At 39.3% G+C, this 143,452-nt stretch overlaps 9 protein-coding genes, 2 long non-coding RNA genes and 1 other non-coding gene across 22 annotated transcripts in view; 5 read left to right on the top strand and 7 right to left on the bottom strand.

The window, feature by feature from the left end:
• The window catches only part of ANL2 (Homeobox-leucine zipper family protein / lipid-binding START domain-containing protein), a 7,508-nt gene extending 5,803 nt beyond the window's left edge, over positions 1-1,705 (bottom strand). Inside the window, exons 1-2 of one of the 2 annotated variants that reach the window (XM_008801306.5) lie at positions 1,096-1,702; positions 1-1,017 (exon numbers count right to left, since the gene is read on the bottom strand). The exon at positions 1-1,017 is cut by the window's left edge and continues 149 nt beyond it. In XM_008801306.5, the coding sequence (XP_008799528.2) occupies positions 1-19 (19 nt within the window). In that variant the 5' untranslated portion in view covers positions 20-1,017; positions 1,096-1,702. Of the gene's footprint in view, positions 1,018-1,095 lie in introns of both variants that reach the window. The other variant, XM_088718534.1, reaches the window with a different exon arrangement.
• Positions 1,706-23,669: 21,964 nt separating this feature from the next.
• Positions 23,670-33,194, top strand: LOC103714150 (large ribosomal subunit protein eL24-like). 3 transcript variants are annotated; one of them, XM_088718533.1, is made up of 5 exons: positions 23,670-23,804; positions 27,966-28,061; positions 28,173-28,319; positions 31,757-31,813; positions 32,595-33,194. In XM_088718533.1, the coding sequence occupies exons 1-3, from the start codon at positions 23,706-23,708 to the stop codon at positions 28,230-28,232; spliced, it is 255 nt and encodes an 84-aa protein (XP_088574659.1). In that variant the 5' UTR covers positions 23,670-23,705; the 3' UTR covers positions 28,233-28,319; positions 31,757-31,813; positions 32,595-33,194. The 3 variants fall into 3 exon arrangements, 2 of the variants coding, with proteins under 2 accessions (XP_088574659.1, XP_088574658.1); XM_088718532.1 differs by lacking the exon at positions 31,757-31,813; XR_015976427.1 differs by lacking the exons at positions 23,670-23,804; positions 31,757-31,813 and adding an exon at positions 23,811-27,162.
• Positions 33,195-36,589: 3,395 nt separating this feature from the next.
• On the top strand, positions 36,590-40,069 carry RBL2 (RHOMBOID-like 2). Its single transcript, XM_008801304.5, has 5 exons — positions 36,590-37,222; positions 38,052-38,215; positions 38,535-38,698; positions 38,781-39,031; positions 39,697-40,069. The coding sequence occupies exons 1-5, from the start codon at positions 36,900-36,902 to the stop codon at positions 39,806-39,808; spliced, it is 1,014 nt and encodes a 337-aa protein (XP_008799526.4). The 5' UTR covers positions 36,590-36,899; the 3' UTR covers positions 39,809-40,069.
• A 2,510-nt stretch (positions 40,070-42,579) lies between these two features.
• Positions 42,580-42,653, top strand: TRNAV-AAC (transfer RNA valine (anticodon AAC)). The gene has a single exon. It is a non-coding gene; the product is annotated as a tRNA-Val (tRNA).
• Positions 42,654-43,548: 895 nt separating this feature from the next.
• QUA3 (S-adenosyl-L-methionine-dependent methyltransferases superfamily protein) lies at positions 43,549-56,258 on the bottom strand. The gene is made up of 7 exons (XM_026807301.3): positions 55,622-56,258; positions 51,844-52,047; positions 51,534-51,744; positions 51,176-51,437; positions 50,681-51,052; positions 44,785-44,880; positions 43,549-44,185 (listed from the first exon to the last, which is right to left on the bottom strand). The coding sequence occupies exons 1-7, from the start codon at positions 56,069-56,071 to the stop codon at positions 43,963-43,965; spliced, it is 1,818 nt and encodes a 605-aa protein (XP_026663102.2). The 5' UTR covers positions 56,072-56,258; the 3' UTR covers positions 43,549-43,962.
• A 5,003-nt stretch (positions 56,259-61,261) lies between these two features.
• On the top strand, positions 61,262-61,618 carry LOC103714184 (Bifunctional inhibitor/lipid-transfer protein/seed storage 2S albumin superfamily protein). The gene has a single exon (XM_008801353.3). The coding sequence runs from the start codon at positions 61,262-61,264 to the stop codon at positions 61,616-61,618; it is 357 nt and encodes a 118-aa protein (XP_008799575.3).
• An 8,818-nt stretch (positions 61,619-70,436) lies between these two features.
• On the bottom strand, positions 70,437-73,847 carry LOC103714147 (protein IQ-DOMAIN 22). The gene is made up of 4 exons (XM_008801302.3): positions 73,174-73,847; positions 71,838-72,032; positions 71,472-71,549; positions 70,437-71,392 (listed from the first exon to the last, which is right to left on the bottom strand). The coding sequence occupies exons 1-4, from the start codon at positions 73,627-73,629 to the stop codon at positions 70,637-70,639; spliced, it is 1,485 nt and encodes a 494-aa protein (XP_008799524.1). The 5' UTR covers positions 73,630-73,847; the 3' UTR covers positions 70,437-70,636.
• Positions 73,848-76,464: 2,617 nt separating this feature from the next.
• On the bottom strand, positions 76,465-89,358 carry LOC103714183 (PAS domain-containing protein tyrosine kinase family protein). Of its 7 annotated transcripts, none has more exons than XM_088718527.1 (18): positions 89,093-89,358; positions 87,976-88,318; positions 87,768-87,887; positions 87,550-87,654; positions 87,280-87,396; positions 86,812-86,910; positions 82,076-82,304; positions 81,808-81,993; positions 81,114-81,154; positions 80,946-81,014; positions 80,774-80,874; positions 80,571-80,649; positions 80,356-80,454; positions 80,210-80,278; positions 77,531-77,580; positions 77,308-77,389; positions 77,102-77,196; positions 76,465-76,897 (listed from the first exon to the last, which is right to left on the bottom strand). In XM_088718527.1, the coding sequence occupies exons 1-18, from the start codon at positions 89,356-89,358 to the stop codon at positions 76,798-76,800; spliced, it is 2,250 nt and encodes a 749-aa protein (XP_088574653.1). In that variant the 3' UTR covers positions 76,465-76,797. The 7 variants fall into 7 exon arrangements, 5 of the variants coding, with proteins under 5 accessions (XP_088574653.1, XP_088574652.1, XP_088574655.1 ...); XM_088718526.1 differs by having other exon boundaries at positions 76,465-76,832; XM_088718529.1 differs by having other exon boundaries at positions 76,465-76,832; positions 82,208-82,304.
• On the top strand, positions 77,268-89,939 carry LOC148714398 (uncharacterized). Its single transcript, XR_015976426.1, has 3 exons — positions 77,268-77,406; positions 87,615-87,672; positions 87,848-89,939. It is a non-coding gene; the product is annotated as an uncharacterized LOC148714398 (long non-coding RNA).
• A 7,425-nt stretch (positions 89,940-97,364) lies between these two features.
• LOC103714145 (COP9 signalosome complex subunit 1) lies at positions 97,365-116,356 on the bottom strand. 2 transcript variants are annotated; one of them, XM_026807294.3, is made up of 8 exons: positions 115,755-116,313; positions 114,960-115,280; positions 113,989-114,105; positions 113,788-113,873; positions 102,903-102,945; positions 101,149-101,192; positions 97,940-98,174; positions 97,365-97,754 (listed from the first exon to the last, which is right to left on the bottom strand). In XM_026807294.3, the coding sequence occupies exons 1-8, from the start codon at positions 116,157-116,159 to the stop codon at positions 97,578-97,580; spliced, it is 1,428 nt and encodes a 475-aa protein (XP_026663095.1). In that variant the 5' UTR covers positions 116,160-116,313; the 3' UTR covers positions 97,365-97,577. The 2 variants fall into 2 exon arrangements, with proteins under 2 accessions (XP_026663095.1, XP_008799523.1); XM_008801301.5 differs by lacking the exons at positions 101,149-101,192; positions 102,903-102,945 and having other exon boundaries at positions 115,755-116,356.
• Positions 112,006-113,346, bottom strand: LOC148714397 (uncharacterized). The gene is made up of 2 exons (XR_015976423.1): positions 113,223-113,346; positions 112,006-112,210 (listed from the first exon to the last, which is right to left on the bottom strand). It is a non-coding gene; the product is annotated as an uncharacterized LOC148714397 (long non-coding RNA).
• A 6,493-nt stretch (positions 116,357-122,849) lies between the features above and the next one.
• CYP87A2 (cytochrome P450, family 87, subfamily A, polypeptide 2) lies at positions 122,850-127,777 on the bottom strand. The gene is made up of 9 exons (XM_017844513.4): positions 127,149-127,777; positions 126,719-127,043; positions 126,480-126,629; positions 126,106-126,357; positions 125,913-126,002; positions 124,771-124,849; positions 124,576-124,682; positions 123,576-123,706; positions 122,850-123,472 (listed from the first exon to the last, which is right to left on the bottom strand). The coding sequence occupies exons 1-9, from the start codon at positions 127,349-127,351 to the stop codon at positions 123,382-123,384; spliced, it is 1,428 nt and encodes a 475-aa protein (XP_017700002.3). The 5' UTR covers positions 127,352-127,777; the 3' UTR covers positions 122,850-123,381.
• Between the last annotated feature and the right edge of the window lie 15,675 nt (positions 127,778-143,452).

Below are 143,452 nucleotides of genomic sequence, written 5' to 3'. Positions count from 1 at the left end.
ACAAGCCACCCAAACTCATCGATGAACCCCCTCCTTTTATTCTCTTCTCAACTCCTCGTCTTACACGGCCTCCTCCTCTCTTTTTTCCACAGTAATACTGGTTGTAGTACTACTAGATCTAAAAGGAGATGTCTCTCTTTCCACCCCAAATTTTCTGAATTTCCCAGAGACCAAGAAATAAAACACAAAAGAAAAGAAAAATAGATAAGAAGAGATCTAGAGGAACGGAGAGATCAGAGGAGGCAAAAGCATAAACGGGTTATGAACACATGCCTCCAGGCTCCCTCTCCCTCTGTGACAGTAGGGCAGAAAGAAAGAGAAGGAAGCCAAGCGACTCCCGCTAGCGCCTCGTTCTCTTTCCGTCTCCCTCTCCCTCCGCTACCCCCTCAAAACCCAAACCCCAACCCCAACCAAATCCGAGCAAGAAAAAGATTAAAAAAAAATCCACAAACCAAAAGACTCAGCTTCAACCTTTTCCTCTATTCCATGACTCTCAGAACAAGAAGGCGAGAAGCCAAGAAAAGCGAAAGAAAGGCTTCCGAAGCATAGAAATGGCAGGAGCTAGAGCAAAGGAGGAGAAGATTAAAAAGCCCAAAACCACACATGTGGATTCTACGAGGCCTCAGAAAACAAAGAAAAGAAAAAAAAAAACCCAGGAGAGAGAGAGAGAGAGAGAAAAATGAGTAGCAGCAAAGACAAGTGAAAAGAAGGGGGGTCGGTTGACCGTCCCCACCGTCTTTCTCGAAAGAGATAAAAAAATAAAGTCCAAGCCTCTGGATAAAAAACCAGACTCTAGATAGAAACGGAAGTCCCCCTTACCCTTTTCCACAGTCGCCCACTTTTAGGTCCCCCTCCTCCCAGTAAAAAGCCAAAGTTGGCAGCAGAGGTGAAATCGGGAAGCCAACAGCGTTTCAGACGCCTCTCTTGTCCCCTTCTCCCCCCCCTCTCTCTCTCTCTGTCTGTCTCTCTCGCTAGCCAACAGGCGTCGTCGAACCGAAACAAGAAGAAGCGATAGAACTGGAGGAAGAAATAGAGATTATTAAGAGAGAGAGAAACAAAAAACTTAGATTAAAAAAGATGGGAGCGGAGGCTGACTTGCGGGTTGGGAGTAGAACACCAGTCAAAGGCCGCCCCCCTCCCCTCCCCTTTTCAGACCTCCCAGAAAAAAGGGACCGAGCTAATGGGCTGACCCTCCCCTCGGCCTCGTCGCCGGACCGCCTTCCATGTCTTCTCTCTCCTCCTCTGGGCCTTCTCCTAGTTTTTTTCTCTACAAATAGAAATGCCCTGTTCTGCTCTCCTCTCCTCGTCGGCGACGAAGAGTTTGCAGAGAGAGAGAGAGAGAAAAAAAAGGGTCTGTCTCTGTAAGCTTGAAGGGATGGAGTTCTAAAAGACGGCTCCGCCCATGGTGCTAGGTGCACAGACAAGGGAGTTGTTTTACGATAACTCTAAGCTTTTCCTTGGCCGTCTTATGCAAACACGGCGACGATCGCTAAGCATGGGATTTGGGAATTGCGGGCGGGTTTTAGGAAAGAAACAGAGGATGGACGGTAAAAACCATGGCGGAGCGGCGGATTAGGACGCAATAAATGATCGGAGCTGAGGCGTTGGTGGCGAGCGCGGGGCCTGAGAGATATTGCTGGGAGGCTGGAATCGTGGTTGTGGATTCTCGTGCATGTGTGCCTGCCAGCCACCAGCTTGCCTTAATTTATGCACCTCCTCCATTGACATGACATGTTAAGTAGTTTTCTTCTTTTCTAAAAGAATCTGATTTAATATTGGAAAAATGTTATGCGAATTATTATAAGCATTCGATTAAGAATTGACTGGTTTAGAATCCAGCGCTCTTGACTTCGACACTGCCACCGTTTGGAATATTTCATGTCCTCGGAAACTCATGGATAAGAAGCTTCGCTTTCAACTTCTAAATATATCCTCGAGTCGAGTTCGTTTCTTTCAAATGTGTCGTGGAGCCTCTTCCGACGGTCCGAAGTCTGCAATTTTTTTCATGGAATTCTTTTAATCAAATGCGTCAAGAAAGTATAAATTAGTGCATGCAACTTGAAGGGAACATGGGTGATACCTTGTGGTCCAAATAAATGAACGACTAATGTGATGATAAATTGGAGGCAAACAAAGATTCAGAATATATAATTAACTATTGGGAAGAAATAAGAAAATTTATGATCTCGTGACTTGTTTTATGCATCACGCATGGTGGGCTTTGTTGATATTTGAAATGCTTCAGGCATCCTTGTAAAAGCTCCAAAAAATATATCCCACTTGCTGGAAAATAAGCTAGCTAAGATGCGATATCAATCTTCAGAGCTATAATTTGTCTCCATTTGAGGGCTATTATATTGGCATTTACGGTGAGTTTGTTGTTTTATCTGCGTACAAAAGGTGGCAATACCATTTATAACACTCCCCAGATCCATGTATCTCAATTTAGAAGAAATTCAATATTTTGGCCTCTCATTATTTATTTCACAATTTTTAGAAGCAATGAAAGGCAAAGACTTGCTGAGATGTGGTTGTAGCTATTCATGCACGGCAAGATTATGTCAAGAAAATTTGGTAACCATTTATGAGGAGTTAAAATTTATGAGAGTGCCGATTCAACGTTTCAAAGGGTCCATTTTGTCTTGCTTATTTCTATGTTGTAGCTTTGCTTTCTTTTCATTGGTATTATTTTCTGTAAAAAATGCCTATTATATTTCATTTAAAAAATTAAAAAGGCCAGCAAATAACTAAAGTAGTGGTTAAATTTATAGGGGTTATTGGCATTGTTTATGCGTTTATGAGTACGTATTGAGAAAACAAATAAAAATGCTATCCTATGTATACACACCCAAACACACACTTGAATGCACTATGTTGTGTGAGTTATTTTCTGACTTAAAACTTACTGCCTTGTTAACGATATCAAACTTCAACTATGCCAAAAAAAAAAAAAGACTCAATGGAAAAATAAGATCTGTATGCAAAATAACTCATAATTGTAAACATCTTAATTAGCAAGCACCTTGCAATTTAAAGGATTTTTACTCAAAAAGCTCAAATAATTTAATCATCTCTCTTATATATCAAAGACGAGAGACTAGAAAAGGTAATCATGAAATTGAACATTGATAACCGTATCTTAAATTAACTATTAATATGAATTGGTGCCAATTAGGACCATTAACGCAATGAACTATTTTATTAATATATTTGTTTGATATGTTTGCTTAATAAAACCTATTGGCCATCAATTTGAGGTGTAAGGTGGCCGGCAAGCAATGTTATTTGGCCTTTTTTCCAAATTAATATGCCAATAACTTTTTTTATTGTTTGCAATGCTAATAAGCTTTCACTTAACCAATTAGCACCCCTCTAAGCAGCACTTGAGGGGAGACGTGCAAGCTCAACTTGAATGGTGGCATTCTTATCATTATTAAAAGTATATAATGTAATATAGAATATTTAATAGTCCAATATATACATACTCTTCTTCAAACAACAATCCATACACAGAATTGAAATGGTAGATAAGAAATTAGTAATACATAATAGTATTAATTGCCAATAAATATGGTTAAATGTAGAATAAATTCAGAATTACTAAACAATTGCCAAGAGAAGGCATGCAAGGCCAAAAAAGCCACAGCTCTAAAATCAATATATTGTTCTATTATTTATAGATGATTTAATTAATATATAATATAGTGCATTACAATTCTACTTGGTTTCGTTGTATTTAATATAACAATCTAAGATCTCATCCAAATGTTTAGTTAGAAATTAAAAAAAAAATATTTATAAATGAGGTACCAAAGGCCTTATTCAAAAAGATTAGCCAGAAATTTTTTTAAAAAAAAAAAATCATAAACTAATGAGATACCGAGAACCAAATCTAGCATTATACCTATCTTTAGTAATAATTTCAGAATTCATGAATGCCATACTTTATTAATCCGAAGATTGTTAAGAAAGCCAGTAAATACAAATGTTTTAGTAAATTGAGTACAAATTAAGATAATAAGTAAAAATTAGATAATCAATGCTATAAATAAACTATGTAACCATTACATAGGTAATGATTTGTATACTATAGCAAATAATTAAAAAAATTTAAAATTTTGTTTTTCTAATCTTCGCTAGTTATGAATACTCTAAAATCCTTGATTCTAACTAAAATTTATTTTGGAGGAGATTTTTGTTTTCTCTACCTAATCAAATAATTATTTATTTATGTGAATAAGTAATTTTGAGATAAATTTTATGAAAGTATTAGTTTCCACAATCAATAAGTGATCTAAATTCAAGTCATTGTCGAGCCATAAATGCAATGAAACTCGGGACTTGATAGAGCCGGTTTTTAGGTTGTGATATTTGATCACTATCTTTAAAAGAGATGTAGGTTCCTTCTCTATGTACGTGAATATAAAAGCAAAATGGTCAAGCGTACAATTTTAGAAGCTAGATAATTATTCAAAGGTGTATAATCGGATATGTTTGATGGAAAAGGCTATCTTTAAGAATTGTAAACATGTTAATTAGCAAGCACATTGCAATTTGAAGGATTTTTACTCAAAAAGCTCAAATAATTTAATCACCTCTCTTATATATCAAAGACAAGAGGCTAGAAAAGGTAATCATCAAATTGGACATTGATAACCATATCTTAAATTAACTTTTAATATGAATTGATGCCAGTTAGGACCAATAACGCAATGAATTATTTTATTGGTATATCTGTTTGATATGTTGGCTTAATAAAATCTATTGGCTATCAATTTGAGGTGTAAGGTGGCCGACAAGTAATGTTCTTTAGCCTATTTTCCAAATTATTATGCCAATAACTTTTTTTTATTGTTTGCTATGCTAATAAGTTTTCACTTAACCAATTAGCACCTCTCTAAGTAGCACTTGAGGGGAGAGGTGCAAGTTCAACTTGAATGATGGTGTTCTTATCATTATTAAAAATATATAATGTAATATAGAATATTTAATAGTCCAATATGTACATACTCTTCTTCAAACAACAATCCATGCACAGAATTGAAACGGTAGATGAGGAATTAGTAAAACATAATAGTATTAATTGCCAATAAGTATCATTAAATGTAGAATAAATTCAGAATTACTAAACAATTGCTAGAGAAGGCATGCAAGGCCAAAAATGTCACGGCTCTAAAATCAATATATTGTTCTATTATTTCTATATAATTGAATTAATATTTAATATAGTATTCTACAATTCTACTCGGTTTCATTATATTTAATATAACAATCTAAGATCTCATTCAAAATGGCTAGCCAGAAATAAAAACTATTTGTTTATAAATGAGGGCCAAGGATCTTATTCAAAAAGATTAGCTAGAAATAAAAAAAAAATTATCCATAAATTAATGAGATACCGAGAACCAAATCTATTATCATACCTATCTTTAGTAATATATAGTTTCAAAATTAATGAATACCATACTTTATTAATCCGAAGATTGTTAAGAAATCCAGAAGATACAAATGTTTTAATAAATTAAGCACAAAGATAATAAGTAAAAATTAGATAATCAGTGCTATAAATAAACTATGTAACCATTACATAGCTGACGGTCTATATACTTTAGCAAATAATTAAAGAATTTTAAATTTTTGTTTTTCTAATCTTCACTAGTTATGAATACTCTGGAATCCTTGAATTCTAACTAAAATTTAATTTGGATGAGATTTTTGTTTTCTCTATCTAATCGAATAATTATTTATTTCTGTGAACAAACGATTTTGAGATAAATTTTATGAAATTATCAGTTTCCACATCAATAAGTGATCTAAATTCAAGCCAATGTCCAGCCATAATTGCAATTGAGACTTGATAGAGCCAGTTTTCAGGTTGTGATATTTGGACATTGTCTTTAAAAGAAATGCAAGTTCCTTCTCCAAGCACGCGAACATAAAAGCAAATTGGTCAATTATACAATTTTAGAAGCTAGATAATTATTGAAAGGTATAACTTGATTTTTTTTTTTTTTTAAGATATTTCATACAATGCATGTACGAATACATCCAATAAAATAAAAAAACACAAGCTTGTGGAGTGTCTGTGGCAGCTCCTCCTCTCCTGACCATAAAGTATACCCTGAGTGATGAGCCGTGTAGGCAGCCACCCAGTCGACCGCCCCATTGGCTTCTATAAATACATCTAACCGGATATGTTTGATAGAAGAGGCTATCTAAGAATTTCAAATGCAAGAGCATATTTATGGTGATCAGTGGCCTCTTTTAAACAATGGACATGATTGTTAGCAAATAACCAATTTATATATCTATGCTTTATTGTTACTAAGAAAAATTAGTTGGTGGCTTCTATGTCATTATTTTCAATTTATGGTACGTGCATATTCATGTTTTATTAAACTATCACAAGTTGACAAATTAAACAAGAAAGACTTGTGACTACATACAGAACTTCTCCTTTCGCATAAATTGTAATGTGATATCGACCAAAAAAATGGTAATGAGAGACAACATGCAATAATACAAAGGCTTCCTATTTCTTCTTGTGCTGGTTGTAATTAATCTTCATAAAGATGCCCATATTAAGTCTTCTTCTTCATCTAAATACAAAAGCTCTATTTATGAAATAGGACTTTCATTATCGAAAGATAAGCAGTCATTAGTATTGCTACCGTTGGAAGAAGAGCAAAGCATTGGTGGATCATATAAAAAATATTCAAATTAGCATGCTAAGCCTAAGATAATGCATCATCACAGTAATATATACAAGCATTTATAAAGCAACCATGACAGTGGATTCACACGTAGAAATATATGTACTGTCAACTTCAAAGGCTTGACATATAATGTTACGATGGAAGTAAAATAAACTCAAGGAAAATCTAATTTTGAGCATATCAGGTCAAACACAGATTGCTAATTTGGAATACAAGAAGTTCTTCATGGAACTGGATTTTTTTTTTTTTTTTTTTTTTTTTTTGCGTGTGTGTGTGCTGAATATGAAACTGAATTGGAACTGGAACTTTAATCAATAAAAGTATGGACAGGTGATGGATAGCAAATGATGTCATGTAAGCATTTAATGACCTGGCTTAAGTAACATAATATAAATTTCTCATTAACCAAAGACTCATTATGCCTTCCCCTTTCCCTCCAAAATGAGAGAGAGGGAGTCCTGCCAGATGTAAATTATTCAAGATTAAAGACCTGAGGATCCAGACCGCACAAGACCAAGAACCTAAACCCTCCTCTTCTTAGGAGAAGGCATGTGTCAAAATCGACTACATCAAATTAAGGATTTGAGCACAAGTTACTGAGCTGAATAGAATTACCTATCGTAATTCTTCTTTTCTTGCAAGCTAACAAAAACTTTCCAGCTTCAACTTTTTTAGAAGAGGAATCCGACTCTTCTTTGAATGCAGATTGATTCACACAATAATTTTGTATGGCATAATGACTAATAAATGTAAAGCATAAAATTAGGTGAATAAAAAACATTTTATCCTCGCCCTTGCATTATGTATACTAGCCAGATGTACTGGAGACCTGCCAAGGAGAAGATGAATAAGACCTTGTCTGGTTCATAACTTGGAATTTTTTAAAGTTTCAAGGAACAAAGTCTTGCGGAGTCATTCTAGGCATGTGCTACTATTGCCACACTTTCCATCTCATTTTGGGCAAACCAGAAAACTCCGGATCCTTGGAAAACCTAGTCAATTAGTCGAGGAAAAAAAAATCTTGCCAAAGGTTCTTAGATGAGATCGGATGCATGCATAGGCGTGCCACCAGCATTGAGCTAGTCGGAAAGATGTTGGTCGGAAAAAAGGATAGAGAGTAGCATGGATCTCCATATGTCTTAACCTTCAAAGATTTTACTACTATCACACTATCGTATAAAGAAAATGAAACTCGATGGGAGTGTAGCGTTGGGCTGCGGTAAGAGTGTAGCACCGAATTACAGTAGATGATTTAATTTATATATTCTTCTAACATAAACGACCAAGATAAAGGTAAAGATAAAGATAAAAATAAACTAATTGGATTTATTGTCAAATAATTCTCATACGGAGTATAATTTCACTTATTTGTACACAATAACTACCCACAAACACTATAAGTATATTGACTCCAGCGATTGCTCTCCATATCTGATCTCCACTTTTGGTGGTTCTAGTAATTGCTGCCAACTATTTTTTCTTTATGCACATATACAAGCATGATTAGTTTGCAACTACTAGACCGATAGTCATGCCTTATCGGCCTTTAACTTATCCTCACGTAGCTTATGTTGGTTCTCTCCCCTCATTCAGCCTGCAATATACTTCTATTCTTGAGAATTTAAGACCGATACAATCTCCTCAGTCTTTTGTCGACCATCTTTTCACAACCAAGGCTTGACCTTTCTGCTTGTTAATCTACATTATGGTCAAATTTTACTTGTTCAGCTTAGGTCTCTACCTTTTGGTAGCATTTGGTGACCCAAATAGGTTCACGAAGGTGATCTTAGATCACTGGCGATCCTTATCTCGGAATAATTGATCCCTGATGATTTAAGATCACTATATTTTACATGTTATGTTCTAGTGATTAAATATCCCCACATATCTATGAGTAAATTGTTTAGTATTCCATGAAAATTCAAAATCACTCATCATATAATACCAAAATTATCTCTGATATATTTCATAAAAATATATTTATTAATCATATAAAATATATTATAATAAAATATTAATATATATATATATTTATTAGTCCTATAAATTATTAATTCTATAAGATATATCAATTATTATTATAGAATTAATATGTTTATTTATACTTATAATATATTTTTTAATACTAATAATTGTTTTGATTAGAAAAACAAGGCAAATAGAAGTAAGATATTAAATCTTTAGCTATATAAATATAAAGAACGACAATATATTTCTACTATAATTTAAATTAATATTGAATAATAATATCAAACAATATGATTAATAATATATTATAATATAATATATCATAAATACAATATGTATATATATAATATTGATATAATATATTAACTGTATATGGATGTACGAATTTTTTCTGCTAGACTGAGGGGCATTTTTTTCCTCGGCTTTTAGTCTAAGATCATTATGCTGGGGTGATCTTGGATTCCAAGGATGGACATTTCATCATTAGGTTGGGTAGTGATTTGGGATCACTGCCATGTAGGATCATTATGGTGCAACCAACGTCATATAGAATCACAATGGTGCAACTAAACACGGAAATCTCATTACCTCCACTCATATTATTCTTAATCTTGGGATTATCACTCTATACCAAATGCCCCATTTACGTGATTTTTACAACCAAACTCTATCCAAGCTCAACAAAAGTCGTGTCATTCTTACTTATTTTGATCCTATCAAATTTAGTTCATATAGAACTTGCTTATGGTCGCTAGCTAGATTGCTGAAATATGATGTCAATTGCTACATTATGCGATGCTGCTGCCATACCTCTACAAAAACTAAAATTCTTCTCTATGAAAAAAGACAATAGAACATTTAGAGCAACATATAGACTGCCACAAAGAATAATAATTACTTTAATAAATGCAATCAATTATAATTTCACCTCATAGAGGATAACCATATGAGTCGAGTAACTGGATCATGATATTTATGTTTAGGTTTTCCCAGCATTTAAAACCTATATCGGGTGAGACCCAAGTTATTTGATCATGCACTTAGTGATAAAATTGTAGTATTCACAAAAATTTCCTTTCATCCAATTTCTACCACCCTACGTACGACCATGAATGGGTTAGATTCAAGTTCGGATCCATCAAAATAAGTTTAGAACTCAATTAGTAATCAAATTCGAGTTCAGGTTTGAGGGTTTTTTAGGTTCAATTTATCTCATTATTTTAGTGAGTCAACTAGCCAATGATTAACAATTTCCAAAATTAAAAAGACTCTTGTCATGGTAATCTTTTATATATAATGATTTTGTTGTAGATTGCGGTTGATTGAAAAGGTGCGTGCCATGGAAAGTGGATGATTGTTTTTACAAAATATAATAATTTTGGAAACAAATTCGAATTTCTATATATTTTTAGTCTGGTTGAAACATAATTAAAATTCAAATACCAGTCAGGATTTTGGAAATGAAACAGCGGCCAGTAAACAACAAGGAGAGCATGCATGAGATGTAAATCCAAACATGAAGAAAACAAATTAACATAAGTCATGTACTCTTTATATTTCTATACTTACATATACTGTATATATTGTTTCTACATACTTATCAAGGTTTTTGGTTCTCGAATTTGAATTTAGGTTTATCCAAATTTGATCCAATAAAAAATCCCATCCTATGCACAGGATCCAACTTCCATCTGATAAAATTATCCAAAACTTTACTTGCTTATATATTTTAAAATAATTGGATCAAGTTATTAAATTTTCGAGTACCACGTATCATTTATACTATTATCTCCACATGTTTGTCAACTTCTTACGTTACATGGCCTCATTATTCGAATATAGCTTAAATTTGCACCTTCTTAAAGGATGGGTTCTCGATAATCAAGTACGTTGACTGGAACATGGTATCCGAAAGTATCGAAGTTTGGAAGGTCACGGGAGGCCACACAGTGTGTCGTACTTCGTGTGATTCTTATGAACCCAGATCATATCAGATTTCTGTTTCAACTTTCATGATGTCTTGTGCAGGAGCAAGTGCAATTGTAACCCATAAATCAAACCTAGAATGGCTCTTAGCTGGTACTGGTCCTCATTTTAGTTCTCTTATCGAACTAAAAGACCATTATTAGTTTTGTAAGTCAATGGCGTGTAGTGCCTTCTTAGTTTATATGATTGCGTGCAGGTTGGCTTTTCTTTCTTTCCTCCCCCTCCTCCTTCTTCTTTTCTTTTCTTTTCTTTTCTTTTTTTCTTTTTTTTGCTTGCTAAAACAGATATTTCATATAATATGGATACGAATATACCCAATCGAATCAGAAAACAAAAAATCTCGAAACGCTCCAGGCATCTCTCCCACCCCAGTCCATAGGGTGCCTTCAGAGTGGCTCGCTACATATACCGCCACTTAGTTGGCCGCCCTGTTAGCTTCGCAATATACATGCGAGCCTGAAATGTAACACCCTCACTCATCATCATCCAAATATCGCGGAGCAAGGGGTAAACTCCGCCGACACTGCTCGGGCTCTTTCGGACCTAACTGATAACCGTGGCCGAGTTATCCTCCAGAATTACTGAACTTGCCTGAAGCACCAGTCATGAAGGTTGGCTTCGCCTGCTCGCAAAATCAGCATTCCCACCAGCCATGGGATGCGGGAAAAAGCACTCCCTGGATGGGAAATTCTTGATGGCTATAGAGTTTGACACATATTTTAAAGCTGCAAATAAATTAGCAAGAACCAGTGCATATTTGGTTGGAGAGTGTTGGGTTCTGAAATAGAAATAGAAATGGATGATTTCTGGTTTCAAAGGATAATGAAAATATCTTAATCCTCCACAATTCAATTCGAAATATCCTCGAGTATTCAAATTTTATTTCGTTTTGGATTCTGATTTCAGTCACGAATTTGGCTCTTTCGATTTTCATTCCAATACCGATTTCAGCCAGAAAACCAAATGCACCCTAAACATCATTCACCCATCATTATTTAGGCCCTTGGGTCTATTCTTCCCCCTTTTTTTTTCTTGAAGAGAGAGAGAGAGAGAATCTCATCAATCACTAGAGCCAACTCGCTTCCAAATAAATCCAAGCAGAACATCAAAATGTTAATTCACCATGGTGAGCGTGTTGCTACCTGGAGTCGTGTGGTTGCAGCCTACACTCATTTGGAAGGGTGTTACACATGGGTGACTTGGGCAACTTGGGGTTCCGATGCAGCGTGTCTTTGAATTGCTAAAGCTAACAGGTGATTTCATCAACAATATTGGTTGGAATTAGATTGCTAGTTATGACGGTCATGTGCATTGAAAATTGCCACCATTCTTAGTATGACCATATGTGGGCCATCCAAGATCATTTCTGGCGCTACCGCGTTGTTCTCTACTGAGATAGCTAGGGACATTTTGGGCACTCTCTCCGCTATCACAGTGCCTAGATTCATCCTTATTTCTTAGATGTCCCCACCCCTTGGTCATTTTATAGTAAACTTCGACGGTAGTATGTCGGTGGATGGTGTATATGGGGGTGTTAGATTTGTGATCAGAGATTCTCTTGGCAGGCTGGTAGCAGCCGGGGGTCGGCGTACGCTTGGGGCTCACTGTTGTAGGGGTAGAGCTTCGGGCTGCATGGGAGGGGCTGTCATATGCGAAGAGATTTCTCGGTGCCGAGCAGGTGTATCTCAAGGGAGATTCTTCTATGGTGATTGACTGGATCCGATGTGTGGATAGGTATAGTGATAGTCATCCTTTCATCAGAGAGACGTGCAGACTGGTTCAAGAGATGGGCGGTCTACAGGCAGCACATGTATGTCGGGAGGCGAACAGGGCAGCAGACTGGGTCGCCTTCTTCGTTGGCCGGTATTCCGAAGAGTTTCTCTGGACATCTACAAGAGATATTTCCTCTCTCTTATACTCCTTACTTTCTGGTGATTTGGCAAGTGTACTCACGTTAGAGCTATATAAATTGCCACTTTTATCAAAAAAAAAAAAAAAGAGTAAGCCAAACCTTCCTATCTATCGTCTGGGTCGACAAGCCTTTACCCAACTTTGGGTTGCACGACAGAGCCATTTCTTATCACCCCCTCATGCCTTTCCAACTTTAGATTGCATCATTAATTGCACTTAGCTCTCTAGTATAATCACCAAGAAACTTTACTACCATGACTCATTTTTTCTCTCTTAATCATTATGATAAAAAGCATTCAAAGAAAAAAAAAAATTTCTCGGTGGCTTTTTTTTCTAGAGAAAGAAAGAGAGGGAGACTTGCATTAAATTGATGTCTAAATTTTGAAAATACACTATCCACAAATTGAATCTAGAACCCTTAATTGCTGATGTTAGAGTGGATGCTATCGCTAAAACAAATCTCAGTTCCATTATTGGCCTCTTTGATTCATTGTTGGCTTTTGTACTTCAAAAGTACTTCAAAAAAAAAAAAAAAAAGAAGAAGAAGAGGTGTTTGTAAACCAACTTTTTGTTTATGTTCGTAGATCATGAAACCAATCTTATTTGTAGCTTCCTAAAAAAGTTTGCCAGCCATACGATGGAGCACCCACCAAAGAGCGGCCTTGGGTTGTATCTTTTGCGCTAGAGAATGATTGACCTTCCTTTTTTTCGTGATGTCAACCATGGGATTGTGCCCTGCACAGGTCTCCAAGCACTCCATATGTTTTCATTCAGCCCTTTCTACAAATGTTGAAGCGGCAATTACATAATCCAATGATGGGTTCATGCAAAGAAAAGTGAACCCTTCCTGACAAATACAACCCCAACCCCAAAGCTCTGTGTATCGCATCTACATATACGAATCATGATCTACACACAAACACGAGATCAGATCCATAACTCCCACGTGTGGCTAGAGTATGTTTATAGATACTAGCGAGCTAAACCACATACATAAATAATTCCAACTTTGCATGGCTGATCCAATCGAGGAGAATGAAGAATTTTCTCAACCAGCTTAAATCAAATCTATCAAAAACATTTAGAAAAAATATGAAAAAAATCACGAAACAACTGTTTATATCTCATTTTCTTTCATCGACTATAAACTAAGATACGTAGCATCTATTTATAATAGTGAGGTCCGCTCTTGTACAATTCATGTCGAAATTTCTATTCTAGTTCTAATAGCACTTACTTTCCAAATATAGATATAACTAATAAAAATAAACTCGACAAATCTAAAATTTTACAAAAAGTAGATCTTAACTTTTACATCAACTTTACTTTCTATCATTCTACCAAATTCTTGTCAAATTAAAAGATACATCCGGTCAAATATTTTTCTGACAAGAAAACTTTTGATTTGACTAGCTCATTTTAAGGCCCAAATGATAGAATTTAGGTTTAATCGCCAGGGGTGTGGTCCCTCTTAGAGGGGCACTACATCATAGAGCTTGAAAAGTTACTCGATTCAAAAAAAAAAATTTTTATCTCAATCGGATGTTGTATGACAAAATTATAGCCTTTAAAAGTTTGGTGTGCGATACAGCTTTCTAATATGGTGAATCTCACTCATGGACCCTATCCATCCTTACCTAGTGGCCAAAATAGACCACATCGAGTCTGGTGATCCTTCTAGATCAAGGCTCCTGCTGCTTAGGGTATTTAGTTCTTGCTAAATCATGATTGAAGATAAAAAAATACTTGCTTCCTTGCCTTTCAAATGAACCGCTTGGGTTTTCTTGGAGCTGTTTTCTTACATTGTTCTTCTTTGCTCTTAATCTCAACAATCTACTTGCTTTTTTTTGCATCTAAACTTTGTTGTTGAGTCGCTCCTTACTATCCTCCCTTATTGATGATTGTAACAATGATGGTGATGATGACTGTAACAATGATGGCGATGACCACTTCCTCTCAGTCTCGATCTCAGTCAATTGATCAGTGGACCCAAGGGGCAAGATCTTGGTCTATTAAGAGTAATGTCGGCTTACTTGTTGCAGGTGTTAATAAGTTACTTCGCTTGGACTGCGGTTGCAAGGTCTATATTATCTTGTATTCAAGAGGTGTTGACCGTAAACTCCTTTCTATCCTTTACGAGTCAATACTTTCTTTGCCACTTATAGAAGACTGCATTTCGATCCCATAGATACGAGCTCCTAAGGATAACCTAGCAAATATCTAAAGGAACTACTTTATATATTACCTCATCAATATACCTTTCAGCTATGGTAAATTAAAGGTACACTGCTTAGTGATCTTCAACTCGATGTCCTTCTAAATCTAGTCGAGAGGATAGAAGCATGGATGAGGCTTGATCTGCAACCCTAGCTTTTGAATAAGATTTTTAGAGATATGGTCCAGCTAGCTTCTAGGATCTACAATATCCTAAATAATGCTTTGCTTCACCTGAATTTTCAAGTGAAAGAGCTCCTCTCGTGCCTTTGGGTATGCCTTAGTTGTTGTCTCGGATTCCTCATCATCAAGCTCAACTTTGCATTTGCTTGCCTCTTTCTTCTTTGAATGCTTATCCTTTGATTTCTTCCTTTTTGCCTGCAACTCAGGGTGAAACTTAAAAAACTTCTTCTTGGTGTGTCCTCGGATGTTACAATAGTCGCGGTAATTTTGCTGAGCTATATTGGTTTACTTCTTGCTTTGCTCTCCTTCATGACCTGATTTTTCACCACCTTTTCTAAATTTATTGCCCTTCTTACCTTAAGCCAATGCTTCTTCTCGATCCTCATGGCCTTATGCTGATTTTGCTAATATTTTCAATTTTAAAGAGTTTCGACTCCTTCCAAATACTCTTATGGAGACCTCCGACGTGCTTTATAATAAATGTATGATCATTGATCAGGATCCTGAGTGAGATTACTTGCTTGTAGAACTCGATGGTGTATTTCTAGACAGATTGATCATACTTTTGCCACATGTATTACCACTTGATCCATCGATTCTTCTTGTAACTACTTGGGTAGAATTGCTTCTTGATTAGATCCTTAAATTTACTCCATGCCAAACTAGAGATGTTGTTATTCCTCATATACGAATTTCATCAAGCAAGGGTATGGCTAGAAAGCTTGAGGAGGGAAAAAGTTGCATTTTGGACATTGAAGTCCTATAGACAACGAAGTAGGTCTCAACTGGTCAAGCTAATTGTCCAACTTCTCTAAATCAATAGTCTCATAGTACACAGAGATCTTGATTTGAGCTTCGACTTTGAAAGGCTGAAGAGGAAGATTCCGAGTTCCAGCAAGTTACTCATCCTCGTTGGTAAAGTATAGATCTTTATCTCCAGACATTAGAGACAGTTTCACAACAAAAGTTGCTGGTGGTTGTCATACAGGTATCATCAATTGGGACACGATCTTGGTGAGTTGAGTAATATTATCCTCCAAATATGTGAGACATCCCTTCATCTAATCATTTATTGAGGTAGAACTAGCAGCCATAGTCGCATTTGTACTTCGATGTACTTTAAGTAAGGATAACTCTTCTCCTATCTACTTATATTGCTTGCATTAGGACCATAAATAAAGGTTAGAGGATCAAAGTCCTATCTAGTTTACATCCCCTTTTCTTTTATAATTGATAATCATAAGCTGAGATTAATGTCCTATATTTATAATGGTGAGCTCCGTCTTTGCACAATTCGGATCAGATTCCTCCTCTAATTATAATAACACTTATTTTCTTAAAATAGATATAGTCATAAGAAATAAACTTGAAAAAGCTGAAATCCTATAAAAGGTAGATCTCAATATCTGCATCAACTTTGCCTTCTATCGCTCCATCGAATTCTTCTCGAATTAAGAGATAAGCTTGATCGAAATCTTTTTTACAAAGAAAATTTTTAGTTTGATCAATTCTTTTTAGACCGAAATGATAAAATTTGGTCATGATAGCTCGAGCATATTATTTTTTAAGGAAGTGGCACTACGTTGTAAAGTTCAAAAAAGTTATCCCCTTTTTTTTATAAAAAATAATTATATCAATCGAACATCATATAAATATAACCAAGTTATAACCTCTATAAATTTGGCATTTGATTTATGATACCATGGAGGCTGCTTCTCCTTTCCATCTAACTCTGTTCAGTCAAAATAATTCATATTGAATATAATTAACGATCCTTCTAGATCAGCGATCTAGCCCATACTCATGCAACTAAATATAACAGGCCATGCGGCTCAAGAATGTACTTGGCTAGTTTTTTCCTGCGTGTGAACACGGAAGGAGCTGGCGGTGGAGGTCTCATCACGGAAGGTTTCTGTTGGGTGAGTTGATGGGCCCCGCTCTCTCTCTCTCTCTCTCTCTCTCTCTCTCTCTCTCTTTCTCTCGTGCTTCCCTGTTCGTCGATGACTTTGCTCGGATCCGGCCAGGCGTAGTCGCCATCAAGTCGATAACCAGCTACAGCTACCTCTTGCTGGCAACCCATGACAACTAGTTTTGGTCCCCTCCCTACGTGCATGCAGTTCTATGGACAATGGAAAAAGATCTCTTGCCGTCGTTGCTTTAGACATTAGACCTTGCCTGAAGTGCAATTCAAGGCGCAGCTTCCATTATTGGAGCTAGATGTTACCTGTTCAAACTCAGACCCGGTCCTTATGTCTGGCTATGAACTGTTAACAGATCAAGTATATATCTTCTTATCCAAAAGACTTTTTTTAAAAAAAAATCCTATCATCTCCAACAAAACTTCTTCATTATCTTAAATTCTGAATAAATAGAGGCTCGGGTAATTTCCAGAAAAAAATGAGGCTAAGGTTTGCCTATCCTTTCCTCCTCTTGAAAAGAAAAGGGAACTAAATCATCAATTACATTCCATGACGTGAGTGATCCAGGAACTCGTACGCCCCTATATATATATATATCGTTTTCCCGAGTAATCAAGATATTGATACAAACTATATTAAGATATTTATCAATCTAAAATAAATATACAGCAACTTCAAAGATCGATATTTTCCATTTAGTGGGACCTTACTGCACAGCGTACAGGTAGAGATATTTTTACTTTAGGCCATCATGAGAAGACTAGACGATTGCATGCTTGTTTCCTAACCTTACGAGTTCTACAGGGGACCGCATTGGAAAAACCAATGAACCTGTAGAAAATCATGCTCAGTCTTCGACATGCGTAAGACTTGGGACTCCTTGAGCCTAACGAGAGATGCTCCACGCCAAACACGATTTATGGGGAGCAATAGATTGACACAATTAATCATTGTCAACTCCTGTTGAGGATTGCATGGAAATTACTCCTCCATCAACCAAACCTTGGGATTAGAAGTCGGTGTGCAATCCAGGTAGAGAGCTCTTCAACAGTGGATCTCAACAGGCTAGACCTGAACACAAATAGGAGAATGCATCAAGAAAAGGTCGGGGTCGAGAGCCAAAAAAACCTACCAAGGGAGTTGCCTTTCCATAGCTGATGCAATGGGTTGTACTCTTGTTAGATTGACATCAAGGAAAAGAATATATCAATTTTGACATGACACGAGTTTGGCGCCAGAAGATGCTTGAGTGCTAACTAGATTCTCAAATGTATCTATTTGAAGGTGCTAACCAGTTGATTGTTGGATTTCCTTCATGGTTGTTGCAAGGAAGAGTCTACCAATTGTTTACCTTTGTCTTGCTTCAAAATAAAATATTTCTTAACAAAGGTTTATGGGGTCTTGAAGAACTAAATAAATACAAGCGAACGGAGCCAGGATTGACCATATGCTTCGAATAACCGGATCATTTTGTTAGCTCTAGGGGGCACGGATGCTATTATTTGAGTAATGGCCACCCCTAATGGACCCATCATGGAAGGACCCAGAAAGATAACAGCGGTTGGCCGGTCTCTGTATCTAAGGACTGTTTCCATCGACATATATTGACCGAAATGTGCAGTGAATTATTGTGTATCCGTGCACAAAAACAGAGTTCATTTTGACCTTTGAGGATTTCCGGACTCTTCCCGGGCCCCATCTTGGACGCTTCCCAAGGTGTAAACATGGAAACAAGTTAGAACCTTGCAAATGAGCCCACCACCATACAAAAGTGTGGCAGAGGAGTTGCCATCCTGTCAGACCCAAAGGCAAAGGACGAAGACATCGCCATGCTCTCTGAGTATGAGAAGGAAGAAGGAAAAAAGGAAAAAGACTTGGGGCGGAAGGAGAGATGAGTGAAAGGCTGTGAAAGAAAGGAACTAGCCCAAAGGCCATCCTTGTCCTATTGTTTGACAACTTCCCCATGGTGGGCTCCCACCTCATCCTTGACCAATTTGAACGGGAGGCAAGACCTGCTGCCCCGCCAACAGGCTAGTGCCTAAAATAGGAGAAATCATACTCTAACACGGCGTGCACTGCTACGTGGCTTTGTATTATGCCAATCATCTTACCTTCTTCCTAATATGACAAGTTTATTATGAATACAGAATGACTTGATGTCAAATGTCAAGTTTATTGATTTCGATAGGCAACAACCTTTTGAGAATCAATTCATGAAGATAGTCCTCTGCTATTCTTTGATTAATGCTAACAAGATTGGAAAGAGATTTGGAATTCATAGATTTGTTCGATCTAGGACTCCTTAATGTGATATGCCACAGAAATTGTTAGTGACTCGATGTCCATCCAGAGCTGCATGATATCAAATACAATCTACTCTTTTTTTATTATGATCGAGAGTCCCTCTCTACTCTTTTTAAATTAGACCCGAGAATATATATATATAATCATGCCTCTTATTTTTCCTCCTTCCAAAATTTCCATTATGCTATCTCGGATCTTAAGATGGGCCTTGCCTCTCAACATTAATGAAATGAGAAATAGTGGCAGCGATTCTCTAACTTACTAAATAATAGGCAAAGCTTAAACCTCAAGAATATAGGTATTTGGAAGATATATAATAAACCACTTCAGAAATGTACTGTAACTTGCTTGATAGGACTCTAATTTTGACCGGCATACTGAACAAGATCATTTATCTTGAAAAGGGAGCTATATGTCCTAGTTCCCCATCTAGTTCAATCCCCTTTGTCATGGTACTAGCATGGCATTTGAAAGAAAGCCATCTAATTTAATGGATCACACAACTCCTATGAACAAATCCCCTCTTTAATATTATTGGGATGAAAATTGGATGGGGAACTGTGCTAAGTACAATAGCAATACTTTTCTACGCACGCAAGGTCATAAGTGTAGGTCATGAGTCCTCTATTTGAATTTGTCTTGAGTCAGTGTTCCCCAGGTATTTTGGTCCTAGTGTAACATGACCCATTGCATTGGACCATCAAGTACGGCTTGCTCTATGTAAACCATTGAAGGGAAGGGGAAGTGTGATTAGAGAAATATGATTTAACTTCACCAAAGCTTGCTTGACGGATTAAATGAGAGCAACACCAATGTTAGATATTTTGTTTGATATGATTTAAAAATAGTTCTGAAGCTAATAAAGTTACATAATTCCTTCAAGCAGCAGAAAGTGTATCGAATTGATAATTTAATGGTGATGTATTTTTCAATAGTTCTCAATAGGCAGGCTGACCACCTTGCGTAAGTAATCAAAGTAGGAAACACTCTATTAATATGATGATATGAAAATCCACACTCGGTGAAAAATTGAAATTGATACTAAGATGGGTAGGAAAAACAAGGACGACACCTTTTTATTTATGCATAATATGTTAAGTTATTCATATACATGCAAATGCTTGAAACTTGTGCAACATCTTCGGTAGAAGATTATTCCTTCATTTTAAATGCTTGAGTTCATCCAATAGAAGAATCTATCCTTCTACTAATTAATTAGTCTAGGAACTAGCTCCTCACCAAGTAAGGAAGTTATAAAAGTTCATAAAAACATGAGAGATTCTTCTAATCATGGCAGAATTAATGTGAAAATATGTGAGAGAATTCAGATCATAGTGAGATTCACACTCACATAGATGCACACAATGAAGTAACAAGAAAAATTGAAAGGTATGTTGAATTAAATTTATGCAACAACTTGAATTTGGTTGGCATGCATTGAATTAATTGTAGAATCCTTTCAATGATGTGGATAATTAATCATCCATTAATATTGTTTATCAAATATATTGAAAGCACTAGATATCTTCTTCTTCACACATGCGCAAGGATGGAGACATACTGTATCTATTATCAATAGCCTCTCAAAATCCATTTAAAATAAATAAGTCGTTTAAAATGTTAATCATTGTTGGCTAAAAATCGAGCATTTGAGTTTCCTTTTATAAAAAATCATATCTCGGACGACCTAATTAATTCTACAACAAATTACTATATTTTTGTGCATGTAACATCTTAAAATAGATAGGCAAATAGGTTAAAAAGAATCTAGCAAAAAACGATTAGAAAAGTATAATATAAAACTTCCACCATTGTGGCAAGTATTTATAAATAATTATTATAATTGAAAGAAACTAAGTCATGATGTGGACCTAATAGCTAAATTTATGAAATAATGCCGATGATATAAGCTGCAAAGAGAGCCATGACTGAAAAGTATTGCGACTATTGTCCAAGAAAGTTGTAATGGATATGGTATATCTTTACCAATAACTTTAATTGCTTAAAATATTTGATCATAATGTTGATCGATAGTAAAAAATAACTATCTTTCTTGCAAAATTGGTGAATAATTATTATATTGGAAGCAAAATGTTTAAGTATTTACCATTTGTGATACCATCACAGTTGTTTCTACAATTAATACATAGCAAAATGATATTTTCATTCAAGACAATGATATGGTTTTGATTGGATGTTATTTTGGCTAGCAATCATTTGCAAATATATGAATACTATGCCAAATAGTGGCAATCCAAGGTGTAACTTATTACACATACAGATCATTTGTCCCAAAATCATTAATTGTTGGAGGAGTTAAGAATTTATATTCCTAATGTACCTTTCTTGACATCCCATCAGCTGTCTAGAATGAAAAAACTTGTAAGCGCACATCACTATTCGTGGGAAACATAGCGTTATATCCTATCATCCGGCTCGCATTACAAGTTTTTTCATCACATTGAAGTGAAAAAACTATGGAGCCCCCCTTTTTTTTTTTGTTGCTGCTAAAAAAGGCATTTCATACAATACGGATACGAATACACCCAGTAAAATCTGCAACCAAAAGGTCCTGAAATGCATCTGACAAGTCATCCTCACCAACCCATAAGGTGCCTTTTGAGTAGCTCGCAACATACGCCGCCACCCAGTCTGCCGCCCCGTTAGCCTCACGATATACATGCATAGCTCGAAAAGTATTCCTCTCCCTCACCATCAACCATATGTCACGGAGCAAAGGATGAACTCTTCTATCGCTGTGAGTGCCCTGCCGGACCCAGCTGATCACCATGGCTGAATCGCGCTCCAAGAGAATGGAACTCGCCTGAAGTACATGTCGTGCATACCGCAATTCCATCCAAGCCGCTCGCAGCTCTGCCCCTGGGACCAAGGTATCGAAGATCTGATAACCCCTTGCTGCCACTGTGCTGGAGCTCGGACCCCTGATAACAAACCCTACCCCTCCCCTCTTGCCCCCATCTAGGACCGAGCCAACAAAATTGACCTTGAGGAAACTCGGGGGTGGGGGCTCTCAGGTGAAAAACACTGTATGAGAAGCTGCCGAAGCAGTATGGGGGCCCCAGGTGTCCCAAGTTGTCAAAAATCTATGCTTTGAACCTACATGAAAGAACTCTGCTGCCTGTGCCCGAGCCCGCTCCATCACGAACCGTGGGGACGAATTGTGCTCGCCAAACACTCGGGCATTCCTAGCCATCCATAGCTGGTAAGCGATGCAGGACGCCCTAATAGCCACCAGGCGCATCTGAGGGGAGCTAAACCAACGCCGAACCTCCTCCAAGAAGCAATCCCTCCGACTCCACGCACCCTCTGGGATCCCAAACAGCCTCTAGGTCCACCTCGCCTAGACACACTGGAATAGTGCATGATCTACTGTCTCGTCCACCTCATAGTACAGGCATACAGGAGAGATGCTAACACCACGTCGGTTCAACGCCGAGCTCGTCGGCAGGCGGTCCCAGGCTACCTTCCGGATGAATAGTGCAACCCTCTGGTGTAGCCCAAACCTCCATACCCAGCCACAGTCCCTACCCAGCTCTAACTCCTGCTGGATAACCCGACAAACATTACCAACCTTGACCCTGGCCCTGCAAGTGGTGCTCCATACCCTGACATCTGGACCTGCTGATTCTGGAACGGAGAGAGCCCGTACCCGCTCTGTTAAGTGCTCCCCGAACAACTGGCCCAGTCCGTCGGCGTCCCACTCTGCCTCCCCCGACCTAAGGAGGTCGCACATCCGGAGCTCCGCAGCCCCCTCACCACTAATCATCGTCGGCCACAAACTCAACGAAAGTGCGTCCACCCATGGGTCCTCCATCACATCAATGCTCCGTCCGTCGCCAAACAACCACTTAGAATGTGCCAGGGCCATAGGCACATACCTCCCAATCTCCCACCACATGAAGGAGCTCCTCCGACCGCCCACCACCGGTCCAGCTAAGCCTGCCCGACCATATCTACTGATCATGACCTGACTCCAAAATCCGCATGGCTCCAGAACAATTTGCACTGCCCGCCGCGCCAAGAGTGCCTCTCGCCTCGCCAGAAGTGACTGCACCCCCAAACTACCCTAACTCAGAGGCAGACAAACTCTCTTCCAGGCCACCAGGTGTACCCCATAGCTCCTCCCAAAGGAGCCCCACAGGAAACTGCGTATGAGCCGCTCTATCCCTACCAGCACCGCCTTCAGCACAATATTATGGGCCATAAGATAAACAGGCATGGAACAAAGAACTGACCTGACCAACGTCAACCTGCCCATCATAGAGAGTGATGAGGCCTTCCAACCCTCAAGCCTACTCTGCACCAAAATGGAGCACTCTGCCCTCCGCAAGGTAGGCTGGGTTTTGGGCTCAAATTGGGCCAGTACGGTACTGCTTGGACCCGCATCTCATTGTTTGTCGCTGAGAGCTCCTCAAGTTCCCATCCATGGGCCAGATCGGATACAACAATCCAAGTTCCATGGGCTGATGGGTACGACCCTGCGATGGGGTCGCAGGTTCCAAGTTCCAGCCTTTTAGGGTTTTTAGTCGAGCCGTGGGGGGGCGTTCTGCAGTTTTCGAGTGGCCGTTGCCTTGGTTCTCAGGTATGTTTCTTTGCGCATAATCTTTCGTCCTCGATTACATATTGTTTAGATTGCGCATAATCTTTTATTGATTTTCTTTTATTTTCCTCTTCTGGTCACTTGTCTTGACTTTGTTTTGTCTGTGAATGGTCGGTTCTTGGAAAGGTTCTTCCCTCAATGATCTCTTGGTCTCGTTTAGGGTCAAGTCCTACCACTTTTTGGTGGATTATGTTGGCAAGAATTCTGTTGGCCTATGTGATCTTCTTTCCTTCCTGATGCGGTGCAACAATGGAGGTATAATCACTTGATTTCAGACCAAGAAGGCAAAAAAATTTAGTTGGAGGAGTTCCTAGACCATGCGCTGGCTTCGAGCTTCGGTTTTCAGCTTGGTTGATCGGGTTGTTATATGGGGATGTTGAATCTAGATGGATTTAGGGGCATAAATTTGATTTGAATTATAAGGATCGGCTGGATTCTTCTCATAGAATGATCAACCTCACAAAGAAATAGGTTCTTCAACAATCACAGGCTGCTTTACGTTAGATTCGCATGCATAGCACATACGTGCCCCGCATGATGAATGTGCTTACGTAGGTTATAGCTATCATCCATTGAATCTTCATGATTCATTAAGTTGCATGAAGTATAGGAGTATCGTGGATAATGCGGGATTTAAGCGGCAATCTTTTGGATATCCTGAGTGCTATCTATCCAGATGCATAACATGTTCTCCCCTTGAAGGCATTCTTTCATTCACTTGAAGTCTTAGTGTCATGCTCCTTGATTCGGATGCAAAGGGTAAATATTTGGTAGTGCTTCCAAGGATTATTTGATTTGCTTGGCTGATATATTTGGGAGAGAGGTGATCCCCACATCAAGATTGAATCATGAATTCTTAGGGATTTTGTTTGGTAGAATTGATCCTTTCTCTGCCTGGTGGTTTACAGTGTATTTAGATTATGGGTGCCCGTGGATTGGTCCAGTCGGGCTGGGGTCAGGTCAAATTTGTGTTGGACTGAAAAACCCTTAACCATGCCTAACCTATTTATAATTAGGTTGTGAAGAATCAATAAAAACCCATATCCTACCAAGACTCGTATCCAATTTTCAGATCCAACTGTGACTTCTCTTGTATACATGAAACCAAAAATTTCTGTTTGGTGAAAAGCTTTCCAAATTCAAGTTTATATCCTTTTCCATTTCTGCACCTTCTATTTTAACAATTAAACTCCTCCTAAAAAAGGTCAACTTTCAAAATGCAAAGATTTTAAAGAAGAGAAAGGATAAAATCATGATTTGAAATTAGAATACTCCAAAAATAATCTTAGATATTCATATTTTATAAAGTCTGAGGGCTTGAAACACCCTTGAGAAACTTTTGGAATGTCTATATATGAGTTGAGTATAGCAACCTGAAGCCATGAAAGACCTTGTACATATGACGATTTAGACTCTACTTTGGTGATATCATGGTGTACGAGAAACATAGAATATGGATTTTTATTATTAATTTTGATCTACTATTTGCAAAGGGTAGGGATCTAGATTATTATCCAGTTACCTCATGTTGCTCTAGATTACAAATGAGGCCTACTATTGATTAATAGGTGACGACATGATTATTATCCAATATAGATGCTAATCTTAACATTTGCGGAGTCAGCAAGATGACATGATATGACTTTGCGTGGACCTTTAACTTCAATAGCATGAATGGCATATTACAGTGTTGAGCATTTTATGAACAGCTCTACCACTCCAATTACCAACTATGCTAGCTTGAACAGTAATTTAATATGGAAGGGATATGGTTAGGTAAAATGGCATTAGAGTTTGGATTGCTGGAAGTCGTGAGTTCAAATTTTCTTTGAGTCAATTATTTATTTGATTAACTAGGTTGTCTTCTTATCTCCATTTCAGTCTCCATGTGTATGATCTTGGCTGCACACAAGGAGGGATGTTAAGCTTGACATGCATTGTTGGTTCATTCTCAAACAACTTAAGCTTTTTGATTCTGGTAGTTAGTTAACAATTATGACCTCCTGCATAACTGCCATTCGTATAAATGCTTTAAAGTAAGTCCTCTTGATTGCTTGTCAATTCCCATCTATCAAATACTCTTTCCTCTCAAATTAATTACATGTGTCAAACATGCCTAACGAGTCTAATGGTTGGGTGGCTTGTATATCTAGCAGATATTATTGGTCTTAAACTTCAAACCCATCTATAAAATTAGATTGAGTTCATATTTAGATAGCCATATAAATAAATATATTTACTAGTGTGTGGCTGACTCATATGCCACCCCCAAGTGTCAACATTTGAAGATCTTTTTTACTGTTTAAGGTAAGGAATGATTTTCGAGTACTTGCCCCACTGAAATTTAAAATAAGATAATCTCTTTATTTGAGAGTTTTTGACTCATTGCAATGGAAAGTCGTGTAAAATTCCAGGCTATGTCTAGAAGCGGAATAAATTAATATAGTGTAAATGGGTTAACTTACTCCTACTCCTTGTTACTTCGGAATAAATTACTCCATGCTGCATGGTGGAGTAATTTTTCTTGGATTAAGTAGAGTAAATGGATTTCGAAGGCAAAAAGTTGTGTACTAACTTTTAAAAAATACTCGTTTTGCCCTTCTGAATAGTGATTTAACCAAGGTATTCCAATGAGTATTTTTTGGCCAAAAAAAGGGTGTAATAACTAGGTTAAGTACCTTTTGCTCTTATTCCGCTTCTAAACACTGCATAAATATAGTGTTGTTGGCTACATATTGGGGTAGGTGAAATAAACCATTCTAGTTTTTTATTCCTGCCTTGTCTAAATTAATAGATGTATAATGTGGTCCTTATGCTCATGAAGTTTAGGGTTCATTCCCTGGCAGCTTAAGCTTTTGGGTTCTAGTGGTTAGTAACAATTACAGTCTCCTGCATCATTGTCATTCATATAAATGCTTTAAAGAAATAACTCTTGGGCTATTAGATTCCCATCTATCAAATACTCTTCCATTCAACACATATATCGCACATTCCTAATAGGAACAAATATGTATGTGGTTCATATGCTGTTCATACGCCTAGCAGATGTTCACCAGTGTTAAACTTCAAACCCATCTATTTTATTAGTTTGAGCTCATATTTAGATAGCCATATAAATAAATTTATTTACTAGTGGGTGGGTAACTCCTATCCACTTCAAATGCAAACACTATAAGATTCCTTTTATCAATAAACTGCTTAAATTAGGAGGTTGAGTTTCAACTGCTTGCCCTACTATGATTTAAAATAAGAAAACCTTGTTGTTTGAGTTGATTTTTTCGCTCCTTGCAGTGGATAGTCCTTAAAACTCGAAGTATGGTGCTGTTTGCTGCAAACTGGGGTAGGTGAAATAGGCCACTCTAGGTTTTTTCCCCTTGTCTAAATTAATTGCTGTATACCGTGGCCCTCAAGATTGTCAAGGTTAAGGTTCAAAAACTACTTCTTGTGCTGTCTTCTAGATTTTATGCAAAGAGAACAATAACTATGTACTAAGACAAAAAAATGGGTGCTTTTGATGACCGTGTCAATAGGTTTTCTGTTGTCTCCCGCCTGTGATAATAATTTCTTCCCAAGGAATAGCAGAACCAAGTTTTTTTAAAACATATGTATATATCAGAGTGTTTGGCCACTAGGGGCTCAGTTTAATTCTTCTATTGAAATTTCTTTCGTTGGAGCTGTGACTATTAACTTATAGAGGTGGGAAAGGTCTGCATATCTTTGCTTAACCTCCACCCTTATCTGGAGGAATGGCCTGATGCGGTGGTTACCCTTGTCCTTTTTTGTTGTGTGCTACCCTTGCCAAATGAGAACAATAAACTCATTGAGCTTACTCATAGAAATGGAAATGATTTAATCAGTTGTTACTAGTACCATATTGCATTTATTGCAAAACAATATGCCAAGTCATCTAGCTTGGTAGATTCTCAACTTGATTATGCTTCAGGCCTGAACTATGCCGCTTTAGTGGTGCAAAAATTTACCCGAGCAAGGGTATTAGATTTTTGCGTGCTGATTCTCTGGTAAAATCGCACTTCTTAGTTGCACTTCTTGGCTAACAGTTGATTAATTGTGCCTATGTCTACGCTACAAATTGAATGTTCTTTGTTTTTCTGGCCTCTAATTTATGTCTTTTGATTGCTGTAGGTCTTTTGTTCGCGAAAAATGGAAGCATTACTTCCACAATCAACTGAAATCTCGAAGCTTAACAGGACTGCAATGTATAGGAAGCAGCATAAAAAGGTGATTCTGTTCTTTTCCATATGTTTAGTACTTACGTCCACTTTTCATATTATTGTAGATCTTTTCTTTCATCTGATCATTTACTTATATCTTTTCTGATTTTGCAACCAGGATATCCATGCAGAAGCTGTGAAAAAAGAGATGCAGAACAACCGAAAGCCCATATTCTAGGTCAATAGTTGGCTCTACTTTAGAGGTGATTCGGAAGAGAACTGAAAAACCAAAAGTCGGTGATGCTGCCAGAGAGGCTGCTCTTTGGTATGCTCTGCTCTTTTCTTGCATCTTATTTTCGTTGTTCTATATGTCCGATCTTTCCTTTGGGTTCTACTGTTGTGCTATATGATTCTGTATGCAACAAATATTTTTTTGGTGAAGATTTTGGCTTTAATTTAATATTGGCATCTGACCAGAGATCTCACTGCTAGGTTTATTTTAGTTACAGTTGTTTGATAATTTTAAAATTGCTATTTTAATTATAATATACTTGGTTACTTTACTTTTTTTTTTTCCTGTGAAAATGTTCAATCTTCATGTAAAATTATTGGGACTCCAATCCGTCCATAAATTATAATCAAAATTTGTTTATGAGAAGCTTTTGATGCATAAACATGATTTAGGCCCCATTTGGCAAAACTGTTGGCAGTAGAGCTCTCGAAAGTAGAGTTTTTGAAGTAGAGCTTTTTGAGGTAGAATATTTATAAAAAGCTATTTGTTGTTTGGTAACTAAATTTCTAATGTATTGTAGAAATTTAATATATATTTGGTAAACAAACTAAGAAAGTATTTTTGATATGACAAAATGACCATAAAGGACATTGCATGGTATTATACAACACAACATAATAAAATATAATATGTATTAATACATAAATATATGATATAATATAATATTATTGTAATGTAATATAATATTATTATAATATAGTAATATAATATTATATACTGTAGCATAATAATATAACATAATTTAATATATATAATATAACATATCAATGCATTATGATATAATGTAATATAATATTATATTTATAGTATAATACAATAATAAAGGTATGAAATATTATAATTATTATCATTATATATTAATATTTTATTAATATATGTTTTTAGGAAATAATTTTTGGGTTTCTTGATATCTTGTTGGGACTCCTATATATTTCTATAATATAAAGAGACATTTTCTATAATTACAATATTTTATTATTGGTATTTTGGTCCAAAAAGAAAAAAAATTATAAATCAAAATAGCTTTCTGTACAATAATAAAGGTATAAAATATTATAATTATTATCATTATATATTTGTTGTAGGATGGGGTTCCGAACTTTAGTCCCACATCGGCTAATCAGCGGAAAGGTCTGTGCCTTATAATGAGGAGGCCTAAAACCTTTCCTCGCGAGACGCCTTTTAAAGGGCAAAACCGTGAGGGTAGGGGCAGTACCTTCGCGGACCCCCTGCGCCGTATGGTCCAGAGGCAGTACCTTCGCGGCCCCCCTGGCGTGCCGTCGGCAATTCCAGAGCGGACAATACCTCGGGAGGGACGCAGTCGCTTTTCCTGCTCGGCCGGTGTGTGGGCTGTTGCCGGGGTGAAACCCCGCAACAGATGGCGCTAGAGGAAGGCCCCGGCCGCGCACAGACCTTCCCGCTGGGGGGGCTGTGTTGTGGGATGGGGTTCCGAACTTTAATCCCACATCGGCTAATCAGCGGAAAGGTCTGTGCCTTATAATGTGGAGGCCTAAAACCTTTTCTCACGAGGCGCCTTTTGAAGGGCAAAACCGTGAAGGTAGGGGCAGTACCTCCGCGGACCCCCACGCCGTACGGTCCAGGGGCAGTACCTCCGCGGCTCCCCTGGCGTGCCGTCGGCAATCCCAGAGCGGACAATATCTCGGGAGGGACGCAGTCGCTTTCTCTACTCGGCCGGTGTGCGGGCTGTTGCCGGGGTGAAACCCCGCAACAGATGGCGCTAGAAGGAGGGCCCCGGCCGCGCACAGACCTTCCCACTGGGGGGGCTGTGTTGTGGGATGGGGTTCCGAACTTTAGTCCCACATCGGCTAATCAGCGGAAAGGTCTGTGCCTTGTAATGAGGAGGCCTAAAATCTTTCCTCGCGAGGCGCCTTTTGAAGGGCAAAACCGTGAGGGTAGGGGCAGTACCTCCGCGGACCCCCACGCCGTACGGTCCAGGGGCAGTACCTCTGGACCCCCGGGCGTGCCGTCGGCAATCCCAGAGCGGACAATACCTCGGGAGGGACGCAGTTGCTTTCCCTGCTCGGCCGGTGTGCGGGCTATTGCCGGGGTGAAACCCCGCAGGGGGGGCTGTGTTGTGGGATGGGGTTCCGAACTTTAGTCCCACATCGGCTAATCAGCGGAAAGGTCTGTGCCTTATAATGAGAAGGCCTAAAACATTTCCTCGCGAGGCGCCTTTTGAAGGGCAAAACCGTAAGGGTAGGGGCAGTACCTCCGCGGACCCCCTGGCGTGCCGTCGGCAATCCCAGAGCGGACAATGCCTCGGGAGGGGCGCAGTCGTTTTTCCTGCTCGGCCGGTGTGCGGGCTGTTGTCGGGGTGAAACCCCGCAACAATATTAATATTTTATTAATATATGTTTTTAGAAAATAATTTTTGGGTTTCTTGTTTTCTTTGTTGGGACTCCTACATATTTCTATAATATAAAGAGACATTTTCTATAATAACAATATTTTATTATAGGTATTTTGGTCCAAAAAGAAAAAAAATTTATAAATCAAAATAGCTTTCTGATGTATGCCAAAACTGCTTTTCTAAAGAAGCTCCATTTTGGAGCTTCTTCCAAAAAGCTGTTTTAGCTTTTTAGCAAAGCTAAACCAACTTTTTTTTTCTTTAACCAAACACCTCTATTCCATCCAAAAGTACTTTTGGAGAGTCAGAAAATGCTTTCTGACCCAAAAAAGCTCTGCCAAATGGGGCCTTAGTGCATGGGGCTGTTTGTGTTGCTAATTAAATAGTCATAATTTGGAATTTCTTTTTGGGTCAAGTTTTCTTCTTATTTTTTTAAAAAGAAAATTTTGTATATTAGGATTAGTGAGTCATGACATTATGACTCAGGTTTTGGTATGAAGTATTTTAACAGGCTTTGGTAAGGTAAGAAATGTCTTTAATTTAAAAGCTTTTTCTTTCAGGAGAAAGAACATAGTTACCTTAAGGCTAACTTTGTGTGCGGATGCTGTTTTGGCTGCAATCACATGTTAGAAAGCTGACTCTGAGATGTACATCGTTTCTTGGATGTATGTTGATTAGTTGTGTCAGTGTGGCCAATATTATGCATTAATACAATATTCCTATTTAAAAAAACATTTCCTAAGAGGCCTGTTTTAAATCAAAATCAGTATAATAACTGTTGAAATTGTTCCATATATGTACATATGTATGTTCTTATGGTTCTTTTGATATGTTGCCCATTAATAAGAAAATCTAGTGAAAAAACCATTAATCTTCATCTTTGCTGCAGCAACATGCACTATGAGTTGATTGTAGGGTAATCGATATCAAAATCTATATCAAGGCTTCATCGTCTCACATAAATTTTGTTTTGATGTTTCATACAGTTATAGGGAATGAAGTGCTTTGTTTATTGACAGAATTATTTCCTTCATTTATCTATCCTGTATAAGATGTAAGACAAAATCTGTATTGTTTATGGTTTTACTGATTTAGATCATAGATAATGGCAGGTATGTTTGTATAATTGGGCTAGAGTTAGGTGACGTGACTTAATGAGGTATGGTCTTCCAATCAAGGTCTTCTGTGTATTGTGTGATGATTGTGATGGGATGGGCTAAATGCGCTATATGTACACTGCACACAGCATGAGGTCTATTCGGTCATGGTCTATCTTGCAAAATAAGGATAGAGAGTCATGATAGGGAGATTGAGATTTTTGTTTGTGTACTACATGGATGGTGCTACTTGACACCATGCATGGTCCTTCCAATCATATGCTCTCGCATGCGTGACTTCAGCACCGCAAAGTTCTGTGATCATGAATAGCTACCATGTCATTCATGTTGGAGAGGAGTAGCTCTCATTTATTCTAAAAGATGTCCACATGCATTTTAGTACAATACATAGCGTAGCAGAGAGTCAAAGGAGAACCGCATGTCTTCAAGATGAACGATGTGGTGGCTATACATAGTGGTACCGTGCTTTATGGTGCAAAAGTTGCACCGCAGAGGATCCCGTTTCTATATGAGATGGTTATGATTTGGAGACCAGTTCTCTCACAGTTTAATCTTGAATTTGAGAAAATCTCGATCGTAGAATTTCATTGATTACATCTAGGTCCCTTCTTCGACAAGGTTTTGCATGTACCTATTGCTGGCGATCTCACATGAGTGTTATTAGGAGTGATATAGAAGTCGTTTCTTCAACCTAGTTCATATTACGTTAGAGTTTAGACCAATTCTTTCCGGCCACCTTGAACAAGAATCTCATTGGCAATTACACCTAAAATTGTGTCTTTATCCTCTCTTAATATTAAAATATTATTTTTTGGAACACAGATTATTGATGCTCGAATTGCCGATGACTGGAAGGTGGTGCGTTGGTGGCACGTCTACTTCAAAATATCTTAATACTTCTAGAGCCACAAACAATGCTCTTCGCCAGTGGACGAGTCACTTCTCCTTCAAAGCTTCTGGTCTCCTGTGGCACCACCACCTGGCGTGATCTTGGGGACGATTCAAGCTGAAGCTTTAAAGTAATTTTCAAGCTATAAACTCTCCGTTACGGTAGACTCCAACGCCCACACCCTTCTTGTTTTAAGACGAAGCAATCATAAGAACCAAACGCAAAGGGAAGTAAATAAATAACTCCATCTCCTTTGACAAAACCAGTAATGTCGCAGGACTAGTTCCATGGCCTGTTGTGTAATTGCTGTATGATGACGTGCTGCACTTGTAATTGGATACAGTGCAAGGATTACGAGTAGTACTAAAAGAGCCCGCCACTTTGAATCTGGGCAAAATTTGCAGGGAAAATGGCTGGACCAGGTGTATTATATGGGTAGATGCCATGTTTCACCCTAGGTGATCTTTCAATGACATTTCAGGTTGTTGAAAATATTTCGTTCAAAAATTGAATCCAGGATCTTGATTGCTAAACAGAGTGGTGTTTAAGCCAAACTCCAACTCATAAAAATGAGATTATACTATTAATTAACTAAATAAAGTAAACAATTATATCCTTTGTCTCTGTCATTTGGCTCAACTGGCACGGTGAAATGGGGATGGCAGAGTCTCTTCTTGCTCCCAAATAATGCATGAAGGGAAAAAGAAAGGGAATGGAAACAACAATACATCATTGTTCATTACAAAAGCTTTTGTTTCAAGTACCTGTAAAATTCTGTGATGGTATGTCATAATTTGTACCTGCACGAAAATATAACAATTAACCAAAATATCCATGATAAAATATAATAATTATATAAATTATCCTTTTAATAATTATTTAACTAATTTTATTATCTAGCTAAAAAATTTATTATATTATAAAAAATTAATTTATCCTAATAATTATAATATTTATATTTTTATTATTGTATTATATTATAAATATAATATTATATTATATTATATCATAATATATTGATATGTTATGTTAAATAATTTAATATTATATTAAACTATTATGCTATAGTATACAATATTATATTGCTACATTATAATAATATTATATTGCATTATAATAATATTATAATATATCATATGTATTAATATATATTATATTTTATTATGCTTTGTTGTATAATACTATGCAATGTCCTTTATGGTCATTTTGTCATACCAAAAGTATTTTGTTAGTTTGTTTTTCAAATACATGTTAAAGTGGCACAACACTTTAATGCAGCTACCAAATAGCAAACAGCTTTTTATAAAAGCTCTATTTTAGCAATTTCTATTTTTAAAAACTCTACTTTAAAAAGCTCTACTGCCAATAGTTTCGTCGCACATGGCCTCATGCTAGTAATGTACACATTTAGTTTGGTATCAAATATAGGGCGGTGGAAGTGTGGCTTCAGCTTCTCCCGGACCAAAGCCATTTCGATTAGGCTATTTCTTCCAATATTGACCCAACGTGAAAAGCCTCCACTTCAAGCCAACCGACTCCGTCAAAAGTTAGACACGTTCTTCATCGAATTTTTGAGCCTGGATCAAATTGGTCCCCTGCCTGTCCATACGTGGATCAATCCGGGATGGTTGATTACTTTTTTGTTACTTCTCTGTCACGAGCCACCAGGTACTCACATAAACCACCCTATTTAGATGACATTTGGTAATTATCCCACGTCCTAAGAATACTTCAACCTATGCCCGTTAAAAAGCGTAGCTCTTAATCTGTGGCAGGACCACAATGGTTTTCTACAGGCAAAGCTAACATTTGGGCAGTGTATTTAATTTGTTTTAATGGTGTGGGCCGCACAGTATGCATCAGGAATATGTGTGTCAGAAGGCTTCTTTAAGCTTAAGCTTGAAAAATAACTGTTGGGCAAATCTCCAGTAGCAGATGGGCTCATTCCAGTGTATTTTTTTTTTTCAAGTTGTAGCTGGTACCAATCTGCCAACCTCTCCTGCTGACTTTGGCGTTTACGTGGTCTCAGGAGACCGAGTACAAAGCCAAATTTCTTATACAATCCCAATTCACAAAGAATAAGTCACCATTTTGGTTTATTCGTCATTATTATTATTTGCCACATGGAAAGGAGACACAGCAAGCTCAAAGAAACTGTTTCTAATGTTATAACATTACATTGGCTGTTGCTGCTGCTTTATTGGAGAAGATCTGTTACATTGTTTATTGTACATTGCAAGTCTGTGGAACCCAATATTTCATTAAGTTTGACATGTTGGGACTCCTTCAGACTGTGTTCGAAATAAAAATAAATTAGTATATATGGAAAACATATTTAAAACTATATTATTGGGATCATATTGGGAGACATTGAGCTTTCACTGGATTTCTTAAATAGGCTATAATTAGTCATAAGTTTTACTCGAAATTAAATGAAATGACTCGAGATCTGTTGGATTAGAAATTGACTTGAGCTTGAGCTAGACCGTGTTCCACTTATTTACACCCCTAGCTAGAGCAACACACTACACCTCAAAGGTAGATGAATTGTCTTTAGTAATATGACTTTTCATCAAGTGGGTTAACCTTTGGTGATTAACTATTAATAAGGAAACTTTGTTATGTTTTTTCAACCAATCCGCATCGATTAGTTTGGATGAATATGCTATTTCTTGAAGCATTTAGATGCAACACCAACTACTGCATCTTTTCTCACAATACGTAGAGTCCTCGTAAATAGGTTTGGTGCTCATCTTAAGACTTGTCTAATCTTGGTTTTTAAGTGTTGTTCATGAAGAACTTCAATACTGTATCATTATTCTCGGGTTAGGCATCTACATCCAAAATACATACACAACTTAAAATATCTAATGCATAGGCCATTAGCCTATATCAAAAAGAGACACGACATGATTAATAGCTCATATGTATGAGTTATGTACTGCAGCTTGATTGTTAATCAGTTTGTTCTGGACGATGCTGGCTTAACACAAAAATCTCAAACAGAAATTATATAGCAATTTTTTTTAGAAATTATAATAATTATGTAATTCTCTTTCACTAACAATCAGCATAGTGCAAGATAGAAGCTCTAAGTCAACTAACCAATAATAGAGTAATACTTCCCTACTTAGAGCAACAACTCAGCTATGATTTTCTTTTTCTATTTTTTAAATCTCTTTTTTATTCAGACAATCTCGTGCTACAATCTTACTCTTTAGAAAAGTTGTTTTTTTTTAATGTTTCATACCCAAAGAAAATCGGTAACGTAAAACCAAGCAACAAAGAAAACAAAAACAAAGGAACGACCACGAAACGTTCCATCCTCGGCCGCATAAAACTTCCCATACGCCCACCTCCGCCGAAGCCCTTTTTTTTTTTTTTTTTGCTAAAGCGAAAAGGGTAGGAGGGAGGAAGGAACAAGCCCATCCCCGTGTAGCAGCCCCCACTGGGCCCCCTCCCCGCCAGGAAAATGTTCGATGCGGGCAGAAATGGCCGTGTGTTGGCCACCCCGACCGATTTTACTCATACCCTCCCCACCCGTGGGCCCGGCTCAGCTACTCCTCTGAGTTCTGGCTCGAGTCCCACGTGCATGTGAGTACGTCATACCCGGCACCACCCCGGTTACTAGCGGTTCAAGAGCGGTCCTACACCACAAGTTCAAGCAGTGGCCAAAGTAATGAGCTCCGGTCCACAATTTAATCGCCGCAGCGATTCGAACTTGGGACCTTGTGGCTAGAATTGCTGCCCAGTACCACCCCACCGAAGCCCCTTCACGCGCTCCCGAGCGTCCCAAGTCAGCCCTTATCGCACAGATAATGACATGCGCTTGTCCGTACGCGATATCCGGCCTCCCACCACAATCCGCCTCACCGCGGGGACAACGTATAAAATGAAACGCCAAGCAATCCACCGAACCCCACCAATCCTCCTGGAGTTTATTCCTTCTTGCCAAGATAATTAATTTCTTAACAAAGAAACCATCAGTCAATTACTTATGGTTGTTGAGGGCAAGCGGAAGGGGAGGTGAAGGAAGCTCAAAACTCTTCACACTCTTCTTTTCTCTCGTCCTCAGCTTCTCCTTATCACTCCCCAACCGACTCTCCTTCTTATCCTTCTTCTTCCAAGCCAAGCGAAACCTCTATAAATCTCCACCCTCCTCCTCCTCTGACAAAGTGACCACCTTTCTTCTCTTCTCCTACTCCTCTGAGATCTATAGAAGCAGGGTAGTGGCGGCGATGACCAACGACATCGAAAGGGGCGGCGGCGGCGCCGCCGGAGGCAAGGGAAGGGGCGCCACCGGGTACTATGGCGCCGTAAACGGCGCGGCGGCGCCGTCGCCTTTCTACTACGACGCCGGGTCGTCGGCGAAGCGGGAGTGGACTTCGTGGATCGTCCCCATGATCGTGGTGGCGAACGTGGCGGTGTTCGTCGTGAGCATGTACGTCAACAACTGCCCCGACCAGCGGAACCCCGTTCGTCGCTGCGTCGCTCGTTTCCTCCACCGCTTTTCCTTCCAGCCCCTCCGGGAGAATCCCCTCATCGGGCCATCCTCCTCCACGTAATGTCTCTTTGCTCCAATTTGCGATTGTTATTGCTTGGGATGGTTTTTGGTTAAAGAATTTGTGATAAAGTTGTGATTTTTATTGCTTGGGTGCTCGTATGAAGCAAATCTTGCGGGGGGGAGGAGGCGACTGCTTAGTTGATTTCATCGAGATCCTCTCCATATTTTTCTCCTTTTTATGGTGTCTTGGGAAAATTGATTCGAATATTATCGACCGTAGTGGAAATATGGAGTCTCAATTGATGAAAATTTCTTTTTTTCCTCTTCCCCCTTCAGGATAATCGCAATTGATTTCCGTGCCGTTATTTCCTTTATGATTAATTTTTTGTGTGTAGAGATTGATGGTAGCATGAAATTTGAATTTTGTTAGTTTTTTTGGCTGACTTTTATTATATTGCTAGTTTCAATATTAGCTTCTTCTTCTGAAGTTCTATACTTCTATTTTATCTGAAGATGGTACTCCTAACCATTTGACGATCAAGGTCGTCAAAGTTAAAGGCAAGACCGGAGCTCCACACTGAAGAACTTGAGAGACAGTAATACCTAACGGGTGGTTGGATCAACCACTCTTGTTTCATTTTTAGACAAAGTCAACTCAGCATAACCTTTTTCCAACATGATCTTAGATTCCTTCGTCATGGTGCTGCAAAGTAGCAGTCTTATTCTAGCTAGTTCGGAATAGCTATTCTTTATAGAATATTGTGATGTATGATCCTTCTTTTTAAATGAGTTTAATTCGATCACTTTATACCAACTAATTGGGCTTGTGAATATAAAAAGAGAAGGTCCGTTTACCAAGTTGATATGCTCTGTTTTATTTTTCCAGATTAGAGAAGTTGGGGGCTCTCGATTGGGACAAATTGGTGCATCAGCATCAAGGATGGAGGCTGGTGACTTGTATCTGGTTGCATGCTGGTGTTGTACATCTGCTTGCTAATATGCTAAGCCTGATCTTTATTGGAATTCACCTTGAACAGCAATTTGGATTCGGTGAGCTGCATCATTTTATCTTTTTGCATGTCAGATTAGGCTGAAATCAAATTCATCATACGTTCAATTAACAAATTTTGAGAGTTTTTTTTTTTTTTACTGAAGTCTGCAAGGATAATTCTTATTCTCTGTTACATACACAATTAGCACCGACCGAGGATACTGAATGAGAATATTTTTGACTATAGTTGGTTTCAAATGTCCCTATATGTCTCCATAATTCAGAGCGTTTCTCAGCTGCAATAGCTTTTAATTTGGGCTGGTCTATGTATCATGGATAATTTGCTATCCTGAATGATCTTTTCCTGGCCTCTTGCAGTGAGGATTGGGATAATATACCTTCTCTCAGGATTTGGTGGTAGCGTCCTCTCATCTCTATTCATTAGAAACAGTATTTCTGTTGGTGCATCTGGTGCTCTGTTTGGACTTCTCGGAGCAATGCTGTCAGAACTCATTACAAACTGGACTATATACACTAACAAGGTGGATACATTTTCTGTTTGAGCTTTTTATGCAATTTTTTTTGGCTTATGAGTCTCATTGCACTGATTTTGCATTTTTGTAGGCTGCGGCTCTGTTAACTCTATTGGTCATCATTGTGATCAATTTGGCTGTCGGGATATTACCACGCATTGATAATTTTGCCCATATTGGAGGATTTCTAACAGGATTTCTCCTAGGTTTTGTACTACTGGTTCGGCCTCAGTTTGCTTGGCTGGAACGCCACAATTTGCCCCCTGTAAGCCAGGTCAAGTCAAAGCATAAAGCTTACCAGAAGATATTATGGGTGATTGCGCTGGTTTTGCTCGTAGCTGGGTAAGCATTGCTCAAACTAAATCTTTATCAAATTTGATTTCTTATACAGAATATTGTGCAATTTGGCATAGCTTTCTAAGTCATCAACTTGCTTTTTTGTGTTTTACCTTACCTATAGAATATTTTTTGGGAAATTGTTTTTTTCGGTAAAACTGGATATATTACTAGATTTTGTATAAATACAACCATGAGAATGGGAGGGAGCCGTAGAGGTAGAGGTCTGCAAAATAGTTCCTGTTTCCTGTATTTTTTCAGGAAATTGCATGTCACATTTGTTTTTAAGATGGCCATTTTCCTAAAAAAATGGGCGTTCAAAAAATTCAGTAAAAAGAAAAAGGGTGATTGGCGGTCGCAAGTTTTGAATGCTTCTGACCCAGTAGGTGAGGGTTTTGTTGCTAGATATGGTAATTGCACAAGCCATATGGCATCACTGATCATTAAAGGTCATTCCATATGCAGAGTTCTGAATGTCAGACCCTTGATCTCCTGCATTGTAAAATTCAGTTTTTTTAAAAAAAATTATCAAATTATTGCTGTGTTATCATACCAGTTTAGCATGATTTGTCAGTCAAAGTATGCTGCTGACATGAGCGGCATATTTCTTCATTTCCTCCTGAATGGCAGGGCAAATGGATGACCGTTAGATCTTTCCTTGTACCTTGCAGATTTGTGGTTGGCTTGGTAATGCTCTTCCGTGGAGAGAATGGAAATGATCATTGTCAGTGGTGCCACTATCTGAGTTGTGTGCCGACATCCAGATGGAGTTGCGGCCATTGAGGACTGGGATCTTCTTCAGGAGGGAGCTGATATTTAGCTTTACAGTTTGTTTGCTATTACATTTGAGTTACATTTTGTTCATTGGTACATAGCTAGTTGTTGTTCAGGGACTTGTGATCACTATCTAGTTTCTTCCATCATACCTATTGATGTGCTGTATTTTTTTTTTTAATTACTTACATTCTTTAACATATTAGATTTTCATTTACAGTCAGATTTATATAAACTATAAAACCTATGTCGACGAAAATTTTGGTTCTACTAGTGCTTGTACTGGTTTAGCATCGGTGTAGTCTTCGCTGTTTTGGACACAAGGAGAGAACTTTAGACTTTTCTACTGTGAGAACCCATGCGGGCATGTGTTTAGTCCCACATCAGTTATTCGCTGAATAGATCTTAGGTGCCTATACAGATCAAGAAACTTAAATAATACCTTTCGGCTAGCTTTTTTGGATGAGGTCCTAGGTTGTAACATCGACAGTCCAATTGTAAAATATTTTAGAATGCCTTGGATAGCATGGGAAGCTAAGAACAAGCTCTTTGTGGGAAATCGCATGCTCTGGCCCTTCATGTTTTTAAGTTGTGGTCGCCTAATTAAGGCACGAGCGATGGATGTAAGGAGTCAGGTTGGTGTGGCAGATGAGCCACGTGTTTTCATGAGGGACAAACAGTTTCATGCAAGTTCTATTACCTTTTAGCAAAGGGTAATCTGAATAATTAGCTACTGATGTTGTGGTAGATTCCGCAATCAATGATTGGAGATCGGTGCATTACTAACTGGTCTTTTCTCAGCCATGTGGATCTTTCCTTTTCCATTTGTTCCTGTCGGGGGAGGGTCTGCTAGCATTCACAAAGGTTATTTTGGACAGCATTAAAGACTTGATTCAGGTTTGCCTACGTTTTTGATCTTTTTTCATTGAACCGTTCCTTTCAAAGTCAAGTGCCTGTTTCTTGGCTCTTCACTGGTCTTCATTGCACATAATTGTGACTTCATAATGCGATCAACAAGTTTTTGAGGAAATGATAAGGATACAAAGACTAGTCTCTTTCGTTAAGTGAATGAACCGCGAAAGAGTTGCAGCAGAACTGCAGCAAGACAAACATAAACAAGCAACAAACTGGAGCAAGAAAGAGAAGTGAGAGAACAAGATTGTAGCACGAGTATCATCCCAGACCGAAAAGTGATGACAAAGTTAAATATTCGAATGCTATTAACTTGCATGAGTTATTCATAACAATATAAAACTGCAGACTTTGTTGGCTGTTTCTATGTTTTGGCTGCCTCGTTATTTCTCAGTCAAATCATCAACTGTGACTCATTAAGTTACTTTGAATCTTCAGGGAGTCGATCACTAATCTTTGGTTTATGTGCACCCAGCTCTATGTGATATTCTTTTTCACATATCACATCAGATGCCTGCAACTCTTGTTGATAATCGCAGGAGTACTGGGTGAATATCTAAACATGGTTGAGTTAGTGTTTCTATGCCACTTTACACTAAACCATCAACCACTTTTCCACTAGCCTGCTTCAGAAACTTACATAAAGATTGTGGGCTCTCTTGAACCTGCTGACGACTCTGTTTTGGAATGAATATGTTCTACGAGAAGTACGTGTATTTGGAAAATAAACCTCATGTCCATTGAGCTTCCAATTGTACAAAATCAAAAAATATCTGATCGTTGCCGATGTGAAGCTCGTGGAGATCGCCATTTCAAGGGGGGGCTGATATTTCAGGCTCTCCTTGAGTCAGGTTTCCAAGCTTGAGAGGAACTCGTTACTGATTAGCTTGGACAAAAAAGAAATTATGACACGCATCTGGCCTGGTCTGATGACCACCAGAACCCTAAACTCGATTATCTATCAGTGGAGTGTAGTAAACATGTGATGGCTGTGTGCACATGAATTCAGCTTGACAAGCAAATGCTCGTAGGACTATCTCTAATATCTAACATGCACCATTACATCTCTAGGTTTGTCACGAGATCTGTAGCACCACCTCACTTATAACTAAAGCTACCAAGCCCATGGTACCCTCTTTTTTTTCTTTTTTTCTCTTTTTTTTTTTGGTAAAAACAGCAATCTAAATTATTCTAACGTGAAGCCAGCCAAATCAGAAGAAAGCAAAACATTCAAAGGAGATGGAACATCTGCTACAGATGTCCAAAGAAATTCTCCGGAGTGCCGGAAAACGAAGGAGGCGAAACAGTCAACGGCCCTGTTCGCCTCTCGAAATACATGTGCAATCGAAACTCGGCCGCCTGCGGAAGCAGCCTCCAGGTCTCCCAAATGAGTGGATGACTATCACCGTACCTATCCACACCTCGGATCCAATCGATCACCGAGAAAGAGTCTCCCTCTAGATACACCCGCTCGACACGAAGAATTTATTTTGCATAAGATATACCCTCCCAAGTTGTTCGAAGTTCTGCCCCAACAATAGTAAGACCTGGCGTGCAGCGCCTACCAGCAGCTATCAACATGCCCAGAAAATCTCTAATCACAAAATCCACACCTCCAGATGCATCATCCTCCGACACGCTACCGTCGAAGTTCGCTTTGAGATGACCTGGGGGGACCCAAGAAATACCTAAAGTAGTTGCCCAGCAGCCACAATTTAAAAGAATTCGTTCCTCTCAAGGGAAAAAGAAATATTTGAGGCTTATCTGAGATATAGAATGTTCACGGAAAATTCAGGCTCCGTACGCGTTGCTTAATGTGGGTTCAAGTTAACGATATTTTATACTTACCCTGAACCTTTTATCATTCAGGTGTCGTGGTGTAGTTGGTTATCACGTCAGTCTAACACACTGAAGGTCTCCGGTTCGAGTCCGGGCGACGCCATTTGGTTTTTATTTTTTATTTTTAAACAAAATTCTCTGTCATCTTTTTATCTTAATCTAATTTTCTATTGCCTGAAATAGATACTTGTGCCTCATTCTTTGACTTTCTAAATGCGATTGAAGCTCTTCTCTACTAACTTGGATTTCCAATCTGGAGCTCAGCTCAGTGAAAGGCCAACGGTCTTAGCCTTCCAAGTCGACCCAACACCTAGTTCCTAAATACCCTATATCTTAAAAGGCAGGAGATAATTATTACTTTTTTTAAAAAAAAATTCTCTGTCATCTTTTTATCTTAATCTAATTTTCTATTGGCTGAAATAGATACTCGTGTCTCATTCTTGGATTTTCTAAATGCGATTTAAGCTCTTCTCTTCTAACTTGGATTCCTAATCTGGAGATCAGCTCAGCGAAAGGCCAACGGTCTTTAGCCTTCCAAGTCGACCCAACACCTAGTTCCTCAATACCCTATATCTTAAAAGGTCGGAGATTACTTGATTCAAATTTTTTAACACAAAAATGAAAAGCACTGAATTCTGGACCTTAACTCAGTAGGATGGATGGGGAATTATGAGACTGACAGCAGGTATGCCATGTTCAACCAGCAACATACCTCATACTCAGCAATTCAGTCAGCTTGACAGATGTTTCTTTCAGTTGCACACCAATTCCAGCCTTTCTGAGGAATCACATCAGAATTTACTGGAAGAATGGAGCTCTCCAGCCTTTCTGAGGAATCACTTGCACGCCACATCGCACACACGGAGACGCGCACACGCACAAAAGCCGGCAATTTACCTATACTGATGTTTTGAGCACAGATTCAGATATATTTTCGAAAAAATAGTACAAATTCAGATAAAACCAACTGCAAACTCATATCCGCTTCTCCGGACAAATGCTAAAAGTTCGTAATGCTAGTTTGCTTCAACAAAAGGTTTAAGTGCAAAGATCAGCAAACAAGTTGCTATCAGTATGACACTTGAAAAATTTAAAGACAAAAACAAGGTGGGCCCCTGGCCCCTGGCCCCCGGCATAGTCATAAAGAGCTGCCACATTGCAACTGAACAGACCACCCTGACAAGTATATAAGCACGACCCTAGTATAAAAAATTTTATGGAACTTGAAATTTGTATTTGATTCTTTTGTTACTTTTTGGAGCAAATATATATATATATATATATATATATATATATATATATAAGAGTTAAACTAATTGCATTTTCTTAGTTGGCATTACAGCCAGAGCAGACCTGCCCCATACTCCAAGCCTCGCCTGTTAAAAATATGAGAAAGATACGTGATCAATGCGTCAATTGGAAGCCGAAGGCAACTTCCAAAAGGTCTTGGTTGCTACAAGAATCTTCTCTCCACCACGTGTTTCTGGCTCGCTCTCATGCACCTGGGCTGTCCATCGAATTGCATGCGCAATACGTGCCACCTTATCAATGACATCAGGTAAGTCTCTAATCACAGCTGTCCCTTCTGGACGTAACATGCGATCCATCTCTATCATCAAATCAAGAAGGTGACACCTGCAACAAAAATAAAAGACAGGAAGATATCATCCCAGCAAGGGAACATGGAACAAAGATCAGAAAACAGAAATCATTCTGGTGGTTTCAAGTTTCTTTTCAAGAGGCTTGCTAAAACCTAGAGCAACAACGGTTGGTAATAAACTACTGTTCTCTAATTCTAGGAATCTCATACTGTAAAATGCTAACCTCAGAAAGTACTGAGTATGAAGCAATTTACTCGACCATAACTGCATACTGCATACAAGCATAAAAAGAATAAATAAAAAGGAAAAATGGGCAACCCTGCAGGCTATCCATTGTTTTTCCCTGTTACTTTGCATAATAAAACATCGATCGATATGTAAGAACTCCCCATATGTTATTATTTAAGTATCATAACTATCAAGCCGAAAACCTTTACAAGATTAGCAACCTTAGTGACTATCACAGCTATAGATGGTAACTCATAATAAACAAAGAAGACAATGATCACTAGCTTTGTGACGGGGGCATTTATTTGATAGGAATCAAGTTTATAGGATGGCTCTCAAAAATCAATTCTAAGCAAAATGGCAGTAAATAAACTAGCAATTCCAAGATAATAATGTCTCAAATACCTGCTCTTGCCAGAAGTTGGGTCTCTTATCAGGGAATTGATTCCTGCTACATGAATGAGATCGTATGTTCGAGGATATGTAGAGAAAGCTTCACACCTGGCATCATCAAGCAAACATCCTTAAGCATCTAAATGCAGATAGACCAATAATGCTTTATCCATTTCCATAAGATATACGCACAACAGGGAAACCCAAAATAAAGGACACTTGGATACAATATGATATTGATGAACGTAAAAATTTAAAATTTTAACTTGCCTCAACAAACCCAACTTCATTCATCAATTTAATATCAGTTTCAGAATACATTAACTCCTTGATGTTAATGGAAGAAAAGTTAATCTTTCTCAACAGAGATTAAATGCTAATATAGTGCCGAGTTAGTCATTCTGTTAATGGCTTTTACATTGAAGGTGGACAGCATCACACAGTATCATAATCTTAAACAACCAACCCTATCCCACTAAAATGGCATTCACTTCAAGGAACAAGATATGATTAATAAAAGTATAAGAATACCCATAAGTGCGAGTCTCAACTTGAAGCCAAAACCCTCTGAACTGGAGACAGATTCTTTGCCTAAGCATCTTGGAGAAAATAGGGGCTTACCTTGAAACCTAAGAGGCCTGTTAGTAGGTGGAGACCCACGATTTTGGTTCCACATTTTAATCCATTGAAATCACACAGAAACACTCTTGGGTTACCCTGGACTTTGGAGGAGCTAAGACAGAAAGGCAAGATAAAGAAGTTTGATATGGAACAACATTCATTTTTAAGGCCCATACTAACAAGCACAAATGCAGGAGGATGGGAATCCAAAAGCCATAGTTCTGAAAGAAAAGTATAATAAATACAAATCATCTTTAACATGCGCATAGTTCATACAAGAAAAAGTATAATATCCACACCACAACATGGATTAAGCCATCGCAAAGAGTTCCCAAAATTTGTCGAGAAATCGCCCAGAAGAAGCCTTGTTCCACAAGAGAACTGTCTTGAGAAGACAAATCGAACCAGCAGCTATGCCTGCTTTCGTTCTACAGTTACAAGAAGTCAATATCGAGAAAACCATGTTACAAAAATCTACTAAATTATTTTATAAAGCCTTTAGTTCCTTTCAAGTCGAAGGGACCATTGAATCTCAATTAAATAGCACATCACCCATGCCTCTGTCCTGAATTTGTGTTTGAATTAGTTAATTAATTGCTTCTACAATGCAATCCATCATAACAAACTTGAGCAGCCTCCCAAATTGTTCCTACAAGCCTCTAATTGCCTTGCATTCGTGAAGGATATGGTTTAAATTTCTGCTGTTTGCTTGTAAAATTACGAAGCAGTTGCTGCAATTCACTCTTTTGCTCTATAGATTATCCTAGAGATTCTCTTGCACAATACCATCAGTGGAGGCCTAAACTTTTGAAATTTATTTTCCTTTTTTTCATTTTTTCTTGAGTGTAATGGTGATGTTGTTACCACTATTTCAGTAAGCTAATGAAATGATACAAACAGAATAATGCCTAGAGTGTGTCAAGAGAAAAGAAAAGAAAAGATGGAAGGATGAAAACAACTGGGATGAAAGTACTGGCAGCATATACCAGGCTCCTTACCATCTTCCATTTAACAAAACACACCCCTCACACTCCACAAACAATTCATTATATCATGGAAAATGCACAGCAGAAGCCAAAAAAAAAAAGCAAAACAAGAGTTCTGAAGTAAAAGGAATATGGTTATTGTCACTTAAACAAAGGAGTCCCAATCAGACTGCTACTCTGGCATCACAAGCAACTAGAACACGGTGCAAGGCAACCCTATCTTTGCCCGTTTCTTCAACTCTGCCCCTGTCCATGAACCCACGAAGTATAGCAGATAGTGAAGAAGCTAGATGACACCTTACTAAGAAAATTCAGGCAATTCACTTCTGCCCCACTGCCAAAGCAGTTGTTGCGACCAGACAGACGCAGTCTCAGTCCAACTCTAGCTCCAAGCTACCATCCTCCCACCACAATCCAAGGAGATCTGATTGACCCCAGTTAAGGCTGCAAATGGGTCGGATTGACCCGTGACCGACACAACCCCGACTCGCTTAGACCCGACCCAACCTGTTTTGGAGGAGCCGTGCAGCTGGGTCGAGTCCTCAAATTAGATCCGTTCCATTTTCCGAGTCGGGTCTGGATTTACTGAATTCAGATCCGACCTATTTTAATTTGGGTAATTTTGGATTTTTAATCCTACGACCCACCCTGACCCGACCCGACCAGAATTTTTTTAGGAAAGAAAAAGTAACTTATGCACAGTTATCAGGTGCTAAGTGCACCAAATGTTTTTCCAGTGATATACACACTGTTAGGTCTGCTTCCCCAATGGTTGGGTGGCATCTTGATGTTTTTTGACTTATTAAGAGTGATCATGAATTTGGCATATGCACTGTTTAGAATTTAGTTTGGTTCATGTGTTGTGATTGGCTTGGTTAAATTTCTGGGTGTTCAATCAAATAGCTAACCTGATTTCAGACTTTCAGTGCAAGAATATCGCTGAACTTATAAATTGTGTTATCTGTAATGGTAAATTAAACATCAACAAGGTCACTGGTGTATTACTAGTATTTATTGCCGGTAAGCTATACTTGTAAATTTGGGCTGGTGTAGTGTATTAGTAAATGCTGATATTTTAAACCTTAAATGGCTTTGATCCTTATTAAGGACAAGCAGTGGTTGTTATCGCTAACAACAGCCCGGTCCTTCAGTATCTCTACACTATCAACACCTTTGCTGTTCTTTTTGGTATCTTTAGCATCATCTATGATCCATTCTGAGTAGCATCCATGCTAGCAAATTTGCAATTTAACTTCTCATTTCTGCTCAATCATATATTTATGATCGATAAGGTGAAAGATGAACAATCTATTTATCTTTTCTTATTTCCAGCTTGCTCGCTAAGTCTGAGAAATGAACGATCTATATAACTTCTCATTGCTGGTAACCCGGACTCGAATTTTTTGGGTTGGGTCCGGGTTATATATGGACCTGACTCCGTGACTCGACTCGAATGACCCATTGGATCAAAAATTGTAGCGGCGGACCCAACCCGACCCGACCTGATCTTTTATTGGGTTGGGTCTTAGTCCAAAATTAGGACCCGAACAAGAAACCGAGTTGGGTCGGAGTCACTCATGACCTAACACGATCCAAACCATTTGCACTCCTAACCCCAATGCATCCTTCACCTTGAAGACGTGTTTGATGGTGAGATACAATGGTTTAAAAGAGCAAAAGCAGAGGAACAAATGCTCTTCAGTCTCCTTCAGTACCTTACATAAAATACATACTAGGCCATTTCCCTACCTGCTCTTGTAGAGGTGGTCAAATATGAGCAATTTGTTACGAATCATAAGCCATATAATTTTCTTCTAGTAGGTATATTCCCATCGCACAATATTTAGCTACTAAACATGTGAACCCAATATCATTCAACAAGCAGTAAAATCTGCAAATGAGAATACTCTGCTATCGTACAGCTTCCAAGCAGGATGGCTTCATATGACCAAAAGGTTGTGGCAAATTAGAGAGCATCTCCAATAGTTCAATTTCTTCCTTCAAAATGTTGCTAAACTTGAGTGCCATTAAACTTGAGAGCAAGGTCAGCAGAACCATCCTGAACCGGGCGGTTTTGACCGTTCTAAGCCATATCGGTGGCTCACCGGTACGGTTCCGGCAACGAAAACGAGACCCATTGCCGGAGCCGAAGAAGAAGAAGGAAAGAGAGAGCAAGCAGGGGAGGGAGGGAGAGGGAGAGGTTGGGACGCTGGCCTCCGCCACCCTTCACCAGCCTTCCTCCCTCTCTTCCCCTTCTCTCTCTCTTTTCCTCTCTTCCACAGTATAGTTGACTCTGTCGGTACAGGCCTGGCATGACCCGTACTGACTCGTCCCACCGAAGAACCGGTACGGTGCCCGGTATCGATTCCTCCGACCTTGCTTGAGAACCTTAACATCACCAACTTCAGAAGCATAGATTTGATCAGATATTAAGAAATCAGAATTTTTTGCTATTTAGTATAACCAGAGAAAGATCACAACTAAAAGTTTATGTCCACACCCACCAAATAATCCACAGATGCCTGCCAACCTTTCCTTCTGAAAGTAGCCCCAACTCTCAGAACTCTCCTCCAAAATGGAGAAATCCAATGATAAAATAACAAGCCAAGCACAACCACCTCTATGTTCTTCCTTTATTTCTTTCATCTTTGCTTCTCTACAAAGATTAGAATTAAACACTAAGATTTGATGCTTATCCCGGCAACAAATGCAGTGTTCTGCCTCAAACCATATTACCTAGAAGAGCTACTAAATTCTCTCATTAAGGCATTCACATTCAACTAATAACCTATCTAGAGATTCTAGACACTAATAACTCCCAACTCTATCCTCCTATAGTCAGTGTAAGTTCTAATCCGTATTATCATCATCCGTCCCAAATATGTCCTTATACAAATTTAATAACGATGATCACTCATAAGCTCTAAAACCTACCTGATCCTAGGCATGCCCCCCCCCCCCCCCCCCTTCCTCTTCTCTCTTTTAAGGAAACACTAACATCTTGGACATACATATCTCACAAGTGCCCTTGTGACTCAGCTACCTTCTTTCCAATAAAGCATCCATTGGTAGCACATCTCCCTACTTGCATATCACTGAAATCATATCCTATTTCCTATGGCATTACACTTCCATCCTATGCCAGTCCTAATTGCTACCACTTAACATTATAAATTCAGATCCACTGCACATTGAAACTCTCAGTCAGTGCATCCGACAGCTAACCTAGAATATTAGCCTCTTCAATTTACATTTCACTATTGATGTGTTCGCTCCAGTCCACAAGCAAGTGCAGCTTAAGGATCCTTGTTTCAATAGAACCATGATTTAATGTCACTTCTTCTTCCAGCTATACTCGGCAACTCCATTTTAACAAAATAATTGTCATTGCTTCTTCCAGTGTCATCTTGCAAGCCTGTGATTCACCATTCATCAGCGTTAAACCTTCATCACTTTGACTCATAATTTATTTTAGTACTTCTGTTTTTGCTCCGACCCCTCAACGATCATTGTGTCCTGAATGCAAGCCAACACAAATTAAATTTACCAAAAAAGTCAGAAGCAGAGCATTAGTCTGGTTGGTCCATCATAATATCTAATCTAGCATTCAACTAAATTCCTTGTTCCAATTTAAATTAAAGCCATGTCGATGTCACTAAAAGAATTCTATCAGCTTCCTGTTTCAGTTTACAGAAATATTTTAATATGTTTTTTTAATCAAATGAGTCATATTAGCTCTGCTGGTGGGCAACACCGAAAATTTCTGGTCAAAGAAACCAGCAGGCTAGCTATCTGAAGCAATATATGGAAAGTTCATTAAGAATAGCCAAAGTGCTTAGGCTTTGAGGTCTCTTGATAATTTTCTAAATCTTTTCTCTGACTAGGGAAAGAGCTGATTTTACTTATAGATTGAGTTTACGAAGTATTGGAGTCACTTAATCATATTCAGAGTGGTTTGAGTGTTTCTAACTTTCTACATATTAGGCTTAATGGAATATGAATTTTGTTACCTACATTTTCATTTGTATCTAGCATTCTTCCCAAAAATGTCAAAAACAAAACCTTGTTATCATGAAAATAAGCCAGGACACAAGCTATAATACAAGAAAGATACACATGTCTATCCTTTGAACTGCACAGGAAGAAACCACGTTATCACAAGCAGAGCACTGATTGCATACATAATTCAATTTCCAAATAATCATTTAGTAGAAAACATTCAAAAATAGATACATGCAAAGTGTGTTAGAACTTTCGTATATCTACAGGAAAATAAGCAAAAGAACGCAACAGAAGCTCACCAATCATGATAAACTCCAATAAGGCCTCTGTCATAAATTATGCCAAGGGTTAATGGCTTTCTAGCAGGAATAACATTCATAACCCAGACTGGGTCAGAATTTAGCGCTGCTGCAAAGCCTCCAAAAATTGCATTCATGTCCATAACATTGCGTATATGTGGCTTTCCTAGTTCCAACCCAAGTGATTTCTTGTAATATGCAACTCTTCTAACCCAACGCCGTGTGTCAGCTTCAAACACATCAACCCCATTCTTCATGAGTGAGACCCTTGCAGTTGGTCTGGAGAGTCTCTCTGGCCACCTAGGAATGGACCCAACAGCTATTTCTCCTCCAAGGGATGGTTTACTGACACACTTTTTCAAGTTGAAGTACCTGGCAAACAAAAGCTTAGTTTTAGGCATACAGTTGAATCCAGAAAAACATCTGTCAGAACTTTATTTTTGATTAATGTAGCAATAGATTGATAGACAGGAAAGAACATCTTGTACAGTTTACCATGCTTCACTAGGGTCATCAGTATCACTACATAGATCAAGTCCAAATTCATTTTGGTTTGGAAGACATGAAGCCCCTGAAGGCTTCTTCCAGATGGCAGTATTACCATCTACTGTGATAAGTTCATAACACAAGGCATGTGCCATAGCCTGCAGATCACTCCATTCTTTGTCCTGATTAGTCCATTGCACTGGTGGACCAGATATAACCAAAAATCCTCCCGGTCGAAGTAAACGATCCACTTCAATAAGATAAGTTCCATCTGCAACCCCCGCATTAGATGCATACAGATAAAAAATAATTAGCAGATGCAGAGGCAAGTAAATACATGTAAAAGTACAGGGACAAGAGTACTAACTATATGCAGTAAAAGGGATCAAACATCTAGAACAGTGAACGAGGTCAAACGAATATGCTGGAAAAGGAAGACGACGAGTGCCCAGCATCGCAACAAATGCCGGTATTCCCCTTTCTAAAGCAAATTGTATTTGGGCTTTATGCGAGTCTCGTGGAGCAAAAGAAAGTGTGATGATATTCTCTTTAAGCAAAAATCCCCCAAAGCTGGCAACCTTCATGAAGGGATGAATCATGGATCAGAATAATTTCAAAATGGAGGGGGGAAAAGCACTGAAAGAAGCTAAAAACAGCAACAATGATTGACATCTTACCCCACATCCCATATCCAAAGCTGTCCTTAAAACACCACTATTTATCGGGATAAACTGTCCAAGCTTTGCAATATATTGTGAAGCTCCATCAGGAAACATAGTGCCACCACCTGGGAAGATAAAGTATTGGCCTTCTTCCTTCATCCAGCCCTGATGACCTTTTCTTTCTGCAATTTTATCATATGGCATGTTATCATGCCATATCTGCATGCAAAAGGAGAAAAACCATATGTACAATTTAGCATGTGAAAGACAAAAAGGTTTTAACATAGTATACGTAGAGCTCATTCAAAAATAGCACCTCTAACTAGTAAACTGAAAATGCATAATGTCATATAAGAAATCTGGAACTGTGAAGATGCAAAGTTTCATGTCACCACAGCATAAGATTCAACAATGTGAACAAATCTTAATAGAGAATAAAATGAAAAGGATAAGAATACTGAGACAAAATTAAAGAAATAAGACACTGATGTAGTAATAATGTGATCTAAGAACAACTGCAAAGAAGACAAGTTGAGTCAGAAGAGATACATCATAACTGGCTAATATCAAAAGTTCAGGGATTATTTGTACATGTTGAAATTTATAGGAGTTAAAAGAACATCTTTATTTGAGTATGAAACAATTTGAAGATGTAAAGTAATTCAGGGAGGAAAACAACTTTCATAAGATAAGTCTATACCAATTGAGATAAGTCATAGAAAATCATCACATAGTACTAATCAATGAAATCCACCTTCAACCATTGTTCTTTGTCAGTATTTTGGTAAGTGTTTCTTGCCTATGTAAAATCCTAAAATATATGTGCAAGTGTTTTTTAACAAATTCTTTTTTATTTCTTCTGATATCATTCTACTTATACAGTTAAAGTTATACAAGTTTTTTTTAATAAAAGTTATCTTTAAATGCATTTCCTAGGCGTTCAACTGAGAGCTCAACATCCAAATAAGTGCTATGTGGTCCCCAAGGCACCCCCACATACAGCAATTATGTTCTGAAAAATTCTGTGTAAACAGAATATTCAAGCCTTAACAGCAAATTAAAATAGCCAACATATCAAATACTACAAGTATGCCCTTCTCTTAATGGTAGCCTCTATGTGGTTTAAACTAATGAAAGGTTTTGAAACAACTTGGATCTCTTACAAGAATGCTAAAGAAGAAAAGGAACAGAAAATATTTCAAGTCAAGCTGGCCCCAAGAAGACGCGTCCTCAATTAAGAAAGCTGAAATAACCTAAGACTGCTCTTGTGCTATGGAAGGATTACGACCTAGACACTATAGCACCAAAATTTTGCCTTAATAGACTTAAAGGTTATAATACATCACATGTATGGTTTCCTTCCCATTAAAGGAATTTGAGTAGAAGAGCACAAAGCAGGACGAACAAAAGAATTTATTAAAAAGAAGTAAAGTAGTAGGAAATGATGAAAAAGATAGGATGAAAGAGGCAGTTGGCATGGTCCTTCTAGCCTAGAATGCCTAGTTTCCACTTTTTCCAAAAAGAATGGCTGCTGGTCACCTAAAAAAGAGGACATAGTACATTAGTTAAGGCCCCATATGGTTAAAACCATTAAATATCAGCTCAGTTACCACAAACAGCCAAGCCTGAATAAGGTATATATTTGTCAAAGAATGGTCAAAATTGAATCCCATGGCCACACACAAAGGAGTTTCTCAAAAAAATTGACATATTTCAAATCATAAAAATCTAAGAGCTGAGAGAGAGAGAGAGAGAGAGAGAGAGAGAGAGAGATCACTAGGTAATTATTCTATGATTTATGGACAAGAAAGCACACCATATATAATTTTGGGGCTTATAAACAGGATAAGCTTAAAGAGATAGAGAATAAATGCAATTGGAAGAAGGATTAAGCCAAAGATGAAGTTAAAACACATGGAATTGAGTCATAGGGCTACATTATGATTGTACACAATTACCTACATGAGGCAGATGATAAAGTTTGTTATTTTGTACATAAGGGGTGCTTTATAAGCAAGTATAAAGCATAATTTGCTCCGACGACCCGACTTCCTAAACAGCAACTTCTTTCATAAGCTACTTCTCAACTCTCAAATAAGGATTTATGAGACAACCCAACCATCATGATACAAAAATCTCATGACTTTGATGACCTCCACAAATCAGATATCTCATAAAGATAGCATGACAAAATATTGTTAAATTGTGAAAAGTATCTGCCAACTTCACGAGCCTATGGCCACAAATCTCAAAATTCATATGATCAATGTCAAACAAACATCTGTTTTTGCATGCCTCAAGATGTCATAAAGGAAATCGCATTCCTTTCTCTCCAGCATGTTCTAAACTATCCCAAACTCATGCGTCAGTGCTTGTTATTCCACATGACTTGCTCCAAATCTCATGTCAAACTATTGCACCAACCATATTGGAGTGAAGTGCCATATCATAAGAACCAATCAGTCAACAAATGCTTCTTTAACATACACACATGCTACTTTGCCTACTCATCATATTGCTCATTATTTAGGCATTTTCTTCAATTATATTACCTATTAAGGCACATTTTAATTCTTTGTGTGATGTACCAAAGAACTTTAAGCAATGACAATGCCACCATGCTAGGACAGCTTTGGTTTGCTGACTTGCAGATTTGGTTTAATGTGGATGTACTAGGAATTCTATAAGGCCAGAACGAAAAATAAGGTTTATGGAAATTTCTAAGCAGGCCTATGTTTTTCATAATAATTGAACTTTCAAGTGGATTTAAAGTGAAAGTCCTCAGCTTTAGGTCATGGATACAAATACCAGGACTGAATATAAATTTTATGAGAGAAACAGTTTCAGTGGATAGCTCAGAAGAAGTGCTGTTAGAAATAATAGAAAACGGCAGATATATGAAGATAACCAGATCAAGTCACACTGCCCATAGGGGCTTTAACCAAGACTTGAGGGGGTCATCACTTCCAAAGCAAGTAGAAGCAAAATTTCTCAAATTCTGCCACAAACATGAATTGTATGTGTAGGCCTATATAGAACTATCCTACAGAGCGTCTATCGAGGAAAAGGGGAAAGCATAACAAAAAAGGGCTAGGGAAGAAAGCATTAGATGAGATAATGTAAAAACCGAGAGTTTTTTTAGTTTAGCTGTAATAAAAAAATTGCACAGGAAGTCTCAGACAGGTTGCTGAGGAAGCAGGGAATTATCTAATCCAATTGCCATTTTTCTTCAAGGTTGCTTAGGATACATCCATCTGACCTTTCCCAAACCCTGCGAGGACGGGAGCCTCATGCACTGTGCCACCCTTTAATTATCAATCTTTTTTTTTTCCACTGTTAAAAGTAAGCCTCTTTCGAAACAGTTTATCCCTTTTTTTTCTCTATTTCTTTTTCCACAAAACTTTATTCTCTTACCAACCACCGGAACACTTAATTATTTAACAACATGCCCTATTACTGGGAAATGAGATTTCTGAATAATTACTACTACAATTTTAGCCATTCAGTCAGTACTAACGAAATCTTACTACGAATTCCCTCTGTGCATATTGGCTGACTAAGTCATCTACTTGCATACTCCGGTGACTCCATAAACATAATCACTCCGTTAAAAGGAAAACAAGATTCAACTATAGTTAAACGAATTACTGAGACATTCCCGATTAACATATCAAAATTAAAGAATTCGGCCTATAGTTCAGGCATCGTCATCAGGATCGAAATCAAGAACCACAGGAACTGTAAAAAAAAAAAAAATCCTTATTTTATCATAAATTGATCGAAAAGGGGATACCTTATGAAGGCTCTCCGGCCAGGAGACGGGGTAACGGTACCCTTGGGGCGGGGGGGTGAGGCAGAGAAGGGACTCCCCTGGCGGGGGGCAGTGGCGCTCGCGGTAGAGGTTCATGTGGCGGCTGAGCTGACTGTTGCGGCGGGGGTCCTCGCAGGGCATGTAGTCGACCTCCTCGGCAGGGCAGGCGTCGATGACGGCGCGGTGGCCTCCGGGGACGGGAGGGCCGTCGAGGAGGGCGAGGAGGCGGTCGCGCTGGCGGGGATCGGATGAGGAGGAGGAGCGGGCGAGGGCGCGGCGGCCGGAGGCGGCGAGGGAGTCGCCGAGGGAGGTGAAGACGAGGATGAAGAAGACGAGCACGGCGGCGAAGAAGGATGCGGATACGAGGTCCAGGAAGGTCCACTGCCGCCCCGGGCCACCGCGCCTCGACGGCGGGAGGTTCACATGCCCCATGCCCTCCCGGCCTCCCCCTTCCCCGGATCTCACCAAGAGAGATCTCTCTCTGATCCCGAGCAAGGATGGACAGAACGTGACGGCTTTTCGAAGCCTTCCTTCTTGCTCGCTTCTTCTTCTTTCTTTGTAGTGGGAGTGAGTGAGATCTGAGTGGAGGGGTGAATGGGGTAATTGGTTGGTCGTAAGTCTCGACGGGGGATGGGAAGTGGAGGGGTAGTTCTATATACACCCCCCCTATTGCTCAGGACACCCCCCAAAAACCAAAAAAAAAAACCCAAACTAACCTTTAGTGTAATTACCATATTGCCCTTGAAATTTTCTCATACACCCCCCTTCCTCCTCCTCCGTTTCGTTTTGAAAAGAAAAAAAAAAACCCCCCTCAAACCCCCCTTAAACCCCTCGATCCATTTACATCGTTTAGGCGGTCTTTGAAGAAGATTTAAGCCCCATTCGAAGCATGGACAAGCAACTAGTGATTTGGGACGAAGAATCGGCCGCAAAGGTACGTGTTCCACCTTGTTTCGAATTTTTTTTTTTTTCACGGTTCGTGCTCCGTTCGGCACTGGATCGCCGAACAAAAGGCTTCTGTTCGGCTGAACAGTGCCGAACAGAAGCCTTCTGTTCGGCTGAACAGTGCCGAACAGAAGCCTTCTGTTCGGCAACTCTCAACCGAACAGATCTGTTCGGCTGCACAGTGCCGAACAGAAGGCTTCTGTCCGGCACTGTTCAGCCGAACAGAAGCCTTTTGTTCGGCGATCCAGTGCCGAACGGAGCACGAACCGTGAAAAAAAAAAATTTCGGGAGAAGCCGGCGAGGTGGTTCCGGGAGAAGCCGGCGAGGAGGTCGGAGATCGGGAGAATGCCGGCGACGAGAGGGAGAAGGGGGAACGGGGGGGTTTTGGGCGTTGGCGAGGTATTTTGGAGGGGAAGAGCGGGGTGGGGGGGGTTTGGGGGGTGTAGAGAGCAATTTAGGTGAGGGGGTGGGGAGGGTGGGGGGTAATTTAGGAATTTTTAATTTTTTAGGGGTGTCCTTAGCAAATGGGGGGGGGGTGTAGAGAGTATTTAATTTTTTTTTAATTTTTGGGGGGTGTCCTGAGCAATAGGGGGGGTGTATATAGAACCACCCGAAGTGGAGCCGTGGAGCAGCAGTTATTATCGTGCCTACTTTGATGGAATTCACGGGCGCTTGAACATTAGATTGGTTGCTCGTTTTTAACCTGTTTGGATCCAGTTTTATATGTTTGTTTGTTTATATTTAAAATAGATTTTATGAATAAATCAAAATTTCGGCTTTTCATATCTCAAAGAGAAATTGGGCTCTTTCATCAGTGTCTATCGAATTTTTATTTGACCATTTTTCATGCATATATCTGGGTTTTTTTGACTGATTTTATGGTGCTAGAATTCACATCTAGCATGACATATGAGAGAAAAGAATTAGTGATACAAGGCATTAATCCTTCGATCACATGTGGCTCTAAGGTTTTATTTTTGTGTGTGCGTGCGGGCCTAAAAAGAGTTACACCCCAAAATATTTTTTTATATTTTTTTCATCTTGATTTACACTTTTTTTATTTTTTTCCATTATTCTACTAGTGCTTTTTGCCAATTCTTTTATTTTGTTGGAGCTGGCATATATTTTCTTTCAATTAGGCTTCTATCATGCAAGTTTTTCATCATGCTTGGTTATGCGAGATAGTTGAATGCGAGGCAACAAATAATCATGAAATTTATTTTATGTGTCATGTACAATATATATGAGTATAGATAACCAAAAACTCGGCATATTTTCTCATTTCGCTCAAAAAGTTTCTTTTAATAGAAGAATAAATATACGGTAAAATGTGTGAAAATAAATATTAAATATATTCTATTGTCCAAGACAGAATAATGCTCAAGAAGAATCGCCAAAATGCATGAACTCATAAGAACCCCATATCAATAATAAAGTATTTATTTTAAGATGATATACTCTAACAAAGTTCCCAATTGAAGGCCTGCAGTTTGGCATTAGTTGTAAATGACATGAAAGTGGCAATGGCACATTTGAGGATCACCAAAATAAATAAAATAAAATAAACGAGCATATGCATTTGAATTATGGCCAAAAGATCTGTCATTTGAGTTATACAAAATATCCATAAAGCACAATTATAAGGCATGTTATATATTGAAGGGTTCAGTATTCTAATTACTGAACTAGAAAATGAATAATTTTAGATAGAAAAAGTTTTCAGTGTTTATTGTTTTTACGTTATAAGCTATTTTATTATCTAATTGCTTATTATCAAATTTATTGTCAAATGATTAGAATCAAGTGGTTGCTTGAATAATGGATCTGGGTTCTATCAAAGTCAACTACAAACATTGAAAGATATGATAAATTATTGGGGGATACTTCCGGTAATTTCATCAAAACAAAACATCGAAGGGAATGTCCTTAACTCTCCTAGTTTCTTATGGTCTTTTATACAATTAGTGTGTGTGTGTGGTGTGTGTGTGTGTGTGTGTATATAGATATAAAGATAACTTTATTTGGTGGAAATTTTTGTCCAATATTTGATAAACAAAATAAAATTAACAGATCAAAAAATAGTTAAAAATTATCTGAAATAGGCAAGAAACTTTTCTTGTCCGTCATTATATTGGAAAAAAATAAATGGGGCTAAGACGTGGCAAATCAATGAGTCAAAGAAAATTCATCAAAAATTTCAAGTGATAAAACAGATAAAAGTCTTGTAGTTTTGAAGTGATAAATAATAGGAGATTCTTTCAAACCTCTACCTTACAAATCCATTCATATTTTTTGGAATTAAAAAAGAACCAATATATTGAAAATATGCTTTGACAATAAAAGTTAGGCATTACTACAGTAGAAGAAGATGGGTAATTGGTTATCTTCTGCATAGTGTTTTTTTCGTATTAAATTCAGCCTTTCCCTTTAGTTATGCTTGGAGCGAAAAGATGAATAACACATAGCATACACTGAAAACTCTAGCTTTGTGTATGTTAATTCATGATTAAATTGATCTATCGTTGAGCTGTGGATCTGATTCCACTAATAATTTTTTCTTATTTATAATGCTCGGCTATAATGATTCCGTCCATCGGATAGTCAAATTATTGTAAACTACTTTTCATATGCAATATTTACGAGGAATATTCAGACTACTAGAAATATCCACAAAACTTCTGGAAATCTTGTAGAAATATTTGAAGAGAATTCTAAATTTCCCTGGAAAACTCTCCACTGTTCCCAAAAACCTTGTAGCGTAAGTCTGTTTAAAATTTACATGAATTTAGGATTAAAATCCGTAGAAGCCTGACATCAAATTATGGTGAGAAAAGGGTAATGTAGGAACTTGATTAGGTTTCTAGAATTTGACATTGTAAGTTTTCTTCAAAACTCTCCAAGATAGTTCGCCAACTGTGGCAAATAACCCAAGGAATCTCAAGCTTCAAGACAAGCCAGATCTTCTAAGCTAATTATCTCTAACTACTTGTAAAAAATATATATGACATTGCTTCATGTTTCCTGAAAGGCAAATTGTGCTTAAGTTCTCGCCAAAACAAATATATAAACGGTTTTGGGGCCTATTGGCACAGCTCCTCGGCCCTCGTCAACTACCAAACCTAGCGGCAGGGAAATTTTAGCCCTCTACGATAAGTGTTACACCGTTGCTTCTTCTCTACTTAAGCTTATCTTTTTAGTGGCTTGGATGGTGCAAAAAGGGAGTGGATTAGATAAATTCCATGCATGTTTATAACACCTACTTATTGGGGGGAAAAGTGGATCATCAGAAGCACATGGTCAAGACACCGAAACCTGGTGGTGAGCATGACGACGGCAAGCATGCTCTCATGACCTTGGCATGAACGACCTCAGCGTGCCTGATCTCGGCACGAACGACCTCAGCGCTCATGACCTCGGCATGAACGATCTCAGCGCTCATGACCTCGGTAGGTATGGTCTCGGCTGAGTTAGGCTCGATTGACTTCAAGGCCGAGAAAGACCCAGTCAAAGGGAGAAACCGACCCCACTCCACCGAAAATCAAGTCTTCCGGATCAAATTCTGCAATCTCCGCCTCAACGGCTGTCAACATTTGAATTCACGCAATCTCAACCGATCGCTAGCTAGCCCGAAATCTCGGGTCATTTACGGTAACTCATTTGTTCGCACAATCACACCCAATCGCAGGTAACCATTACACCCCCTCCTATAAGAAGAAGGGGGAAGCTCTGAGGGGGATCTCTCTCCGACCAAAAAAATATCTCTCCATTATCTTCATTAAATACCTCTAAGTCTCTCTCTGACTTAGGCATCGGAGGGTCTTCGCCGGAACCTCCGACCAAAGGCTTCTTGTAGGTCCGCCGAAGATAGCCACCCGCCTCCGCATCACAGCCGGAGCTCCTCTTTCTCGGTCCGCGGTCACCCCCGGGTCCAATTTCCAGCAACACTATTTTTCGATCAGGAAGAGGTTTAATTATGTATTCAAACCGTTGAAGTTTTTTCTGAAGTATTGAAACATGTAAATCGGATTGGTGGTGCCCTCACCATTTTTTAAAAAAGAACATTAAAAAAAAAAAACTGAAATCAGTCTAAATGTGAGACCGCTAGCATATGTAACTTGACATCCAGCAGCTTCCTCCTCTCACTACAACATGCTGTTATTGATGCTTAATAGTGTATCTTCCGACAAACGATTTCAGTTCCACAACTATCATTTCCATTGTGTCCTTGAACTTCCATCATCATACAGAAAATCAGGAAATGTTTTGGGTTTGAATTTTCAATGATGCATCCACTTGGATAGTTAATTACTTATATTATGGATGCATCTTTTCTTTTTTGAGGATCCATGCGGGCGTGTATTTAGTCCCACATCGGCTCATAGCCTATGTAAACTAAATCATGGCTTGAACGGAGAGAATATTCAAAATATCTTTCGACTAGTTTTTTTGGATGAGGTACTCGATTGTAACACTTTCTCTTGCAAAAAAGGAAAAACTTTAATTAGTTAATTACTGAATTGGTTAAGTAGTTATAGCCAGAGGCCGCTAACTCATATAGCTTACATGAATCACCATGCACCCAATGTGAGTCACCAATCCAGATCGCACAGCCACACTTTTAAGAGCCAGGCCAGGCACGACGCCCAAGCTTCTTCTAGCTAGCCAGCTCTCGCGAGGATGGAGGTGGGTTTTTGTGCCAAGAGATATTGGTTTGGGTTGCTGATGTTGGGCTGGGCCACAGCGGTGGCCGGGTTGACGGACTGCAGCACGGTGACGTCGCTTATATCCGGCTGCTCCAACTTCGTCGCGTACGGGACGCCGGACCCGACCCTGGGCACCCCCTGCTGTGACGGGGTGGTCAGCCTCTACAACATCGCCTCCGGCTCCACCGACGACCGGAGGTCGGCATGCAGCTGCCTCATGGCCCTCATCACCACCTACAGTCCTAATGCCACTGCCATTGCCCACCTCCCTGGCCTCTGCGGTGTCTCCCTCGGCTTCATCATCGATCCTAGCACTGACTGCACCACGTAAAGAATCTCTCTCTCTCTCTCTCTCTCTCTCTCTCTCCCCCTTCCTTTTTCAACTCTAAATAGTCCTTTCTTTACATTATACATGTCCATGTCTTCTTTTAATGATTTTTTCATATCAATGGGGAGTCATTTTTATTTTTTTTTTAAAAAAGCATATTGGATTTGAATTAGGTTGCAGGGGAACTCCCCCTGAGAGAGGGGACACTTGTCTTGGATGGTGTTGAAGACAAAGTATAATGCACCGATCCCCAAACTATGCATTTCATGGACCCCAAATGAGATGACCAGACATGGATATGGGATCTCATTTGAGTTAAGCAAATGAGCAATGTATTCTAGGCAGAGATTAATAGTTATAGCAATAATCCTTGATACTTTGAGATTTTGAATTAATAAATGAGTGAGGTGAAGTCTGACGAAATCCCCGTCTCTAAGCAAAATCAGCTAATTTCAGCCTATTTAAGCACAAAACATGCATGGACTTTTTGGAAACCAAACTGAACATTGGAATCCGGAAATATCCTCTTCAAGTCCAAATTGACTCATCAGTTTCATCCCCCAACTTGAATTGGTTGGACCAAGCGCAAGCCTTGAGGAGTCAAAATAGGTACATTAACCGCGACACCGTAAGATGTCCTTTTTCTACGTACAGGTCATGTTTTAGCCAGTAAAGAGCATCTGCCGACGTGACTTCAAACTCAATTAAGCGTCAGTTGTCTTTACTACAACACCACGTACGCGTACAAAAAAAAACCACATAAAACGCCATCTGCAAGCCTGCAAATTGGGACTCCTGCATGCCAAACTTCTTTCAAACCGGAACTGTAGCTGGACAGAAGCATTAACATCTTGGTCTGCCAGTATATGCTCTTTGTCAAAAAATGGAGTCCTCTTGATCGCTTTCTAACATGCATGGGGTTGTATGGTGCAGCATTCCTTGAATTCGGCTTCGGAGGAGTTGCTTTCTTCTTCCAATGCTCCCTTAATAAATAGCTGGATATATAGGTGGGTACCGGAATAAATGACCTCAGCTGCCATGGAATATCTTGCAGAGGGGCTTCATTCGAAATTCAATAAAAAAAAAAGGTTATATTTCACATGCTGGAGAGAGGGAGATAGTGCTCACTGCTCAGTTCACCATGCAAGCCTACGGCACGTGGGATCTTGTGGTTAAATTGCTGTCGTTCATATGTCATGACATGGTCATTGAATCATGACCATAATCTAGTAATGCAAACCTTATCCTCCTACTTCCTCTTGCAACAACTAGATGTTACAATCAATGCATAACGACCATAGAGATAGTCCACAACTTCTACAGAGTGGCCGAGATTGTCAATGTCGCAACGTCGATCATACATCAAACCAGCTACGCATGAATCATTATCAAGTCTTACCAGCTAATATTTGGTCGGCTTCAGAAATTTTTATTCATCATTATTTCCTATTAAGGCTCACCATCTCGCAACTGATAAGCCAAAGTACGTAGAATGTAATCTTTGAAGCAAGCAACCAAAAAAACAAAAAGGGTGATCAGTCCAGTACGTTGCAACTATTCCTTTGCCTTTTGTCACCATCAGCTTGCATGCCTCCATCACCAAGACAGCTTCCACTGAAATGAAGTTAAGACTCCAGATCTAGAAGTTTTCTCCAACCCCGGGTGTTTTAAGGTCAAGTTGGCAGAATCATGGGAAGCGAGTCCAGTTCTTTCTTGGGCCAGTGCCAAACATCCTCTGAAATTTTCACCCTGGGTAGTCGAGCTTGAGCCGGGTATACGTTAAAGCTCGGATGCCTCATGCTGACCCCTTCTCAGATGCAGGCTATCATACCAACTCTGGGACATTCCTCTGTCCAATCGCCATTGCCAATGGTGTGAATACATAATTTAGTTTGTTTCATGTGTCGTGCGAAGCATCAGCATAAACAATTCAAGGACTGACCATTAAGAAGGGTAGATGGAAATATTAATTCATTAGCTACTTTGTTAAAGAGTCCGAATGACATCATTTAAGCAATGTGTTGACTCCCCCATGCCGGAAAGTTGGCCCTTTAACATTAAGCTCAAAGGTATCCATCATTTCCAAAGCTATAGCCTTCTGTGGTCCTGCATTAATTTAGCTTTCAAGCATAGGTAGCATGGTCCCATCAAAAAGAGTTCAGATATACATCAGAAAAAAGAAAAAAGAATTCAATTAAAGCCCACGGCAACAACCTGAGCCTTCAAATAAATAAATAAAAGGAGGGCGGAATTAAATTTTAAAAGCAACTTTCTTTCAAAAGCATACTCTGGATCTTGTCTAACCTGTTCCCACCAGTCAATGGGCTCTCCAAGCTTCCTCAGGGAATCAAGTGCAACCAATCTCCTGCAAGCGCCATAAACAAATGACAGAAATCCATGTCCTGAGCTTGATAGCACTTTGCCATCAATATATAGTGTAAAGATACATGATATTTTTATTCAAATAGGTTCTCGATGTTATGATATAATGATAACAAACTAAACCATGGAATCTTGGCCTGCATAGAGACAGAAGAAGAGGTTAAAAAGACCATGATTACGAATCTTATCATGTAATCATTAACTTAGGGATCTAATTTCTAGGTGAGCTATAATAATTATATTACAGGATGCAAGGCAACCTTCTTTCTGGATTCTAGTCAGTCTAAATCCACACTCGGGCACCAACTACATTTTGCTTCGTTTGAGGATGATGAGCGGCATGGAAATCCAAGGACAGCTTACCATAAAAACCATGAGTATTCCCTGCTTTTTCGAGCAGTTAAGCCACTTTTCTAAATGGAGGGGGTTCAGGTCTCAAATGGCAGGCGCTTCCTAAAAAGCCAGGCGCGGTAACTTTCGCGTCATCTTCGAACAACCAATGGCAATCCTTCTACGAGAAGACAAGCCGACCACAAGCTTGCTAGGCGAGCTGAAGCTCAGCTTACTTTTTCTCTAGCTCATTTTATTTTGAGCCAAGCTGGAACTACCTACCTACAACTTATTAAAGGGATGTACTGACGGTTTAGGATCCTTCGAGATATTATTTATATTTTTTCAGAATATCTCGGTGCACCATACCCTTTATAGGGTGGTACTAGAGCTCGAAAAGTTATCCGATTTCAACAAAAAAAAAAAAAAATCTCATTCTGGCGTCGTACGACCAAGTTATGGCCTCTGATAACTTAGCATACTATTTGGCTTTGGATATTAAAGATCTTGCTTCTAGACTCTATCCAGCCTTTCTACAGTGGTCGAAGTGATCTATATCAAGTCCGGTGATCTTCTTGGATCATCTTAAATTAGTATATTATGCATGCATGAGAATTCATTATGCAAACTTAGACAATTTGGCATGCTATACATATATCATTGCATAGCATAAGTCTTCTAAACTTCTTTGGATCTATATTATATTTTCCTAATTAGGAGGGAATAATTCCTGCCTTTTCTATCTTATACCCATCCTATTGTCAAGGATTCACTCTAACTAAAATTGAATGTGGTCTCATTGCCTAAGTGGCAAGAGTGATACTATCTGAGCAAGTGCTTGGTGGTCTACATCAATATCTAATAGGAATTTTCATTAAATATCCATTAGATATTCAATGGACTGTGAGGTGAGAACTCAGATAAATATCATAAAAGAGGAACAACCAATAGAGGCTTTTTTAAAAATCCAGCAGAGAATAAATTCTATCCTCTAATTAGGACCATACATCTTTTAAAACTCTAAGAAATAGATCATCTGCTTGTTAGCTCTAATTAGGTCGACCATACATTGTCTACTTTTCTTTTCTAGGAATGAAGAAGGAAACACCCACTCAAGATAGAGTACTAAATACTCAAGGATGCATTGTTTAAGATTCGAACCTAAAATCTCCATCTCTATAGTTTTCTTTCTTTTTCTTGTTTTTTATATATGTGTGCACAGTGCGCATGCATGGTGCACAGTGATTGACTTACTTATATCATGATAGGAGATAAAAGTTAAGAATCAACTTATGCAATAGAGTAGATCCACATCAGATCCCAAAAGTTGAATGTTTTTTTTATTATGGAGGAAAAAAAAAGTTTAAACGAGGAGGAGGAGGTAAGGAAGATGGGATGTCAGCCACCAATCATTGCTATATCAACAAAATTTTTAAGCTAGTAGGGTAGTATCTCCAGCCAATTGGGCAGGAGGCTGGGGGGTTTTGGTTTTGGTTGAAGTCGATCGGTCTAAATTCTAGCACTATGCAATCCGTAAGGACAAAACAGTATATGTTTCCTTGGACTAGTGAACATGTCTTGCACTGTTTCTTCCGAACAAAAAAAGGGAAGGCAAAAGAAAGTACCTCCTCCATGTATCTGTTTTTTACGAGCACAAACTTGGGTGTAAACATTTTCGCAGCATCACATTGAGGAAAGTGAGCTCAAGGTGACATTTTATTATGAACAAAAGAAAGTGGAATCGGGACTATTGTCTATTGAAATACTTATTTCTGTTTATGTTTGACTGAAAATTTTATTATTCATGAGTCTAAGTTGAAGGTAATTTGTCCATGTAAAAGAAAAACGAAAAATATCTCGTTACATAAACATTGCCATGCAGTCCTTTACAATATAATTATTTAAAGTAAGTAGACCATGACTAGAATGACCTCTTTCCCGTCTTCCTTTTTTTTATGCTGGTTTCGCAGAACTGAGATGGAGTAAAACTTAATTTATTCAAAGTTTATTTGTAGACCCACATGACAAAAGTAACGTCACGTGGATGAAGTCAATATTGAGCAATGATGAAGTCACGGATCCATTGCCCAGCTGGAAAACTATATGCCTTTCCGTGGAAAGTAGCACCGTCTTGCGAATATGTTCTCTTTTCTTCTTCTTCTTTTTGGCTTAAAATGGGAAACTGCAACCGGGCTTCAGGCATGGAGACGAAGCATCGGTCGGAGGAAGAAGCAAAGAAAGAATGAAGAAGAAAAAGATCGAGTCTTCTCTCTTCGCGTATATTTCTTTTGTATATGGCTCTACGAGAAAAATTAGGTCTTATATAGTGTGCACCATATGGCCGAAAATGCCGATAATCACAGCTATTTATTTTTATAATAATGTTCCAAGATGAATACTTATTGAAGAAATGTGAGGATCCGTGCGGGCATGTGTTTAGTCCCACATCGATTATTCGCTGAGTAGATCTTGAGTACTTATACAGGATCAAGGAACCCAAATAATAACTTCCGGCTAGCCATTTTGGATGAGATCCTGGGTTGTTATAAATGGTATCAGAGCGGATCCGGCACATAACCTATGTGAACTAGGGGATACTGCAGCATGGATTCATTAGAGCTAACCACGAGCCGATCGTGGTGTTTGTGATTAGATTTGAACCCTTAGCCTGACGAGAACGTTAGGGCTTGAACGGAGGGAGTATGTGAGGACCCGTGCGGGCGTTTGTTTAGTCCCACATCAGTTATTCGCTGGGTAGATTTTGGGTACTTATACAGGATCAAGGAATCCAAATAATAACTTCCGGCTAGCCATTTTGGATGAATCCCTAAATTGTTACAAGTGGTCTATAAGAGCAAGCAGCTGTGTGCATGGCATGTAGGTCATAAGTTTTTTTTTTGTACTTGGAGGCATCATTCGAGCCACGTGGAAGCCAAATTAGCATAGGTGGGTTGCTTTCCAACCAGGCAGCATGGGATATCCCATCCAAGATTCCCTACCACGTACATGTTGCTCCATCTAATGGGTATTTTTCTTATTTTATTGAGTGTCATCAGGTGTCCGCATGTTACCTGTGAGGCTGTGACACCTGGTAAAGTCCCCCAACTTGACAAACTAAGCCTACATGATATGCGCTATAAGAAATTGTATCTGACACCATACCAATCATCTCATCTCATTTTTGGAAATTGCATTCGTCATGCGCTCGTTTCGAATTAAGACCCTTATCTCAGTTTGTTACTGTAGTGCATCTTCCTCATGGTGCACGTGGTGTAAGATATAATCATGCATCATTGAGAGCGAGTACAGTATAAATTATAAGTTTGGCCTTTGTCGGCGCATATTTTCCATCCACGTGCAGGGAGGTCGTGATTTGTGCACTGACCATATAGAGAAATTTTAGCATAACAATCTTATTGCGTCAGTGAGGGTGGCGACTCTTTCACGATAAAAGATTTGCCCTCTGAAATTTTAGATTTGATCTTCATATAAAATGAGAATTGCATGTACATAAATTTTGAGCTATACACTATGGAGAGCCCCTCCCGTGGCTCCAAGATTTTATAGGCTTCGATGAAGACAAGGTGCGGTCAGAAGTCTATGGTACAATAATCCTATTATACCGTCAACGTAGCTAGTGCCTCTCGTTGGAAAGTTTTGGCCGCAGCGTAGAAAAGCTTTAACATGAAAGTCTGCTGAGCCTATGTTAATCATTGTTCATTAACATGTTTAATCTTGGGTTTAGCAGGCCAGAATTAGCCGTCCAAGACAACTATTTTCGAATCTCACACCTCAGCCATCAACTGAGACTATAGTGAAAAAGAAGTATAATGTGGAAAAGATTTCTTCTGTTACCGTTGCTTCTGCTGGTTCGGCTTCTGTCACTCTCTAGCTATTTGACTGTCCTTGTGATTTAATAAACATGAAACAGTATCATGACAACTGCCCACGCAGTGTGCTAAATATCGAACACTGCCCTGAGACACTAACAAAACAGAGATTGTTGTCATCTCGACGTCTTCATATAGTGCCTTTAAATCATTCACTTTATAAAAAAAGTCAGTTTTCACTAATAAAAATACAAGCCACTATTTATTTACTTGGTCAAACCATTAATTGAATTATTTCAAATAATTATATTAATAATTTTAATTAAAAAAATATAATTGAGAATATAAATTTATAAAATAAAAAAGGGTCAAATAAATACCGGCAATATCTTCACTTGCTATTCACTTGCTATCCTATATGCATCCCATCTCAACCAAGCTAGAGCCTAAGCTCATGGGTAAAAATGTTATTTGATGGGGGGAAAAAGTGGGCCCACCAACGCACATGACTGAAGAACCCAAATTCGACGACGCACGTGATCTCAATAGATATGATCTCAGCAGCCATGGGCTTGGAGAGCACTAGCTCGACAAGCGCGCCCTGACCGAGCAGAACCCGCTCGACCTCGAGGCTAGAAAGGACCCAGTCAAAACCCACAGCCAACTCCACCGAAAATCAAGCTGATCTTCGAATCAAAATGGCTACCACATTCTCCATATCCGAGATCGACCCACACAATCTACGCCGCGACAGCTGTCGAATTCAAATCCTTTCATTCTCCATCAAGGGTCAGCTAATTCAAATCCTCAGGCTAATTGAGGTAACGTATTTCAGTCCGAAATCCCCGCCATAACGCATGATAGCGTGTAACTGCCACACCACCTCCTATAAAGAGAAAAAAACTCCAAGAAGACGGGGACTCTTCCTCCTTCACGCCTGCGCTTCTCCACTAAAAACTACCTCCAAATTCCCCTTTGACTTAAGCATCGGAGGGCCTTCGCCGGAACCACCGGCCCAGGCTTTTTTGCAGGTTCCCGAAAGGTGGCCATCAGCCACCACCATCTTCTGGAGACAGTCTTCTACAACCGCCCGCGGCGGAAGCTTTCCTTTTTGGTCCGCGATCATCTCCGGGTCCCATTTCCAACAATAACATTATTGATAGTGAAACGCTGGATCGAAAGGGAATCTCATAATTTTAGAGAGCAAAAGAAGAAAAAAATAATACTACCCAAATTAAAGTTCGAAGATACTAGTGATAATTATTTTATTACATGATTATCAGATAATATCAACTATTTTTTTTTTTTATAAGTCTTCCCATCCACATCTGCTAATAGGCTTCACAATGTACATCCCCTCTCCTACGGTCACCAACAAACTCCCAGACCTAATCAGTTCAAAAAAATGCCAGCCCAGCTTTGTGCACGTTCCCTTAGCCACAGAAGACAGACGCCGACAATGGTACCCGGCAACAGATCCGCCACCTGTCCGGTTCCTCCTCTCACCTTCATCCTGGTCACGACATAGCTAAAGCAGCAGCTCCTGACAGCAAAACAAACCCATCGATCCAGCACCCAAAGTAGGGCCCACCCCATTGATGTAATTGATGATGGCCCCCACAGTATCTCACGACAAAAACACGTCACGGCGTGGTAAAAACTGGCGTGGGAAAAACTGGCGTGGGAATAGACTAGGAACAGTTGAAGTCGGCCAATGGTTGTGTAATCCACCGGCGGGGCCACCGGATGCTTGGATTTGGACAGCGCGAGACCCAAACCGAGAGGACCAAAATACACCAAAACTGATACGTCCCGCAAAACTCCAATTTCGAACAGAACCGAGCCCCAGGGCATTCATTGCCCCTGGATAGTCGTTCCAAAACCGTGGCATGGCCGGCGCTTACCAACCTCCCGCTCTCTCGTTCCTCTCCACCGACACAACACTTCATTATCTCATCGGTCGTCGTCCCCTGCTCTTTCCCAGTTCCCCACCCATTGCCCTGTGTCCTCTAAAACCCCTTTCTTTGACCAACCTGATCTGGCGGTTGTTGACCTGCACCGATCATACTTTTCAGCAAAGCCATCCAGTTCCAACAAAAGGTCTAATTTTATCTGGTGGCTGACGTCTAAATTGTCCTTTGCACTTTTCACCTATAGCTAACACAAACCGAAGCCACCGACACCAGCTCTTCAAGAGCAAATCAAAGGAAAAGAACCCTCAAGATAGACTTGCATTAGGCTAATCGACCATCCAAGCACAGAAATTCAACAAAAACTCGCACTCAAAAACATCATATTCTGATTCCATTGCAGTATTCCAAAAGATCATACATAACACTGTTAATTACTTGAGAGGACAAACATCATGACTCAAGACTGAGTTGCAGATAAGAGAAAAAAAGAGTTTGGAGGAACCAAACTGTAGCTGAGTACTCCGGATGATCCATGAAGACAAACTACACAATCCTGGTTAGGTTCATCAGATTCTAATGGGCATCCCTAGTCTATCCAGCCGGCCGGAGCCCGGGTAGGCCTTGTTGGCAAACTTTGCATGGAGAGAAGATGACCTCTGGGCTGATGCTCCAGAATGCTGCTGTCCTAACCCCTGACCCGAGAGCCTCTTGATGGAGCCTGACTTCTCAAACTCGGGCCTCTGCCTCGGTGCGCTGTGCGACCGCACCTTCGCCCTCGACGACTCCGTGTTCGCCATGTAGTTGGGGTAATCAGAATACCCGCTGAATAAGCTGCGCGAGCATTCGCTCTTCGAAGGAGTGAAGGGCCCCCTTCTCGAGCTTCCAGGCCGAGATGCTACAGAATAGAACTGGGGACTCTCGCCAAAGTCCCCTGGTTCAGGGAGGTGGAACCTCAGGGGGCTGAGAGATTGCGGCATGTCCACGGAGGACGGGCTAGGAATGGATAGTTGAGCAGTTGTCGAGTCCTTCGATGGGGAATCGGGCATGGCCGCAATGCTGCGATTATTCTGATCGGAGGCTAGGGTCGAGCATGAAGACTGGAGATTGTTCCCCCTCCTCTTAGGATTGAATTGTGGCTTTCCGGGGTCTACCTCCAAGATCTTAGCATTCTTCTCATCATCCATTGCTGCCCCAGTCTTTGCAGCAGCCTGTCGGCTGTCCCAGTACCGCTCCTCCATCCACCGATCCAACCAGTTCCATCCAGAAGAATGTGTTCTGTCCGAATCAACCGCATCCATGCTGGCTGCCTTGGAAGGATTCCGCTGCACATAACAATAGCCATGCATTGGTATATCTTGCACGCAGCATTGCTGGATTGCAAGAAACAGGACTGGGATTTACCTTGAGAGTGCAAGACCTGTCAGACTTTGAACCACTTGATCGAACAGCTTGTTCATAGTTCTCTGGGGTCGGAGGGCCCTGCAAGACATAACATCCTGTTAAATAAAAACCTCGATCACCCCTGCTTCCTTTGTTCTCCAGACCTGTGCGAGAATAGAATTTAGCAATGACCCGGGCGACTTCTGATGCTTCCATCAAGCAACGGAAACCATTTTTCAATCACTCAATCAATTTGAAATCTCTTCAAAGGTTCAAGCAAATCCTTTTAAGCAAATTATTCGAACACATTTTAAGCCAAACCATAACAGCAGTTAAACAGAAACACCGCAATAGGCCAGGAGAAACAAGAGCCGGGACTTGACTTACAGCATGGGCGCGGGATCCTCGGCCGGACCTGCTCATCTCTGACCGGAGGGCTCGGCAGGCCCTGGTCCGGGCCTGGACTCTCACCAATGCCTGCATGCACCGCAGCGTCTCCGCCGCCTGCTTCCTCACAATGTTGCCTCTGACCAATGCCTGCAGCTTCACCAGCCCTTTCAGCGCCCTCAATGCCCTTCTCGCCTTCGAAACATCATCAAAACAATCACCAAACAACTGAACTATCAAATGGTTCCAAGGACAGGAGCTTGCACAAGCAAATGTTTCATTTTTGATCAGACAAGCAAACTTTCTTCCCACACGAGATGAGATTCTTATGTATTCTTAGTGTAACTTAAACTATATAAGCTTATTGCTAATAGATTGATCCGAAAAAAAAGGGTCTAAAACTATTCCGAGTTGGTAGGGACGGCTAAGAAATTCTTATCAAACCCCCGCGCCTCTATTTCATCTCTTAGCGAGTCGAAGAGGATGAGGCTATGATCTAGTCCCCATTTGAGCTATAGCTACTCTTGTAGCTGCTATCTACTTCCAAACCGTCCGATTAATAAAGAAGCTGTGCTGCAAGGAACTAGTAATGTACTTCTGTACCCTTGTCGGCTTTCCTCCAAGAACCTGCTCCTGGCCTGGTTTTTTAATGCGAAAGGGAGGGGAAAAAGGGAAAAAAAAAATCCCAAGTCCCATAAAAGGGAATTAATTCCAGTCAGTGGAGGCGAGATAGAGATAGGATCCGGCGGAGCCGCGGAGCAGAGAAGTCGAAAGGCCGAGAGGGCTCGCCATCTAAGGCGAGGGGAGGGAGGGGGAAAAATGGAAGGTTGAGAGCCTCAAGAGTGGGGAGTAATAGGCTCAGCAAATGGGAACATTGAGGTGACGGCACCCATTAGAATCACGCAATCCAGCTCACTCTACCAAAGAGGAGTACAGAAGCTAATCCCCTAGCCATTGGAGGTAATTCCGAATTTTTTGTTTACGCGATCGATGACTTGCACTTTTAGAAATATTAGATGTTGGAGATTGTGGAAGAACAGCTCATAGCCCGAGATAATTCCGTAATATATTTCAAATCTACCAAAATTGGAAATTAATTAGCAACTAAAATAGACCAAGAAGAAGAGAAAATTACTCAGCTTTATATTGAAAAACAAAAAGGTGTTACGTTTTAGAAGAGAAATGCTTTTAAAATGGCACAAGTAACGAATTAAATTTCGACGGTTTTCAGCATCTCTTCTTTGGATTGGTCCAAATTTCCCTTGATTTAAGCAAATATTCCTTGATTTAAGCATGCTAAAGTAAAAGTAGAGGGAAAAGGGGAGAGAAGGCTCACCAGATAACCCCGGAAAGCGGACTGGATCTTGACTGCCGCCGCCACCTCCCGCTTCCCGGCGCCGGAGGCGATCCCAGCGACGCTCCGCCCGCTGCTCGTCAGCCTGACCACCGCGGCCGCCGCGTGCGCGGCGGCCACGGCTGCCTCAGCCACCGCCGCGGTCGCCGCGGCTACCGCAATCGCCCGCTTGTTCTGCTCGTCCCCGTCCACATCCGCCAACCCCGCCGTCGCGCCAGCCGGGGATGACCGCGCCACCTCCCTATACGAACCCTTCCGCTGCGGCGGTAACGGCGGCGGGGGTCCTCCTCTCTGTTGCTGCTGCTGCTGGTGGTGGTGGCCCTTCTCCCGGAACGACTTGACGAAGCCCCATTTCTTCTTCTCCGCCCGATGCTCCCCGCCAGAATCCGCCTTCTTCCCGCCCAGAAGTCCCCGCAACCACCGCGCCGCCCTCCCCATTCCCCACCGCTACTCCGGCAGGGGTTTCCTGACCCACCCCGGCCCTCCAGTTAAAAATCCCATCCTCCAAAATAAAATTAATTTTAGAAAGCCCAAACCAAAGAGCGGGAATTTAAATCAAAGGAGCGGAAAAAAAGGCAAAAAAAATGTGAACGAAGGGACGGGAGGAGTGGAGGAGAAAAAGGAAAAGACCCGGAGGTCAGAGCAAAGCGTAGCTCTCTGTGACTCTAAGGCAAGGTAGGCCTTATATACAAGTTTTTTACTATTACGGTACGGTAAGAGAGATATTTCTTGCTTCGCAAAGGTAAAGAGATCCGGTTTTCCGCCGGCGCGAGACAATGGTATTCCCACCTAGAATTACACGTTTACCCCCCACGACTTTGACCCTGTATTTAATTTTAGTTATATACCACGGCTATGCCGTCCGTACGACTGACTCCTGTTCCTCTCCATCCGTTCTAAAGCTCGGTGAGGGATCCTATCCGTCGGATCTGAATCAGAGGGGTTGATAGAGCGCGATGGGTCCCACGACCGGCTAGTGTAGATGGGCCGTGGACAGAGTAGTACGGGTTCGACGCGTTATCTCCTTGGAAAGTACACGGGCATGTAAACGTGAAAAAGTGGAACGGCGATCAGACGGCCGGTGACGTTCGATCAGATTTTTCGAGGACTGGACAGCTGCGATGGGCGTGGCGGGGTCGGGCCCCGGGCGCCCCTGGCGCGAGACGGCGACAAGACGCTGGTTTGGTTGGGGAACGAGTCTCCGTTGCGCTGACGGTGACCATTCGTTTTTCACATGCCCTCGGCGCAGGGCAGTTCTCACCAAAGCAGGAAGGTATGGGCTGGGCCAGCAAGAGAAGGACATCTCGGATCTTGATTTATTAGCTGTAATTATTCTCTTTAGCGAGCACCCATACCGGGTTTAACCATGTATTAAGCTCACAAAACCTAGTAATTAAGGTGCTCATCCCGGGTTGACTTTAACTAGAGCTAGCTGCATCACAAAGCTAGTTGATTTTTAAATGCATCATGGATTTGTGTTTCACAAAAGGTGGCTTCATGACATGCTTCCACTGTGCGTCAGTGAACTCCTGCAACATGGCTCGGATGTCTTCTATTCGGGTAGCGGTGTGCCATGGCACAAGCATTGCCTTCTCGAGCAGTAAAAGAATATATGCACATATACTTATATATTTAAGAAAAAAATACGACGGAGGAAGGGGCAGAATGGGATTGTTGTCGCATTTTCTCATGTATTTATCTCCTTTTAGGATGGAAATAGAGCGACATATCGACGCTCATGAATAGGATGTAAGAATGTATTGTCGTTTCTTATTGTACCTTCGACTGAATCGGTTCCTTCCGTGGTCCACCACGTGTGTCAAACGCCATTCTTTGTGTGACGTCACCGGGTTTTGTTCGCTTGCATGCATGCAAGAAATTCTTTTTGTGTACCGATTTAGAGTATAACGCTTTGGTCAAAGAAATCTTAATAAATATCCTCTAAGTTATTCTATTACTTGAGTTAAAGGATTATCGTTGCTGTGTAAATCATAGCCAAGCACTGGTTTATTGATTCTTTGTAACGAAATAATCACTAAATGATTAAATAATGACATAACAAATGCTTGTTAGATTCTTGACTTTACGAGCAGCTTTCTTCAAGAATTATTAGGTAAAAAAGCCAATGACCATGGTTTCATGGTGCTGAACCAAATGAAGACATGGTGGAGGCCCCAAGCCCATTATTACATCCAATGAAATTGGATCGTGCATCAATTTGTCCAAGTCCCATGATAATCAATGAATTGGCCAAGTTTATAAGATCCAAAGCCAGTCCCTCTTTTTTCATTCATATTCATACCATTTAAGTTGTGATTGCAGCTCTATGCGCCTTTCAACAAGCTCTTGGTTCTGAGGGGTTTGGCCAAAGCCACGTCAATCAAGTCATCCTCATTTGAAATATCACTCTTGTCTACTTATGCATTGAGGTTGGTTATGCACTCATTAAATGACTATAACTTAACAATAGAAATTATCTTGGATATTCGTTTAGATGGGTGTGTGTGACGAACTTTAGCATAAATGGCTCGTCGAGCCAAGCAAATCATCTCAATCTTGTTGCTCTATGCTTTAGAATAGGACTGACAATCCCAACAAACGATAATTGTGACATCTCTACTCGCGGTCAGTGCCGTACGTCGTCTATGCAAAACGATGCCCATACTGTAAACTTACAACTGACCACTGGCACGTTCCGTATCAATCTAAGTAACGACAAAACATGCCACCCTATATAAAAGGATGGTCCAAAGGCCCTCAGGTAAGTCGAGATTATGATATACAGCTTTAATTTAGAGAGCTCTACTTTGCTGAAATTTTTTCTTCTATTGTTGCCTCTTTATTCTAACTTAGGCATCAAAGGATCCTCCGCTGGAAACTCTCCAGTAAGCGGACTACTTGCAAGCCATTTTTGAAAGAGGTCAAACTCCGACACCTCGACCATCTCATCCAACTCGGCTTCTGCTGACCTCAAGGCCATCCGCTACAACTTTGGTCTGAAATTTAGCGGCAACACTAAGGTCCCTTGAAAAAGAGATCACTCACCGGAGCCTGGAGGGAGCAGTGCAACAGGTATCAGGTTTTACCTCTAACCTAAATAAATGGGCGGGGATGGGCCATATCAACCTCAACAATTGAAGCTGGACATCCGGAGAGACGGCAACGCTGGACCACAAATCAAGCCAGCAACTGGTTAGCAAGCCTGCGTGTCTCCGAGCAGCATTAGATCACTGCCAGATTTCAGATTACCCTTCGCATTACACAGCAATATTACAAGGTAAATTGTCTACCTGCTTTTTATTTTTTTTAACAGAAAACAGTTGCACTGTCAAAAAAATTATTCCAAAGAATCATCATTCATACAACTCCCACACACAATCCATGAGTTCTCCCCGAAGATCTTCGGTTCCCATCAGCCAATAAAGCTAAGAGGCCCACCGATCAAAAGAAATAGAACACGAACATGGATCGAGCCTAATCTAACGGCCACGATGCATCTAGTTCTCGAGAAAGAAATCACCCATCAGCCATTAGACGGTGCTCCTCCCGTCGAGTGCTCGCGCATCCGGTGAGCCGGAGCGGTTGTCAGCTCCGCCATCGTCTCCATTATCTGCTGGAACGTCGGCCGCCGTCCTGGATCGCTGCACCGCCACCCCCCGCCACCCGCCCCAAAATGGTAATTTTAGTCGTATTATATGTTTTTTTACTGGAACAAATGTATCATACATAGTAAATATAAATATACTGAAAAAAATAAAAAAAATAATAAGTTTCGAAATGCCCCAAAATGGCTCTCCCTCCCATAGCCACGAGGCCTTTTCGGAATAGTTAGCCATAGGATGCTACCCAATTTGGTCACATTATATCCTTTAAAAAATAATTTTAACTCATTTTCGCAATCGAAATTTACCTTTCCCAGCAATTGCAGATGATGGAGGCGACCCGCGTATCCAAACCCTCCGGTAGATCTAGCCGCCGGTCCATGAACCCGACCACCCCGGCCACCTAAGAAGATTTTTTTTTTGGATCGGAAGCGGCAAGCACACCGCCTCTCGCCATCAACACACAAGCAGAGAAAGAGAGAGAAAGAGAGGAGAGATCTGGCTGGGTTTTTACCTGAAGGGAGTTGAGATGGCTCCACGGGACGGACTCCGTCATCAGCTCCCACAGTATGACTCCGAAGCTGAACACGTCCGACCTGCAAACAATTCCAATGTGAGTCTTCTCTTTTTCCCCTCGTTTTATTGCCGTGCATGGTAGAAATCTATGACTTTACGGATAGCAACAAACGATAGCATAGAATTTCTCAGAGTAAATGACTAAGAGGTGAAGGGATTACATCTCATTCGAGCATTCGCCGCGGAGGACTTCCGGCGCCATCCACTGAGGCTGCAATTAACAATGGCTGAGAACATTATTAACGTGCAGCTGAGAATTTAGATTTCAGATTTGGGTTAGCTCGATGTGGTAGGATTACTGAAATTGCTATCAACCATCTGTTTCTTCTGATAATTTCAAGTAACATGTGTTTCAATTGGAATTTGAATTTGCCAAGATGCAAGCATATTGCAGCATGCTGCTGGTCGCCTTTTGCTTGCTTGTTGCATGAAAGAAAACTGATTCCATGAGTGAAAACTTTTTGGCCTTAGACGGAGCTGTGAAAATATGGGCAATTTAGGTGAATGATGAAACTTGGTAAAGACCTCACAAATCATGAATAGTTAACAGTAAAGGAGGCAACCAGGTACATGGGGAAGACCATCTCAAACTGCTAAGATTTAATAACTCAGCTGATAAAATGTTAAAAACCTAATATGTTCTGCGTTACAAGAAAAGAGGATAACAAGTAAAGCTGATTGAGACTTCTGTTGTATCGGTCATTATTCTGCAGCCTCGGACAATGGTAGAACATTCATGTGATAAATCCAAGATCAATCCAATTTCTTATGTGTTTAGGTGTTGGAGGTAAAGGAAGCTCTTAGGTAATGTGGAAGGCGACGTAAGCTAAGCTTCACATATGTTGAAAAAGATCAAATATTCATTGTTTGCTTAAACAAAGGAGCATCAAGTTTGCTTCTGGTGTAATAAATTGCCTCACCTCTGAATCTCTCAAAAAATGTATGCAACATGAGTGACCATAGCTTAATACTTAGGAGGCAAATATCATTTTTTGTTTTCCCTTCTAAACAACCTAGAAATACTATTGAATACATTTTTTTCCCTTGGGTTGTCTATGTTTTTGCTTAGGTCCTGGTTTGAAACAGTGCTAGGTAAAGGGTATATCTAATTCAAAAATACCCACCTTTTATAAACTTCAACTAAACCTGCAGCTTAAAAGCACACGTTTTCCAACAAAAGTCCACCAAACATATGATTCTAGCCTCAAGCTCAACCTTGTACCAAATATCTTCTCTGACGATCTCAGACTAAGCAAATTATCATTAACCTATATTTTGCCGCCTAAAGATATGAAACCACTATTAAGTAATTACTATTTGATACTATTTGACAGACTTTAAAGGGTTGCAACAAAAAATTGACATGTCAGTTTAGCCAATTTGATGATGCTAGTCATACAACAACAGGGCTGCAAGATGATTGGCCAATCAATGGAAGTGCAGAAGAAGGACGAGGAAGAATGCATCATCAAGCAAACTGAACTCAAACAGGGATAATAGGCAATCAATGGGGGCAATCTAACTAAATCTGTGCGCCTCAGTCAATCAAAATCTAAGTTACATGAGACTAAATCCTGACCCTTTGTTATCATCTACCCAATCAGTTTCCTATAAAAACAAGCTCCATTCTACTTTTATGTGGTACTTGAACTAGGCTTTAGAGGTTGAATGACACAAATCAAGTGCCGAGTAAAAACAGAAGATAAAGAAGTTCATGAGGAGAAATCTGGAATGAAGGAAGTAGAGATGGAACTATAGCCTTGAAGAGTCAATACTACAAGGCAGGAGTTCGAATAGGAGTCTGTATGGAGTATAGAGCCCCAAAAGTATTTTAAGGAGTTTCTTGCATTTGCATATTGATCTTTCTGGCACTAATTATCATAGGCTAGCCATATTAGATTTCTAATTGTCAAGTGACTTCAGAAGGGATCATGGGCTTCAACTTTAAGGTTGCATGATGAATAAACGAGACTAGTTTACCAAATCCAGCACCATTATGTTGTTGGCAGTTCCAAACAACCTACAAATCCACCATATGCTTACAAGATTCCTCATCAATGGGTAGCTTGATATTCATGATTTTGATTAGATGGATGGCTTGAACTTTGATCTGAAGAGGAGACAAAAGAAAAAAATCTATCCCAAATATGTTCATGATTCTAAAGTTTTATTTTATTTTATTTTATTTTTTTCAAAACCATGCAATTCTAGGATACACTTTTAACAATTGAAGTCGAAGCAAAGTCTTCTTATAGATCCATCCTGAACCCTACATGATTATCTCCTTAAAAGTTTGAAATTGGATGAACACACCTCTGAAATCTAGACCTTTACGAATAAAAATGCAATTCCCGAACTCTAGAAAGCAAAATAATTGTGAACCCTTCCACTCGCTACCTTCTTAGTTGGTTTCATCCTTCAATTTTTTCAGTATACCTGGCACTGGTAAGTTGTTTCACATGAGAATTATATATTCCTTTTGACTTCTGCACTATCAAAACCACGTTGGAGAAATAAAATCCAAATATGCAATTAGCAATTATGGCCTTAATAGGTAGTTCTCGTGTTTTCAATTCAAGGATAGGCTAAAAATCCAATTGTGAGGATCTCTTTACCTGTCGCGAGCATATGCTTTCTAGGTAATTATAGAACAAATAACTTCAAGATATAAGGTTCGATTGGAAGCATTTTCAGGATGAAGTTTTTAATATTAGCAGCCAGCTGGTCCAGATATGAAACTTATATATAGATTCATGCATGAGAACAACATTGTAGCATTCCATGAAAATTACTTGTCTAGTTCCTGCTGATATGTTACTAGTGCAGCAGAAATCCCTTACCGTTCCTTTTCCAGATTTTGCCGTCAAGGTAGATGAACTCTTTAAACATGACAGCCCAAAGTCTCCAACCTGTTAAATAAAATGCCATTAATCTTGTTTTCTTGAATATAAAGCTGCTTTCTGAAGTTATAAACAGTATTCTTTACCTTGACAGTCCAATTTTTATCAACGAGTAGATTTGATGATTTCAGGTCCCTATGTATTATTGGTGGATTTCTTCGATGCAAGTAATTCATACCTCTTGCCTACAACAAGGTCATTATTCCTTTAGTCTGCACCGTTCGAGAAGTATGATTGCCCTACCTGACCAAAGAAAGCTCTAGTAGAAAAAGCATTACGATATTTGCTAAGGAAAACCCACAACATCAAATGCCATCTTCAAACGGCGTTTAAAATCCAATGCCTGATTGTTCTTGTGTAATACTCTGAAGAGACTTCCCCTGATATCGAAAATAACATAATTCTGTCAGTGAACTGGAATTTTCTCTCCAGGAATTTTGGGCACCACGAAACATTTAATGATTTTCCCCTACTCATCCACATCAGTTATGTCCCTCTCATTACCTTGGTAAGAATTCAGTTACAATGGCAAGTCGGTCAGGTGAATATACAGCTCCCATGAATAGCAATACATTTGGATGTCTTAATATTTTCATTATCCTGATCTGAAATGAGTAGCCAAAAATGGAAGTGTAAGCCATATCTTTAGTTTTGAGTTTATATGTAAATTCAATACCTCCTCCTTGAAATCCAGCAAAGCCCCTTCATGATAGTCCTTTTGTAGGTATAGTTTTATGGCAACATCCTAATGAATAAAAGATAAAGAGGTCATGTCTCTGCACGGCTAATCCATTATCACTAGGATGACAGCTAAAGAAGGAGGAAACTTGTTCAATTAATGTACCGATCCATTCCATACTCCTCGATAGACAATAGCATAAGAACCTGGGATGATAGAATGCAAGAATATTAAAGAACTGATTAGAATTCAAAGTAAATCTGAGCACATTTTATCTTCTATAACCTGTTCTAGAGACCCCTTGCCTTTCGTTTTGTTCTGCTTTCAAGCAGTATGATGTGTTAGCACTATGTACAGATAGCTAGGGTGATAAAATCACCTGAAAACATTAAAAGCAGTAGTCTCTGAGAACTTTGGTGTCAATATTTTATTTATCCTGCAATTTTGGTGGCTAACCTATATAATTTTATACTTGCAAGCAAGCTGATTTATCTATTTTGGCTAGACTGGTCTCATAACTTTCAACATTGTGCTGAATACATGATATTCTAATAATGGTAGGAGATATTGACATAGTTTAATTGTTAAGCAAGTTTTTTTCCCTTGTTTCATTGACATAGTATAAGGCCACTATTATATTAAAGGTGTTTAACTTCTTTTCAATCTAGAAGATAGACAGAAATATGAAATCTCATATTAGGTGAAAAAGTAATTGTGAGCATTCCAGACATGCATCAGTTCAATCTTGAAAGAGAAAACATCCAAGCAAGCATTCTTGACAATGAGCTGTGGCCAAGACCAACAAATTAAATGGCCAGTCTGTTGTGTTGTGGCATTCAAATAACTTCAGAGGAAATACCTTCACCAATTTCCTCCCCTAACAGGAGGTCTTCCCATTGAATATCACAGTCTACGACCAAGTTCCAATCTTTTTCTCCAGTGGTTGATGCGTCAGTGTTTTGTAGAGTTGAATGTGCTGCTAAATCTTGTTTGGGATTTTCTTGCTCATGCGAGACATCATCCTTCTTCCCACTTTGTTCAACACCTGCATTAGAAAGTGAAATTCAAACTCTGTTTATTTCAAGAAAATTTGTCACATTCAAGGAAACAGTTTGCAAATTCTTAACTTGCAGCATAATATTCCTGCTTGCAATTACTATTAACATCCTTTCCTCTAGGAAACCCTGTTCCCATTTCCTGAAAGGAATTGCTTTTGGCAGAACATTCTACTCTTTCATGAGAACCGTGATTCGTCTGACCTGGGACTGTTTCCCTTAAAACATTAGGAAAGCCTGATGCTCCGAACTCTGCTATCTTCATATTCTGTGACTTAGCTTCATCAATAGGTTTATGAACCTGGAAGAGGGGAAAAAAATCTAGTTAATGCAATGACTCGCCAACTTATGACTCAAACTCAGGTTGGCAAATAAGAGTAGTTTAGTTGGCTAAATATTAGTATCAATTGTGGATATAGGATTTATGTTCATAACTTCTGAAATGGTCGTTCTCCTTTTTGTGATTGTGGATGTCATTCTTTTTAGTTTCGCATACCGACTTATAAATCTGTCCAAAGAGGAAAGCAGTTCTCTAAATCTTCTTGCCATCATATATCCTTGTCTAGTCTTGTTCAGAGTCCAAGGAAACCCTTGAGGTTGCTCCCAAGTTGGATGGGTGTACATTATGTGACCAACAGGATAAGCCGGTTCACCTGTCAAATGGTCATCTAGGTCCTATAGTAGATAAAAATTGCCTCATATTGGTATCAATTGAGTGGGCTGATATCTGGTTGAGGGTCCGTTACAGCAGATTATTTCAATTTGATGAATTATATCTTCATCATGCATAGTATTGATCCCTTGATGTGTTGCTACTTTTGGTCAAGGTTAAGATGTATGTGAAAGTGTGCCAGAAATTTTGTTGGAATATATTGAATTCAAAATCATGTCTTACAACTATTTCATACCCTAAATTGGAACTAGAGGAGTCAAAGTACAATTTGGAGATTAAGATTCATTTCTAGAATCATCTATGAAGCTCTTTTTGATTCTCCGCATGTTAAATCTATGCATAGGACTGGCATTGGAAGATTAAACAGTTAGGATGATCCAGGGAACTTAAATATCACAAAAAACGAAATGTTAGGTGGATTTATGGTCAAAATATAAGGTTAGGGTTCGAAATGAAAAAGATGGGGCATATAGGAGTTGCACCAATCGTGGATAATGTCATAGAACATTGATTCATATGTCACAATGAAAGTTTGAGGCCTAACTTTTAGAATGTTTCAAAAGTATTAGGAAAGAATGCAGGAAGACCCAAGAAGACCTGTTTTAAAGTGACAAGAAGGGATTCAAGGGCTTCTACTACAACTGAATGGATTCCTTAACACTTAGTCTGGAAAGGGGATAACGTAGAGTTATCCCTGCCTATCCTTGAGATAAGCACTAAACAACACACTTTCCCGCCTAGGTCTTTATCTCCAACACTTCATTCAACTTAGCTATTTTGGGATGGGTTTCTACAAAGGGAGGCTGGAACTTGAGAATAAGCGAGGCTGGAACTTGAGGATAAGCAAGGATATGTGAGAGAGAATTTGGGAAGCATCTGAATTTCCCTCAGTCTTTCCTTCCTTGAATATAATATTAATACTTTATTAATATATTATTTTAGAAATACTTGGTAAATGAGGATTAATAATGCCAACCCTAAATAATTGGAAGAAGGTTGGATAATTATGATTATGATATTAATTTATTATTTTCATTATGCAATATGTTAGTATGAATATAATATTAGTACGTTAATATTAATAAAATATAATATGAGCAAAACTAAGGTTCTCTCAAGAGGATAGCTGAGATGGTCCTCTCACCTTCAAAATCAATGACAGACCATCCCAAAATTAAAAATTCAAACCATTGAATATGGCCTACACTACCAAAAATGCCTAGAAAACAAACTTCATATATCCTGGTAGTCTCTAACCTATCTATCAAGTTTGTACAAAAATCAACAATATCAATTGCATGAGTGTAGTAAAATAAATGATTAGGCACATAACTGAAAATCCATGTTACGATTATGATCTACACATCTTAAAACATGGGTAGATTTAAATTCACTAGGTTTTGATAATTAAATCACAATAAAATATAATATCATGGTATTAGAACTGTTCATTTTGATACCTACTTGATTATTAGATAAGAGAAAACCAAAAAAAAAATTTTGGTTTCTATGCACTTTTTATTATGTAGATCATGTTCAATAGTTTGGATCTTGAATGTAGATAGTATATCATTGGCTTTGAAGATGAAAGGATCATCTCAACTATCCTTTTGAGAGCACCTTGGCTCTATTAATATACTATATTGATAGAATTTATATATCGGTGTATAATCTAAAATTATGTTAATATTAATGTATTAAATATTAATATTGTATTAATCAATCAATATTAATATAGCATGAATTAACACTGTAGTATTGTTATATTAATATATTTTATTAATACTAGTAGATTAATATTATATTAATTAACCTTTTATATATTTTATATCACTATTATATTAAAAATATTGTGAGCTAATATTGGAAGGGCATACTTCTCCAGTTTGGAGAAATCACCTTTTTCTGTACTTATCCTCATTCAAGATCCAACTATCAATTTTTATCCTCGAATAGCTCCAAGCAAAATAACAACAAAACTGTAATCATTATTTGGGATAATAATATTTATCCCAAACAAAAATAAGACTCAATCCCAATTAAACCTACCTGAAATTAGAGATACCTGGTAAAAGCCTATTCATCCCTGAAATCCCTATTCCTTTTCCACACTGGGCCTTAAGGAATTAATGGAGGAGCCATTAGATCAACTCAAATTTGGAGGCTGTGGTTTTGGTTATGGTTATTGGAACATATTGTGCAACATGAGAAGCAAATCTTCATAATGAAACAAATGAAATATCTAAAAGATTGATAAGAAGTTTTTCCGCATTATAAATGAGATTACACCAAAGATCATGCATGAAAGTCATTAATGGTTTTGATAAGAATTCATAATTTAGATCGCGCTTTTGTAGATTTTGACAAATGAATAGAATCATTGTTTTGTTGCTGCTATTAGTAAAATACATGATACAAAAAGCAGACCAAGCTGAGAAAGGAGGAATGATGAGATAAGTGGTGAGAAAACCCAGATTGATGAGATAAGTGGGAAGAGGAATGATGTAAGAAAACCCAGATTCATAATGCCATGAGAATAAGTGGTGAGAAAAGAACTAACATGAAGTGGATCGGATCTTAGAGAACCTGAATGAATATTTGAACAACATATATAAAGCAAACACCAAATTGATGAGATAAGTGTTGATCTTTATGTTTGTTGTTGTTTTGTATAGCAAGCTGATGTCTAAACGGAATCGAGCATTTTGATGTTGGAGTTATGGTCTGCAAACGATACTGGCATAACATCTCACCAACTTTTTCCTTGGAGAGCAGGGTATTCCTAGCTTGCTCAATTTAGATTTTTTTTTTTTTAAAGTCTTGATTGCTCAGCTGATTATCCAAATGTTTTGATAAATGATTATCAAGGCATTTTCCTAAATCCTCTGTTGAATGAAGTATTCTATTTACCAGATTACCAATATTAAGCTTGTCTTAAAACTTAAATCACTTATAGAAACATGATCCATTGATAAATTCCTTTTATAGCTTATGCATAACGTTGAATATGAAATCATATCAATCTCGTCAGTTGTATTTTTCCTCTCCCTTGCGCCATGACTTTTAATGATGAAATGTAAATCAAAATTAGCTATCTTCATTCTTTGTTTTGATATATCCTTCACTCAAACGTGCACTTCAAAATACATATGAAAATGCAAAGCCAATACTTCTTTTTTTGTTAGTTTCTGAGAATGCAAGTCCATTTAGCAGTCACAATTTGAGACATCGATACTGGTGACTGTGTATATGATGCACATTTTTTTTAATTTTACTCAGGCAAATCACCTTGGAAGCTTATAGCATTTGTAAGTTATATTTTAAAATTTTCTTTTCAAGAAAATGATATTATAGCATATAATGCCGCAATGAAGGTTGCCTGGAAACAGCTTAAGTACATCCATCGATTCACAAGAATACATGCTGATAATTAAGTTTTCAGTCATCTAACTTAAAATTGAGTTTCAAAGACTGTAAAATTATGTGAACCTTCAATGGTCTGTTTGTTCAACTCAGAACAATCAACTGTGGAAATGATTACAGTTGTTTGTTTTTAGATGGTTATTATGGAGATAGTGTCACACTTTCTTTTATGTGGCCGTGTATCATATGGTAAATGTCAATTAACATATTCGTGCATGATCAAAACATTAACCAAACCAATTAACTTTGGTAATTTAAAATTTTTCATATTGTACTGGGGGAAACAAAAGTTGAAGCCCCTCAAGACCAGATTGAGTTTTCATAGGAAAGTATGTCAATATTTATCTTGGCATCGCAATCACCATAAAGTGTTTCAATAATTACTGGCTTGAGTTCTAGGCCTTCGAAATATTTAGTTCCATAATAAGACCCAAGCATGTATTTTCCCTATTTCAGCACTTGAAAGGTTATATGTCTGCCATCCTTCACTATATAACAAACTCAGGTTGCTACAAAACTTTTTATTTGGACATAATCGCTGCCACAGATACTCAACTATGGGTTTCAAACACATTTTGTACAAACTTCATCAAGACCATTTATTGTTTGCCAAAATTAGCTGCGAGGATGATTTTGCCGGCTGCAACCAAAGAATCATCAATGTCAAAACTAAGTACTCATCAAGACCCACTGACTAAGGTTGATAGCATACCACATCTAAATTGTCTGGCCTTCCCTCTGATGCATGACTGTTACAACTACCGGAACCGGTGAGATCCCCCACTGCTGTTGGTTGATGTGATTCTCTTTTCTGCATGTGCATACAAAAATACACCAAAAAAAAAAAAAACAGCAGCTGTTTGGAGAGTCTGAAATTAATTTCTTTATAGAGTTTATAAGAAAGTTGTCCTTCTTGGACATTGATATCTTGTTTCAACAAATAATACACACTATGACTTCTTATACCTTGATTGTGGGGGCACCGTAGAATTCCTTATATATGCTCATTATAATTAGTTAATTACTTATTTTTCAATAAATTTATCTGTAGGCGCATCACTAGTCTAAAAATCAACAGAAATACTTAGAATATGAAAGCTCTCTTTCTCCCAACATTGTGTTACGATCTTTGTGCTGCAGAAATTTTATATAAAAATAAGCGCAACTACAGGGAACTCACCTTTTTTGTCGAATTGGAGGCTGAATTCTTTGCTGAATTAGTTTGAACGCCTTTATCTGATTCTTGAACTTGGTAGGTGCTTCCTCGAATTTTCAGTTTACCAAAGACCTTTGCGACCTGCCATTTTCAGTAAATATATAGAATCCATTATGGAACAGAAATATATCAGCAGAAGTGATGAACAGATGACTGCTTATGTAAATTGATACTGCTCTGATAGAGCAGTGACACTAGCCAGTGATTGCATGTTTCAAGCGAGGCATTGCTTACGGTTTTCGATGGCTGATTAAATTTTGATATAGTTTCCTCATACTTATGGGTCATTTCCTCAACAGCTCTCTTCCCAGCACGCGATCTGAAGATGGCCTTCAGTGCCTGGAAATATTTTTGAAGGTATGCTTATAAACTGCTAATATATAGGCAATCTCTGTTTGCTATATATTATGGAAGAAAAGAGGGAGCCAAAAAAAAAAAGAAAACCAGCTTACTGGTATTTCTGTTTTCTCTGACTTCACATTTTGGTTTTCGAACATGCATTCACATCTTTCAAGGGAATTCCTACCCGCAGAGACACTGCGTACATGATTACGGGGGGCAATTTTTGAAGCCTGTTTGATTGAAAATAAGATATAAGTTTGGCACTTTCAAAGGAGAGAAAGAAAGAGATAGGAATCAAGCTCATGCGATTGTTAGTACCAAACTGGACACAGATGACGCAATTTGTGCTTGAGCTTGATCCCAACGTACTCTCGATTTCTCCGAGGATGTATCATAAAGAAGAGCCGCATCACATGAGACGGTAATGATTCCAATGAACTCTCCATCTTCGTATAACGGGCTCTGTGTTACTAAGGCTACAAACATTTCTCCAGACCTCTTCTTCAGTGGAAATTGACCTGACCATGATCGACCATTACTCAACCTTTCCATGGCCTTCTGAAGATACGGACGGCTCTCTTCATCAAAGAGCAGATCGGCAACCCTTCGGCCAAGTGCTTGGCAATCCTTCCATCCATAGAGATTTTCGGCCGACCGATTCCTGCACACAGAATGGATATGAGTTCCTTGCCGTTGCCCTTGGATTCTAGCAATTGGAGCACCAGTTGTTCCTTTCTATTCGATCGCACTTGGCTTGAATCCACTACTAGGTGCTGATTTAATGAACCAAAACCATGCACTCATCTGCATCCAGTCATATTTAGTGGCTGGTGCAATACTTTGCTCGAATCAGCAGTTATGTGAAATGAGTGTCCAAGCAGTATTATTTGTGAGTTATATATGAGAAAGATGAGAAGAGCATCAGACAATTGATAATTTGAGAACACTGCAGGATTAGGAAATAGATCTTGGGCTATTTTCTTCTTCCCACAGCTATTCATGAGAAAAAAAGTAGCAAGGGAAGTAGCAAATAAATGGAGAGAAAAAAAAAAAGGATATCTTTCCAAGCCAAGCCCAGCAAATTTTTGCATCCAGTTTACAAGAATCGGTGCTCTACTTTTTTTCTGGGTGGTCAGCTCTATAACACGTAGATTTCAATGCACTCATTCAACTAGCTCGATTCTAACATATGGTTCGTGGTGATTCCAGCTTCTCTTTAATTGCACGAATTGCAGGAACCGCATCGAAAAATGATGACCATTCTACTAAGCTGCCATCTTTCTTTTATGGTTTTACCCTTCCAATACATAGACAAAAGACTTGCTATGAGACCCCGGTATCTATAGCCATCAATGGAAAAAACCATGAAGCAGCAAGCAATGTCGTATGAAGTTAAAGGAGTCCTAAACAAACGTTGATGAGAAGAGAAACAGACCAGTAGATGATCTCGCCGGTGCCCGGCCGACAGACATGGAGGGCGTGGCCCATGCAGTGCAGCACGTTGCGGTACGGATTGCCGGCGAAGAATCCGGGCAGGAAGCCAGCTTCGCTGCCACCTCTGCTGGTTATAACTGGCCTGACCTGATGCTTGGTCTCGACTTCTCGTTCTCGACGGACGACGTCGAGTTGCTCCCGGAGCCTGGCCTGGCTCGCTTCCAGCTCCTGCAATCTCTTCACCAGGGCCTCCGGCTCCTTCTCCATGCTTTCCTTTCGTTAGCTTTGATCGCCCCCTGTAGGTTGGTGTTTTGGAGCTCTGCCGCGATCTACAGGAGCATGCGTCTTATGGACGGTAAGGGCTTGGAGATACCGTGACCCCCCGGTTTGGTTACTAGTCCATTTTATTTTTATCTACCGAGCTCAGGTCATGGATTGTTTGATTTTTTATAAGAAATGCTGCAATTGGCCCAGGGCTGTTGTGTTCGAAATTTACAGGCTGGGTGCTGTTATTCTAACACAAAACACTGGCTTACTCTAATAGGATAGTGATGTTCTTCGAGCTTATCGAGCCTTGGTTTTTTTTTTATCTTTTCTTTTTCGGGTTAAATCATATACAAGGCTGGTGCTCGAAGAATTGTATCTTTTTGTGTAATTATTGTTTGAAACTGAATTCTCTACACCGTAGAGTGCTCGTAGATAGCCACTATATTATCCATCTTGGAGATGAACTATTCTTTTTCATTACCATAATGCACCATGTATCGAATTAATTATGCTTTATTGTATTTTAAGAATGAATACTAGCCGCTCATCTTCAAGATGGATAATATGGTGGCTATCTATAATGGTACCATACTCTGCGATGCAAAAATTGTACCGCATAGAATCTAAACCTTCATGTAGAATTGGATGTTATCTCAGTCGTGAGGCTAACCACAAATTTGGCATATTTGGAAAAGCAAGTGTTAGGTGTGCCACTCGACCACTAGAATGGCCACCATCTGCCACTTGTTTGGCGATACAGATCTTGATGGACCAAGTTATCAATATATCTGGTCTACATACAAAAAGTGAATGACAAATAGGTGGCTGCATATTTTGCAGTATAGCTCTCGTGCAGCTCCTTCTTTCCAAAGTAGTGTAATAAAAATAAAAAAAATAATAAAAAAAAAAAACACCGTAAGTGGCTGCATGTTGATAACTCGAAAACACACTGTGACATAGTTCCTCACGATTCTAGTTGGTCTACCTAGAATATACTTAATCATGAAAAATCAGTTTGAAAAGAAGATGAAAAGAGCACGAGATTCTATCCTGTGCGATAGGATGCATTTTTTTTTTAATCTTTTTCCAACTATATTAGGAATATAATATAACAATATAATAAATTATAATAAATTATAATAAATAATATACTTTAATTGCTGAATTTTTATTATATATTAAATAAACATTTTAATAATGGTATATAGGAGAGAAACTCATGTTATTAATAATAGTATCATTATATCGATATCCATATATGCCGAGTCCATGGAAACATTCTCATCATTAGCGCTAGTATTGTGAATAATGATCCAGCATGATATGCAAGATATAGTTTTTTTATGTGTTATTATAAAATATAGTATAGGGAAGTAATAAATTATAAAAAAATAAAAAGATTTTGATAGCTAAATTTTTATTGTACATTAATGTAATAAGTTTTAATGATGATCGGGTAGACTTGCCATTAATACCAGCATGTCTATGGTGAACATATTATTCAACGCAAAAGTGCATACAAAAAGTCTTGTCATCAATACCGATATCAATAATACAGTTCTTTCTTCTATAAATATTCTTTTAATGATACTTGAGCACTTTAATTCTGACATTATTAATGTCTATTGCATATTAATAATAAATTTTGATAACAGTCAAATATATTAAAAAAATATAAAAACAACATCAATATAGCACATGGAGAGCTTTACATAAATCAAGCCTCCATCGGTATCTTGAATAATAGCTTTATAAGATGCGTGAGATATAATATTTTTTAATATAATAATATAATAAAATTTAAAAAATTTAATAGCTAAATTTTTATTGCATATTAAGCGATAAGCTTCAATAATGACTAATAAAAAATTTCTGTTATTGATAATGCTAATATTTAAGTATTTAATAAAAAAATTATACGAGCTCTTATGCAAAAATATTATTAATATATCGTATCAAATAGTAATGATAGGAAAATTTCCATACGCTCCGTGCATGGTTTAAGTTTTTTAACTTTTTTTAATGATTTCCAAGCACGTTAATTTTGATGTGATTGATATTTATTGCATGCGAAATAATAATGTTGTGTACAGTATCATGAACATCGGGATCTGTGCGGATACATGAGTAATTTTTCGTAAGGTGAATATTTTAGACATATTAAAAATATATAAAATGACATGAAAAAAATCCGCCATAGAATCGAACGTGAATTATTCTAAAGCTCGGTTAATTATTCTAACAATGATCATTATAAAGCTCTTTACCGCGGTGACAGTACCAACGCTCGCGTACGTCCGTCCGAACACGCAACCATGGAACCAAATCCTGAGCTAACTGCGAGTGACACGTGTCCATTGACTTTTCGCGTACCCGACCGATAGGGGAGCAGCGGCGGTGCGCCGGGCTTCGGTGGCGGCGCACGTGGGCGTTCGCCGTCCGCATACGGCTCGCTTTGAACCAGAGTGAGCTGGGAAACGAGGCTCGTGATCTTCTGCCGCAAATTAGGCCTGGAATAAAACCAATATCACATAAATGCCCTCGGTTCGCCATGGGCAGCCAAAAAAAAAAAAAAAAGCCTGTTTGGTTTGCGAAAAATATTTTTTTTCTAAAAATATGGTTTATGAAAAGCAGATTTCTTAAAAAAAAAAAAAAAGCTAAAAAAGTACTTTTAGAATATTTGGTTGATAATAAAAAAGTGACAGATTTTCAAAATACTTATGTTTGATTGACCATTTACATTCCTGAAAATGTTATACGTAATTCCTATTATACTCTTAATAAAAATTAGGTATCTAATGCCTCTTTAATGCTGAAGGATTTTTTTGAAAAAAAAGTAAAAATAGAGTAATTTCGGACTCACGAAAAAGTAATTTTTTCATATTTTTTATGAATTTTTTTATAAAATATGAAAATCATATTTTTATATAAATAAATTTTTTTATTTTTTTTTTTGAAAACTTAAACCAAGGAACATCTTTTCACTTTTTTTTTTTTTGTTAACCATACTTTCTCTCCTCCTTTCTCCGCAAATCGAATGAGCCCTTGCATGATTTGCGAAATGTCGCCGCTGAAAGCGACCGCAGGCTGAGTACACGCCGCGAGTTTGTCCTAACCTGCGTACAGACTGCGGCGTAAGATCCGCTGTTCCGTTTGGAACAGCTTTTGGTGATTTTGAATCAATGCACATCTCGTGTTTGCACTGTGTTTAGTTGGCCTACTGAAATGGGGCCGCGTGTACGAATGTGGGTCCCATGAGACTTCTGTGACTGTTTGGCTCCTAAGAGCTGTAGTAAGGCCAGCATGTAGTTGCCTGTTTTAGAAGGAAAGGGGGATCATCGTTCATGTAGCTTTTTTAAGAAAAAAAGAAGATAAGAGTATTTGAATGGTGATGGAGGTTGGGAACTTGGGAGTGGGATGACGCTTTTTGGATACCTTTTGATGTTTGGTGATTTAGGTTGTCTGATCACGCGTGGCTTTCCTATGCCAGAAGAAGTTTGGGGAGGGGGCCGAGTAGCCCCTGTGGATGATGATGAGGTGGTTGGTCTTGCCATTGGTGCCATGGATGATGATGAGGTGATTGGTCTTGGCATTGTTACTATAGTCTAGGCCGACAGCATTGAAGATATTGTGGACTCATTTTGTGAGAAATTTTTTTTCATTGAAATACTGTTTTTAAAAAAACTAATGCCTGCGTATATAATGCTTAGAAGCATAGTTTTTGTATATTTGGTTGACCATAGAAAAATAGCAGCTTATATTTGACTACATATCTAATTTTCTAGAAAAGTTATGTAAAATATCTGTTATATCCTTAATAAATAGAAAAAACCTTATTCCCTTCCATCTCAAAGTTTAAGGATATTTTTGAAAAAAAATACACTAATTTTCAACCAATAGGAATTGGACTTTTCTATATCGTACATAATTTTTTTTTGTGATGAAATGTGAAAATCTCATTCTCATGAAAAATCTACTTTTTCATCTTTATCATTGAAAAACTCTAACCAAATATGAAGCATCTCTTCATTTTTCTGTTAACCATAATTTTTCTCTTCCTCTTCTCGTGAACCAAACGAGTCCAATAGGGTTAGCACAACATCATTATCTATCAGGCATTTGTGTGATCATCAAGTTTATAACGGACATCATATAAATAATAAAGTAATACTAGTGTCACATATCCAGAAACACAAGCATCAAGAAGAACTTTTGGTATTGGAGGAAATCGATATTTCAATTATTTATTTGGAGAGTACTGCAAATATTATTTGTAAGCTTCTATTAGTGAATAGATCTCACCATAGGGCAGGCGGCGGGTATCTGCAGACTGATGAGAGATTTTGTTGTCTTTCGAGTCACTCATATGTACCAGAAAATGAATAGAAAAGCTGATTGGGCGGCCTCCTCTATTGCTCAATCCTTTGATGGTATTCTTTGAGATAGCTCTGTGACTATTCCCTCCTCTTACGTCATCTTTTATTTTCTGATTTTTTTAGATGTATGCATGTTAGAACCATATATCCATCCAATCTATCAAAAAAAAAAAAAAAAATCTCACCAACCTTAGTGCATCCATCACACAATTTCACCACAGGAACTTCCTCCATAATTCTAGACATATCAAGATATATGACACATCTAGATCCAGCAACAAGTTCGCACATGTACTTGGCAAGCTATTTTAACATCGGCCTGCTCCAACTCCTAGTCCAATAAAGCAACCACCGCAATCAGCATACAAATAGAGCTATGCTTTATAATTGCTGAGAACTCTTTGTTAAAGTCCATGCTGTCTGTGTCTGCAGCCCTTTTCCACCAAGTACGCCTTGAATCTTTCATCTTCTACTCATGGAGTTTCTTATTCCTTCTTGAAGGCCCATTCGCTACTAACAATTTCTTCCTCTTCTGGTTGCATCACTAACTCTCAAGTCTGCTTCTTAATTATGGAGAGACTCACTCAATCTCCCAGCTCATAGCTGCGGACCGCTAAGCTGCTCTAGACTTGTAATAGCTTCATGGCTTGTAGAAGCCTCCTGAACATCCATATTATCTACCAGAGACAGTGCATGAGCAACCAAATTTGAAGATGAGTATTTCTGTGGCCTTTTGATTTACCTTCCCTGCATGCCTATGCGTAATGTTTTATGGTTCCTGCTACGAACCATCCTTCTCTTGTGCCTCAGCCTATACTTCTGTTGAGTGATTTCTTGCTTCTACCTAGAGGTCAACTTCACACCCTACCTGCTTGCTGACTCTATGGTTTCCATTTGTTTCAGAATTCTACTTTCTCGGATGAAGCACAATAAATCCATCAAAAAATACATCTATATATTCTAACCATAAATTTAGGTGATCTAGGGTCAGCATGACACAATTATCTACCCTTTAATCCTAGAAGCACAACCCAAGAATATACATTTCTTTTGCCCTAAGTTGTAGTTTTCCACTATCCACATGAGAGTAATCAGGACAATCAAATATGTATAAGTTTGAATAATCTCCAGGAGAACTAGATCAAACCTCCCTTGGAGTTTTGAATTCAACAGCATTTGATGAAGATCTATTTGCCAAATACCGGGTCGTGCAGACAACTTGAGCCCAATTATACTCTCTAGATATCCTAGCATTACAGCTGCAACCCTATTTCTGTTGTGGAGTACCAACCGTAATGTGAGGCCTAAAATGCCATCACTCCTGCAAGATCCCTCAAACTCACTAGAACAGAACTCCAAAGCATTACCTATTATCCTTGGATACTTACTCACTTGCCTGCCAATTTTGCTAATCGATCATAATTTCTCGCTGCTTGAGATACTAAGAATAAATGGTGCCGACAACAAAAGACCTTGTCAGGTGCTGATCGAACTAATCTACTAATGGTGGTTGATCATATGCTGCTCAATATTATGCCTTGAAGAGGACTCGAACCTCCACGCTCTTTAGCACGAGATTTTGAGTCTACATCAACCTCTAGATCCGCTCGTGGGAGGGATACGAGAGGGACCCCAAAGATCCGTGAATATAATCCATCGTATACTTTGTTCTATGAACAGCCACAGAGATATTCACTCTGCATGCATTGTTTACCAAAACATAATGCTCCCAGAAATCCAATTTCCCTGTTTTCTGACCACAAAGCAAATCCCCGTTTTTGCTAAATTTTATCATGCCCCTCTCACTTGCATGCCCAAGCCTCATGTCTCGAGCACGTAATATCTAAATCTGAGGAACCACAGGCTGAAACTGCCACACCATTAGAGAAATGTAGTAGTTCTCAATCTTCTTGCCTTTCATCACAATCAGGGTACCTTCGTAAACTCTAAGAACTTTACCTTCGGCATTATATTTGCATCCACTGAAGTCGAGCATAATCAAGGATATAGTATTCATCATCTCAATCCAGAGTCTTATGCGGTACACCGTTCTCCACAAGCACGACTCCTAGATCGACCGATTTATAAGTGTCGAACCAATATCTTTTAGGAAGCATATAATACGAACATCCTAAATCACGAATCCAATCATCCTTTGGATTCAGACTATAATCACACATTACAGGAACCGTCTTTGAATCATCAGAATTCTTATGCACGACTCTTGAAGCAACCATTCCAAGTGCGGTGGAAAATTTAGTTTCTGCTGCCCCGCGGACCTAGAAGGCTAAACCGCAGGACATGACACGAGCGTGTACTAATATTTATTCACTCAAAATATCATGTACAAATATTTCTGGACAAGGCGGCGCAAAACGGGGATGCGATGGGGAGGTGCCGCGGCTACGCGGCGAACGCGTATGGAATCCACGTTAGAAATGCTGTCCGACTCCGCTTTTTTTTTTTTTTTTTTTTTACTTTTCCACGCTGCCAGCCATGGGACACTTTTGGTTACGTGTGGCCGTGTGGGGTGGTGCTTGAAGGTACCTCACGTGCGAGCTGGTCCGATGCATTTTCCATTTATTATTACTATTATTATTTTCACAAAGCAAGCCCTGCGGCCAGCACCCAACCTTGTCTGCGGTCGTAAGAGCCAAGCGAGAAGCTTTTGAGGAAAATTAGTGGAAGCTTTGAAGGGAAACGGATGGGAGTTCTTCGGCAGAAGAAAGAAGCATCACCGTAGGGTCATCCGATCTCTGATGCATGGTAAGAAAGTGTGGTTCAAATCCAAGATCTTTTTCAGAGTTTGCAGTTTGCTGTCCCTCTTCTGCTGCTCGAGCTGAGGTGAATTCCGTGATGTGGGAGGCTTTCGGAGGAAGGATGGATGGTGAATATTTTGAGATAGATGAAGAAAACTTTGTAAATTATGCATGTGGAGTGGGGGAACATTTTGTTGATACTTTGACGTGCGCCGAGGATGATCAAAATGATGATCACGAGAGAGTTCCCGATTTGCTTGTCTCGGAGGCAGATGGGATGAACCTTGCAGTTCGAATTGTATTATTAGGAATGGGCGGTTTGGGTAAGATACATCCTGGTTAGCCATCCTCGAAAATTGCTAATTTTCATCATAATTTTATCATGATTTTATGTTCTTGGTAAATGAATAATCAAAAAAAGAAATATAATAAGTGAAATTCGGGACACCCGAATTTAATGTCTGATTTTTATCCATCTTTCCGTTTTTTTTTTTTTTTGGTAAATAATAAGAGGAGAAGGGGAGGGACCAGCCCATCCGCGTAGCAACCCCACTACTAAGCCCCTCTTCCATCAAAAAATGTTCCATACAGATCGTAGGTTTCGCGTACCTTTCCCGACCCGTAGGCTCACCGCCTCACGTGGATACGTCACCCAGCACCACCTTGGTACAGATAGAAGGAAAGCATATCCGGCGCATTTGAAATCCGAACAATTGGGATGAATTTATTACCCCTTTACCACCAGGCTACTACCTTGGTGGCATCCATCTTTCCTTTGACGGCAGGTTAATATTTCTTATGGCGGCTCATGTTACCACAGATTGGAAGTGTTCGCGCATAAACCAAGCAGGCCACGCAAAAACATCCAACCTCAAAAAGGATGTACACAAACTTATAACCACCATGAAACTAGGAAGGTTTCAACTTCAAGCCCCGATCTTGCAAATACATTGACATCTGCACAAATTTTAACCATGGAATTCACAATCAAATGCAAACGAGGAAGTCATCTTCCATCCATAAGAGGTGAGACCCCAGTACCAGAAAACCCCCAGCAAAGCCTCAAGGAAATATGCCTTCCACTTCAAATTTTCCTTGCCGCCCTTTGGTTGTATTCATGCTTGATGAGATTGGCTCTCAGCAACATTGCCCTAGCATCTCTCTCAAACTCAACACCAGTTTGTAGGACACGCTGGAACGTCGCATTTCTTTGATCAGCATGCCTTGCATAAAGAATTTTGTTGTGCGAGTCTATCCGGGCCTGCAGATATTCCACATAAAATTAATTGAGCATAGCTGAAATAATAATGAAAATGCTGATATTCTAAAGTTAAACTAGGATCTAAGAGACCATCCCAGAAATAATTCCTATTAAGCTACGAGCAAACATAAAGCGCAAGCATTTCTATACTGGATAAGACTTAAAACAGGAAAATGCTATCTTACTTGAATCTGGTTGTCGGTGATCAAAGCTTCGAGTTCTTTCTCCAGCCCTGCAACACCAGTTTTAAAGGCATCGGCCATTGTGTGGAGATCCACAGAAATGAATGGATGCGTATACTGGATGATAGCTTTGTGGCGAATTTGAGTATACAGTGTTTCAACATGATCATGTAAATGGATATCCAGCAAAAGGTTTGGTTTAAGGTTCTCTAAATACTCCAGACAGGAAGCATAGCGACTGCAGTGGAATATTCTTGTGGTTAGAAACATTAAAAGTTTCTCATTGGAAACAACAAGCAAATGACATGCTTTTGACAGACAGCAACATCCACTCCATGAAGCAACAATGTATCGTTTTAAGAAGCAAATGTCACGAAGATTACTCACACGTGAGAGTAGTGAGGTGAGAGCCATAATAAGCAAATTATTAATGCAACTGTCATGATTTTAAATTTTGTTATAATATATTCAAGAAACAAAATTGCAGAATTTGCTGTTTCTAGAGGAATATGGTACATATTTCTGTTTTTTTTAAAAAATAGAAAATCCATTTCTTAACTATTTGTAGTGGATCACATGTAAAGAAGTCCTGGTTCAGTTAGGATCTGCATTATTTTTTAATGAATTAAATATATGCAGACGTAAGATATTGACGAATTCAGAGGGATTTTTTTATACACTGGTTCCAACCTATTTGTCTCTATCTCTGCTGTCTTCAACTGTCCTTTTCATACCCTGCAAGATATTTTCTCACATCTCAGTCCTGCAACAGATACATTCATAATCGAGCAAGCACGTTTAGCACTTTCTGCTGGGTTCACCCTCTTAAACACAGATTCCAACAAAATCCAACCACCTAACAAGCAATCAAGATCTGCCTAACAACAGATTGCTTTGAAGGAGGCATGTAACAAACTTAGGTATGAACATAATGATAGGAACTATATTGTATCGTTAAGTGGCTTAATCAATGAATATATACGTCTGTGTATGCATGCACGCATGCACACATACATACATTTCTGGTGCTTACCACAAGAATGAAGATCAAGTACAATTGCAATAACTATAGTGGAATCACATATGCACAATAATAAAGATGAAATACTTGCAATAACTATAGTGGAACCGAGTCCATAGGCCATACTGTGAAGTTATGGTAGAGGTTACTTCAAAGTTCAAACAAAATTAAATGATACGCAACTATTACAAAGAACAATTCAGTATTACGCTAGGAAGCTAAATGACAGTTGATAGGTGACTCACCTAAGGCTTTAAAGAAAAGAGAGAACCAGCACCTGCTCTTTACTAAGAGAGAAGATACAACAGAGTATCATTAAAGATGGATATGTGGACCTTAAGAAATAAATCCAATAATCAGTAGACATACTATGCAAATTGAGTAGAAACGAAGTTGAATAGCAGGCTTTGATCAGGACGGACAGCCATGAGAAACAATAGCATGCATGACCATATAATTGTTTTGGACCATTATACAAAAGATTGAGTCTGATGAAGACAGATCTAATGAAAATTAATGTCTAATGGATGAAGCAATGAGGTGCTTTGATTGATGAAATCCTGAGTTTATAAGAAAACAACAAGGGCTGCAATGTTGTGCGGTTCAAAATGTTGAGAAGGTTCATGCACACAAGACAAGGCTCACAAAGACATGTGCCTATGTGGTATAGCTAGGAGGAATTGAGTGAGAAACGAGTTAGATCAAAGAAAACATAAAAGTTTCGCCAGTGAAAAAGCAGTAGAGAATTGAGTCAGTTGACTGAAACGGTAAGCAAGCATGCACTAAAATTTTGCAATCCAATTAGAAAAAAATGCTCAAACTTATGAACAGGTCATGGAAAAAAGTAGGTTGGACAGAGCATTTGGAAGGACACAGCTGCCAATTCCTTTTTATTCTGAACTCTGTTCTTTTAATTTAAATATTTGAGGCATTTAATATGAAATTACATCTAAGTTAAACCATTGCTCACCAAGCTCAATCTTGTAAAAAAGTTAACCTATGATACAATGGTTAGGTGGGCCAATTCAGACTGTGTATGGTTGTTCAGACCCAGATATTTTTGAAGTCCCTAACAAACCTGGACACAGAAAGTTGGACAAATGCATTTTCAGGTTAAGCAATTGCATAATGAACGGCACTCCAAACTAAATGCCAAAAATTATCCACAAATATCATAAAAGAAATACTTAGGATAATTACCTTTGTCCTCCGAATTCCATAAAAAGATTTTGCACCATGATTTCTGATTTTTTGTATTTCTTTCATACACCATATAGGTGAGACATGAATTCCTATCAGTGCTAATACAAGATTTTGCAATGAACAGCAACTTAACTTATCAATAATGGACAAAAGCAAGCATATAATCCGAACCCATATGACAACCCATTCATCCAGTCATGGATTTTCCTATTTCAACACTCTTTTCACCCTAGCAGTTCTGCCTCATCCAAGAAAGAGCAAGAAGTGAAGACAACCATCATTGTTTATCATATATATATGCTAACACTTATAGATACATTTAATTGATTGAGATACTAGATGACCACATCAAAACAACAATTTAATGCATCAAATCTGGCCCACTCTAACTAGAAATAGATTTAAGCTAGCAAATTTTTAAAATGTCATAAACCCCTGTTCCCAACCAAAAGTGGCTGTGACACTGCATGTGGGCCTGTGTTCTGGCTGGTGACTGGCACACATGGATATGTTAAAACTCGGGACTTTTGGATTAGAAAAAATGAATCCCGTCTTCATGATCAAAACAACAGTTCAACAAATGATAGGCAGAGGAAAAGAATGCTTCAGAAATTATGTCACAACAAGGATAATTGTAGCTTTGCATTTCTTGAATTTTTTAAAGCAGATTTTATAGCCCTTTCAAGTTTCAGCAGGGTAGAAACTCCTCAGATCAGGAATGGAACTCAGACCAGTATTTCCTTAAATTTCCTGAAACTTCAAAATGATTTCTGGCAAACCTTCCTATATCCTCTCAAATGAACACGCCACCAAAGCATGAAGGAAGTTTATCTTTTGAAGTAAGACTTGCTGAAACCTTGGCATATCATCTCCTTGGGTGAAGGGATCAGGTTATCTAATAAACTCTCAGGATCACATTAACAATAGAGTTGCAGCATGAAAAAAGTATGCCTCATTTACTCATCCTTCAATAAGAAAGGTCACATACCCTTCTGCTAGATAACCAACAATGGGCAAACCTTCCAACGAGAGCTGTCCAATCAGAAGCACATAACTTATGAGAAATTATAGGTCCTGAGCTTCTTGTCATATAGAAAAAAATTAGTGAGAAAGAAACTGAAATAAATCCACAAATGAAAAGAACAAAAGCAGAAACTTTTGCATTTCATTTACATATTTTAGGAGTTATCAGAACCACCACAAGGAGCAATCCGTATATCAAGTCTTGGTTTTCTTTCCTAAATGTACAGATACCTTCTAAAGATAGGTAGCAACCATGTCCCAACACTAGCGGCCCCTCACCAAAAGCATCATGGTCTGTGACTTATTTTCAATGATAGAGAAAATAGAAGTCCACGTCGCACAAGAAGTCATGCTGGAAGTAGTTCATTTCCTTAATCATTCCAGCCTTAAATATTTATAGGCAGTATCTTCCATTGAACATAACATACCCTCTCCAAGATCTCAATCCTGCTCCTAACCCTGCTTCCTAATTTGTCCAACACATATTAAATAGTTAAGTACCATCTATTGAAACATAAGTCTGTCAAAAATAAATCTTAGTTTTAAAAAAATTATCACTAATGTTTTATCATACTTTTGAATCAATTTTTCATAGATATATTCAAAATGCAATAACAATATGAAAACATTGAAATTGCTCTATAGATTATAATGCTGTTTTCTTCATGTGTTTCCAAGGATTGTCCATGTCATAATTTTTAATTTGAGAGCTCCATTTCCCCACTCTTGCACTGCTCTGAGAACTGAGCCCTGTATATCTAAAGTCCAACTAAAAAAATCAAACAACCTAAAAGATGCTTCTGAGAACTAAGGCCTGTACATCTAGCCCAACTGACTAAACCAAACAACCTAAAAGATGCTTCAGATAAGCACAAACACACCACCCCCAAACTCCACCTCTAGAGTAGATTCAACTAAAGACTTGCTACTAGGAGCTTTTTTTTTCTTTGACTGTTATAAAAATTAATTCTTATTAAAAAGAATGACCATGTCTAGTTAAATTTAACATAATACAGATGAATACATTTTGGTTTGAACTACGAATTAAATGCATTCAACAAACTTAGAATGTATAAACACATGTAATATAGGTCATGTGTTCTTTTTAATAACATTGATAACCATGACATAGGATAGTTTGTTAATACACACTCGAAGAAGATCTAAGCTATATATATATATTGGTCAGCATAGATAATGGTGGGATGTGATGTTGGAAGGTTGAAGTGAACCATGGACCATGATGCCACCACAATGCGAGGCATTGTTATTGCATGGAAGAGATGAGGTTTAGAGTCTCCTTAGTGACAACACATAACCAAAATAAAAGCAGAGGTTAAACCATATCCTAGCGTATTGTTTGTCAAGCTTGGGCATGGTTGAGATTTGAGTGAGCTTCTTAAATAATATGTTGGAAGTGCCAGATTCATGTCTAAAATAGTTAGATGCATTGGTTGCAAACAGAATAATGGAAGATTTGAAGAGACAGATGAATCAAGTTACAGGAGATAAATATACACATGGTGTTGAGAAGATGCTTATGGACATTAAGTAAGAATTATTTATCATCTGACTGACCACTTCATCCAAGTCATAGGCAAACAGTATCTTCAAGAGGATTTGCAAAGGAAAAAAAATATTACCCTTGTAAATTTCAACATGCTGTGAAAAAAAGAGGAATGATGCATCTATGCAATTATGTGCACATTGTTTCCTTACATGGCAAAGAGGATGACCAGCATCTCTCCCCCCAACCCGCGTGCTAAAAAAAAATAGAAAACACACATCAACCAATAATGGAAGTACACTATTATAATTCAAAAAGTCATCAGGAGAAAGGCTACTCAGGATATTTAATTTGCAAAATCTTATAGCAAGGATACTTTTCAAACCCTAATAGGATTGAAAGTATCGCATGTCTTAATTACCAACTATCAATGCTTGTCGAGACACCAAAGCAAGGGGAAAAATCAGTGTTTGGTCTTCCCTGTTCTATTCTCAATCAAACAAAATATGTGGTGGTTTCTCATGAAGAGAAGATATTACTCAACATAAATTCTTTCATCCAAATGCTTCTCTTATTCACTTAGGAGATGCGAAAAAAGAATTCCTAGAATAATCATCTATGCTCCCACACTATAGATTCTTGACACCTGATACATTTTATCCATAATGATTGGATGCCTCAGCCCCATGTGATGGGTCAAATACATATACACCTGCCACCTAGTAGTTAAATAGAAGCTTGTCTCCAACATTGTATTTTTCACAGCTTGTACTTGCTTAAAGAAACACATACCCAAGCCAATTGTCTATATTTAACGCATTCCCCATTCTAAGTCCTTCACTTTTAATTCAAGGCCCCTCTTGATATCCTCCATCCTATTAGCCTCATGTTACCAATATATAGTGCTCTCCATCCTCCCAACAAAAACTAATTTTATTAGCTTTTTAATCCTTCAAACAAACATTGCAAGCATGGCAACTGCCACGATTGAATTACATGTCACTAACATGCAAGCCAATGTTCATATGATATACAAGAGGAACTTCACCCGCCAACAAAGGTTCACACAGAATGAACTCATCGATAATTTCTCTCCACTTCATTCCCTTTAAAAAAAATATGAAATAAGAAAAAAAGAAAAATTGTAGAAGAAAGAGAACATTTTTTTAAAAGAAAAAAAGATTGACATCAAATATTATCTTATTTAAATAAACTAGTTATGATGCACGTGGAGATGCATACTTACTATGGTCTTAATTTTAAAAAGACTAAAATAACTAGTCTATAATCAATTTTTTAATGCATTATATCACATCTGTCCTTTGGTTTAGAAGTATCTCTCTTCCTCCCCTTTGAAATGTCATGGAGTCTAGATACACTAAGATATTTTTTCCAAAATTTTTGCATTCTTTCTTTCTCGCTAAATCGGATTTTCTTCAAAGCCCATTAATGTTAGAATTCCTTCTTCAAGTCTAACATGTTTTATTCTTTTCAAGAGAGATTCAATTAAAGTTATTATAGGAATATTTAAATATTTAAAAGGGTAATCTGATCAGAGTTATTTTTGGAACTAAAAATTGACAAATTAAGTCAGGTTTATATAGTTTATGGATAATACAAGAGAATGAAAAGGGTTATATCTCTTTATTTCTAATTGTACCTCAGAAGGTAAATCAAAAATATAACATTGTCTCAAACATGGAATAAAAAGGACCAACCAAAGAAAGAATATCCCATTTATCACTTTCTCTTTGAATATTAAGTAGAATCATAAGAGCAGTTGTTCTTGTTCTCTTTCTATGGCAAGGGAAATCTGCCTGCATGCATCATGGCCTCTAATCCCACATGGAAACAATTAAAAGAAACATAGCCAATGAGGGTGCAAATATGGGGCAAAAGCAGGCAATATTTCATGCTTCACTTGGGAAAAAGAGGGTGCATATATTCGAATACAATTTCTTATCCAGATCTGTTCCAGCTAGTTTAACAGTACCTATTAATTAAGAAACCAACCATAATCCTCAAAAGATTGAAATTCATGTTCAAGAGTACATATCAAAGCCTCCCCTCCAACTTTAATGCATTGGCTTGTGATAAAAACATGTTACTAATCCTCTTTATGATAGATGAGGAAGGTGATTCTGATTTCTTCAGGTAGCTCAGTTACGATAATGTAGCACTCAGGAATAAGTTATATGCCATATGAACAAGTTACCCTAGCAAATTTAATCAAAATATTGCTCCTTCAGTGACCCTCGTTCCCATGGCAATTACAGTAAAAGTCTAAAAGATATATAACCATCCTCTTATGCACCCATCTTATGGAAAATAAAAAAAGAAAACCCCTAGGACTATGTGGTGAACCATTATGCATGCTGCATCATAAATAGGATTATTAAAGCATCCATCGAACTGTCATGATATCACCACCACACATCAAATGTAGCAACAAATTTTGATGCGATCCACAGTGAGAGAGAGTTTCTGTTGCCGATGGCTCTCAAAGGCCTACTAACTTGGCTAAGACACGCCACAAACCACTAAAAATTTTTCCAGACATTGAGTCGCTAAGTTCTTTCAAATGTAACGGACGAGCAAAGGTGGACTGCTAGGCCAGCTTCCACTTACTTTTCAGCTCGGTCAACCCCTAAAGTTCCCTTATCAAGTTTCTCACCTTCATTAAGGAGATCTAGCTGAAAAAAAAATCTCATATGATTTTTCATTGTTGATCCCTAAGAAAGAAATTTCAGTAGAAGTACTATTTGCGCCTGAACTTCTCTAACAATATAAACCTGCCGAAAAATCTTGTACTCAAGCAATCAAATTGTAGAACTCTGAATACATGTCCAATTAATGATCATTATAAACCATGACTATGGAAACCTTGGATTATTTCAGACACTTGAGAAAGCAATCCATGAAGAAAAAAAAAATTAACACCTCAAACAAATGTGTAACTACATTGCACACTTACATATAAGTATGTATATATATATATATATATATATATATATATATGTAATTATACATACATATATATGAGTTGTAAAACCACATTAAAACGGTAAAATGGACAGATGACATCAAAATAAATCTGTCCTAACATAGGCAGATGCCAGTGATGGACTAGATGTTTGGCATCCTACTTGATGTTCACCATCACTCACTATGTCAACCATCAATTGCAAGATATGCAGTATCCTGATCAACTCCACATGGCTGGACTAAAGCAAACAGTGGGCCACTGAATTTCATGCATACAAATTTCCTCACTTCCCATCTGAACTGAAATATATCCTTCTATTGATCATTTGACATAAAACTAACAATCATTCTAGTACAAGACCATCCACAAAGATTAGAACTTAAGTCTATATGAAACCTAGCAATCATAGAAGAAATATGAGAATGATGCCAGTTTCAGTTTGGCAAACCCATTTTGTGACTCCAACCCAGAGCTAGCCACTAACACTATATTTGCTTCCCATGAATAAAAAAGAATCAGAATGGGAATCAAAATGGATTAGGAATAGAAGGCAGAGAATCAAAATTACAGTTCTTATTTCTTTGTTTGGATGTGAAACAAAAGAATGCATGGAAAAGAAACGACAATGGAATTTCAATATTTAATTTAACTAATTAAATATTAGAGTCTAAGCAATTTTATATAAAGTTTCGATAATATTATTTTCTATTCTATGTACCTTTATTAATTATTTTTTATTTTATTCATATTTTATATATTAAATCAAATATTTTATTTTTAGTTTTTAATCCTAATTATCTATATATTTTATGTTTTATTCATATTTTCTAATTGTATTTAGTATTTTTGCTATTTATTATTTACTATCAATTATTTTATTTAACCTTTAATATTTATCTAACATATTTTATCTTTTTCTTCAATATTATTTAAAAATTAATTATATTTTTATTTTTATTTAATATGATATCATTAATATCATTTCCTTTTAAAATATTTTATTTTAATTTTAATCTTTCATGGTTATATTTTATTTTAATTTTATTTTCATTCATTTTAGTTTTAAATTGAATATTTTATTGGGGAACTTGCTTAGCGGTCCATTTATTGACCGGTCTTTAACGTTTAATCCCTATTGACGGATTGTTTAACAATCGGTCTAAATATATTTCAACATTGCAATATGGGACGAAAATGGCCCCGCCTCTCCCATTTCCACCGAAGAAGGGGAAGAAAAAGACAGCCGCCGGCCACGACCCGCCCCCTCCCGAGCCTGCCGCCGGCCACGGCCCGCCCCCTCCCGCGCTCGCCACCGGCCCCGCCCCCTTCTGCACCGCCGGGAATGCCTCCGCCCCCACGGTGGGGAGGTGCCGAAGAAGAGGAACCGCTGGCCAGCCGTGGCCGCCGCCGGCCCCGGCCCGCCTCCTCCCGAGCCCCCTCTCGCAACCACCACGGCCCTGCCACCTTCTGCGCGGCCGGAATCGCCCCATAGTGGGGAGGTGCCGAAGAAGAGGAACCGTTGGGTAGCCGCAGTGGCGGCCGCAGGCACCGCCGGCTGCGACTCGCCCCCCCCCCCCCCCACCCCCCCATCCCCCGTGGTCCCCTCCTGCGGCCGCCACCGCCCGGCCCCCTTCCGTCGCCGCCGGCCTCGCGGGAGGAGAAGGAAGAAGAAAGAAGGAGAAGAGAAGAAGAGAAAAAAAAATAGAAGAAAAGGAAAGTAAAAAAAGAAAAGAAAAAAAAGAAAAAAAAATAAAGTTAAATCATCTTGGAACACAGTTAAATAAGTTTGGAACATACTTAATCTACCCTGGCATACAGTAAAATCATCCTGGCACATCGTTAAATAAGCTTGGAACACACTTAATCTAACTTGGTACACAGTTAAATCATCCCGGCACACAGTTAAATCATTCCGGCATAGTTAAAAAAGCTTGAAACACACTTAATCTAGCCTGGCATAGAGTTAAATTATCTCGAAACACAGTTAAATCATCTCGGCATAGTTAAATAAGCTTGGAACAGACTTAATCTAGCCTGGCATAGAGTTAAATTATCTCGGAACACAATTAAATCATCCCGGCACAGTTAAATAAGCTTGGAACACACTTAATCTAGCCTGACATGGAGTTAAATAATCCCGGCACACAGTTAAATCATCTCGGCACATAGTTAAATAAGTTTGGAACACACTTAATCTAGCCTGGCATAGAGTTAAATTATCTCGGCACACAGTTAAATAAGCTTGGAACACACTTAATCTAGCCTGGCATAGTGTTAAATTATCTCGGAATACAGTTAAATCATCCCGGCACACAGTTAAATAAGCTTGGAACATACTTAATCTAGCCTAGCATAGTGTTAAATTATCTCAGAACACAGTTAAATTATCCCGGCACACAGTTAAATAAGCTTGGAACACACTTAATCTAGCCTGACATACATTTAAATTATTTTGGAACACAGTTAAATCTTTTCTGCACAATTAAGTCTTCTCTGTACATAATTTAACTGTGTGCTAGGCTAGATTAATTGTGTTCCAAACTTATTTAACTGTGTGCCGAGAAGACTTAATTGTGTACAGAGAAGACTTAACTGTGTTCCAAGATGATTTAACTATATGCCAGGCTAGATTAAGTGTGTTCCAAGATGATTTAACCGTGTGCCAGGCTAGATTAAGTGTGTTCCAAGATGATTGAATATGCCAGGCTAGATTAAGTGTGTTCCAAGATGATTGAACTGTGTGCCAAGCTAGATTAAGTGTGTTTCAAGATGATTGAACTGTGTGCCAGGCTAGATTAATTGTGTTCCAAGATGATTTAACAGTGTGCCAGGCTAGATTAAGTATGTTCCAAGCTTATTTAATTGTGTGTCGAGATGATTTAATTGTGTGCCAGGCTAGATTAAGTGTGTTCCAAGATGATTTAACTATGTGCCAGGCTAGATTAAGTGTGTTCCAAGCTTATTTAACTATGTGCCGACGTGATTTAACTGTGTCAGGATAGATTAAGTGTGTTCCAAGATGATTTAACTATATGCCAGACTAAATTAACTGTGTTCCAAGATGATTTAGCTGTGTGCTAGGCTAAATTAATTGTGTTCCAAGATGATTTAACTATGCCGGAAATTACAGTTTGGAAAGTCTCTGGATCGGATGTTTTAGATTTAATCAACAAGGACTTTTTGCTATAGAGGAGTCTTTGGAAGGGTGGGAAAGTAATTTTCCGTATTTTATTTTGTATTTATTAATTTATTTTTAGTTATTTATCTTAGTAAATTTTTAATATTTATCTAAGATCTTTTTATCTTTTCTTAATAATATTTAACAATTTAAATTTCTACATTTATTTTTCTTATACATGCATTGTGCTACCGCCTATTTGCTAGTATATGATACATAGTAAACTTCCGAGTAATAGTTGATACCATGGTATGCCGAATCGGCCCGTTCAGGCCGGTACGAACCAGTCCAGCCAGCTACCGGTACGCCGGAGTGGTGAAAACCGGTACGGGTCGGTTCTATATCGGAGACGAAGAAGACGAAGAGGAGAGAGCGCAGGGAAGAGAGGGAGGAAGGAGACCTTTGGCCGCCATCGGAGAGCCGCAGAGGGACGACGGAGGCCGGGGGGGCAGCGGAACCCGCGGAGGGACGACGGAGGCCAAAGGCATCCCCTGTTTCTTTTGAAACAGGGCCCTGTTAAAAATCCCCAAATTAAAAGCGTCCCCTATTTCTTTTGAAACAAGGGCTGCGGCCTCCGCCGCGCCCCCGCGGGTTCTCCCGCCCCCCGCCGGGCTCCGCCGCCCTCCGCGGCTCTCCAATGGCGGCCACAAGTCTCCTCTCTCTCTCTTCCCCGTGCTCTCTCTCGTTCTCTTCTTCTTCCCCGGCTCCGACGGAAAAGAGCTGGCCGGTTTGTACCGCCCGGTTCTGGTACGAACAGGAACCGTACTGGTCCGATTGGCAACTGATACGCGTATCGGACCTGGTATGGCGGACCTTAGTTGATACTACTAGGTGTTTGACTATGTTCTAATAAAATAAAATTTTAAATTATACATTAATTAAACTATTTTTTATTATATATCATAATCATCAATAGTTGATTCATATAAAAATATATCATTTGTAACTATTTTATATCATAAATATTGTTAATTAGTTTATTACCAAAAATATCATTCACTTTCATTTTCATGGTAATGACCATTCCTCCAATGTTTGAGTGGATCGCCATTCTTTCAAATGAAGGAAGCCAGATTCCAAAGGAATTGTGATTACATCCTCTGTTATCACACAAAGGCAATGGATCCTTGACCTATTTTATGGTCAATGTCCAAGAAAAAACAAATTCATATTAATGCACCAATGAGTTATAGTATTAAATGGTGTTCCATGATAATTTTGATGAAAATGGCTTCTATGGGTTTTTAATTTAAAATTAAAAATGAAGAAAAATAAAAATTAAAAATATAAAATAACTATGAAAGATTAAAATAAAAAATAAAATATTTGGTTTAAGATTTAAAATATATATTTTCCTTTAACATAACACATAGTAAATTTTTGAGTAATTATTGATAGTATTTAATATTTCACTATTTTCTAATAAAATAATATTTAAATTATATAATAATTAAACTATTTATTTTTATTATATATCATATCGATACTTGATCCATACAAAAATATATCATTTGTTAATTCTTTATACCATAAATATTGTTATTTAGTTTATTACCAAAAATATCATTCATTTCTATTTTCATTGGAATGACCATTTCCTCCCATGTATGAGTAGAATCACCATTTTTTCAAATGAAGGAATCTTGATTCCAAAGGAATTGTGATTCCATCCTCTAAATGTTATATCAAACATTAGAATGAGGCCAAAGTTGAAATCCCTATTCCACTCCAATGCTCATTCCAGTGAACTAAATATGGTGCAAGAATCCCGCACATCACAAAGCAATGGATCCTTGACCTATTCTATATAGTCAATGTCTAGGAAAAACACAAATTCAAATGAATGCACCAACGAGTTATACCTTTAAATGGTGTTCCATGATAATTTTGATGAAACCAATCTATGGGTTATAATTTCAATACAACCTCCAAGCAAAGTTGATTTTCCAGTGTGAAGTTAATTGGAAGTTGACTAAAACAAACCACCACTTGAAAACAAACCACCAATTGAAAACAAATAAAATAAAATATTATCATTATAGGAAAGGAAAAGGAAAATAAGGAATCTAATGTTAACCAAAAAGTCTTTAGAATCTATTTGTCTAGTTTTATGGACCATTATCCATGGTACCAGTTTACTTTTGATCATGATAGTAATGCCTCTTATCCTGTCAAAGCACTTTCAAGTCACAGAAACTTGGTCTAAACAAAAATATTTCGTGCATCTAACACATTCAAGAAATGAGTTTTATCAAAGGACATTTAAGCCACAAAAAACTCAGGTCTAAGCACACATCTCATGCATCTAACAAATTTTAAGAAATGAGTCTTGTAAGGCAATAAGAACCATGCACACTATAGATGAAACAGACTCTCAAACTACGGATCATGGTCCTGCAAATATAGCATCATAATTGGATCCAAAAATAGGGAAAAATATATTTAAACATAAACAAACATCCAATGTTAGACCCTATAAAAAATTTAGATCAGCTAATCAAAAGAGTAAATTTAATCATTACGTAGCATATCATTCGCAATTTCACATGAATAAAAACCTTTCCCATAATGTCATTATATAATTAGAAGATATACATCTAGAATTGACCACGAAATTATGCAATGAGGCATAGCTTTGCAGAAACCAAGCAGAAAACATTTGGATCACCTTGACATCAACCCATGTAAAAATTCGGCAATTTCACACAAACAAGAATTGTTCACATCATGTTATTGTAATTACAGAAGACATACATCTAGATTTGACAACAGAATTATGCACACATGCAGATTCTTGGAAATCAAGAGCACAACATTCAAACTCATTGCATATATATAGGTGTGTACGCGCGTGCGAGCAATGAAATGAAAATAAATCAATTAATAAAAGGGAAAAAACATTCAACATCATGCAAGCAACGTTGACTAAATCTCCTTACAAATAAGAAAAAATGTATAGAATTTAGTGACTAGTAAAATATTTATACCATCTCATGAATAGCTTTATTAGACTCTTCATACCTTTCATGGAAGGAGACATGATTTTCTTTGTTTTCTGTCAACATTATAGACGCATAAGCTAATAACAACCTCAACAAAACCTGCTTGTTGCTTCCATTTGGACCACCCTATGATATTTTCAGTACAAGTATATATAACGATCTAGAATTGAAAATAACAAAATCCTTTTTCTCTAAAGATCTCTCACATAGCTCTTGTTGATCACTAACCAAATAAATGGAAAACAAAAAAAAAAATGGCCCCAACTTGGGAGCCTTTCTTACAACACCATAGACACTAGGTTTCTAATATGCTACCTCATAAATGCTTTCAGAGCCCCTGAAAGAGGTGTCTTCCTACAAAAGAACCAAGAGAACAAGTAAATGATCTTCTTCAGCCCAACCTATGCTTTTTTCTCTATAAAAGCCCAAAAGATTTGCCAAATAATATACCAAACAAAGAATGGACTATCTTTACAAAATCAAAGCATCACTGTGATATCTCTTTATGATTCTGTGCAGGATATAATTATAGTTTAATAAGATTCACACATGAAGGAGAAGGTTACATTTAAAATCCAATTGCAATATTTTGTTTGGCAAATCCTATTATGCCTGGTTCCGGCTATAAACTACTGCAACTCAGTACTGGCAAATCTACACTTCTACACTTCTACACCATAGATTGATTGATAACTTCTCTTTATCCTCCATAATAGCATCCACATGTGTTATAAAGTCAAAACATCACAGATTATATTAAATAACTTCATTTGACCCACAACTATGAACTAGAAATGTCAATATAAAGTTAGCATATATTCTTGTGGTATTGGCCTCTTTAAATATATCAAGTTTGACAATTTCCATGAAAACTAGCATAAGAAGCTATAATATTTTCAATAAGTGTTACAATAGATGAAGTTTGAAACGACTAAGCGCAAAGGCTATAATGTTATTGTAAATGCCTAAATAAATCACATGGAAAAAAAATTAGTTAACACTAAGTGTCAGACCTATAGACAGGATAAACAGGTGTATCATGTGTCAAAATAAGATCATCTACTATGGGCCTGCATTGCATCATATCAAGTCATGACAATGCAAAACAAATTAAATAACCCATCTAGCCTCGACCAATTTTTTTCCTTTGAGATGCTTTATGAAAACCCAGAGCTACCCGCTATTTTGACAGAAAAATCTAAAGCCTGAAGGCACGAAATGTGGCAAATCTTGGCTTGGCAGTTATTGATCTTCCTGTACCTCAGATCCCATAAACTAGCATTTACATTGGCACTAATGACGATGTTGACTAAAATAAATGATCGATATAATTACAAAATTTAAAAAAGTTAAAAAGTTCCCTTACCACAAAAAAACATGTGAATTTTGAAATTAAATAATGAATAAGTATGTGTATGTTTATGATGAAGTTCAAAACATTTGCAAGGGGAACCAACTGTCCACCATATGAACATCACATTCTTAATTCTGCACAAAGATATAAATCATAGATTAATAAGACAGCTACCAACAGAGCTAGAATGGTAACACAACCCAGATAAGAAGTCATTAGTCATTTTCCAATTGATATTAATTTACCAACCATCACATATTAATATTTATTACATCTCTTCCAAAATTATTTTCCACCTTTAGCCATGTGATATACCAGAAGTCATTTCAGAGTTGTCCTCCCTCTCAAGAAAGCACCTTGGTTAAGTGATTAGATAGAACTTAACAAATATAGAAGTGAAATGCTTTCCACAATAAAAGTAAATTTTCGATTCTATTATCATTGTTTATCAGAGAAATTAGTCAATAAAAAACGTAAAAGCAAAAGGTGAGCTCGTGAATAACAAGAGGGAAATAATACCACTTTCAAAGTAGACAGGTTAGTTAATTTATAAGAAGCAAAGGAAATATCATTATACCTTGCATAGAAGTCATGTATAAGCTCCCTTACTTCAGGCACCAACTCTAAGAAGTTTCGAAAGTTAATGTTGTCAATGACTTTGTTCTGGCAAAAATAGGGGCAGCTAGTTAGACTTTGATTAAGAAATGCAAGCTGGAATAAATGAAGAAAACAATAAAAAGATCCTGCAAAAATAAAGAAGCAAGTAGAAAAGAGATGCCTTCAGCTCCGTTCGATCAAAAGATGAAAGTGCACAAAGTCCACCATAAGTAGCGACATCTTGGGGTGCTATCACCTCTGCATAGTTGTTTCCTAGTTCAGGCCCAGTTTCCAAAAACTGCAGAAACAACCAGAGTTGGAAACAATCATGGTTAAATATTTTATACATTTAACCAAAGAAGCAATAAACTGCCCTCTTAACTTGCAATGGTGGAACATAAGACTCATAAATAGCTAAACAAAAGCACATAAGGTAAACTGTTAAAAAACTGTCAAATTTTAAAGTCAAGAACCTGCTTCTGCAGATGCTAGAGAGGGTTTCAAAGATTGACCAGATATGTCAGCAAAATTGCAAGTTTCTGTTCCTGTAATTGTCTTATAGAAGCACGTGCAATAGACAAGGCTCTTGAACAACAACAATGACAAAAGAATTTACTGATTAATATGCTGGCTTCATCAAAACCGACTATTACATGAAACAATTTTCTGTGACTAAAAGGGGATATTTCCCCAAATGATTCACTATCCTAAATTCACAGAGCATTATTTCTGTGGAATTTCTTTTCAGCCTAAAACTGAACAGCAAATGACTAAATCACTAGTCTTAATTGTCGATATGAAAACTTGTAGGCAGTATGAAGTCCAACTGACAAAGGATGATTTGTTTGCCAGCTACTACTGAGTATTATTTACAGCAACCTGCTACTAGTTGATATTTTTGCTAATATTCATTCCATATACTTTTAGTAGACACATGAATTTACGATGTATTGTTTTATTCTAGCATGATCTCAAGATTATTGTCAAATATACCTTCTTATTCTTAAATATGGCCTTCCATTAAGATCATCACTAGCGTAGGCATAGAATAAAAGCTCAGGCATATAAAGTACAAATATCTCGAGCCAAAATAAGGCTTCAAAAGATTAATGGACAAAAGTATTAGAGATGCAAAGACTGTAAAAGACCAACCTTGCGAGCAGCAAGTTTATACTTCTTTGCCTCCAAGTAAGCCAACCCTGCAGCGCATCGTAGTTTTGCAACTGTGACAGGGTCCAGCGTGTCTGGTGTTTGCTCAGCTTTACTAACATAATTTGAGACATGCATAAACTGGCCCAACTCGATACTGACCAGAATCACATTCAAACACATCTGAATAATGTGCTTTGAAGTAGTGCAATAATCCCGAGTACGAACATAATTCTTAAAGGCATCCCCAAGTTGACCATGAGCATAGTAGAAATCTCCAAGATCATTGTAACCCATTCGAATGCTCTCCTTGATCAAATTTGTCTGCACATTGAAGTTTAGGGTGAAGTTAATGGTAACAGTTACGAAAGAAGAAAAAGAAAATCAGGACATGTCCCTTTGCCTCTAAATTGCTGGGAATCATGTATTTATCATCAAGGTAATTAAAAAAAAAAAAACTCCCATTTTATCAGGAAAAAAATGCTCGTAATTAAGATTTAGAAGCAAGTTATGGGAATCTGCAAAGAGGTGAAAGTGAGAAATTTTCTTTAAATCAAAAGAAAGAAGGTAAGGTCCTTGGATCTCTAAATTGCGCGGTATTCATGGATATATTATCAAACTAATCCCAAAAAAATGCAATATAATAATGTGAAGATCGCTTTTATCAAGGGGAAAAAGGACACTGCGAATAAGATTTAGGAGCAAGCAATTGAAATCTCCAAAGAGGAGATTTTAGCCAGGTTATTTTAATAAATTTAACAGCAATAAGAAGAGGAACATGAATTGTAGGTAGGATACCTTATACCCACTGAGCTCGTTCTCAAGCTTGTCCTTGCGCTGCTCGGCACGGCGGTCAATGGAGTCGGCCCAGGCCTGGTCGAGGGTGTATTGGGGACCGAGGCGGCCGGCGATCTTGCTGGCCGCCTCCCGGTAGAGTTGGGAGTCCTCGCCCTTCTTGATCTCGTCGTAGGCGAGGCGGAGGGCCTCGAGCTGCATGCCCTCGTTGCCACAGCGGTCGGCAATGAAGAGCAGCCGAGTCACCTTGGTCCGGCCGGTGTACAGCGATGCGTAGGCCTCCACGTCCATCTGCTCGCCGCCCATCACCGCCTTGCTCCCCCGCTGCTGCTGGCCATCGCCACCGCCATTGGGGAACATCGCCTCATCGCCCATCGGCCCCACCACCCCCTCCTCGTCGCCGTCCATCTCCGCCACCGCTTCCTTCCTCGGGATTCTAGCCTCAGGCGGAGCTCCGGCCGCGATTTCTCAAAACCCTAGCAGAATCGCGGGCCGGAAGAGCCTCTTTCTGCCGTCGCTTTTATTTGCGTATGATGCCGACTTCACAAAGGATTGGGCTGGTAGCGGCACTTTGGGTTGGGCCACGGCCATACTTGGCCCCGTTTGGAGCTTTTGGAGGTAGAAAAGTATTATTTTAGCTCTTCAAAAATATTTTAGAATAAAAAAAATAGTTGGTAATAATTTCGAAAATCTGTTTTAACATTTTTAGAAAGCTAAAAACAGTTTTTTGAAAGAAGCTCCATTTTGCAGCTTTCCGAAAAATCTATTTTGAGCTTTGTAGGAAAGCTATTTTTTAACCAAAATATTCATAATAAAATATAACAATTAAATACTTTGTTTCTTATAAACCTAAAAATCTGCTGGAGCTCTAACAAAGAGCCCTAGCTGAGGATCAAACTCCCTTCCGTGCAAGAAAAGGTATTCTTGTTTCCTATTATTGTATTATACTATAAATATAATATTATATTACATTATATCATAATATATTAATATGTTATGTTAAATAATTTAATATTGTGTTATATTATAGAAAAATAATGTACGCTAATAATTATAATATTTTGTATCTTTATTAGTGTATTATACTATAAATATAATATTATATTACATTATATCATAATACATTGATATGTTATGTTAAATAATTTAATATTATATTAAATTATTATGCTAAGTATATAATGTTATATTACTATATTATAATAATATTATATTGCATTACAGTAATATTATACTACATCATATATTTATGTAATAATATATGTTATATTTTACTATGCTATATTGTATAATACTATATAATATTTTTTATGGTAATTTTGTCATGCAAAAGTACTTTCTCAGTTTGTTTACTAAATATATGTTAATATTGCAGAAGATCCGGCGACGTTTTTATGCTAATCATAGCGTCGCAGAAGCGTCGGCGATACCGGAGTGGGAAAACTTTTTGCCGAAACCGGGATTTGCCGACGCTTTTTGCCGACGCGTTAAAGCGTCGGCAAATACTGTTTGCCGACGCCTTAAGCGTCGGAAAAAATCGTCGTGGCACGCGGGTGACGCCTAGGCCGACGGTTTTTACCGACGCTTTAAAGCATCGGAAAATGTAATTATTTAAAAAAAATAAAAAAATCAAACTCCATAAATTTACATATATCATAAAACACACATTATACAATATGAACCAAACATTCAAATTACATTGATATTGACACAAACATTCAGATCATTCGAAATATTTATATTGTCATATCTGATTAAATTTACATAAAAAGTTATGAACTACAATATACTTCAAAAATATAAAAAATATATACATATCAAACTCTATAAAAAAATAATTTACAAAGTATCAGGGACGGGATTCAGCTCCATCATCATCATCTCTGCGAGCATTTGAAGTATCAGAAATCTACAAAAAAAAAAGAGAAACATTAGATATTTGTAAAAATGGGATACATTAACTTATACATCATAATTGATAATATGTAAAGTATTCAAATATATATAGTTAATTACCTGAGAAGGGAGAAATCGTTGTAACAAAGATGAAATATTCGTAAGCTGAGACTGCAAATTTTCTTGGTTCGGCACTGGATCTCGACTTATTTATCCAACTTTTGTCCATTCTATTAAAATACTGATTGAGCTGCAACTAATATAAAAAAAAATTAGACAACTGAAAGGAAGAACATGCTCAATAATACATACAATTGCATGTGACCCATACGCAGCCAGCATGCCAACGAAGCTTGGATCAGCATAAGGATAAGGAACGCAAGCCTGTTACAGAAACACCACAATAACCATCAAACATATGCAGAAGCATACACATGAACATAGAAATATGTGGTTACAAACGGTCTAAAGCAGTCAAGACCACTTAAAATTTCAAGAATATGGCATCAACTTACAAAAGGCCGGCTATAATCGGGTCTTGGAGGTACAAAAGCAGCTTCTGGAGTCCCCAGAGATAAACCTGAGTTCATGGGACCCTCAACCCGCTTTCCACATGTAGTGTAAACCCATGTTTCCTGTAGTATAAAGTACCACAACACTTTACAAATGTAGTTACCAAATAGCAAACAACTTTTTATAAAAGCTCTAACTTTAACAGCTCTACCTCCAAAAGCTCTACAACCAACAGCTCCCCCAAACAAGGCCTTAGTAGTTAAGCTATATGTATACTTACTATATTAACCCGTTTGGCATCCCTTTCAATTTTTCTTATTTTCAAAAATAAAAAATAAAATTTTGCTTCTATTTTATTTATAATTTTTTAAAATAAAATTATTTTTAATATAGTAAATTATTTTTTGAAAAATAAATATAATTACGGTGGCCGAGAGAGTAATAACCGTAGTGGTTGTACAATAGGGTACTAGCAATGTGGTGATAGCAATAGCAATGGTGGAAGCATCGACATCTTGTACAATAACGATATAGCGAAAGTTGTAGGGTGGCGATGACAGTGGTAGTGTAATGATAGAAGACATTATAGCAATAGTAGTAGCGATGGTGATGATGGGAACAAATGGGGTTGTGTGATAACGATAATGGAGACGATGATGGATATAGGAAAAAATAATAACGACAATGATGACGGTGGTAGTGGAAACAACAAAGGTGGTGGTAGAGATGACTATATCGTGATGGTGGTGGTGGTGATAAAGGCAATAGCGGTGACGTGGTAGGAATGGTGAGGGTAATGAGGGCTCGTTTGGTTCGCGGAAAAAGAAGGGGGGAAAGTGTGGTCAACGGGAAAGTAATAAGATGCCTCTTGTTTGGTTGGAGTTTTCAAAGAAGTGATAAGGAAAAGTTGTATTTCCATGGGAATATGGTTCCCACATTTCATAGAAAAGACTTTTCCATGAGAAACATGTGAAAGTTACATTCCCATGAGGTGGGAATCATTCCATTTTTATTTTTTTCCAAAAAGACCCTTCATCATTAAAGAAGTATTAAAGAGACATTAAAGACCTAATTTTTATTAAGGGTATAATAGGAATTATACATGATTTTTTCAGAAAAGTGGATGGTCAACCAAACATAAGTACTTTGGAAATCTGTTACTTTCCCATGGTTAACCAAACATGCCAAAAGTACTTTTCTAGACATTTTTTTCCTAGGAATCTGCTTCCCAGGAATCATATTCCTATGAGAGAAAATATTTCCCGCAAACCAAACAAGCCCTCAGGTGGTGTTGGTGATGTTAGTAAAAGCCATGATATTCTTATTTTTAAAAATAATAAAAGTAAAAAAAATAATCATCTTTAAGAAATAATAAATAAATAGAAAATAGAAAATAAAAATGATAGTACCAAACATGCTTTTTGCCATAGTTTCTATGATTTTGTCCTTTACAAATAAAAAAATAAAGGCAGTGCCAAAGAAAAAGTTAGGGTTTTATTATATTATAAAGTGTGAATGAGCAATTAAGAGAGTTCCATTTTTTTGAAAAAAGATGTAGCTGTACACATGGTCAGTATAAATAATGGCACCGTAAACTAGAAATAACACTTTTCTTGACATGGACAATGAGGTTTGATTTGTTGTTAAAGTGGGAATTTTTTTTTTGCTGATAGATGTATAAATTTAGCATTTCTCATGAATGTACGTATGTGAAAAGAGTGAGGAGTCTATAAATAATTTCAAACCTCATCAATGTAAACGTTTATGAATTTAGCTTTGTGCTGGTTTATGCACAATCATTTATGCAAACATAGTATCTGCAAACATTCAGCTAAAGTGTTTTAAGAAAGCAAGTGATATAAAACTCAAAGTTGGGCTGATAAAGGTATATTTTAGCATGGTATAATAAAGTTAACATATGACGAGGATTGCATGAAATTATATTATGATTGCAAACATAGTATTTATAAATAATCAGCTAAAAGGTTTTAAGAAAGCAGGTGATATAAAACTCGAGGATGGGATGATAGAGGTAGATTTTAGCATTGTAACAAAAATAGTATATGATCCGTATCATATGAAATCGTGCATGTTTGTTCGTGTCAAATGAAAGAATCTTTCATTAGGTACTGAAAATTTGTAAATGCAAAGAGTTTGATGGAGAGGGGAAGAGCACAAACATTTTAGGTTTTAGATATTGTGGCTCACACAATTGTCATCTTGGTTGGGGGTTGAGAGGGTAGTTAAGGAGTATGTCTTCCATGGCAGAAGGATCTAAGATTTCAGCTGATGCAGGGGGGGAGAGGAAGGGGACAAAAATAATGACTTATAATCCATAATCCATTTCTCAAATAAAATTTAAAATACAATTTTCATAAAATATACATCAATTTGCTTGTTCTCATAATAAGTGCACGAATCACAAATAGGGTGTTAAAACAAATATAATTCTAAAGTTGCTGAACTTTTTCTTTTCTTCTTTTTTTTTAACAGAAGAGATGCTTAACTTGTTAATTCTAACGCATCAATAGCACAGAGTAGGTACCCTACGTCTAAGTTAGAATTAACGCATAAGCATCTTAGTAGATCTTTATCAAAATCCCACAAAGAAACATTGGAGAAATACAAAAATCCTTAACAAGGAAAGAAAACAAAGAAGATGGTTGGCTTGGCCTGGGGAGGGGGCATGTCTTGCTACTTATCCATGCTTCCCATCCCTTCCTTTTGTTGATTTTCTATTTTTTTTTCCAGGCCACCCAATTACCAGTGTGGTTCCATTAGCTTTGGGTTACCAGGTTCGTATAACTTTATTATCTTTAAAAAGACCACTTAATATTAGTTTTCTAGCTAGTTTACTAGTATCCTAATAACTAGGGAAGTCAATACTGCGTTCAATTTTTATTTTTTGCTAAAGGTCATGCAACCCATGATGCTGTCTAAGTTAATCCCAGCCTGTAACATAAATCAATACTGAAAGAAGGGGAAAATTTGAGCCTGTGCATACAAGAAAAACTCCATGTCTTTTCCTTAGATGTTCTCTAGCATATCTTAGAAGGACAGATTATGGGAAGGCAAAAGGACAAACAAAGTCATGCATGCACTCAGCTTGAAGAAAGTTCCTAATCATCCCTTATTCTTTTGCTGGAAAAAATATTAAACAAATGAAAATTTATGAATGAAAAGAATGCAACCAAGAAGCAACTTCACATGAGACTTGCGTTGCACGTAATAGATATATATGTAATCATAGATGTGCTTATAGGAGCAGATTAAATTAACGAAGCACTATAAGCATGGAGACTACATAGACATTAAGCAGCTTAGAATCAGCTTCTTGTGTTACATATAGTATATTAAGAAAAAAACAACTAAATAAAGGATGAAATTTAAGCTAAGACCAAGGAGAATAATCAACTTTTCACGAGACACTTGGCATTATATATAGTACAGGTACGCTCATTAAAAGCAATTAGTACTCAAAGAAAAACAAATAATTGCATAAAAAGTCAAGCAGACTTAGGAGTCTAAGTACTTAAATCAATCCGAAGAAAAAAAAATCCAGCATGGTGGTTGAAGTGAGTTGAGTAGGCCGGTGTCCATGTGATCCATGCCAAAGTTCAATTAATGTTAGATCTAGGGTACAGATTTTCTGGTTTATTTAATTAAAATGATCAGGACCGGACCAAATTGAGACCAAGTTGAGTTGGGTCTGGAAATCATGTCATTACAATGACAGACAGCATTCTTCATTTAGCGATGGAGATCAGCCTTGTTACAAGTGGTGAATAACCTAAACACACACACACACACAAAAGAAAAGGAAGCTGGATAAATGATAGAAACAGTTTGTCTTACTAAAGAGAGATTCTATGGAAAGGCTTGGATCCTCTTTCCTACTCAAAATCCAAGGAGATCTTGGTGGCTGTTTCTTTGCAAGGGGAAGTGGGTTATTACTTGCAAGTCCAGCCGCCATGCGTGTCTAGTAATCTCGTGCATCTTTTTTCCTTGTAATGGAAACGTTATCGAAATGGTGGCAGATGCTATGAGCCTATTGTTCTATAAGCGGAACGTAATCTATCGTGTCATTCATCCCTCAGCCAATCACTGGTTCCACAAAGTTTTAAAAGATACGCTGCTAATGGGCTTTTTCTCTATAGATTTCTAAGATCTACGAGCTATCAGAAGAAATAACAGTGCATATATATATATATATATATAGATACTTGACACCTGGTTCCTTGATTGACCCTAATTTGATGTTAATTCTCTATTGACCAAAAGTTTAATTCCTGCTCCATAATTCTTAGACTGTTCGCATATTTGTATTTAACTCTACACACACTTACAAAGTAACTTTGTGCACACAGCTATAAGTGTATACAGAGATGCAGGATAGCATAACTGTGTACGAAAACTAGTATAAGTATATGCAATATAAATACGTGAATCTGCAAACTCTGTATGAGCGTGGTTAGACTAAAAATTAAATACCAAAGGTCAAAGGACTGATTATAAAATGGCGCCGGTTATTAAGTTCCTCTGGTGCATATATCTTAGCGACAAGCTTATCATAATTAACGTCCATGCACCATCTTGAAGGGATATATATATATATATATATATATATATATATAAAGATGTTGGATATTAAATGAGGTACATAAAGGGTTTCTACTCTGCCTTTTTTTTTTCTTCTTTATTTTTCCGAGTGGGGATAAGACTTTGCATTATTTTGGGAAGTGGTGGCATATACTGATATTGCATTGGTAGTCCAATGTCATTATGTTGTGTCCAAGGAGAAGAGTTGCTAATCCCCTCAAGTTTTGGTTCTTCAAAGACCACTAATCAGATATGGACCTGAATCATATGTTTCATGGTCATTAACTCAATCAACATACCCTTTTCCATGCTCTTGTGTACTCTGCAGACTTGGTACAAAAGGGATTAGCAGCTGACAATGTAGAAAACACCTTTTGTGGACATCTGAAAACAAGAACTTATCCAAATCTAGCTATTACATGATAAGAAAACCATATAATTTCCTAGTAATTATACTTTCAGGTACTCTAAACCTAGTGCTCTCTGAAACCCCTGAACACCACTCTATTTTCTACTGAGTAAATTCGCTTGTGTTGCGTATTTTCTATCCAGACTTGCATGTAGCACTACATTAAAACCCCTCTCTTACAAGTTTCCAGGAACCAAGCAACTTTGATCAGCATCAAGTTTTAGGGAGGAGCTGGATGTGATATCCATCGGGAAATCCTAAACCCGGGGTTCGAACCATGTTCCCTCCTCTGATAGCCCTCCACCTGCCCAAAAACAGAATCACAAATAAATAGATCCGCTTGCTACATCAAAATTAGATGTTAATTCCACAAAATGATGCTCAAAGCTGCCTTAAGGAAGCAATACTTGTACTTAGTAACCAAGCAATGGAGGAAGATGGCCATCTGAAGCTTGGTGAAGTCAGCCCCCACACAGAATCTTAACCCCCCTCCAAAGGCCATGAAATTTTTTGACCCACCAGTGAGTTCCAACTTGTCCTGTATTCCAAGGATACACTGTTACAAGGCATTACATGATCTGTGATGAAAGCAAGGAGAGTTCTTAGATCTTGACATGCCTGGGTCTAGGAAGAGTAGACCTGGGGCAAAGCTATCATCTCTAACTTAATTTATTAGCAAGATCTAGACCATGGCCCATCCTACTACTTATAATAAGATGCTAGTATACAGAAATCACACAATCCTCATCCTTCGGTTATTTCTCATTAAAGGTCATGACATCTGTCAAAGCTTGACACCAGCATTAAACTACAATAAGGATAAATTTATTTATAGAGAAGCAAGCAAAGTTGTTAACTAATTTTTTATCCAATTGGTCATCATCTCTTTTTTTTTCTTTTCTAGATATGCTTTATTATTGCTTGATTTCATGGAATTCAATAACCAACTCTACAACCATGTAAGGATAAATTTATAGAGAAGCAAGCAATAAAGGGTAAATATATTTATAGAGAAGCAAGCAAAGGTGTTAAATAATTTTTAATCCAATTGGTCTTCTTATTTTTTTAATAGATGCGTTTTATTGCTTGATTCCATGGAATTGAATAACCAACAACCATGTAAGTTGAAAATGATATTCGACATTAAGATGATAACTGTTACGATAAACCAGGCTATTTGCTGGATTCTTTTTTTTAAAATAAGACTGGATGTTATTTTTGAACTACCAAGGAATGATGAAGATTTGATCACTGCAACACCAGGCAATAACTTGGGAGCCGATAGTCTTCTGCCATTTTAGATGCAAGCATCTTCTCATGAAAATACTACAAATACTGATGCTACTATTTTGAGAAGACTGCAACTACTTATATATGCTACTTAGCCGAACGCTAAGTGATACCAACCTTCCACCTCCATGGATTGAAGGCAAGTGGATCCTCGTATATCTCTGGATTCAAGTGCACTGCAGGAGGACAGACCATAACCCCCCATCCTGCTGGAATTGTAAATCCTGTGCCAATCACAAGTTGCACAAGTGGAATGTGAGACCTCGGAGGCCAATAAAAAGACACCGTGCCTTGACTCAGTTACCAACATACCTTTTATCTTAATATCTTCCATTGTTTTTCTAAAGATTCCTGGTACGATATTCGCCAATCTGGCCGTTTCATTAATAACCTTAAAATCAGGCAGATACGCACGCATATCAGTGCACAGATTCCAAAAGATTCAGGCATGCAATTTGGCAAAAAGAGATAACAAGCATTGCAACTTGACCTCATATCTCAGAAGAGGCGATGTACTTTCTTTCTTTGAGGATTAGATTATTCATTTGATGTATAGAAGCACTCGCATTTGACTAAACTTATGAGCTATAGAAAGGAAATCTTGAGTAATAAAGTGCAAATAGTTTGGGGGAGTTCTCTTCTCCCCCTATTACATTAAAAAAAAGAGAGTAATTAAGTGCAAATTGCTTCTCAAGATAAAGCCACTATCACAAGAAGCCGGAGCGTGAACGATAATTCAAGGTGGAAAAATCTTGCAATTCAATCTTTTCAATGCTTAGGAAATTTGCTTATAATGCAACTTGCATGTAATCACAGATAACTAGAGATTTAGAGATCAGCAAGCAACTAAATATACACTGAGGTGCCAATATGATAAAATGACATCTGTTGAAACTTAAGACTATAGCCTAGTGGCTAAACACCTTCTTCATATGACAGGAGGTTCCGGATTTAAGTCATCGCTGTTATTTCTCTAGTGTTTGACACAAGTAATATCAAAATACTCTCTTTTTTTTCGATGAAGAGGGAGGCAAAGCCACTCGGCCTTTATTAGAAAAGAGGAGCTTATAGAAACTATATATAAAAAATTTGCAAGAAAGAAAAATACGAAGAGCAATAACTTTTTTTTTATAAAAGATAGTGGTCCGTAAGTAGAACAATTTCATAAGTAAATTTGTTAAACTATTCAACTAGCCGAACAATTTCATAAGTAATTTGAAAAATTTCTATACTTTCAGTGCAACCATATAAGTTTTGTATCATGATGTGAGCCAGCTTTATTCTGAAGGATAGATCAATGTCTGTCAAAGTGAATACTCAACACCCAATCTATGGTCATGTTAACTGATGGTCTCCCATCTAGAAAAGGAGATCGGAACAAAGAAAAGAAAGAAAAGAGGAGAAGGAGAAAAAGGAAAAGGTATCTCAGTCTGTTAATCACTAAGTCGACTCACCTGAAATGTAAAGCTCATGGATTTGTACTCATTCCATGTAATTCCAGAATCTGGATTCTCCCGATTTTTGAGAATCGCTTCATGCTCCTCCTGATAAAGGCCACTTCTTTTATGGTCTTTCCAAATCGACATATTTCATGAACAAAAGAATCTTAAATTGGAAGTAGCTCTCATCTTTCCCGATATCACTTACCGTCAACTCCTCCAGTACTCTAGGATGGTCAGTGAGAAGTTTCATCGCTGCAGTGAGAGCCAAGGATGTAGTTTCAAAACTTGCAAAGAGAAGCACAAACATCAAATCTAGAGCAATTGTCTCTGTTATGACTGGTCTTTCTTTCTTTAGTTCTTCGATAACAGAGTCGAAGAAGTCCACGCATTGCCTTCTTGGTGAGTTCTGCCTCTCCTTTAGCATAGTCTTAAGCACTTTCATTGCATTCTTCCGCCCCTGAACAATTTAAAAGAGTCGCTGGTAATCACCAAAGACCGAAACAAAAAAAAAAAAAAATAGCAGCACGCGCATTTGAGAAGCAATGACAAAAATTGTGTATCAGTTTCTCGCCGAGATACCTGCATACATTGGTGGTAAGCAGTTCCTGGAATGTTTACTGGAAATGAAATTAGTCCCCGTATGAATGCAACAAAATTTTTCCTCAAATTTTCTGACGAGCTGGATGGGTCATAACTGATCAACTTCTTGGCAGTGAGATCAAATATCATCTATGATAGGGGGAAAGTTAGAAATGGATATGAAGTATAAGAACAGAAAAAGCAGCTGAAGCTCAATAGTTTCAGGGTTCTAAATTCACCTTTGATGTGGCTTCTTTCAATTCGACACTTGGCTGGCCTGACCATGAGCTAAGACTATTCGATACGGACTTCTCCACATCATGGAGCAGATTCTCTTTTAAGCTCTCAGGTCCAAAGAGCCGAAGGACCAAGCTTTTGAGGTACTTATACATGAACCCATGCAACGAGCCCACATTGTCGCGGCCAAAGATCTCCGTGAAGGTGTCCGGGTACCAGCTCTGAAACAACTTTCCTTCTTGCTGGAATACGAAGTGATTGAGCTCCGGGTCGGTCGACACCACTAGAGGGCGCCCAACCAAACTGGTCTTAAATACTGGCCCATATCTAAAATTCATTGAGAGAGAGAACATTGATAAGGTTATAGAACAACATATAGTTTTAAACTAGAGATGACGAATTAGAGTTCGTGATGGAATGGAGCTTAATTACTTCTCCATTCTCTCCTTGACAAAGGGAGGGACGTCCGATGTAGCGTTCGGTGTGAAGAACTGAAGGGTCTCTCCAATCAACGGCAGGCCCATGGAACCAGCAGGGAGCCTTCCACTGCATCTGGGATTCCTCCATCTGTAAGCCCATTGAATGAGCCATATGGCGAGGAGAACTCCGCCGAACATGGCTACAGAAGCCATCATATTTATAGGTTTAGCAAGTCAAAAGGCAGTTACTGATATAGTTTTATAGGAGCAGTAGTGGGGAAGGAAGAGGGAGAGGAATGGAGGTATCAGATATGGGTGCACATGGCAAGGTAGGAGGAGGAGAGGTGTGGCTCAAAGTTTATGCTCTTCAGAGCATGAGAGAGCTGCTTAAATAGAGAAGCCAACAGCTAGAAAGTATAATATTAAAATGGAAAATAAGGTGTCTTGCCTCAGTTTATGGCTTAGTTTGGTTGCTGAGGGAGCTGGAGAAGTAGTTGGAGATAAGAATAATGTGATATTGCATGGTCTGTATCAAGACTGCGTATTCTTCCTGGTCAAGTGGGTGTGTTGAAAGAAAGAGAAAATCATATATTCATATTAATCTCGCAACCATCTGATCAAAATCTTTCGCACCCAACTTTCTATAATTTTTCTCTGTTCCATTTGACCCAAGTGTGAAGGCATCAAAGCCACCTAGTTCTTTCTTATAGGAAGTTAATTGGGGTCCTATGGAGGACCACACACGTATTCGCTTGCGTCGGAAGCACATGGGTCCACTACACTTCATAAAATTAAGCAAGGCTTGTATATTAAACCTAGCATGCATGACCAGGGCAAAAGGAAGTTGATAGGATGCTTCCTGATTCCAATGGCTCTGTGGACAGCTTTGCTGCATTTCTGAGAAGGCTATACTGACGCACGTCCCATTGCTCCTTGCATAATATGATTACACCATCCTGTGGTGTAGACTAAAGTTAACATGTTCCTCATACCCTCTACTTCAATCCATCAATATCCAAGAACCTAACAAGCAATGATTTGGCCAAGACATGCAAACCAAGTTACGGGGCAGACGTATGACCAAATAATATATGCATAAGTATGTACATACATACATACATACATACATACATACATACATACATACATGCATACATACATAGATATAGATCGTGATAAAAGCTATATATGTCATCATGGACCAGTCCTGTCAGTTTAGAGCAGTTTTAACTAGCGTGTTCCAAAGGATCAGTGTATCAGTGCATATGGTCAGCTTTGCCATGGTAGGAGGTGTTTGGTTTCATTTTGTCTTCTCATGTTGCACTCTCAACCGTGAACCTGTGACCATCGATGCTTGATGGGGTCAGCGTTGCACGATTGCTGTTTGAAGGGGCTGATGCAGAACCGAAGGAGCACAAGGCACGCGGGTATCAAAATCTTTGTTTAGATCTCTCTTTTTTCTATTTTAAGGATGGCAAACCTCGCTGCTAGATTTGAGACGATAGGAATGGAAGGATCAGATATAAAAGCACCATAAAAATACTTGGAAGCAGTTGGCTACCACCAACCCCCTAGATCTTACCAAGATCCATGCTATATCCTCTGGCATCCACTGTGACGGGGATGGCCAAACAGAACCTCCTGAACATCCTTCTCCTGTTTCCGGATGTCTCGGGAAATCACCATTTACCAACGTCTAGAGACCTCAACTCCCCCTGATTTCGTGGTTACTGGCTACTAGTCATTTCAACTCTGGTCTCTAATAAGGACTACATTTATGGCCAGTATTGGAAGTACACAAACACAGAACTACATCGCATCCAGGGTCTTGGAGGAATGGAGCGGGAGCTTTGTCGGAGATGCGGGGGGCCGGTAAGTTTGTCTCTATCCAGTTTGATGTCTGCATAAGCGACAGAAATGACTGAGAGGGATTGATGGAAAGATTTCTAGTTAATTTATGGGGTAGCTTTCATAGGTCAGTCATGACAAGGGATTGCTTAACCGACTGGCTAGGCTTTGGAGAGCTGGTCTTCTCGTAGGGAATGCATTCAAAGAACAGCTCATCCTTTGCGGTCAATTACCTAGAAGATCCACGCCGATGACAGAAAGATGCTTTTCGTTTGTTCTTAGTTTGTTTTTCTTGCTCTCTCCGCGTGAGAGCGAATAAGGAGAACCTTCCTAGCAAAAGAAAATAAAATAAGGAGAACCAGTGCACGGATGATAAAAATACACAAAGAATATTAGAGAAAACAAGCTATGACGATTCATTGACGCAAGTGAATCCATGGAAAAGGAAAGCATGCTTGTTCTTTTGAAATATTTCGTCGGTGTCGGAATGGGAGGTTTGGCAGGCTTATACAGACTGGTTGGTGATGAGAGAATCGGTGAGTATTTCATGTTCAATGGAGGTCTTCAGGCTCATAGTTATGGTGTTCCCTTTCTTGGCATTTACCAAAAAAAAAAAGAAGAAGAAGAGAAAATGTTTTTATTAGTTCTCACAATTAAAATTACAAATCTGAATTATATGGAGCATTGAAAATTAGATGATGTTATTGATCTCAAAAGAAGATGAAGAAAGCTGACAGATTTGCTGTCTTGATTGATCTAATTATCAAACAGGAGAGTTTCCCTTTTTTTTTGGGGGGGGGGCTGAAAGAGAGTTGGCCTTTAAGCCACCAAAATTGAACTCATCATCAATTAAAAGAGAAAAAAATGAAGTAATTTTTTATGGCTACCAGCAATACTCGCATAAAAGGAAAGAAGCTAACAATCGAAAGCTCAAAGAAGCATTGGCTTGCATAAAGTCAAAGATTCTGAATGCTGACGAAAAATATGATGACGTATGCATTTGGAGGAAAAAAAACGATTTAGTATGCCTGCATTCTCGCTGCTACATTCGAATTGGCATATTGTGAGTTGTGTCATTTGATGAATCATAATGCATGGTGCTCGTACTCGTATGGTTGATATTTTTGAATGATTTTTCCGAGTTAGCATAGTATATAGCGCTAAACACCAATGACTATGGGAGAAACCACAACTTATAAATTATTAAATGTAAAAGAAAAAAATCCTAAACTATTAAATACTATCTTTACAAAAGCTATGCCATTGCTAATGATGATCATAGTATAAATGTCACGTTCAAGGGGTTAATTTATAAGTTAAATTGAAGAGTAAGAAGCATCCTCACCATTTCTGGGTGATTGGGTGGATGATAGCTTCAGCTATATGTACGGGTAAAACAGAAATGGTTGATTATCCTTAAAAGGTGTAAATTTTCAGAACATTTATACATGTTCTCATGCTTAAAAGAGTTTGCCACATCATTCCAGGGATGTTATAGTTTTACAATAACAATGCAATGGTCCATAAATCAAGAGTTATGATCGGAGGAATGACATCACAACACTCAGGTCCGAAATGTGACACGGTCTCATAAGCTCTAGAGCGATGCCCTAGAGATCATGTTAGGCCTGAAAAATTTATCACAACCTTAATATCCATGAACAATAATGATATCAATTCATAACGATGAATAAAGTTGATCCAAAATTTAATTATCCAACCAGTATTAGTGATGCTTTATCTATTCAACTCTTCCACCTTTGATCTCAACCATAACCAAGTACTACGCAACCTGCAATTCTGAAAAAAAAGAAAGAGGAAGAAGATTATAAGCTTTACATAAGAACTCCAAACTGCTACCGTCGAAGATGATCGCAGTCGGGGCCAACTGGCACCATACGTAATAACAAAATAATTAATTAGCAATATAAAATAAATATCATATCAATACTAGGAAAGCTCGTATAAATAATCGGCATATAAGTTCTCATTATCATTTTTTCAAAAAAAACATATATATATACGTATACATACATACATACATACATACATACATACATATATATATATATATATATATATATATATATATATATATATATCAAATATAACCAATTATTTAACAACAAATTCTTATGTCATGTCATCTATTTCTCATTAACTTGACTTTCGGCTTTGTACTAACCCAGATCATGACTTAGTCCAAATCTAACAAAAATTTCACGCATTAGCTCATAGACGCTATCTCATGCATTAGCTCGTAGAGGCTATCCCCATGCATCAAGCGCATGGACGCAATCCCACGCATAAGCTCGTAGAGGCTATCTCCATGTGTCAAGCCTATGGGCATTGTCCCACACATAAGCCCATGGAGGCTATCTCTATGCATTAATCCCATAGGTGCTATCCCACATGTAAACCCGTGGAGGCTATCACATGAATAAACTGGTAAAGACTATTCTATGACGAGGTTAGTCCAAACCATATTATGTCTGTCCGATTTACATGTTAATTCTGTCAAATTAGTTACTACTTATACAATGAATTTTTCTTAAATTCAAGGTGTTTTTGTTCACATAATCATTTTCTCAATATCTGATATGTATAATAACCATATGAATATATTTGTACGGAAAATCATATAAAATATACCATCACATGCCTAATTAAATTTATCGATATAAATCTCACGAGGCAAATCTAGCGGTAACGCACACGCACGCGCGCGCACATATATATATCGTGATCAAGTACAAGAATTCTTACCTCTATCGCAATCCAACGCAGCTGCGACGCTACCAATCCATACCTTATAATATATCTAGTTAATTTAATATTAATATAATATCAACTTATTGCTTATCAACCACTCATCGTATTAATTAAAAAATTATTTAGTAATTACTTAATTTTAAAGTTTTGATATTTGAACTATCTATATTCTCTATTCTTCTTTAATTGAAAATCAAAATAAATAAAGGGTCAGGGTCTTACCTCAATTTAGAAACTTGGGTATATGATCTCATTGGATTTTTTTCTATTCAGATGATTGTAGCCTCATATAAAATGAGGGCTTGACTATGAAAATAGATTTGTATAGGAAGCTATACAATGCCAGCTAGATTACAACGCCCCATTGTTTAAATCGTTCAGCACAACATAACTCAATCCATCTGATCAAGAAACATGTATCCAATAAGAAAAAGGACAATAAATCGAAAATTATCAATTATAGGTCCAATAGTAGCTGACAATAGTCAGGTGCAGAATGAATATGGTCGACTAGGTAGCAATGTCCGACAATTTGGATTAGTCCACTTTGACCAATCTAACTAATCAACTCATGAAACGAGAATCAAACCATGGTACATATAATATAATAAAGATTTATGATGATAGAGTCCGGCGGTGCTCAGCAATGGTCGGAGTAAGGCGAGCGCGAGAGATGGTCAGAGGGATACTAGTCCAGGACTCTCTACTGCACTCGACTTGGGTGCACAAAGAAAGCATCTGGGACCTTCCTACTAGGTCTATAGAATCATGCGAAGAGAGAATAACAGAAAAAAGAAAATCAAGAGAGAGGAGAGAGAAAGAAGAGAGAGCTCTCTCTTCTTCTCTGGAATAGAAAAATTTATTAACCGGGCTTCTCATCAAACTTTAACAATAAGTTCCTCTTGACCATTCTTTTTAACACCCAAGCTGTCTGACTAGGTGTTTTTTAACTCTCGGTCTCTCTTAACCACACATGACCAGCGGTGGAGGTGAAAGGAAAAGGACCGCATATTAAAGAGCTGGTCAACAAGCTCATATCCTTACACAAAAGTCCGCTGAGGGATCATGTGTTAAAATATCTTAAATTATATGCCAATAACTGTAAGTCGAAAGCAGAGTGCCTTTATCAATACATATAAATAAAAAAAATATCAAAAATAATTAAACCGATGGTAATACAATCATCATAGGTTTTAGTAAATTGCAACCTTTTAAAATTAGTCACATGTATTACGTGTGTCTAGTACTAGCAGCGACCAATAAAGAGAGAGAAGAGCAACGAAGCGTCCAAGGTCATATAGAAGAGCTAGGTTCTAATCAAATTCCGAGTTTGGCGGTCAAAATTCAAGAACCTAACATGCAGCATAATTATATGGGGCATTGACTAATAAGTGTTGCTAAGCAAATTGGTGCAATCACTTAGAAATTAACAATTGGAAGAATAATCTCTCTCTCTCTCTCTCTCTCTCTCTCTCTCTCTCTCTCTCTCTCTCTCTCTCTCTCTCTCTCACGTTTTTAATTACTTGGCAGTAATATTACTTCTCTATTATCGTTTGTATGTCTACTATTATAGCCAAAATGACTTTGTGGCTGCATACATAGTTTGAGCCTCCGCTTCATAGGAGTAAATCTATGAAGTGGTCTGAAAATACATTGCTGTTTTTCTAAAAATAATACAGTCGAGCAACATCTTGCGAGAAACGACATGATCATGTGACTGAAAGCTATGCACGGTTTCTCTCATGTGCAGTGCGCATGGGTCGACGGTGCTGGTCCGATCTGAAGATAAGTGGTTCAGTTCGGACCTGGATACGTTTCTCAAAACTTTTCGCCCTCCATTACCCTCTCCTTGTGTTTCCTGTGGAGCTAGCAGAAGGGACAGAAAGAGAGGGTGGACGCACGTCGATGCCAGATCTCTTCTCTTTCCCTCCACACGTCACCGTCGGGGGCATTGGGCAGATTGGCCTCCGACGTACACTCATCGTCGCCTTCCGAGAAAGGCGGAGCTATGGGGGCGATGCATGGGGAAGGGAGCCGGCATTGGCCTCGAAGGCGAAGTCTCTTACTCGTCAGGTAGATGACCCACCACTTCTGCACTTCCCTAATCCTGTTAAAATATTTGCAGAAGAAGAGAAAAATAAAAGAAAATAAGAGAGAAAAAAGTAATTTTATTTCTCTATTTCATCACATTCAGTACATTTTAGGGGTTATATACACTCATGAAGAAACTCTATATAAGAAAAATAATATAGGTTGATATAAGATCACACTAACAATCAAAAATATTATGAAAGATACAAGTTGCTATGTAATCCCTAAAATCACTATAACAAAATCATGCTAATATAGAAAAATAATATAGGTTGAAATAGAATCACGAGTGATGCACGTTGTTACGTAATATCAAAGATTATGCTAACAAATTCCTCATCTATCCTATGTTTAATCTCTCGTTACCAGATGCAGAAAAAAAAAATGAAGCGATTGTACAAAGTAGACTAGGTCTGGAAAGCAGAATCTATAGCTAGGAATCATGCTAGTTTCTTTAGGAGATTGTTGCACGCATTGATGAAAACACTGCTGATCGTTGCTTAGAAATTTAGAATTGGTAGACGAGTAAAGTTGTCCAAATTATTAATGTCATGCGTGTAGTGTTTTTAATGCAAGAATGGTAATCTAATGCTTAATATACAAGCGAACAGGTCAATGATCTCCTCTCCTCCATTTGGAGGATGTCCATGTTCAAACCTCGGTTTGTGTTTTTCCAAGTGTTCGACCTGTGCAATTTTTCTGCCATTGCTTCGAATAAAAAGAAGGTAGTTGAGATACGCATGCGGTGTTTTTAATGCAGGAATTAGTAGCATACACATTTAGTACGAATTAATAACACACACATACTTCTTCCTAACTTGTTCACAACAATCTAGTAGTTGGTACCCAAACGCAAGTTATAAACAAAATAGAAGTTGCTACAGCTGCTTGATGAGTTGAATTAGTAATGACACCCTATACAGGTTGTTGACTGTACTGGGCTGTTTTCTCGTTGCGTTTAATCGAGATGGGGTCACAAAAAATCTCAAATTAAACATGCTTGGTTGCTATTGTTAAAAGCGTTTTGATTAAATAAAAAAAGGACCAACGGGCCATAAAATCTGAATGGGAGTTTTATGAAAAACAGCTTGCTCCCTGTCTATCATAAAACTTGTTTGATGTAAAATCAGATTCATAATTATCTATTTGACAAGATTATAGATATATGAATCAAGGTTCGTCATCTTGGTGTCGGACTTTGTACCGATACCATACTAGCACGGTATCGATACGGCACGGTACCAAGTTTTTTTGACGTACTGAGTATTGATACGTCATTTGTACCAAGTACCGGTATCGAACTAGTACGATACATTCCGTATCGTCCGGTTCGAGTTGATATGATATAACATGATATGAACAATCCCAAGCTAGTGCAGAATGCACCTATGCTTGGATAAACACTAAAATTCAACGACCCTGATATTCTATAATGTTAGGCATCTTTGGTTAGAGACCTTAATCTCGCTCCATATACCATTTGAGCGAGCTCATGAGCAATGCACAAATTTAAGTTCATCAATTCAGTATGTATTCCATATTGAACTGCTAATTATCCATTGCTTGCATAGCATAATTGGATGGAAATGCTTTGAAGGTATAGCAGAGAGATTTAGAGTGTGGTCGATAATATATTTTTTCAAAAGCAAAGGCTCTATTGTAATAATGAGGTTTTAGATATGAGATTGAAATCCTGTTTGGTAGGCAAAACTTGCTACTGTGTCAGAAGACTATCTGAATGAAATGGTGTTGCATGAGGATCTTATTGTAAAGATTCGTTATAGTATTTGTTGTTTGCCTGACTCATTGAAATACAAACGATAAATTTTCTATAATCAAAACTAGCTATCAGAGTCTAGCCAAATAAGCATTGCAAACTAGTAATTGGCAATTAGACTTTACAAACTAGCTCATATAAGCTGCATATGGGTCTTTAAAATGAAATCATAATGATAATTGAAGTTTAGAATATCATTCTAAAACCTTTTAGTGGAATTGGCGGGCCCTAGAACATTTTTTAGATTAGCTCAACTATGAAAAGAGATTTATGGAAGCATAAAGAGGGACCATATCAGGCCTGATGTTTGGTGCAGTTAAATTAATTTGTAGTGCAAGAAGATGAACTACAATTTGCAAGTTAAATAGTGGCGATTGGATCTTTGATTAGGTCATCTACTGGATCAATTTGAAGAACAAAGGAGATATGCCCGGTGAGTAGGTGTTAGAAGTGGACAAATTGTAGCTGAAGAAGGAAAGGATAGTTATATGTTAGAGGGCATATGTGAGTAGCTTAAAGCACTTCGATTATCGGACGAAGCCTGCTGTGTACTAGCACAAACAATGCAGGATAACGGAAATAGGTCAGCAATTAAGGCCTTACTTGGTATTGAATCCCCTTTATGTTTTTTTTTTTTAAAAAAAAAAACATGAAAACAAAATTTGAGACAGAAAACTTATTTGATATTGTGATCTTTTTGTTCTTAAAATTATTTTCATATTTCTAAATTTTTGATAGTGAATTTTTTTGAGAAGAAAAATAAAAGAACATGTTATTGCCACCATCTCAAATCTACTTTCATAGCCATTTAGCATCACTACCCCTCTACCTATGACGTCAACCCCTCCGTTACCGCTGCCTACTTTTGCTAACTACAACCTTTTTATGTTCATCCAATTGGAGAGAGAAAAGAAATTTCTATTCAATTTGCTCAACTCAAAACTCACGTGAAAACGATATAGAATGAAGTTCATCAAAAATGTTAAAAATAAGGTTTCTACCATTTTATTTTAAAAAATTCAATTGTACAAAATTGTGCTATATGGCCTCTACTTATATTAGTGAGGTATGCCCTTCCAAATTTTAGTTAGATTTGGTAAAAGGTCAAATATTTCCAAAAATTGAAAAAAAAATAATATTGTCAAAATTGGCTAGAAAGATGGATCTTGACTTATATATCAACTTCTAAAATATAGCCTAATTGTTCATGATAGAGTTTTTAATCCTGTAGGATGGTGGCATCTGAGTTTCTCCGTGACACTTCTATCATGTAGCCTAATTATTCATGGAAAGAAATGCGAACTATGATATCTTATCAATTACGAAGATGGCTATGTCACGGGTTATAGTGACCATAGTACGAATATCTGTAAGCAATGTTTTGATACATGATAGGATTTGTTGCTGGTGGTCCAAACCGAGAACGATTGGCACAGCGGTGTGAACGGGGTTCCCTTGGAGTTGGGTTGATTGCGCTCCACCTTCCACCGGAAAACCTGCAGGCAAGCCTCGCACCACCACTGGGGTAGTGGGGGCCCTCCGACGATCAAGTCAGAGGAGATTGAAGGAGAAGGAGAGATAGTAGTAGCGGATAAGAGAATACTCTGGAAAACCTTTGCTTACCCTCCCCCTTCTCCCCCCCAGCCGCATATATACCAGGCTGGGGGGTCTTTCTGGGGGGTTGGTCATCGTGTGGCACGATGGAGTTGCCACTGGCATGGCCGTTACAGGGCGTCGTGGGGCAGCGCTGGGTACGGCCATGACAGGGCGTAGTGGGGCTCCGCTTTGTACGGCTGTTACAGGGGATCGTGGAGCAGCGCCGGATGCGACCGTTGCAGGGAGTAGTGGAGCAGGGGGCCGCGGCGTGCCTCAGGGGAACAGCCTGTCGTTGTCGGGAGATTGCCGACTCGGGGTCGGATGACTGGATCAGGGGGCAGCCGACTCGGGGTCGGGCTGCGGAGCCGAAGATATCCGACTCGGGGTCGGATTGCCGGATCAAGGGACAGCCGACTCGGGGTCGGGCTGCGGAGCCGAAGATATCCGACTCGGGGTCGGATTGCCGGATCAAGGGACAGCCGACTCGGGGTCGGGCTGCGGAGCCGAAGATATCCGACTCGGGGTCGGATTGCCGGATCAAGGGACAGCCGACTCGGGGTCGGGCTGCGGAGCCGAAGATATTTGCTGGATCGAGGGACTGCCGTAGTCTTCCTGGGCGCGCGTGCCGGTCACGTGGGGCATGGTGGCTAAATTCCCCCGTAACAGTAGCCCCCCACTTCCGAGCCTGGAACCAGGAGGGGAACGGGTGAAGGGAGTGATGCTTCGAGATTGCCGCCATCCCTCGGAAAGGCGCGCGCACTTCGAGCTCCCCGCCTCCTTTATGGTGTATAGCGGTTGTCGCTGATCTGGCAGTCTGCGGATTTCGGCGGATATCCTTCCTTAATGGCGTCGATTCGCCTTTGGGGCGCGAGCGATCCTTCGGCAGCCAGGCGTCCTCTGACGTCACCGAGGCGTCACCCGCCTTTCCGCCTATTTAATCGGGGGCCCTCCCCCGTCCGCTTTTCTCTTCGCAGGCATCTTCGAGTTTCTCCCTCGCGCTGCTGTCGTTGCCGTCGGACTGTTTGCTCGCTCCTCCTTTGACGCCCTCGGAGCCGTTCTTCCTTTCCTTCCGGTGAGTTGCCCCATTCTTCAATTTAGGGCTCTCCATACTTTCTCCTTCCGTATTAGTGTACTTCAGTCGTTCCGGTCCTTTCCCCCTTCTTGGCCCCGTCCTGACCGTAGATCCACTGGCCATTAGGTATGGACGAAGTAAGAGCGGACCGCATTCAGTCGGATCTGGTCCCCGAAGACCTAGATAGGTTCGTGGCCCGGTACCACCTTCCCGAAGCCTGCAACGTCACGCTCCCGGGGCCTGAGGAGAGGATGTCCCATCCTCCTCCGGGGAAGGTCGCCATCAACGAGGACATCCTTCGGGCCGGGTTCCGCTTTTCCCCCTCGGACTTAGTTGTGCAGGTGCTTCGGGGTTTAAGAGTGGCGCCGACGCAACTGGTGCCAAACTCATGGCGCGCCCTGACGGCCTTCCAGGTTCTCTGCCGCATGCACGAGGTTCCCGCCACCCTGAATGTCTTTTGGGAATGCTACGGCCTGAACGGCCACCCCCAGGACAGAGGGTGGTGGTGCTTTGCGGCGCGGCGAGGGTGCGGCCTCGTCAAGGAGGCTCCTTCCTCCATTCACGGCTGGAAGGAGCGTTTCTTTTTCATTGACGTAGATCCCTCTTGGGGAATCAGGGCAACCTGGGAGACGCCGATGAAGTCCCCGATCGGCCTATCGAGGTTGTCGAGGGAGGAATCCGATGGCGTCGCCGTCTTGAAGGGGTTGGTTGCCGAGGGCCGGCTCCCCCCGGTGTCTCGCCTTATTTCTGAGGACACCTTGGTGAACGTCGGTCTGAGCTCGGTCCCCGCTGACCGTGAGCCCGCCACCACTTCTTTTTTAGCTTTTTTCTCCTCTTTCGTTTCTTCTTTCCATCAGCTTCTCAGTCTCCGACCATCTCGTCCTTTTTGCAGAAATCGACGACGTCATGCGGTCGGACAAGGCGATGGCTGTTGGTAGGACGTCCCTACTGGAAGCGGTCCGGAGGAAGAAACGGACTCCTCCGAGCGGGGTCCCACCGGCGAAGAAGTCCCGCCAGCAGGCGACTCCGACGCCGACAGACGGGTCCGGACCCACCGATCAGGGGGACGCCGCGGGCTCGGACCGACAGTTGGCGCTGTATCAGCCCTCCGGTGATGAGACTACCGTTATTCCGGAGGTGTCATCCGAGCGCGCCCGAGACGGCCGGGTTGGACGCGATCGGTCCCCAACCCGGCCTTCGACTCGGTCGGCTTCGGATGACACGAGAAGGAGGGGCGCGTCGAGGCCCCGGCCTAGCGGGACCCTGTCGATTCCTGGAGCGGCCCCCGCCCCGAGCACGGTCAGCATGACTCTTCCCCAAGCGATGGGCAAGGGTAAGGATGTAGAACCACCGTCCGGCTCCGGGGCGAAGTCGGGGTCGGCCTTCACTTTCGCCGGCGCCCGAAACCTCATCGAGACGGTGCTGCTGGAGAAGGACCGTAGGCAGGTCCGGCAGATGAGGATCCCTGACGTCGGGGCTGCCAGCTGCGTCTGTCTTATGTCGGTGAGTGTTCTTTTGGTCGCTTCCGCCACTCATAAGCTCTATTGATCCCCGTCTGACGCTCTCATTTTTCCTATCTTTTAGCTCGCCCAGTACATGATTCGTCTGGAGGAGAGCCACGAGGAACAGGCGAGGCTCCTGGCGAAGGCCGAGAGCCAACTGAAAGCAGTAGAGGAGGGAGGCCAGGCTGCGGCGGGGAGGACGACCAGGGACCTCGAGACGAGGCTCCAGGTGGCCGAAGAGCGGGCACTCGGCTTCGCCGCCCTCGAGAGGCAACTGTTGGAGGCTCAGGAGCAACTCAAGGTTGCCTCGGGTCTCGAAAGCGAGGTCAGGAAGGCGGAGGAGCGGGCCGAAAAGCAGTCCCGGAAGGCTGCCGACTTCCGGGAGAGGTGGGAGAAGGCCCGGCAGTCAGCCGACAACGCCCGCAACCGAACCCGGTCTCTTGAAGCCAAGCTGGGCGAATTGGAGTCGGTCTTGGAGGAGTCCCGCGCGAGCGACCAGGAGCTTCGTTCGCGCCTGGAGGAGGCCGAGGCTGCTCGCATTGCTGCCGAGGCGAAGCACAAGGAGGCTCGGGCTGATCTGCTGAGGGTCTCCTCCGAGGCGGACGACCGGATTGTGGCGAAGGTCATGGAGGCAAAAGCTCAGATTACGGAGCGAGCAGAGGCGGCGCTGGCCGAGAAGAGCGCGGAAATCGGGCGTCTGGCGGTACAGGCCTATCGTCAGTCCGCCGAGTTCATCCGTGACATGTCGGAGGCGGTACAGGCCTATCGTCGGTCCGATGAGTTCGTCCGTGACATGTCGGAGGCGGTACAGGCCTATCGTCGGTCCGATGAGTTCGTCCGTGACATGTCGGACGCGGGGTCCGACTCCTTTGTCTTAGGCTTCGATGAAGGCTTGGCAAGGGTGTCGGCCAAATACCCCGGGATTGACCTGAGTGGGGTCTCCCTCCTCGACTCCCCTCCGGCGCCATTGCCTGCTGATTCTCCAACTGCCTCCCTACCCCTTGCGGACGTGCCCGGCGTTCCCGACCCAGGGGTTCCTCCAAGCTGACCCTCTGTACCTTTCTTTGTCCTTTTCTTTGTATGTTGGCGTTTTGCCAAGATGTACGGGTCTCGGCCCTGAAACAATGAAAGTTAATGCAAATAGAGTGTTTCTTCATTTCACTTTCGTCCTTCCTCTTTTTAACTCTTGGTAGCGTCTCGCCCACTCCTAACTCTTGAAGTTCTTCCGGCGCTAGGCCGGGCATCCGAGGGTTAGGCCTCAGAAAATTCTTCCGGCACTAGGCCAGGCATCCGAGGGTTAGGCCTCAGGAAATTCTTCCGGCGCTAGGCCAGGCATCCGAGGGTTAGGCCTCAGGAAATTCTTCCGGCGCTAGGCCAGGCGTCCGAGGGTTAGGCCTCAGGAAATTCTTCCGGGGCTAGGCCGGCGTCCGAGGGTTAGGCCTCAGGAAATTCTTCCGGCGCTAGGCCAGGCGTCCGAGGGTTAGGCCTCAGGAAATTCTTCCGGCGCTAGGCCAGGCGTCCGAGGGTTAGGCCTCAGGAAATTCTTCCGGCGCTAGGCCAGGCATCCGAGGGTTAGGCCTCAGGAAATTCTTCCGGCGCTAGGCCAGGCATCCGAGGGTTAGGCCTCAGGAAATTCTTCCGGCGCTAGGCCAGGTATCCGAGGGCCAGGCCTCGGGAGATTCCGCTCGTTGGTCGGCCAAGGCTGGCGCAAGCCGAGGCGACCGGTCGGGGCTTCAGGCTAGTCTGCTCCCGGGATGATCATCGAGTTAGCCTGGCATCCGAGGGCCGAGCCTCGGGAGATTCCGCTCGTTGGTCGGCCAAGGCTGGCGCAAGCCGAGGCGACCGGTCGGGGCTTCAGGCTAGTCTGCTCCCGGGATGATCATCGGGTTAGCCTGGCATCCGAGGGCCGAGCCTCGGGAGATTCCGCTCGTTGGTCGGCCAAGGCTGGCGTAAGCCGAGGCGACCGGTCGGGGCTTCAGGCTAGTCTGCTTCCGGGATGATCATCGGGTTAGCCTGGCATCCGAGGGCCGAGCCTCGGGAGATTCCGCTCGTTGGTCGGCCAAGGCTGGCGCAAGCCGAGGCGACCGGTCGGGGCTTCAGGCTAGTCTGCTCCCGGGATGATCATCGGGTTAGCCTGGCATCCGAGGGCCGAGCCTCGGGAAATTCCGCTCGTTGGCCACGCGCCTGTCGCTTGCCGCTTGACGGGATTTCTCCGTGGCCAGCTACGATCGTGTTTCTCCTCCTCTCCAAGCGTCGCCTGGGGAACACTGGAAGGGCATTAAATGCTAATTGAAGCGTTACCTGGGAAATCGGATCGCCAGTTGCTGCTTGCAAGGAGTGTCAGTTAAGCGGCCGCGATACGCGCGCTCTTCGAGGCGGATGCGGCCTGGGCGCGAGCGGAGATACGTGGGCCGCGGGATACACGCTGCCCGGAGTGTCCTGCATGAAGAATGCAATTAAGGAGAACGACTCTTAGGAGATCGTGGGAGGATACGCCTCGAGAGCCGGAACGGCTCCGGATTCGGTGCGCCCGCCTTTATTGGAGCCGCCCGCATCGGAACGACCGGGGGGCCTCAGTTTGGCTATAAATATAAGTGCAGGCGCGGTGGAGCCTGCCAAGCCGGAGCTATTCAGGTTGCCATGGTTCGTGGACCTCCTCTCCGGCGTGTGGCTGGAAAACCCCCACCGGAGGAACGGGAGGCGCGCCCCTCGCGACTTCCGCCAACTAGCCGTTTCATCTGGGATCAACAGGGAGGTTCTCCCCGGCGGAACTCCGCTCTAGGCGTTTCATCCGGGATCACATCCCCCCTCCTTTCAGCCCCGCCTCCCGATTGAGCTCTGCGCCAGACGCTTCATCCGGGTTCGCGCCTCCTCGCGCTCTTCTCCCTTGTGTTCCTTCCCTCCCCTTCTCCTGGGGAGGACCGGAATATCCCTTGGAGGTGGCGTTCCTCTGGAGGCAGCGGGAACTCCTCCTTCGTCCACTTCTTCTTCGTCCGCGCCGGCTCTTCGTCTTTTGCGTGAGGCGTTGATGGCGCCTCCGGGGAGAAGCACCCACGCCCGGTGGGATTGCAGCTGCTTCGGATGGAGGGTTCGGGATCCCAGATCTTCAGCTCCACGGAGTCTCCACCTCTTTCTTGTTTTCTTCACTCCCCAATTCTCCTCTGGGAATTCTTTGTAATCACACGAACACACCGTTGTAACCAGGAATTATTGAAATGAAAAGAATTGTACATTTTTCGAATTGTCTTCCTGGCTTTGTCGTTCTACTGGTAATACACCCGCAGGTTAGCGGAATTCCAGCTCCTCGGAATCTCTCGACCATCTAGGGCCTCCAACTGGTAGGAGCCAGGTCGGTTTACCCAGCGAACCCTATACGGGCCTTCCCAATTTGGCGCCAGCTTCCCACCTTCCGCGGGTTGAGATGCTTTGGCTCGCCTTAGCACCAGATCTCCGATTCTGAAAAGTTTCGGTCGGACCTTGGAGTTATAATATCGGGCCACCCTCCGCTGATACACCGCCATCCGAACCTGCGCCATTTCTCTTGCTTCTTCCAAGAGGTCCAGGTTTCCTCGGAGTTGCTCCGAATTGGCCTCGGGTCGGTGCGCGGCCACCCGGGGCGAGGGGAGTCCGAGCTCCACGGGAACAACCGCTTCCGTGCC

The sequence above is a fragment of the Phoenix dactylifera genome, chromosome 3, assembly GCF_051530095.1.
Source record: "Phoenix dactylifera cultivar Ajwa chromosome 3, Ajwa_hap1_PhDact_Kaust_v1.1, whole genome shotgun sequence".
Taxonomy (NCBI): Eukaryota; Viridiplantae; Streptophyta; class Magnoliopsida; order Arecales; family Arecaceae; genus Phoenix; species Phoenix dactylifera.
Note: the sequence above shows the minus strand (reverse complement) of the source record. Positions and strands in the feature narration are given on the sequence as shown.

Coding starts and splice junctions, on each gene's coding strand:
- LOC103714150 (XM_088718532.1), top strand. CDS start 23,706: ATGGGGTCGCAGGTTCCAAGTTCCAGCCTTTTAGGGTTTTTAGTCGAG. Junction 23,805..27,965: donor GCCGTTGCCTTGGTTCTCAG/GTATGTTTCTTT, acceptor TGATTGCTGTAG/GTCTTTTGTTCGCGAAAAAT. Junction 28,062..28,172: donor ATAGGAAGCAGCATAAAAAG/GTGATTCTGTTC, acceptor TTTTGCAACCAG/GATATCCATGCAGAAGCTGT.
- RBL2 (XM_008801304.5), top strand. CDS start 36,900: ATGACCAACGACATCGAAAGGGGCGGCGGCGGCGCCGCCGGAGGCAAG. Junction 37,223..38,051: donor ATCGGGCCATCCTCCTCCAC/GTAATGTCTCTT, acceptor TTATTTTTCCAG/ATTAGAGAAGTTGGGGGCTC. Junction 38,699..38,780: donor GGACTATATACACTAACAAG/GTGGATACATTT, acceptor GCATTTTTGTAG/GCTGCGGCTCTGTTAACTCT.
- QUA3 (XM_026807301.3), bottom strand. CDS start 56,071: ATGGGGCATGTGAACCTCCCGCCGTCGAGGCGCGGTGGCCCGGGGCGG. Junction 51,745..51,843: donor CTTTGGATATGGGATGTGGG/GTAAGATGTCAA, acceptor CCCTTCATGAAG/GTTGCCAGCTTTGGGGGATT. Junction 44,186..44,784: donor CCAACTTCTGGCAAGAGCAG/GTATTTGAGACA, acceptor TTTTTGTTGCAG/GTGTCACCTTCTTGATTTGA.
- LOC103714184 (XM_008801353.3), top strand. CDS start 61,262: ATGGAGGTGGGTTTTTGTGCCAAGAGATATTGGTTTGGGTTGCTGATG.
- LOC103714147 (XM_008801302.3), bottom strand. CDS start 73,629: ATGGGGAGGGCGGCGCGGTGGTTGCGGGGACTTCTGGGCGGGAAGAAG. Junction 72,033..73,173: donor CCGCTTTCCGGGGTTATCTG/GTGAGCCTTCTC, acceptor GATGTTTCGAAG/GCGAGAAGGGCATTGAGGGC. Junction 71,550..71,837: donor GAGGATCCCGCGCCCATGCT/GTAAGTCAAGTC, acceptor TATGTCTTGCAG/GGCCCTCCGACCCCAGAGAA.
- LOC103714183 (XM_088718526.1), bottom strand. CDS start 89,358: ATGGAGAAGGAGCCGGAGGCCCTGGTGAAGAGATTGCAGGAGCTGGAA. Junction 87,888..87,975: donor CGTCATCTGTGTCCAGTTTG/GTACTAACAATC, acceptor TCAATCAAACAG/GCTTCAAAAATTGCCCCCCG. Junction 76,833..77,101: donor ATCTGCAATTGCTGGGAAAG/GTAAATTTCGAT, acceptor GTGGCGGTGCAG/CGATCCAGGACGGCGGCCGA.
- LOC103714145 (XM_026807294.3), bottom strand. CDS start 116,159: ATGGACGGCGACGAGGAGGGGGTGGTGGGGCCGATGGGCGATGAGGCG. Junction 114,106..114,959: donor ATAAACTTGCTGCTCGCAAG/GTTGGTCTTTTA, acceptor TTGTTTCTGCAG/TTTTTGGAAACTGGGCCTGA. Junction 102,946..113,787: donor ATACATGACTTCTATGCAAG/GTATAATGATAT, acceptor ATTTTTTTTTAG/CACGCGGGTTGGGGGGAGAG.
- CYP87A2 (XM_017844513.4), bottom strand. CDS start 127,351: ATGATGGCTTCTGTAGCCATGTTCGGCGGAGTTCTCCTCGCCATATGG. Junction 126,630..126,718: donor TGAAAGAAGCCACATCAAAG/GTGAATTTAGAA, acceptor CCCCTATCATAG/ATGATATTTGATCTCACTGC. Junction 123,707..124,575: donor TCAATCCATGGAGGTGGAAG/GTTGGTATCACT, acceptor CTTGGAATACAG/GACAAGTTGGAACTCACTGG.